Consider the following 144,179-nt stretch of genomic DNA (forward strand, 5'->3'; position numbering starts at 1 on the left):
ATCACAAGCAGACTGTGATACATTACAGGAGGACCTTGCAAGACTGGAAGATTGGGCATCCAAATGGCAGATGAAATTTAATGTGGACAAGTGCAAGGTGTTGCATATAGGGAAAAATAACCTTTGCTGAAGTTACACGATGTTAGGTTCCATATTAGGAGCTACCACCCAGGAAAAAGATCTAGGCATCATAGTGGATAATACTTTAAAATCGTTGGCTCAGTGTGCTACAGCAGTCAAAAAAGCAAACAGAATGGTAGGAATTATTAGGAAGGGAATGGTTAATAAAACGGAAAATGTCATAATGCCTCTATATCGCTCCATGGTGAGACCGCACCTTGAAAACTGTGTACAATTCTGGTCGCCACATCTCAAAAAAGATATAGTTGCGATGGAAAAGGTACAGAGAAGGGCAACCAAAATGATAAAGGGGATGGAACACCTCCCCTATGAGGAAAAGCTGAAGAGGTTAGGGCTGTTCAGCTTGTAGAAGAGACAGCTGAGGGGGGATATGATAGAGGTCTTTAAGATCATGAGAGGTCTTGAACAAGTAGATGTGACTTGGTTATTTACATTTTCGAATAATAGAAGGACTAGGGGGCATTCCATGAAGTTAGCAAGTAGCACATTTAAGACTAATTAGAGAAAATTCTTTTTCACTCAACACACAATAAAGCTCTGGAATTTGTTGCCAGAGGATGTGGTTAGTGCAGTTAGTGTAGCTGGGTTCAAAAAAGATTTGGATAAGTTCTTGGAGGAGAAGTCCATTAACGGCTATTAATCAAGTTTACATAGGGAATAGCCACTGCTATTAATTGCATCAGTAGCATGGGATCTTCTTAGTGTTTGGATAATTGCCAGGTTCTTGTGGCCTGGTTTGGCCTCTGTTGGAAACAGGATGCTGGGCTTGATGGACCCTTGGTCTGACCCAGCATGGCAATTTCTTATGTTCTTATGTTCTTATACTGTCTCCCAATGGCTTGTAGGAAGATATTGATCATCCTTTATCATTATCTGCTCTCTCCTTTGTAATTGGTTTCCACACAGACTACACATGTATGTTATGTGAACTAGTCCCATGTCCTTCACTTTCTTATGACTTAGCTCACATCCTGTAGCTGCATGTACTGTCACATATTGGCACACAAGCCTTGTTGGATACAATTCATTAAGCAGCTTTATACAGAACAGAATTAGGACATGCAAAAAATATATATATATAGTGACAACAAAATAAAATTTCTCCAATGCCAAACATTTTGTAAATTAAGACAAATCCCTGCAAAAAAAAAACCCCACCTAGAACCTTGCCATACTATGCCATAACATTGGCAACCTTATCTACAAAAAAGGCAGCAAAGGCAAACATTACGCTAAGCCCTAGAACAATAGTACACAACCTAGTGGGCAAACAGAACAAGCCGAACTGCTACAAATATCTACAAAGAAAATACATGCTAGCAAAAATTCTGTATCTCTGCACAATACAGACAGACCCCTACCCAAAACAAAATAAGGGACAACAAATTAGAAACAAGCATGAAGAAAAAACTGAAATGAAAAGCCTGAGAAACCAGACTCTGTGAACACTGGAATACTGAAGAAACAGCAAAATGTATGAGTGTGTGTGAATGAAAGCCTGGAGTGGGGTGGGATTTTGAATGGGTCAATGATGATGTTACTGTATTCTCTTTTATGGTCCCTTTCACAGTCCAGGTTGTTCAACTCTTGTTCCTATGTATGACATGAGGTCACATCAGCACAGCAGAAGCAGGGCTAGATAGGCTAATCCCTCTCCTGTTTACCTCATTGACAAGCACCTGACCTTTTACAGGACCAGGAAGAAGAACACCATTGAGACACTTCACGGCAGTAGGATGTAATCTGCTTAGAATGGACATTCTACTATAAGCGGAATTTAGGAAATGTTAAATAAATAAATAAATAAATAAATAAAGGAAGGAAGGAAGAGAGCCGGGCCTCTCCTCTATCCTGGGCTCCCGCTCTCCCTGCCTAATGCTCTACACCGCCAATGCTCCACAGCTCACCATGGCCCACTGAGAGCAAGGTCGGATAGGCTCCTCTTCAATCTGCTCAATTCATTGGCAAGTTCCCGACTTTAATGGACTGGGCTGGGGAGGGTCCCCCCACGAGAAACCCAACACCATAGGACCCACAAAAGGACATAACACTTCTTGCACTCCTTTCTAAGCACCTCTTGGGACCACCTCCCTTTTCCTCACTTCACCACAATTATGCAGATTCTACTGGCAACCAACCCAGATGAAGATGCTACCAGATAACCCTGGACTCCAGCAGCATCACCCCACTCCAGGTCTGTGTGAAAAATATCTCACTCAGGACTCTCAGAACTCATCTAACACCACTTTTCCTCTCTTTTCCCCACTTCAGAATCTATATAGTATCTTCCTCTAACCCTACCAACATCATCTAGTGCTACCAACATTCCTCTCAAAAACTGATACTCCCTACATCAGATATTCCAACCCTGAAATAATGAGACCCCACAGAGCTATCATCTAATTAACAAGACAAATTCTAAATGCAACACCCTCCAATACCGACCAACTTACCCTCACAAACTGCAGCTCCTCATTAAGAGGTCTTTTCACAAAAAAATTGGCTGTACTTCAGTGAAAAGTCAAAGTCAGGGAGACACTTATAGTTACATCTAATACTGTCAATCCCAATATCAAACAATATGCTTATTATCTTTGCAAAACACTTTCTTAATATCTTTCCAAAAATATTTTCTTGAAACCACATGACCGCATCCCTGTAGTTACGATTCGACACTTGATTAAGTAAACCTGTAAATATGTCTCAACTTCATTATAACCCTCGGTTATAACCATTATAACCCTCCTTTCCTTCTTTTTTTCACAAAACCTTAAAGGTGAATCTTAAAATCCTGATGTGTGCATCAATTTGGAGATGCGCGAATATGTCAGGCTTCCACATGTTGAGCAGATTTTAAAAGCCACCCAGCTTCATGCATAAATGCTGCTTTGTGCACATATCGAAACTTCTCAGAAAGGGGCATGGACATTTTGCAACTTTAAATTAAGTTTGCGCGTAAATGCTTATGCAATCTGGCGAGCACCAAGGCCCCGTTCTGCATAAATTTACTTCTGCTATGGCTGGCATATAAGTCAAAAAATAAAAATAATATGACATTTCAGAAGGGTTTAAAGGGTCTGGGGTAACTGGGAGGTATACAGGCTATCAGACCAGGGGTGTTGGAGGAGCTATCTGTTAACTGGGCCAACTAGGAACGAACTGGTAAAACTGGCTGATGCATCAGCGAATGTCCCTTTTAAAACACCCCACTTACACAGTAGAAGTAACTTTTGCTTGCACAGGTACTTATCCACTTAAAATTGAGAGCACTTGTGCATGTGGCCAGGCTATTTTATAACATGTGTGCATATACGCGCATAAGTTGTAAAATAGATGCATCCCTGGGTGCAGGCTGACAAATGCGCACACATGTGCACCCACGTACTGGTTTGAAAGTTACTTTCCCTGTAGACCAAACACAAAATATGATTCCTCACAATTACTTAGAAACCTTAATTTGAAATAAACTTATCTTAGTCTGTTGATCATATAAAATCCTCTGAGCATTCCAAAGATTGTCCCATGTAGATTAAATACCCAAATATCCCAAGAGTCCCAGCACTGGCTGTGTTTTGAAGCTCTGCTTCTATCTTAGGCGAATGCCTTCATATTTATCTTTATCTCCTTTTAATACAGCATGCCATCAATTTCACCTTATGTTGTGAGATGATTACTGAACATTACAGATATATATCAAATCTGCTATCCTCTTTTCATTATTCCCACCCACTCTACCATAGTATATGATAGCAACTCACTCACCAGACATGTTTTCTTGCTACTGGCTGTTTGCAAAAGATAGAATCCCAATGGCCCTTTACCTTTATTACACTCTCATATCTGGTTGGATGTTGATTTGTAGAAGAAAATTGACTTTATTTAGATAAAACTAAACCAGTCCACCTCACTGTTGAAGCCTCTAGGTTGTAAAGTTCCCAATTTATATATCCAGAACATTTCTCTCTAATTAAAGTTTTCCATTATATTTCCCTTCTACAATGACATATCAACTGTTCTAACACCATCCATCGCAGATCAACAAATGCATGGCCCATTGTCATACTGAGCTGTACTAAAGGCGCTATGATCATACTGGTATTGATAGAGCTGCAGTGTTTGGTAAGGCAAACCTGAACCTGACATTTAGTAGGCCCATGTAGATTTTTCTAGAAGGGCACTCTATAACATAAAAGACCCAGGAAGACTGACAAAATGTTCTACTGTGTAATATAACCCTCTGCCCAGTAGCAGGATGAAACCATTTTGCCTCTTTAAAGACTGTTGGCAAAATGAGCAACTTTAGAAGGCGTAATGTCCCTTCTAGAACTGATTACTATCTCCATCCACTGGTGGAAGGGCTAATTTAACTATCCTGTCCCTAAAATTACTTCCTCATGTGTTAGCAAATATAAAGGGATCCTTAACTACTGGATGTAACATGATGTTACTGCTCAAAAGTATTCCTCTACCCTTTCAAACATGTATTATGTAAGTATGACAGAACATTCCCTTGAACTATGCAAAATCCTTTTAATTGGCAAGAAGGATTCTCTTGGGCATGCATACAAGACTATGGCAAACCCTGAGTAATCCCTTAGTGAATCTTGAAATAAGTGATTCAAAGGTCACAATCCATGATTACAATTCTTTAGGGTTGCATACAATACTAAAAGAAATTTCACTAGGGAAGCCAAGACATTTGTGGAGACGATGAACAGATTGTAAATTTTGGAATGACAGTCTAACAATAATCATTCTATTTCCAGGTATCAAAAATGTGTAACTGCTCAGCCAATAGCCTATCAGCAATGCCCTCAGAATTTATCCTGCGGGGATTCTCCTGGATCGAGGACCTGAAGATATGGCTGTCTATCCCTTTTGCTGTCATGTACTTAGTAGCAATTCTTGCAAATGGTACCTTGGTGCTAGTAATTACTTTAGAAAAGAGCCTGCATGAACCCATGTACATCTACATCTCTGTGCTGGCACTAGTAGATCTAGGATTGTCTACCTCTGTGATGCCAAAGGTCCTCGCAATCCTTTGGTTTGATGCAAACACTATAAATGCTACAGCTTGCCTGACCCAAATGGTTCTCACATACTGCTTTGAGGCCTTTGAATCATCACTATTCTTGTTAATGTCTTTTGATCGTTATGTTGCCATATGTAATCCATTGAGATACTCTTCCATTATTAACAAATCATTCATCATCAAGTCATTAGTTATCATTATAATACGAAATCTGGGGTTATTGAGCCCCCTGCCTCACTTCACCACATGGTTTCTATATTGTGACTCTAATGTATTATACCACTCATTCTGTGAGCATGTAACTATATTGAAGCTTGCATGTGGAGATTTTACCTTTAACACAATTTACCTGCTTATCTTAGTGTGTGCATTTTCAGTGCTTGATAACAGTCTGATTACCCTCTCATATCTTCTCATACTGCGAGTCGTGCTAAAGCTTGGCTCTCCTGAAGCACGTAAGAAGGCTTTCAGCACCTGCAGCTCCCACATTATTGTCATCCTGTTTTTTGTAGTATCGGCAACTTTTCCATTCCTTTTGTTCTTACTTGGCCAGAATGTGCCAATGTATATGCGAATTTTGACTGCTATGCTAAAGTGTCTTGTCTCTCCCATGTTGAATCCCATTGTTTATGGAGTCAGAACAAAGGAGATTCTCCAGGGCTTTCATAAACTCTTCAAAAAATAAACATTTAAGGAAACAAACTTTGTCATCTTTCAGATTTGGTGAGGATAGTTGCAAGACCTTTCCCTTATCTTTTTATTGTCTGCTTTTTGCACTTTTTTCAGAACTTCACAGTGAATTACATTTAAGTACTGGAGGGCTTACACTCTAAGTAAGTACCTGAGGCAAAGGAGAGTAAAGTGACTTGCCCAAGGTCACAAGGAGCAACAGTGGGACTTGACCCCTAGTATCTTGGCTTCTAGTCCACTGCTCTAACCACTAGGCTAAGGCTACTCCTCTATTCCGATTATCATTTTTTTAACTCCTTAATTTCTTTTTTTCTGGCAGTGTTCTTCCTGCTTCCTTGGGCATCCAGTTAATCAGAACCGGACTCATTTGGGCAATGGCACCTTGAGGCTCCATTTACAATTACCTTGGTTTTCACTTATTTTTATCACCCCTCTCAACTGCATTTATTACACTAAAAACAGGGAGAATAAGATATCTACTCTGCCGTTTGTGCTTGATCAGTGACTTCAAAGCAGATCACAGTCTGGTTAACCCAGATTATTTTATTTATTTATTTATTTATTTATAGTTTTTATATACTGATCTTCTTACATCATATGCAAATCAAATCGGTTTACAGAGAACAGTTGAATAAGCTTGCTTGGGGGCAATTACATATAACGAGGAACTTTTTTGAATAACATTTTGAAGAACCTTTTGAGTAACAGTTAAACATAAGAGAAAAAATATATACATAAGAGAAGAAATATATACATGACAAGAAACAAAAGTCTTATATGTCTAAAAATCTTAACGTTTTAGATTGAGCTTTTTTAAATAGCATTTAAAAGAAGAAATAGATGACAAAAAAAAAACAATGTCTAGAATATATGGTATTATGCAATATTCCTAATTCCTAATTGTACAGAAGTCTTAACGAGAAGTTGTTAACAGGAGTCTTAGGTGGTTAACTTCTGCCTGATTATAAATATTAAGTGCAATTTACAGTGCAGAGAACAGAGTAGGTTTATATATCACATGATTGGATTATATCAATAATTACAACAGGAAAGAAAAATCTAGGACCTTCATGAAGAACTAAAGCACCTTCAGTTTAGGAAGAAGGCAAAGGTACCACAATTTATAGCAGGTTAGAAATAGGAGAGATGAGTGATTTTGGATTTTATGAACATAAGTGATGATAATTACTCTGACTGAAATAATTTATTTTGTTTTTGCTATCGTTATTAGGTTATTTGAGATTGTTATGTTAGTTTGTATTATGCCTTGATTCTGTATAAATTGTTTTTAACCCGCTCAAATATTTCCTTTTATAAAGGTGGATATAAAATTTAATAAATCAAATCAAATCAAACATTGTTCACTTTTCAGATTATTATATTTTATAGGCATTTCCATACAAAAAAACATTTTAATTCTATTAGGAATTTTGTTTCAGATAAGCAATTCTTTTCTTTCATTCACTTCCAATAAAATCAATAGGGGAATCAATGCCTCCTATTTTTGACTCTAATTTTGGGGGTCTTCATCCAAGTTATATGAAACTTGCTGGAAGGTATCAGAAGCAGAGATGAATGTTTCCCAAAACACCAAGAGTTGCATAAACACCCCATGGAATCAAAAGTGGAGCAAAGGTCACCAATAGTGTCCTGAAAAGCCAAGCTACCATGACAAATGCAAAGAACAAATAATGATACCTCAAATAGTGTACACCCCAAATAATAAAAAGAGGGACAAAACAGCACAAAATGTGGCATAAACACCCCAAGGTATCAAAAGAGGGTCAAAGAACACCAACAGTGTGTTGCGTCCGTCGGTGCTAGATGGCTTCACCCCGTTTGCCTCAACTTGTTCATGGCTCCTCCCGCTTCCTTGGGGAGGGTGGCTGCTGCCGCATCTGCAAGCCGACCTCTCCGGAGTCCCCGGAGTGGCTATGGTGCTGCCTCCCACCATGCTCCTCCCAAGGGCCTACTAGGGTACACACGCACACGCCACCCATATCTTTAATCCAGCATTGGAGCGAACCTCGGGAGCATTCCCCTCTACTGATGTCACGCCATCTGGGTATATAGCCTGTACTTGTTGTTAGCTCTTTGAGTTAGCAAAGGATTGGTTTCGGCCAGTCTAAGCTACTCTGCCGCTTCCATGCTACCACTGGAAGCTCCCTCTTTGCCATTCAGCATATTGCTAACCTGGTACCCGCTCCTTGGGGGCCTTCTGCTTTATTTCAGGTGCCTTACAGGGATCAGGTACTCGCGCCTCGAGGGCCTGCTCTCCCTGCCTCGGTGCCAAGTACCAACTTCTTCAACCTGATGGAATCGCATACCTACAGCAACCATCTAGTGAGTAATCTATCTCATCCACAGTACTGCCTTGCTGGGACACCTATACTGGACTTCCCCTATACCAATGGGGAAAGAAGGATTCCCTCTGCCGAGGGTCGTGAGACTGGTACATCCAGACTACCTCACTACTGCCACCTCTGGTGGTACACTTCAAGCTGTCTAATAAAAGAACTAACTCTGTGTTTGTGCGCCTGCGTATAGCCCAGTACTGTGGCGCCTCACGAGGCTCCTCCCTGTGGGCATGGTCATCTGCCACAAGAATCCACCCAAACACCACTTAACCATAACACAGTGTCAATAACACCACAAAGCATATTGTGAGGTGAATGAAAGCAAGCGCAGCAGCATGAAGATCCCAAGGCATAGAGTTAGGCACAAAGTAATTAAAAGTATGGAGAACACAGGAAAGCCCTGAACCAAGGAGAGACAAGGCAGAAAATCATACCAGGCAGGAGCAGCAAGAGTAGCAACAAGATATAAAGGCATCCAGACAGGGGCAAGGGAGAAAAGGAGATTTTTATTTGTTTTGGAGAAAAAAAAAAACAAAAACTAAGGAGCCAAGAGAGTAGAAGAGAAGCAGAAGCAGGTTGGGCATCAGCAGCAGCAAGAATGACAACAAGACAGCAGGGCCTGAACCTAAAGAAAGGAAAGGTAGCAGGAGGAGTTCAGGCAGCAGGATCAACATTGGCAAATGGAAACAACACAGGAAGGGGCTAAGGCCAAAAAGTGTAGGCATTTATTCAGTGTACTTGGGCCCTTTGTCCTCCTGCCACACATATGTAAACTGAGGGAAGCCCAGCAAAGGAAGATTAATTATAAGGAAGGCCAACCTTTCCAATAACTGTAGCACTAGCTGTGAATGATGAGGGCTCACGATATCCACTTCCATTGAGAATAACCATTCATGAGGCACAATGGTTAGTAGGTAGGAAAGGAAATGTTGGCAAACTTGGTGAGGTCTGTCTGCCAACAGGTCTGTGTCCATAGCCTTGATGTTCTCTCCATGATACCACATGGCTGTAATATGACTTTTTTACTGATGGTATACTGGTGTCTGTTACCAACCACCGTAGATATAGCTTGTTGTAAGAGCGCCTGTTGTGTTATGGTCATGGGTGATGATGGATAAAGGTAGAAGAGGAAGTGATAGCGTTCAGGGTGCTGCTGATACTTATGGAACTGCGTAGAAAGTCTTCTCCTTCCTCCACTGCTCCTCCTCCTCTGGCTCTCCCATTCTTGCACACTTGCCACCAGCTTCCCTTTCCAGTAAATTAGAGGGTGATACTCTCTTTTAACCTTGGGTCCCACAAGATGCCAGCATGTAAGGATTCATCCAGGTGAGGGATTTGAGCTGATTTTCCACTTGCTTCAAGAAGTGCCAATACCTCTGGTGTCAGTTTCTGTTCCTACCAGAAACCCTGTAACTTCTCTTCCAGAATATTAAATATAGGGGATGATCTAACCCATGGGAGGCTGATGTTGAACTCAAATCCTTCATGACACTCTTGATGGGCTTCAGGACTATCAGGTTTAACCAAACCTGACACCCCAGGAGGTGATCAACACTGATCTCATCCCCTACAGATAGCTCAAGCATGGCTGTTTGCTCTCCACTAACATTTACCTCATTAGAGAGGTTGCCGTCTGCATCCTTAATAAGATGGTGCACAAGTGCCCTGACTGCTGCATCATCCATGGAGGCACTGCCCACCATTCATTCTCCTGTTAAAATGACCCTCTATTTTCCTGCTCCGCTCTCTCTCTCAGATCCCAGAAGACACAAAGGCAGATTTTCTTGCCCTTAAACCTCCCTTACTGATAATTTCAGCTAGTGGGGATAGTATTGGATGCCCTGGGTAGCCCTAATTACCTTTAATCAAGTTGCTGCCACTGTCTGTAACAAAAAGATCAACACTGACCATGTGTTTCAGGGTTATCTTCCTGTCTCCATCCTCACCCTTATCATTGCTAAGATATGGGCCTAGGTATAGCTCTCATCCATCACCTGGGAGTGCAGCACAGCCCACCTGTACCCTGCTGTTCTACACCTGATAGAGGTCTGGCCTGCCCTTGCCTTACCCAGCCTCCACCAGTATGCAGTCAGGGAGAGACAGGCATGCATCGCATATTGACTTGTCCAGCTGATATTCATAAAATGGATGCTGCTATCCTCTGGTTTGGACAGCTGTACCTGCAACTGGGCACAACTCTACATGTAATGAGTAGTGGTCACTTACCTATTAAATGTTGCCCTGGAAGGAACTCTTTAATTAGGGGCTAATAAAGTATATGCAGCAGTTGTTTAAATCCATATCAACCTCATACAGGGGCTGGTAAACCAGGTCAATGATTTCTTCATTAATCCATGTTACCACCTGTTTATGCTGCTTGCCGCTAGCCTCAGGGCAGTGATAGGTAACACCATCCCATCTGCTTCAGGGTAGCTTGCCGCTGACATGGGGGCTGGAGGCTGCTGGATTGCTGATTTAATAAGGGAATAATCCAGTGGGGATAACTTCGGAGGCAGACTTCCCCTTGCTATGGCTTTCTTGCTCCTGCCGCTGCTTTGAGTGGAGGGTGGGATGTCCAGTCTGGTATCCCTAAAGGCTTGAGATTGTTAATGAAGAAAAGGGGCAACATGTGTTACCTTTAGGTGCAACATTTCTGCATGGTCGTAACCCTCATGAAGCGGCAATTGCTATCATTAACAATAAGTACAATTTTTTTTATCTATCTTGTTTATTACCATTAAATGCTGCATTTTATTTAAGAAATTGAGTCTTTGTGTATACTTTATAGTCTTGAGGTAAAGAAGAGCTTCTTTCTGTGGAATATCACCCAGGTGAAAGCGAGGTTTTAAAAAATGTACGCGGGCGTCCATGTGAGACGCGTTTATGTGTGAGGAATGCATGTTATTAAATCGGCTGCCCGTCTGCACGTGCACCTGCGATTTTATATCAGCACGTTTAGGGGGGGGGGGGGGATTTCACACAAGATGTGCGTGGAGATGGCCTAAGCCTTTTTCCAGTTCCCTTCCAATAAAGGAGCAGACTGGGAGGAAATTCCCAAACCCTATATCTACCCTGCCTGCCTTTTCCCCTATCCTCCCTGACCCCTAAAACCCCTCTATCTAACTTTCAGGACGATACAGTACAGTGCGCTCCGCTGGAGTTGACTGTTAACCCTCCATTGGACGCACGTTTGCGACGCGCTAGCGTTACCCCTTATTCAGTAAGGGGTCGAAAACGCGCGTCCAACCCCCCCCCCGAACCTAATAGCGCCCTCAATATGCAAATGCATGTTGATGGCCCTATTAGGTATTCCCGCGCGATTCAGTAAGTAAAATGTGCAGCCAAGCCGCACATTTTACTTTAAGAATTTAGCGCCTACCCAAAGGTAAAAACTGCTTTTCTGTGCACCCTCCGACTTAATATCATGGCGATATTAAGTCGGAGGTCCCGAAGATTAAAAAAAGTAAAAAAAAAGAAAAAAAAATTTGAAGTAGGCCCAGGGCTCGTGGGTTGAAAACCGGACGCTCAATTTTGCCGGCGTCCGTTTTCCAAACCCGTGGCTGTCAGCAGGCTCGAGAACCGATGCCAGCAAAATTGAGCGTCGACTGTCAAACCTGCTGACAGCCACCGCTCCTGTCCCTAAAGAGGTGCTAGTGACGCGCTAGTGACCCTAGTGCCTCTTATGAATTTCAACATTCTTAAACTCTTAAACTCTTATGAGTTTCAACATTCTTAAAAGTTGAGCAGATTCACATTGGGAGAGTTGTGTGATTTGAATATTCACCTAATAAGGGATTAGTAAGAATATCCAATGAGATTTTATTTGCATAAAAATTTAAAATTGAATAAAAAAGTTAATATCTCTACACAAATTAACATGGCACCTATTCAGTTTGAATTATAACCTAAGAGGTACAGGACATCAGATTTTAGAAAAAGAATTATTGATTCCCCATTTTGTTGTTTATATTTATTAAATAGGTGAGTAGTCTCTGGGTACCCTGTCAATCAAATTTGATGTCAGCCAATCAGCGTTCACTTCTGGCCTAAGCCCTGTCCACACCCCGCCCACTCCAATAGGAGTGAATGGGGCATAGCCTGGCCCTCCCATCCCTGGCCACAACCCTTATGCCCCTGGCCACACCCCATCCCCACCCCTGATCCCACCCATGCTCTTCCCTCACAAATAGAAGTGAATGGATTGGACCCTCCCATACCACATCTACAAACCAATCCCCCATGGCATCACTGGTTGCCCCTCCCATGCCCCACTCCAAGCCAAACCCCCTATGATATCACAGGAATGACATCACCAGAAGTCCAACCCCTCACCACCACCCCCAAAAACACACCCTCTACAACATCATCAGAAAGGGCCCTGTTGCTTTTTAATGATGACAGAATTAATGGACTTTGGCTGTTTTTGATGATCTCACCAGAAGTACAATACAAAACCTAACCCACCCCCCAAAAATGCATCCCTTAGGACATGGATGACAAACTCCAGTCCTCGAGGGCCGCAAACAGGCCAGGTTTTCAGGATATCCACAATGAATATGCATGAGAAAGATCTGCATGCACTACCTCCACTGGATGCAAATCTTTCTCATGCATGCTCATTGTGGATATCCTGAAAACCTGGCCTGCTTGCAGCCCTTGTGGACTGGAATTCACCATCCCTGGCTTAGAACATCAGCAGAAATGTCTCTGTCACTCTTTAATGCTGACAGAGCCGGAAGCATGCTATTTTTCCTAGCCCCTCTGATTTAAGGTGGCAGAAAGCTGTGTCTCATTCTGTACAAAGAGACAGGGAAAATCTCTCCCCTTCCCTGCTCCCCTCACTGTAGATACGCATGCCCCAAGGGTCCCTAACCTGGCAGAGTGAAATTTGAGCAGAGGATAATTAATAGCAAGGTGTTGGGTGTTGAAAGTTGTGGGACTTCAAAAGTGACTAAAACACGGATTTAGTTTTCTTTAAAAAAACAGGCCTCTGTGTTTACAGCCATACAAAAGAGCCATGCACCAGCAGATCTTAAATAAAATGTATTATGAACCAGTCGCTGTAAGTAGCTTTGCTGGTATAAATCTTCTTTTTCAGGCTGCTAAAACATGAAATCATAAAGTGACCGAAAAACAAGTGACTGATTGGCTTACAGATTAAGATGCTTATTCACTTCACAAACCTGATAGGATACATTTTAAAAGCAATATATCCATGGTGTTTGATATGGATGTGCAATGGCAAGTTGATCTGTATGATCTGACCCCTTGTCCGGTTATAACAGCGGCTTCAAATACATTTTGATGGTAATAGATATTCTGTCAAAATACGCATGGGTTGTGAGCCTAAAAACAAAAACAGGTCATGAAGTGGCCAAGGCATTTAAAAATATATTTAAAGCTGGCCATGTTCCCAATAAAATACAAATGGACAGGAGTAAAAAGTTTTTAAATAGATCTGTGAAGAGGGGTTAAAGGGGCACTTAGAGAAGAAACAGCCATCGCGAAAAGATTAAATGATTTTGTAGCTACGTGTTTACTGAAGAGCATGTTGGGGAGGTACCCGTTCCGGAGAAGGTTTTCATGGGTAATGATTCAGATGGACTTAACCAAATCACGGTAAACCTAGAAGATGTGGTAGGCCTGATTGACAAACTGAAGAGTAGTAAATCACCTGGACCGGATGGTATACACCCCAGGGTTCTGAAGGAACACAAAAATGAAATTTCAGATCTATTAGTAAAAATTTGTAACCTATCATTAAAATCCATTGTACCTGAAGACTGGAGGGTGGCTAATGTAACCCCAATTACATTGAATTCAGTGCCAGGAAAAATAGTGGAAAGTTTTCTAAAGATCAGAATCACAGAACATATAGAAAGACATGGTTTAATGGTGTTGTGTCCATCGCTGACCGATGTCTCTGTTCTGCCCACCTTACCTCAATGGGACTCCCTCCAGGGTTGATGGAAGGCTAGCTGCTGCGGCGTCTGCAGGCCATCCTCGTCTGGCATTCCCAGACCGGCTCGACGCTGCAAGCCGCCATGTTGACCAGATGCCTAAGGGCGCGTGCGCGTGGCCCGACTGATGTACCGGCATTGGCACGAACCTCAGGGGCATCCCCCTGAGATGACATCATCGGCTCCAGATATTTAAGGTCTCAGTTTTCGCTAACAAGACGAGTTAGCAAGGAGATTCGCTACCTCCGGGTATCATTGCAGATGGGATTCACTCTCCGCAAACCTAGCTACTCTGCCTCCTCAGACTTCACTAGAGGTACCCACTCCTCAGGGGCCTCGCTCTCTCTTTTTCTTTTCAGGTCGCAGTCTGGAACCAGTACTCGCTCCTAGACAGCCCAAGTCCCGGACCAGCTCCTGAATACCACTTCTGCTAAGAAGTCATCGCTGCTTACCACATTAGTGAGTTTCCATCTATCTCTCAGAGTCTTCCCTGGGACCAGGTACTTGCTCCTCGAGGGCCTACTGCATTCCAACTCCTGGGCTGCCTGGAGAGACTATGGTGTGAGTGTTATCATCAAGGTCTTGTTCCAGAACTCTGCATATCCTATCTACTCACTTTCTTAGTTTCTCTACAGCTCAGCCACCTTGGGATTGCTGTTCCAGTACTAGAGGGACTTCAGCCCAGCCGGGCGCTTCCAGCTCACTACTGCCACCTCTGGTGGTTTAATATATTGTCTAATAAAATAACTAGTGTGTGTCTGTCTCCTGCACTAAGCCTGACCAGTGGTCCCTCTCGGGATGTCCCCCGAGGGTGTGGTCACCTGCCACTGGTCCAAGGATCCACCCACAACTACTCCATTAATAACAGATTGCTAATTCCCAGCTTTAACAACAGAGCTTTAATAACAAATGGAACAAAGTCAGCATGGCTTTTCCCAAGGCACGTTTTGCCTCACAAATCAGCTCCACTTTTTTGAAGGGATAAATAAACATGCAAAGGTGAACCGGTAGATGCAGTGTATTTTGATTTTCAGAAGGCATTTGACAAAATTCCCCATGAGAGGCTCCTAGGAAAAGTAAAAAGTCATGGGATAGGTGTGATGTCCTTTTGTGGATTATAAACTGGTTAAAAGACAGGAAACAAAGAGTAGGATTAAATGGACAATTTTCTCAGTGGAGGGGGGTAGGCAGTGGAGTGCCTCAGGGATCTGTACTGGGGCCCATGTGTTATAGTTTTGAGGTGTTTGGTTGATTCTTAGGTGCTGCAGTGATGGCCACTCCCACGGGGAGGAGCCCTGTGGGGAACTGCAGTACCCGGCTAGACTCAGATGCACAAACACGGAGATAGTTTTTATTGTACAGCTTGTAGAGTTCACCAGAGGTGGCAGTAGTGAGTAGATTCCTGCAGCAGCAGTCTTGGGTCCTCGGCTGAGGAGACCCGTCCCACAATGGTGGTATAGGGAGCTCCGATGCAGATCTTCAATCAGAAGCTGTAATGGTGAAGTTCCCAGCAGGTAGAAGTATTGGTAGCAGGCACCAAGCAGGCACCAAGGGAGACAACTCAGGCCCTTGAGCAGCGACTACCTGGATACTGGATAGGCACCTGGAAAGAAGCATAGGGCCCCCGAGGAGCGGGTACCCAAGATAGTAGAGATTGTTGCTGCTGGAAGCTCTCTCTACCCTCCGGTAGAAGTGGCAGAGCAGCTTAGACCAGACGAATCCAATCCTTGCTAACTCAAAGTCAGTCAGCAAATGGGCAACCTAAATACCCGGATGTTGTGATGTCACTCGATGGGGACGCCCCCGAGGTTCGCACCAACGTTGGAATATAGATGTGGGTAGCGAGCATGCGCGCACCCTAGGAGGCCCTCAGGTGAATCATGGCTGAAAACCTTGCCATAGCTGTTCCGGGGACGCCAGAGAAAGCAGCAAGCAGACGCAGTGGTCGCCATTTTCCCGAGGCTGGTGGAGAAAGCAAATATTGAGGTGAGGCATATAGGACGAAGCCATCTGAGTCCGACGGACGCAACAGTACCCCCCCTTCAAAGGACCTCCTCCAGACCCCCTACCTGGTCTTGGTTTCTGAGGATGCGATTGATGATACTGTGTCAGCATCTCTTTGTCCATGATATTAGCCATAGGCTCCCATGAGTTATTTTCTGGTCCATAGCCCTCCCATGACAGGAGGTATTCCCAAACTATGCCTCTCTTCCTTACATCAAGTATTGCATCGACTTTGTATTTGATGTCCTCTTCTGCATCAACAGGAGGGAGATCTGGTGTCTTGGTGCTGAATTTGTTGAGAATGAGCGGTTTCAATAGAGAGACGTGAAACGTGTTATGGATCTTCATTGCTGGGGGAAGTCTGAGACTGTAAGAGAGGTTGCCCAGACATCGGAGGATGGGAAATGGTCCGACATAGCATGGAGCGAAGCAAGCTGATGGTAGCTTAAGCCTAAGGTGTTTTGTAGACAGCCAGACTTTATCACCATGCTTGAAGTCAGGAGCCTTGCAGTGATGAGCGTCATAACCCCTTTTAGCTCAGATTCCAGCTTTAATGAGCATCTCTTTGGTCTTCTTCCAAAGTTGTTGAATCTCATCGGCAGTTGCTTGAGCTTCTGGGGACGACACTGACAGCATAGATGGCAAAGGTGGTGAAGGTAGTCGTCCATATACCACTTCAAATGGTGTTGATCCAGTAGATGTTGCTGGATAGGAGTTGATGGAAATCTCAGCCCATGGTAATAGTCATTCTGACGTGAACTAACGTAGGCATGGAGGAACTGCTTGAGGGTTTGGATCATCCTCTCAGTTTGGCCATTAGATTGAGGATGGTAAGATGAAGTGAAGTCAAGAGTGATATCAAACTTCTTGCACAAAGCCTTCCAGAATTTGGCTGTGAATTGTATACCTCTATCTGAAATGATGTGTTTAGGAATGCCGTGCAGGCGGAAAATGTGGCTGATGAAAAGCTTTGCAAGTTCACTAGCAGTTGGTAAGCCAGGAAGCACCACAAAGTGAGCCATCTTGGAGAACCGATCCACTGTTACCCAGATGGTATTGTTGCCTCTAGAAAGTGGTAAGTCCACCACAAAGTCCATGGTGATGTGAGTCCAGGGCTCGTCTGGTACTGGCAAGGGTTGAAGCTGGCCCCATGGGCAACAGCCTGATAACTTATTCTTCCCTAACAGTATTATGAACTTTTTCAATAAACATTGTGAGGATATTTTATACAGCAGCAGACAATTGCAACACCCGTCATCTACAATCTGTGGTTACCATTGTGTGTTTTCCTACATCAGTGCTGAAAAGGAATGTCTTTTGAAAACATTTTAAAATTGTTTTCTGAAAAACCATTGCAAAATGACAAAATGGTTTTACAATTTGTAAAAATTCAACAAACAGAGAACATATTGTATGTCTAGATCTTTTCAATGTCTGTTTCATGCCCCCCAGATGTGTGTACCATACCAAGAATGTTGTACTAATCATAAATAAAAGCACCACTCTCTTGAGAGTTTTTTAAAAAATGAACGAAATGTCCATAGTCTATTTTTTAAAGTATTTTTTATTGAAAAGATATAATTACATATTCAACCATTTGTATGAGTCAAGCATTTTATGCCTTTTATGGGGAAGGGGGTCTGTGCATTTTACAGTCTTTATGGATATTTCAGCAGTTGTTGCAGAAGGATTTTCCTTGAGTCATACCAAGAGATCCCTGTTGGCTGGATTACCTATGACCGTGGAGGGCGTGTTTAGTTCTTTGCATGAACTCTCCCCAGACTTTGGGTATCCTCTGCTGTGAAAGAGCACTGGTCTGTGTAGCTCCACGAACCAGGTCTAATAGGTTAGAGCCACTTACAGGCTTTCTCCTTGTATACAAAAGTACCATTACTCTCCCAGGATGCAATGTCCTTATTCTTTGACAGTTTCTTGAGCAGCACTTCTGCATTTTTTCTATAGTGCATGCTGATGCTATTTAACACTTCTTGCAGGATGGGGTCTGGAGGGCTAGTGTGCTCTAGTAATGCAGAGGTTGCTGTATCATCCAGTAAGGGTAGATACAGATTTATTCTTTCTTTTTCCATTTCTCCATCTCTGTTATTTATTTATTTATTTATTTATTTAAAGTTTTTCTATACTGGCATTCATGATACAATCACATCATGCTGTAGCACTTCTGAATAACGTTTGGCTTTCTCATATTCAGACATAGCACAACTTTGAAGTATACCTTTCATTTCTTCATCGAGTCTTTGAGCTGCGATGGTTCTAATATTTTCCTCAAGAACTGAAGGACTTCTCACACAATCAAGTTGTTAACTAGGCACTAAATATATTTTTTCTGTGTATTGCTTTAGTGCTTAGCTCAAAATACCTGTGATGAGTGGCAATGCAAAACTTAACAGAGGCCCGATAACCACACCCCCCCCCCCCCCCCCCCCCCCGGACTGCTTCACCAGCTTCTTTTTCTTTTTAAGTGTCACCCTTTTATCATCCAGAGACCTTATGGCTTGACATTTCCTTTTCAAGATGTTTATCTGCTGTTGTAAAAAGGAATATTACCTTTCAGAGAATGTTTAGTGCCATCTCCACTATGGCCCCTACTAAATCAGTAGAAGCGGCATTTAGGATAACTTTTCTCCACTGCGGTTCCGCTTTAAGCGAGCAGACCTGGTCTCTGGGACACACAAATATGTAGGGTGGGAAGGGTGGGGCTGGGGAGGGAGGGGTGTGGTTTGGATATAAGGGGTGGGGCTATGCCCCATTCACTCCTATGGGAATGGGTGGGGCTTAGACCAGACGTGAACGCTGATTGGCTGACATCGATTCTGATTGACAGTGTACCCATAGACTACTTAGGTGGCCTCACTATAAAGTCTTGGTATTACTGTAGTTCATACGGGTATTCCTCTATGCCAATGTCTCTTTTATTTAAATTCATTTTGTTTTTTTAGTTACACTCTGAGGAGTTCACTCTTACCACGTAGGGTTGTGACCTGCTAAAAGAACGTTATCATTGTTACTTAGTATAGTTTATAAGTAACCTTTGAGGCTTAGCAGTCTCTCTTACAACTGCAGTATATTTTCCATCAGGGTTATTATGAAACTTCTTCACACTCTGATAGTCATAACTTGACACACTCTTGGTGCAGACTTTGATTTCATGCATGCACAGCTGCCTGTCTTAGCTGATGCTAAAATCCACGAGTCAGCAACTCATTAACTTTCATCTATTTGCATCTTACCTTGACTGGTACTTATCATTAAATACGCAATACACTCACACACTACCCGCCCCAATGCCCTTGCAGTGTTATTGTGACTTTTGCAATTTTATGGGCTTTGGGTGGACGAGCCACAGCAATATTATCTCAGCAGTCTTCTCTTTTTAAATTCTAATCTTTCTCTGTTAAAAATAAAATGTCAGTATCCCTCCCTGGTGATGTCACTGGGCTGATAACACCCAGACCTTCAAATACTTGAAAGGTTTTAATGATCCATGGTCATCAACAAACCTTTTCCATTGGAAACAATTTAGTAGAACTAGGAGTCACGATTTGAAACTCCAGGGAGGAAGACTTAGAACCAATCTCAGGAAATATTTCTTCACTGAGAGGGGGGTGGATGCCTGCAATGCCCTTCTGGAGCAAGTGGTGAAGACTAAAACTGTGAAGGATTTCAAAGGGACAAGGGATAAACACTGTGGATCCCTAAAGGCTAGAGGATGGGAATAAATAAAAAAGCTTAACAGGCATGGAGCGGCAGTTACTATCCTTAAGAGACTCATGGGGTAACCTGAACGGAGCAGCAGTTACTACCCTTAAGAGACTCATGGGGTAACCTGCACAGAGCAGCAGTTACTACCCTTAAGAGACTCATGGGGTAACCTGCACGGAGCAGCAGTTACTACCCTTAAGAGACTCATGGGGTAACCTGCACAGAGCGGCAGTTACTATCTTGGGAAGTTTGCTGGGCAGACTAAATGGACAATTTTGGTCAATTTTCTGCTGCCATTACTATGTTACTAAGTTACTATGTAAGTAACAGCTTTATTTCTATAAGAATTCTGAGCTGCTTGGAATGTTGGGCAGTGCTACTAATCCCTGACTGCTCCCCTTACATCACTCTCCAGTTCTCCCATGGATCCCAGACACCATTACTATGTTACTATGTTACTATGTAAGTAACAGCTTTATTTCTATAAGAATTCTGAGCTGCTTGGAATGTTGGGCAGTGCTACTAATCCCTGACTGCTCCCCTTACATCACTCTCCAGTTCTCCCATGGATCCCAGACACCATTACTATGTTACTATGTAAGTAACAGCTTTATTTCTATAAGAATTCTGAGCTGCTTGGAATGTTGTGCAGTGCTACTAATCCCTGACTGCTCCCCTTACATCACTCTCCAGTTCTCCCATGGATCCCAGGCATCATTACTATGTTACTATGTTACTATGTAAGTAACAGCTTTATTTCTATAAGAATTCTGAGCTGCTTGGAATGTTGGGCAGTGCTACTAATCCCTGACTGCTCCCCTTACATCACTCTCCAGTTCTCCCATGAATCCCAGGCATCATTACTATGTTACTATGTTACTATGTAAGTAACAGCTTTATTTCTATAAGAATTCTGAGCTGCTTGGAATGCTGGGCAGTGCTACTAATCCCTGACTGCTCCCCTTACATCACTCTCCAGTTCTCCCATGGATCCCAGACACCATTACTATGTTACTATGTTACTATGTAAGTAACAGCTTTATTTCTATAAGAATTCTGAGCTGCTTGGAATGTTGGGCAGTGCTACTAATCCCTGACTGCTCCCCTTACATCACTCTCCAGTTCTCCCATGGATCCCAGACACCATTACTATGTTACTATGTTACTATGTAAGTAACAGCTTTATTTCTATAAGAATTCTGAGCTGCTTGGAATGTTGGGCAGTGCTACTAATCCCTGACTGCTCCCCTTACATCAGTCTCCAGTCCTCCCATGAATCCCAGGCATCATTACTATGTTACTATGTAAGTAACAGCTTTATTTCTATAAGAATTCTGAGCTGCTTGGAATGCTGGGCAGCGCTACTAATCCCTGACTGCTCCCCTTACATCACTCTCCAGTCCTCCCATGAATCCCAGACATCATTACTATGTTACTATGTTACTATGTAAGTAACAGCTTTATTTCTATAAGAATTCTGAGCTGCTTGGAATGCTGGGCAGTGCTACTAATCCCTGACTGCTCCCCTTACATCACTCTCCAGTTCTCCCATGGATCCCAGACACCATTACTATGTTACTATGTTACTATGTAAGTAACAGCTTTATTTCTATAAGAATTCTGAGCTGCTTGGAATGTTGTGCAGTGCTACTAATCCCTGACTGTCACGAGCGCGACCTCCGGCAGCGGTTACACTCCGAGGCATGGATGCTATCAGTATGTGACCTCCACTGATAGCATCTCAAACAGGGATGTGAGCCCTTGGGCCATGGCATGACCCAGGGAGAAGCCCCAAGCCACACTGCAGGAGGTGAGCGGGTGCGAGCATGGGTAACGAAGCAAGACAAGGCTGAAGCAAGGACTAGGATGCAAGGCCTGACCCTCAACTGGACCTGCATGCTTCCAGAGCCAACAAAGGAATGTTGGTATATGAACAGTCCTTCAACCGTTCCCAGCCCTTTCAGACCTGCCACATGGATCGGCATGAAGATGCAGGCCGGACTGAGGATGAGGGCAGACAGAGGCCTTGTGACAGAAAGGACTCGAGACATGAAGACACTGGAAGTGGATGAGAGTCTTGGGAGACTCTTGACGAGACAAGGAGCTTGGAAGAGTCTTAGACAAGATGAGGAGCTTGGAGACTCTTAAACGAGACGAGGAGCTTGGAGACTCTTAGACAAGATGGGAAGCTTGGAAGACTCTAGGTGAGACAAGGAGCTTGGAAGGAAGACATTGGCACTGTCTCTCAGGGCGCCCTACACAGCCCACCTACACGGTCGGACCCAATGGGCTGGTCGTGGACCACCCTGTCCCACTGTGCGCCCTACACAGCCTGAGAAGACTGGTCATGGACCACGAGGAGAGCGGGACAAGCGCAGGAAAGAATCCAGCCAAAGTTAGACTCCAATGATGTAGCCGGTGTCATCCGGAGAACCGCAAGTGCTGGCAGGTCATGAAGGCTCAGGAGCGCAGGAACTGAATCCACTGCAGGCAACTCCAATGATGGAGACGTGTCACCCGGAGAACCAAGGAGCCAGCAGAACCAGAAGGCTCAAGAGCATAGGAAACGCATCCAGCTGCTGGCAACTCCAATGACAGAGAAGTGTCACCCGGAGAACCACGGAGCTGGCGAGTCAGGAGAAGTTGAAGACACAGGAACAAAACATCAGGAAGAGCTGGAACATCAGGAAGCAAGACATAGGGAAGTGAGACATCAGGAAGCGGCACATCTGGAAGCCTGGCCGAGAGACCTGGACGAGGAGCATCTGGAACATGGAGACAGCTGGAGACAAGGACATCCGGATCAGGAACAAGACAGACATGAAGCCATCAATACAAGGAGACCATGAAGGACCTGGATCGACGAAGGAGCACAGATGACTGTGAGACTCGATCCAAAGGTGGACATCAGGACTGGGAACAAGGAACATGAAGACACTGAACATGAAGCCATCAAAGCAAGAGAAGACCATGGAGGACCTGGACTGGTCTGAAGACACAGGCAACTGTGGAACCCGATCTGAAGGCCATGAGAGACTGAAGAGGAATCCCTTTTATAGAGCTGAAGCAGGAAGTCATCATCCAAAGGAACCAGCAGTACTTCCTGTGGCTGGCCCTTTAAATAGCATGAAGAGGCACGTGCCGGCACCTAAAGAAGGCTGAAGCAGGAAGAGAAGGGCTGCAGCACCGCGGACAGTGGCACCTGGCCGCGCAGGAGCAAGGAGGAGCAGGCAGGCCACAGGACAGCCTCCTGCCGTCTGAGGAAGACCCAGAGGATCGCGTCAGCGGCCCAAGCCGCGAGGGCACGCCAGTGGCGGCTCCCTGCCTCGAGGGTGCTGATTTGGCGGTGGTGCAGGTGGACGCGACCTCCAGGCCGCATACTGATAGCATTCCGGCGGTGGCCTAGACAGGGCCACGAAGATGGAGGCTCCCGACGGCATCTGTGGAGGCGGCTGCTCGGCGAGGCCAGCCCTGCCAAGCAGGGCAGGAGCTTCTGCGGCCTCCGGGCCACAGGGGATGGCAGCAGTGGCGGACTGCCACGAAACTGAGCTGCCGCGAAACTGAGCGAGTAAGTGAGGAGTCTGCTCGCGGCATGCGGGTAGATTCACAACACTGACTGCTCCCATGAATCACAGACAGCTCCCAGGTACTTTTCACTTTTGTTTATAATTTTTGGGCACACCTTTACATATCACAATGTAATGGTTAAAATGTTAATGATTTGTTTGTTTTCTAGAAATGCAGTTCTCTATCCCCACATCTATTAGGTGCATATTCTAATGAGGTGCCAGCACTATCCTACCTTCCCCAGGGAGGGCAGGAACAGATGTGCTACATCTGCAAATGACCATAAATACATGTGAAACAAGGGCTGTCTGTGAATACAGAACCGCTGCGAGGACATCCAGAGAAGGACCCTGCTTACCTGGAAGATTCTTATACTAAGGTACGTGACTGGTTCATGGTCTTAGAGCACTGAAATATCACTGCATGAGCTCTAGTATGAAACTTGCAAGCAGTAACACCACCAACAAAGCTTCTTCCCGTCACTCACCTTGCACCAGCATCCAGTTGTGGCATTCAGCTCACAAATACAAGCATTAAAATAATGGAAGGTCTGCCAGTAAGATAAAGATAGTTTCAAAAGGAAGGCTGTTGAAATTAAAGTAGAAAATTTGAGCATCCATAGGGAGCTATTGTTTTCTAGGATGGGGAGGGTGGAAACTGAATGAGGACATAAGAACATAAGAACATGTCATACTGGGTCAGACCAAGGGTCCATCAAGCCCAGCATCCTGTTTCCAACAGTGGCCAATCCAGGCCATAAGAACCTGGCAAGTACCCAAAAACTAAGTCTATTCCATGTAACCATTGCTAATGGCAGTGACTATTCTCTAAGTGAACTTAATAGCAAGTAATGGACTTTTCCTCCAAGAACTTATCCAATCCTTTTTTAAACACAGCTATACTAACTGCACTAACCACATCCTCTGGCAACAAATTCCAGAGTTTAATTGTGCATTGAGTAAAAAAGAACTTTCTCCGATTAGTTTTAAATGTGCCACATGCTAACTTCATGGAATGCCCCCTAGTCTTTCTATTATCCGAAAGAGTAAATAACCGATTCACATCTACCCGTTCTAGACCTCTCATGATTTTAAACATCTCTATCATATCCCCCCTCAGCCGTCTCTTCTCCAAGCTGAAAAGTCCTAACCTCTTTAGTCTTTCCTCATAGGGGAGCTGTTTCATTCCCCTTATCATTTTGATAGCCCTTCTCTGTACCTTCTCCATCGCAATTATATCTTTTTTGAGATGCGGCGACCAGAATTGTACACAGTATTCAAGGTGCGGTCTCACCATGGAGCGATACAGAGGCATTATGATATTTTCTGTTTTCTTCACCATTCCCTTTCTAATAATTCCCAACATTCTGTTTGCTTTTTTGACTGCCGCAGCACACTGAACCGATGATTTCAATGTGTTATCCACTATGACGCCTAGATCGCTTTCTTGGGTTGTAGCACCTAATATGGAACCCAACATTGTGTAATTATAGCATGGGTTATTTTTCCCATGCTATAATTACTGCATCTTAGGTGTGGTGGAAAGAAGGGGGAGTAGAAAATATATATTCTTACAATCTGTGCTACTGCAGAATAACTAATCCTCCATTACTGTACAGATGTTTCTGGTCCTTACATTGATGACTTGTCAACTTTGCTCTTGGAAGAATTATCATTGGGTATACACACGTATCATCCAGCACTACTCAATACTATAGGTGGTAAATAAAGTATTATAAATAGAAATACCTGCAAAAAATACCCAAAATGGTTATAAATCTCTAATTGATTAGTTGGTGCATTGATAATTCTTTCAAATGCAAAGTTGAGAGAAATTCTGTTATGCAGTCACCAATGTGAAGATGAGAAACATCATTACAATTAAGTAGTAAGTAATTTAAATAATTTGGTCGCAGCAGAGACTTTAAGAATCCACATTTTCTCCTCCCTTGGATCAGTATTTTTAGAAATACTTAATGATTTACAAATTTAAGTTATTCATGGTAACCTAGTAACAGAATAAGTATCAGCAGATAAAGACCAGATAGATCCATCCAGTCTGTCTAGCAGAGTGTTTAGGGTTCTAACTGCCACTCCATGCAAGTTACCCCAAGACTTCTCTTAAGGGATGTGACTGTCTCTAAATGCAGGTTACTCCCATGCAGAAATGTTACACCCCAGGACGCCTCAGTTCCTCAGTTTATTTATTGTATTTGGATTCTGCTTTTCAGCACTTCAAGCAGATTACATTCAAGTACTATAGCTATTCCCCTTTCACCACATGGATTACAAAACTAAGAGAGTAAATTATTGGCTTTAACAAGCATTCAATTAAAGCCAATAATTTACTCTCTTACCTCACCTTACCATTCTTCAGACTCTCCATCAGATTATATAGTAGATTATCATTACAACTCTACATGCCTTCCCCCCAAATATATGCTACATATTCCATGTATTAAATGAATCTAATACACATCCAGATATATAGCCAGGCTAACAAAAGAATCGTATCATTATTATTATTATTTATACGTTTTGTTTTATTACCCTGTTCAATCCAAGTCTTTTCCCCTGTTTAATGTAATCGCATTCTTACATGCTTATTACTGTTATAATGTTATAATGTAAACCGAAGTGATATGTAAATTTGCTACATGAATTCCGGTATATAAAAATGTTAAATAAATAAATAATAAATAAAACTAATTACTATGAAGCCTCTGGGTTTATCCCATACCTTTTTGAATCCTGCTACCATTCTTGCCTCCACCACTCATTTCAAATACTAGGGAAGGTTGCGAACAAAATTATAAAAGGTATTTTGAATTGTCTGTACATGAATGCCAGAAGTCTAGAAAACTAAGACTGGAGAGTTGGAATGTAATGGACTGAACAATCATATCGACATCATAGGTATCTCAGAGCAGTGGCGTAGCCAGAAATGTATGTTTTTAGGGGGGGGGCATGGTTAACATGGGTGGGCAGTTGACATACAGATCTAGGCCCTATTACTATTTTTATTTATGCATTTTAAAAACCATCGTTTCGCAGATCAAAAGATCACAACAGTCATTCTCGTATCGATAAATCATGCCTTAGAGTGCACCTGACAATAGATTTCTAAGTAGTTTTATCATGAGTGATGCTTTAAAATGTTTTAATTCTATTTGAAGCTTCTTATCAGCATTAAAAATATCATATTAATCTGTATTAATTTCTTTTATATTTATTTCAGTTTCTATATACACATCATGCAGAAACATCATATCCAATCAAGTAATAAAACAAATATCATAGAAATATAGAAACAAAGAAATGATGGCAGAAGAGGACCAAACGGTCCATGCAGCCTGCCCATCAATCTTATGGCAGTATCTGTTGCATCATACAAGTCACCTTCACAGTCAGGACCCTTGTTGGTTGCTGTTTGAGTCCAAGTCCCCTTCACCTCTTGCTGTTCAAGCAGAGAGCAACATAGGAGTTGTATCAATAGTTTCAGGCTTGTTTGTCAAGGGTAGTAACAGCCACATCAGCAAGTTACCCCCTTGCTTATTTGTTTTCCCTGACCATAAAATTCAATGTCCTTGTTGGTTGCTGTCTGAATCTTTTTCCTCTTTTCTCTCTGCCGTTGAAGCAGAGAGCAATGATGGAGTTGCATCACAATATGAAGGCTTATTGGTTAAGAGCAGTAACTTCCATACCAGCAAGTTACCCCAATACACTCTTTTCTTCATTTCTATCCTCTAGCCTGTTTTGGCTTTCCCACCTCCTTCAAAAAATCATTCCAAGCATCCACCACCCTCTCTATGAAGAAATATTTCCTTACATTGGTTCTGAGTCATCCTCCCTGGAGTTTCATTTCATGATCCCTATTTCTACTGATTTCTTTCAAATGAAAAAGTTTTGTTTTTGATCGTGCATCATAAAAACCTTTCAGATATCTGAAGGTCGTTATCATATTTCCTCTGCACCTCCTCTCCTCCAAGGTATATATATTTAAGTCCTTTAACTTCTCCTCTTCAGTCATTTGATGGAGACCACCCACCATTTTGGTCGCACTTCTTTGGACCACCTCCATCCTATCACGTCCCTTTTGAACTGAACATAGTACTCCAGGTGAGGCCTCACCAAGGTCCTGTAGAAGGGAATTATCACATCCCTTTTTCTACTGGTTATTCCTCTTTCTATGAGGTCCAGTATTCTTATGGCTATAGCTATTGCTTTGTCACATTTCTTTGCAGTCTTCAGATCACTAGACACTATCACCTCAAGGTCCCTCTCTTGCTCTGTGCACAACAGCCCTTTACCCCCCATCACATACAGCTCTTTGGGTTTCTGCACCCTAGAAGCATGGCTCTCCTCTTCTTGGGCATTGAATCCCATCTGCCATATAAGAACATAAGAACATAATAAATTGACATATTGGGTCAGACCAAGGGTCCATCAAGTCCAGCATCCTGTTTCCAACAGTGGCCAAACCAGGCCACAAGAAACTGGCAAGTACCCAAACACCAAGAAGATCTCATGCTACTAATTCAAGTAATAGCATGTCCAAGTTTCCTTAAATCATTTCTTATTCTCTCTCCTCTTTCTGGCATATCCATTCTGCTGCATATTTTAGTATCATCCGCAAATAGACAAACTTTATCTTCTATCCCTTCCGTAATGTTGCTCACAAAGATATTGAACAGAACTGGTCCCAACACCAATCCATGTGGCACCCCACCTAACACATAAGAACATAAGAATTTGCCATGCTGGGTCAGACCAAGGGTCCATCAAGCCCAGCATCCTGTTTCCAACAGAGGCCAAACCAGGCCACAAGAACCTGGCAATTATCCAAACACCATGGTCTCTTCAGATTAACTTCCATTTACCATTACACACTATTTTCTGTCCATTAACCAGTTTGTAATGCATGCCACCACCTTGGTGCTCATTCCCAAGCTTCTTATTTTATTCACAAGCCTACTATGCAGAACTGTAGCAAACGTTTTGCTGAAATCCCAAGTAAATCACATTCAGTTCTCTTCCTTGATCCAATTATTTAGTCACCCAATCAAAATCTATCAATCAGATTTGTCTGACAGAACGCACCCCTAGTGAATCCAGATTTCCTTGGGTCCAGCAATCCTCCTGACTTTAGATTGTTCACTATCATTTCCTTCAGCAGAGCCTCCATTAATTTTACCACCACTGAAGTGAGGCTAACTGGCCTGCAGTTTCCACTCTTGTGGAGCAGGACTACCACCACTCTTCTCCAATCACTCAGCACCACTCCCATTTCCAAGGATCTATTGAACAGGTCATGCAGCGGACCCACCAGCACATCTCTGAGCTCCTTCAGTATCCCGGGAGGAACTTTATCCAGCCCCATGGCCTTGTGCATTTTCAGTTTTCCTAGCTATTCCCATACATTCTCTTCTGTAAATGGATTTTCATCTATCCATTTCCACCTATGGTTTCTCAACCAGCAAAGGTCCTTCTCCAGGGTCTTTTTTAGTGAATAGCGAATGGAATGCATTTGTTTAATATTTCTGCCATTTCTTCATCTGTCTCCACACATTGATCATTGTCACCTTTCAATTTCATTATATTACTTAGGAGCTTTCTCCTTTCTCTGATATATCTGAAAAATGATTTGTCACCTCGCGTTACCTCTTTGGCAATCCTTTCTCCTGCCTAATATTTATCTTTCTTGATTTCTTTCTTTGTCTCCCTCAGTTTCACCAGATATTCTTCCCTGTGTTCCTCATTTTTTGATTCTTATATTTCTTGAACGCTGTTCTTTAAGCTTTTCTTTTATCCACCACCTCCTTTGAGAACCAGATCGGTTTCTTATTTCTCTTACTTTTGTTTACTCTTCTAACATATAGATTAGTTGCCTTTGTAATTTCTCCTTTTAGGTTGGACCCCTGTTGTTCCACCTCTCCCACTTTCTCCCAGTCTTCTAGTACTCTTTTATGAATCCTCTTTCCAAAAATGCAGAGAATATCATAACTACAATGAAACAGCAATAATCATAATACTCATCTTAAGAAGATTTTCAGGAGATGCAGAACTGTATGGTCCTTGCCCCAATAGACTCAGAGAAATTTTAGAAATGTAGTAAAAGTGTTATTATAGTAAATAAATGATTACCAATTACAAAAGGAAGTGTCTAGGAAGGATAAGCGTAGACTCAGCAAATTGCCAGAAGCCCTTAAGCTCATCCTTGCAAATGTCACAATCTTCCAAGGCTTATAAAATCTTTTTCTGATTTCCTTTGCCAAGTATAGATAATATCTAAATATGTCATTCTTGCCTGGCTTCCTGTCCATAGACCACCTGCACCTAAACATTTATTTTCTTTCTTTCTTGTCCAAATGATTGTTCTCCTTCTGTACGATCTCCCCTTGGCTTGTAGAAAGACATAGATCATCTCTTATCACTATCTGAACTTTCCTTTGTAGTTGGTTTCCACACAGACCATGCCCCTGAAATGCCCCGGGCCGGAACCACGCTCATGGCCCCCACCCCCAAATGATGCACCGCCACGACACGCCCCCGGCTCGCCCCGGCACACCCCCTAGCAAAGCCCCGGGACTTACTGTCATCCCGGGGCTTAAGCGCGCCGCCGAGCCTATTCAACAAAGGCTCGGAGCGTGCAGGGGGAGGTTGGGGCAGGTTTTTGGGGGGTACGCGCGTATCTTACGTGCGTAACCCTTTGAAAATCTTCCCCACAGTGTTTATCCCATGCCCCTTTGAAATCCTTCACAGTTTTAGCCTTCACCACTTCCTCCAGAAGAGCATTCCAGGCATCCACCTCTCTCTCAGTGAAGAAATATTTCCTGACATTGGTTCTTCCTCCCTGGAGTTTCAAATCGTGACCCCTAGTTCTACTACATTGTTTCCAGTGGAAACATGTATCCTGTGTTATGCTCCTGCCCACAAGAAGCGTGTGCAGGTTCTTACCTCTCACAGCCACAGCCAGCCGGGCTGCTGTCGCTGCTTCTTTCTCCCTGAATCAGCTGTTGCCATGCGGTCTGCTTCTCGGCTACTGTTCCTGCCTTCCCCCAACGTGCTGCTGTGACCCCGGGTCCTTGCCTGGCAGAGAGCCGTCCCGGCCGGTGCCTGCACCTCTCTGTTCTCTCTCACAGTTCCCTGCAGCCAGCACTTCTCTCTTCAGCCTTGCAGCATGGAGCTGTGCCTGTAGCTTACTACAGCTTCCACTCTGCCTGCAGTCTTACCTCTCCTCCTGGGGCTGTCTTCACGGCATGGAGCCGTTCCTGCAGTCAGCCCTTCCCCCGCTCCCTCTGCAACCTGCTACAGCTCCCTGCTCGTCATGCAGCCAGCACTTCTCTCTCTCTGCTTCAGTCCTGGTGGCTGGGAGCCGCTCCAGCGACCTGCATTCACCCAGCTCCAGTCCAGGGCTGCTCCGCGGCTTCCTTGGGCCCTCCACGTGGCTGAGGACGCCACCAGCTTCCAGCTCTTCTCTCCAGCCTCCTAGGGCGCGAGCGCGTGCTTCTCTGGTCCTCTTAAAGGGCCAGCCAGGTGTGGCCCCCTGCTGACCCCTCCCTGGGCGTTGTCCACCTCAGCCCTACTAAAGGGCTCAGCTTTCAGTGTATCTTTGCCTTCGCAAGGAGTTGGTTACTCCTGAGTTCCTCGTTCCAGGAGATGCCTTGTATTCCAGCCTTCTGCAAGGTCCAGTGTTCCATGTTTCCTGTTGAAGCTTCTTGTCAACTTGTTCCAGTCCTGATGTCTTCAGTGTTCCAGTCCTGATGTCTGCCTGCCGTTCCAGTCCCAAGGTCTGTCTCTTGATCCAGTCCTGATGTTCCTGATGTCCATGTTCCAGCCCAGAGGTGTGTCTCCTATTCCGGTATATGTGTTCCAGTCCTGATGTTACTGATATCCTTGTTCCTGATCCTGATGCTTCTACCTGCCTTGAGCTGCCAGGAGTGCAGCGAATCCTGCTTTGGCTGCCGGTGTGCAGCAACCAGCTTCTTTCCTGTTACCTAGATGTCGGTGCCAGATCCTGTTCCTACCCAGTCCATATGTTCTGCCCTTCGTCTTGTCTGGCTCCTGAGCCTTCTGGCCTGTTGGGCCCTGGAGTGGCCAACAGGTGGGATTCGTCCCTGTGCTCTGGAGCTTCCGTTCCTGCCAGCCGATGGCACTTCGGATGTCAGTATCCCAGCATCGGAGTTTGCTTCGCCTGGATCTCTCCTGCATTCTCCCGCTCTCAGCGTGGTCCGTGACCAGCCTTCCAGGGCTGTGTAGGGCGTGCATGGGACAGGGTGGTCCGCGACTCAGTCCCACGGGTGGCCTGAGTAGGGCGCCCTGGGGGTCAGTGCCCTTGTCTACCTTCAGCCCTCGTTCCTGATTCTACCTCTGTGCATCCAGTCCTGAGTCCATGCCTGTGCCTGTCCACGCCTATGCATTCTACACCTCATTCCTGAGTCCACGTCTTTGCCTGAGTCCACGTCTATGCATCCTGCACCTCGTCCTGAGTCCACGTCTTTGCCTGAGTCCACGTCTATGGACCCTGCACCTCGTCCTGAGTCCACGTCTATGCCTGAGTCTACGTTGTTCCTGAGTCTCGTCCGAATCCATGTTCCAGTCTTTGCTGCCCTGGCCTCCATCCGGCCTGCCGCTTCGTGCCGTACCCTGCAGCAGGTCCGAAAGGGCTAGGAACGGTCGGAGGACTGTTCACAAGACCAACATTGCTTTGTTGGGTCTTCCGAAGCGTGCAGGTCCGGAGGAGGGCCTGTCTTCCGTGTTACTCCAGCCCTGCTCCCGTCCAGCCCATGCTCGGGCATGCCACGCCTCCCACGGCACTTCTTCAGAGTCCTCTGGGGTCGAGCCGTGGCCCAAGGACACACATCACCCAGGAGTGGGATCGCTCTCCTAGCGCTCCACAACATCCTGTGTGGTCCGTTCCCATGTACTTCACTTTCTGCTGACTTAGCGCACATCCTGCAGCTACATGTACTATCACAAATTGGCACACTAGCTGAGTTGGACACAATTCATTAAACAGCTTTATACATTTCCCTCTGGAACCTTGGTGAACATGTGACCAACAAGGTTCACAAGCAGTCTGGAGAGAGAACAGGGCAGCCCCCAGAGACTGTGCAGCAGGTACTGGAGGGCATCACCAGAAATCTGGCAGCAGAAATAGAGCTTAGGCCACCACAGTGGAAATAAATGGAATCAATGCTATCTTCTATCTCCCTCCGAACAGTGACTCCTACCTAATATAATGTGAGATATAACACAGGGTAAGAAATCCAAACCTTAGTCCATTGCTGTCTCAGTGTAATTGGTCATCACACGACCCTCATCAATGTTACCTTAGGCAATCTAAGCTCAAGCATACCTGGAAATTTACCTGGCCCAGAAATCTGGCCAATTTAAATCTATGGCAAGGACACCTCTATGCTGCTAGAATGTTCATGGGGATTGATCTCAGTATCTTCTGTTATCCATTGCGATCTCCATTCTGGTAGTTGTGATCATGGTTGAACTCTCTGACTTTTGGGGCACACCCAACTCATCAGGGGATTATATATATATTTATTTATTTAATTTATTTATTTGTTTGTTTAGTGATTTTTTTATATACCGCGGCACGTTAAAAACATCACCTCGGTTTACAATAAACAATAAATCAGCAACAAGCTTTACAGTCAATATGAACTACGGTGGACATAATATAAATCAATTAAGAACAAGATTAAGAACAAATACAATAAACCAATGATAGCCCACCTTTCAATGTATGCTCAATGTCAAACTTACTACACTCAGTAAAGCCTAATGACAAAAGTTCCACATGCGCAGTCATTTGAGTGTTTCTCCACTCTGCAATGAAGCATTGGCTTAGGTCCTTGTTTCTTAGCAGCTCCCACAGTGCACAGCTTGCTACTTATTATATTTTAGGTATCCGGAATAGTTAAACTGAGGTGTGGAATATACTCCCTCCACCCAAGTGGTGCAATGCAAAAATGAAAACAATATCCTTGTGTCAAAAATCTCTCTAAAAAGAAAAATTATTATCTGAATATTGGATAGACATACTGTTATGCTCCTGCCCACAAGAAGCGTGTGCAGGTTCTTACCTCTCACAGCCACAGCCAGCCGGGCTGCTGACGCTGCTTCTTTCTCCCTGAATCAGCTGTTGCCATGTGGTCTGCTTCTCTGCTCCTGTTCCTGCCTTCCCCCGACGTGCTGCTGTGATCCCGGGACCTCCAGCCAGCAGCGAGACCGTCTTTCTCAGTGCCTGCTTCAGCCCGGGTCCTTGCCTGGCTGGGAAGCCGTCCCGGCCAGTGCCTGCAATCTTACCTCTGCTCCTGGGGCTGTCTTCACGGCATGGTGCCGTTCCTGCAGTCAGCCCTTCCCCCGCTCCCTCTGCAACCTGCTACAGCTCCCTGCTCGTCATGCAGCCAGCACTTCTCTCTCTCTGCTTCAGTCCTGGTGGCTGGGAGCCGCTCCAGCGACCTGCATTCACCCAGCTCCAGTCCAGGGCTGCTCCGCGGCTTCCTTGGGCCCTCCACGTGGCTGAGGATGCCACCAGCTTCCAGCTCTTCTCTCCAGCCTCCTAGGGCGCGAGCGCGCTCCTCTCTGCTTCTCTTCAAGGGCCAGCCAGGTGTGGCCCCCTGCTGACTCCTCCCTGGGCGTTGTCCACCTCAGCCCTACTAAAGGGCTCAGCTTTCAGTGTATCTTTGCCTTCGCAAGGAGTTGGTTACTCCTGAGTTCCTCGTTCCAGGAGATGCCTTGTATTCCAGCCTTCTGCAAGGTCCAGTGTTCCATGTTTCCTGTTGAAGCTTCTTGTCAACTTGTTCCAGTCCTGATGTCTTCAGTGTTCCAGTCCTGATGTCTGCCTGCCTGCCGTTCCAGTCCCAAGGTCTGTCTCTTGATCCAGTCCTGATGTCCATGTTCCAGCCCAGAGGTGTGTCTCCTATTCCGGTATATGTGTTCCAGTCCTGATGTTCCTGATATCCTTGTTCCTGATCCTGATGCTTCTACCTGCCTTGAGCTGCCAGGAGTGCAGCGAATCCTGCTTTGGCTGCCGGTGTGCAGCAACCAGCTTCTTTCCTGTTACCTAGATGTCCGTGCCAGATCCTGTTCCTACCCAGTCCATATGTTCTGCCCTTCGTCTCGTCTGGCTCCTGAGCCTTCTGGCCTGTTGGGCCCTGGAGTGGCCAACAGGTGGGATTCGTCCCTGTGCTCTGGAGCTTCCGTTCCTGTCAGCCGATGGCACTTCGGATGTCAGTATCCCAGCATCGGAGTTTGCTTCGCCTGGATCTCTCCTGCATTCTCCCGCTCTCAGCGTGGTCCGTGACCAGCCTTCCAGGGCTGTGTAGGGCGCGCATGGGACAGGGTGGTCCGCGACTCAGTCCCGCGGGTGGCCTGAGTAGGGCGCCCTGGGGGTCAGTGCCCTTGTCTACCTTCAGCCCTCGTTCCTGATTCTACCTCTGTGCATCCAGTCCTGAGTCCATGCCTGTGCCTGTCCACGCCTATGCATTCTACACCTCATTCCTGAGTCCACGTCTTTGCCTGAGTCCACGTCTATGCATCCTGCACCTCGTCCTGAGTCCACGTCTTTGCCTGAGTCCACGTCTATGCATCCTGCACCTCGTCCTGAGTCCACGTCTTTGCCTGAGTCCACGTCTATGGACCCTGCACCTCGTCCTGAGTCCACATCTATGCCTGAGTCTACGTTGTTCCTGAGTCTCGTCCGAATCCATGTTCCAGTCTTCGCTGCCCTGGCCTCCATCCGGCCTGCCGCTTCGTGCCGTACCCTGCGGCAGGTCCGAAAGGGCTAGGAACGGTCGGAGGACTGTTCACAAGACCAACATTGCGTTGTTGGGTCTTCCGAAGCGTGCAGGTCCGGAGGAGGGCCTGTCTTCCGTGTTACTCCAGCCCTGCTCCCGTCCGGCCCATGCTCGGGCATGCCACGCCTCCCGCGGCCCCTCTTCAGACCCCTCTGGAGTCGAGTCGCGGCCCAAGGGCACACACATCTCCCAGGAGTGGGATCGCTCTCCTAGCGCTCCACAACACATACAGATAGAATATGTTGTTGACCATGAACACAGAGATGTAGCATCACCAAGGACTAAAAAAACTGCATTAATTCAGATTGTATTATTAACCTGAAAATCTAAATAATGGGCAATTGCAAGTACATACATAACTAGATATTGACTAGGTATATCATAAAAATATTTCCTTATGATAATCAGATATTACATATCAAATATATGTATATTGCTTCATAAAACAAAGGAAAACATTATCTAAGTATAGCCACCTCCACTAGAACAAGAAAACTATGAAGACAGAAAATCGGGTATAATGTGTGATCATTTCAGTTCATAAAATGAAGGGGTCTTCTGCGGCAAACGATGGGATGATTTCTGAGATCAATGACAAATGGTGTATGCAGTTCTCATAGTACAGTGCTTTTCTGACATCGAAGCATAGCCTATTAACTCTCATTAAATTAGATGTGTGTGTTATGGATTAAGTCCTAATGTAAGAGCAACAAAATTCAAATTAGTTAATAAGAAATTTCCATAATATTGTCAATTAATTCCTGCATCTAATAATTCCTATATACACTATTATTAATCTGCATAATGTTTTCACTTTACTTTGAAATAACATACAATATTCAAAGCCACAAACAACCCAGGTGCTGACATCACATAAAGACAGATCCATCAAAAGAAAACAGGATAAAGCAAATTAAATAGGACATTAATAAAACAGGCTAAGAGAGAATTTGAAAAGAAGTGGCCATAGAGGCAAAAACTCAAAATAAAAACTTTTTAAAATATATATGAATCAGAAAGCCTTTGAAGGAGTCAATTGGACCATTAGATGATCGAAGGGTTATGTTAGCGGGCTAAGTAGATTTTTTATTTTGTTGTCGAAGAAGACTGCCAGCTCGGTGGATTTGTTTTGTGCTTCTTCTTCCGGGATGATAGGAGGAATAGGGGTGGTGAGTGTGGCCACATATGAGAAGAGTGTTTTTGGGTCGTATATGAAGCCGTGTATTTTTTTGGCGTAGAAGTCTCTTTTGGTATGAAGAATAGTGGCCCTATAGTAGCTCATAGTGGTTTTGTAGGAGGCCCGTGCAGTATTAGTGGGGTTCTTCCACCATTGTTGTTCTTTATGTTGAAGGTTTTGTTTAAGTGTTCTTAATTCTGATGAGAACCAGGGTTTTTTGTTAGAACGGGCAGGATTAATATTTTTGGATGTCAAGGGGCATATTTTATCAGCTGCTGCTTGGGTGATGGTTAGCCAGGAGTTCATGGCGGTGTCCGCATTTGTGAGGTCCAGGTTAGTTAGTTCCTTGGTGAGCGTGTTGCTGAGAGTTTCCATGGAGCATGTTTTTCTAAATTGGATCGTGGATTTGGAGATGTTGTTGGTGGGTTTATTCTTTATGGCTATTTCCGTTTCTATAATTGAGTGATCTGACCAAGGGATGGGGGTGCAGGTAGGAAGAGCAGTGGTCGAGATCGGATCATTCGTAAATATTAAATCTAGTGTGTGCCCTGCTTTGTGTGTGGGTTTGTTAATAATTTGTTTAAAGCCCATTGCCATGAAGGATGAGAGGAGGGCTTCGCAGTTAGCTGAGGGAGATGGGGAGTCCACATGAATGTTGAAGTCTCCTAGCAGGATCGCTGGTGAGTTGGTATTGATGTGTTTGGCTATAAGTTCTATGAGGGGTGATGGGTCGGAGTCTAGGAGCCCAGGCGGGGCGTAGATGAGGCAGATTTGGAGTTGATTGGATTTGAATAGCCCGATTTCAAGTTTAGTTGAAGTTTTAATTGCATGCTGGGTTAGTCTAAGTTCTTTTTTGGCAGCTAGCAGTAATCCTCCCTGTGGGAATTATAAGCTTTGCCAGCAAGCCATTTCAGGGTTTTACACTAACTTCCCTTTTCCCTGGCCTTTGCGCTGAATAAAGCATCACTTGTGCTTAAGCCTCTCTGCCTAGGAGAGGATACCTGACTGTCATGTATTTCTCTGGCTTATAATTAACCCTGATTGCCTGAAAGAAAAGCTAGTTGCCCCTAGTCAGGGGCAGGACAAAGACAGGAGGTATAGAATTCAGCAGCCAATGAAATGATCCATACACACCCCCTGAGCCAAGCCAATAGTGTAGTGGCACGTCTGTTGCTATGTGGAAAGGAACCAATCATGTGATGACACATCATCTGCCTTTGTATGAATGTACAATAAAAAGAGGACCCTTGGGACTGCTCAGTCCTTTTTGCCCTTTTCTCCTGCCTGCCATGAAAGCTGCCTGATGCGTCTTCTTTGCCTCCATATTCAACATCTGGTGATCCCGCGACGTGATAATAAACTCCATGCTTATTTCGGCTGGTCATAGCTTAGGTGCGCACTGTACAGCAGATTTTCAATCGTAAGTATTTTTAAAGTACTTTTTAGTATTTTTTAAGTATTTGTCAGCAAGTTTGTTCCCCACATTCGTGAGCATGGGAAGTGATTTGTCTGTACAGCAAAGGCTACATGCCAGAGAGCTGCAGAAAATCATCAAGAATCATTATTTCATCACCAGAAGACAAAAAGCACAAATCAGCCTGGGGGACTTAGAAAAATTAATAAGTGAAATAGCTTGCCGTTGCCCCTGGTACTCAGAGGCGGGAACTCTGAATATCCAGGACTGGATTTTAATAGGCAATAGTCTTCATATGGCCCCAAGAGCTCCCATAAAGCAATTATTAATATGGCAAAAATGTACAGAGGCCATAGAACACATAGGAAAAAAAAGTTTCAAGGCAGCATTTTCAAACCATGTGCTCTTAGAAGCAGACAGCATCAGTACACTCAATCAATATACCCTTCCCCCATCTTATCTTCAAACTCCCTCAGACAGCAAATTCTTTGTGTCTCCCCATACCCACACCCAAGCCCATTCACACCTCCCCTTCTTTAGAAAAGCAGCCCTTTAGCACAATTAAGCCACAACCTGGCCCTGTGCACAGAATTTCCTCAGAAACAGCAAAAAGAAAACCTTACAGAAAAAGAATTATTAGAAAGACTTCAAGCCTTTCCCATCACAGAAAAGACCCATGAACTAGGGGGGACAGAATATGAAATAGAGCATCTGGGGACACACACTCACAAGGCACCGTCCCCTACCATGGCTCCTGTGGCTTCCTCTGCGTCTACCTCAGAGAGAAGGCCCCTGGAGACTGGGGACTCTGAAATCAGAACAGCTAGCCTCCCTCCACCTTGCCCACAAGCCCTTCCCCATAGTGTTCTTAGAGAACTCTGCACAAGTATCAAGGAGACAGAATTTCACTCCTCTTACATTCGAGGATTACTAGAGAGATCCCCCAGGTCTTCAAAGAAATCAGCGTATAAAACCTTGGGCCAGGCAGCTGCACTCCTGCGTTACAAGCAAAAAAAATATCAATATGAAAGAAATGATTTAATGAGACAGTACAATGACCTGTTACAAACCAGACTACACCTAGTGCTGGAGCAGACACAGCAGACTTGGAAAAAATGGTTTCTTTTGGTCTTTGATATTCAGTTACAAAAAATCTGCATACTTTGAGAGTATTTCCCCCACAGAAAGTGTATGCAGAGCCTTATGTTATAACTGTACTGAAATTTGAACAATTACTGTGTAAATTTCCCTTTTGCAAAGTTAATTTGGCTCACATTTAAAATGACTCCATTTCTCTGAGATTTAAGTTTATAGCTTGTATTGCCAGCGCACAGAACTTGTATTCTTATTGTAATTTTCCCTATAGGAGAAAAATAGTATCAGTCTGCAAGAAATCAGCAAGTCCACAAGAAATTAGCAAGTCCTTGCCAGTCATTGTTTCTGATTGATTGTTATCTATTGTTAAACAAAGCTGTCTTTCAGTTCCTATTGACTGAAGGATTAATTCATTGAATGAATTGCTCTGTTTCTTTTCTTTTGAGAAACACTATTCCTCCCCCTCTTACTAACTCTTGATTGCCACTCAGGGGGGGGGGGGAGAGGGAGAACTTTTGAAAAGAAAAAACTGGACTTAGTACTGCAGTTTCTCTCCCTAGTTTATAACTTTGATACATTTCTTTAAAACTGTGCTTGCAGCTTTCAAAGGGGGGCACGAGACAGATCAGATCTCCTGCTGATCCGAATCTTTTCCCTCAACCTTCAATGCATTACTACACTAGCCCTTCCTCTCACTCTGTCTTTAATCTTTTTAATACTTTCAAACTTCTTTAATACTGAACTGAGATTACTGAATGGTGTGTTTAATTTCCTATTCTAATAATTATAAGAAGAAATTGTATTCTGATATTCCACATTGAAAGTAAGCTCAGAGTATTATTGATTGCAACCTGGAACAATAGTTGCAATCTATAAAGTAATGATGGTGTCTCCACTAGGAGGCGCTATGCTATTCTACCAGTTATATTATATTATTGTTTTAATAATTCTGTTGTATACTAGTTTTTATTTTTCAGGCCTACAGTCCTCCTGTATTAAGGAAACTTCAGTTTTATTTTCTTTTTCACAAATTTTTACAGAATTCTGAACCTTAAAATTTTTACTGACAGAGGTTGCTACATCTAAAGCAATCCCTCCCAAGCCTTTTCTTGCAAATCCAAATTGATTTTATTAAATTGAATAATAGAATTGATTTATCCAAGGTAAGAATTGATTTATCCAAGGTAAGAATCCAAGTAAGAATTTCACTTTAATCCTTACCTTAGTAAATTTTTTGCTGTATGCCAGTTTTTAATATTTTCCAGACTGACAGCCTTCCTGCCATGAGAGATGTGAAGATGAACACTTTGCAGCTTATTTTAACATTTTTCAAACATTTTTCTAACACCTTTTGACTTTTGATCCTTGATCTAATTTTGTTTTTGATACCTTTTTGATAAGATTTTTAGCTCATATTATGTGTTATCTATTGTTTGTCTTGATGTCAAGAAGACTATGAATGAATATTTGCAGGATGGATGAATATGTGTCAGTTTTGTGTAAATTAATATTTGCAGGATGAATGAATATGTCAGTCTTGTGTAACATATGTTTAATATAATGTCTGATATACTTGTCATTTGTGATCCAGCCTACTGCAAATGACTTTTCCTTTAAATGATTAATTTACATGTATGCTATTTTACTGAATGAAAATTGATCACTGCATAAAAACTTTCTTGATAATGGGACTACCCTCTGTTCTGAAAACTGATAATGGCTCTATTTATTGCAGCCATTCCTTTGCATGAATTTTGTCAATAATTGAACATTAAATACTTATTTGGCATCCCCTACAACACCACAGGGCAAGCCATTGTGGAGAGAGCCAACCATACCCTTAAGAGCTCTTGACAAAACAAAAAGGAGGGAATGCCCCTGGACTTCCCCCTAAACAGGACTGGCTGAACAAAGTATTGTTTACTTTAAATCATCTAAAACATATCAAATTCAAATAAGACCACAGCCATGGATAATCATTATGGGACTAGGGTTAGTCACCCACAGCCATCAGTTTTGTATAGAATATTTAACCCTGTCTGGTACGGTCCCGTTCCCTTAAACATAGGGATGAGGATATGTTTCTCTGCTTGCTCCCACAGGTCCACTTTTTGGGTTCCAAGCCATTATATCAAGCCGTGGAAAGATGGAAAGGTGTCCAGGTCTACAGGACCCGATCACCAACTTCTCCATGAGCCTCCACAGCCCTCAGAAGGACAGAGACCGGACTCCTTGCAAAAAGCAGCACCACATGACCTGGGGACAGATCAAGGCCCTATCCAACCAATCTGCACAACTCGTGGAACAGCAAGGCCTTGAGAAAACTCCAGAGAACTTATTAGCCGCCTTTTCTTGCCTGAATGCCAACTCATTAACAATTGTGTTCTGCACCCTCCTCCTTTGCCTTATTTCTCCAGCTATGGCGATTTCAGAACAAGGACTCTGACAGAACAACATGTACATCCTCGATGCACAGAACTTTTCACACCTGTTGAATCGAACAGACTGTTGGATCTGCACACACATGCCAACCCATGCCTGCGGAGAACTACTGATACATGCTGTACCATTTAACCTTACAGTATGGACTAATTATCCTTTACAGAGAGGTGTTTTCATTAACTCTCCAGTTAATAATACCATACTACACATTGGCAGCCGTATTCAAGAGACTGCTGCTCTTTGTTGGGACTATTGATACAGAGGATGGGAAGGGGCTTCAGGTGGGAAATATCCATATTGTAACCAAACCTTTGTATTAATCACTGAACACCTACATAATTATACCACATATATGTGCAATTGGCAGATTTCAGGATGTGCAGTGGGAGACCCAAGCAGGTGCAGAGAGTATAGAGGGGACGAGGGATTTACCCTTTGTAGTTATAAGACTCCGTAATAAAAGAGAGGCGATCAAGAATCCCATAGATATGTATACAGAAACCCAGATAGCTAGAAGCCTGTTTCCCCCAATGGGGACAACTATGAATTACAGAGACTTACACATCCTAGCTAACTGGATGACTGCCCTATTCAATCAGACAGTCCATGCATTAAAACTAATCACAACAGAAGTCTCTCAGATTAGAGAAGTAGCATTACAGAACCGCTATGCCTTAGACACCATTTTAGCCTTAAAGGGTGGTGTTTGTACATTAATTGGATCTCATTGCTGTGTGTACATATCAGTTTATAAAGCAAACCTCACACATACCATAGAGCAGATAGAAACCATGGTTGCTGATGCACCACTTTCAGGCAGAATACCAACTTCTCCATGGGACTGGCTATGGTCCTGGCTCCCTGATATTTCTGGTCTCAAAAGGGTGATTTCTATTATAATTACCATAATTGTCTTAATTATCTGCCTGTGCTGCTGTATTCAGTGCATACCCAACCTCATATCCATACTGAAACCTTGCTCTCAGCCAGGATACAAAGATGTCTTGTATGCTGCTTAATAGGGAATCCTGAGCCCTGCAGCCGTTGGCACACCACCTGCACCAGCTCTGGGTGATATGGAGATTCAGGAGCTCATCGGTGGCTGGCACACCACGCCGACTCAGCTTTTTCTCTTCATATCCCCCTTCCCCTATCTCCAGCCCATACCAAGACATAACAGATTTCAGTAAGGGTCTAAAGCTTTATTGAGCTGCCTAAATAAAAACAGAAAGGGTGAGATGTGGGAATTATAAGCTTTGCCAGCAAGCCATTTCAGGGTTTTACACTAACTTCCCTTTTCCCTGGCCTTTGCGCTGAATAAAGCATCACTTGTGCTTAAGCCTCTCTGCCTAGGAGAGGATACCTGACTGTCATGTATTTCTCTGGCTTATAATTAACCCTGATTGCCTGAAAGAAAAGCTAGTTGCCCCTAGTCAGGGGCAGGACAAAGACAGGAGGTATAGAATTCAGCAGCCAATGAAATGATCCGTACACACCCCCTGAGCCAAGCCAATAGTGTAGTGGCACGTCTGTTGCTATGTGGAAAGGAACCAATCATGTGATGACACATCATCTGCCTTTGTATGAATGTACAATAAAAAGAGGACCCTTGGGACTGCTCAGTCCTTTTTGCCCTTTTCTCCTGCCTGCCATGAAAGCTGCCCGATGCGTCTTCTTTGCCTCCATATTCAACACCTCCCCCTCTTTTTTTTGTTCTAGGGATGGAGAAAAAGTCGTAAAGATGTGTAGGTAATTGTTTGATTAGTGATGTGTCCGTGTTTTTTAACCATGTTTCAGTTAAAGCACACAGGTCCGGTTGGGTGTCCAGTAGGTAGTCATTAAGCAAGTGAGATTTTTTTGATAGAGATTGGGAGTTGAGGAGGCACACCAAAACAACCCTAAAACCCACTCCAACCCTTTAAAACAAATCCCCCACCCTCCCGAATACCCCCATGTTTTAAATTACCTGGTGGTCCAGTGGGGGGGTCCCGGCACGATCTCCCGCTCTTGGGCCATCGGCGCCATTTTGGCTGCCACTAATATAAATGGCGCCGATGGCCCGATAAAAAAAAAACCCCACCCGACCCTTTAAAATTACCTCCTTAGCCTCCCCCACTCTCCCGACACCCCCCCAAAACGTTTTACACATACCTGGTGATCCAGGGGGGCCGCAGGCAGCGATCTCCCATTCCCACGCTATCAGCTGCGCTAAAACAAATGGCGCCGATGGCCCTTTGCCCTTACCATGTGACAGGGCAAAGGTAGCGCCGGCGCCATTTTGAATATTGGCAATACGGCCCGCGTGCAGGAGATCACTCCCAGACCCCCGCTGGACCCCCAGGGACTTTTGGCCAGCTTGGGGGGGGGGGGTAAAGGGCCATCGCGCCATTTTGTTTAGTGCAGCTGATAGCTTGGGAACGGGAGATCGCTGCCCGTGGCCCCCCTGGACCACCAGGTATGTGTAAAATGTTTTTTGGGGGGGTCAGGAGAGTGGGGGAGGCTACGGGGGTAATTTTAAAGGGTCGGGGTGGGGGTTTTTTTATCGGCGCGGGCCTCACTAAAAAAAATTAGTGATGTGAATTGGAATCGGAACCGATTCCAATTCACATCTCGTAACGATCAGATTCCACCCCCCCCCCCCCCCCAAGCCGAACCCGATCGTTAAAACGATCAGGAACACGATTCACATCCCTAATACGTATCCCCCATATTGGGGTAGATTTTCAGAGCCCTGCTCGCCTAAATCCGCCCAAAACCGGGCGGATTTAGGCGAGCAGGGCCCTGCGCGCCGGGAAGCCTATTTTACATAGGCCTCCCGGCGCGCGCAGAGCCCCGGGACTCGCGTACGTCCCGGGGTTTTCGGAGGGGGGCGTGTCGGGGGCGTGTCGGGGGGCGGGCCCGGTCGACGCGGCGTTTCGGGGGCGTGTCGGCCGCGTTTTGGGGGCGGGTACGGGGCGTGGCTACGGCCCGGGGGCGTGGCCGCGCCCTCCGTACCCGCCCCCAGGTCGCGGCCCGGCGCGCAGCAGGCCCGCTGGCGCGCGGGGATTTACGTCTCCCTCCGGGAGGCGTAAATCCCCCGACAACGGTAAGGGGGGGGTGTAGACAGGGCCGGGTGGGTGGGTTAGGTAGGGGAAGGGAGGGTAAGGTGAGGGGAGGGCAAAGGAAAGTTCCCTGCGAGGCCGCTCCGATTTCGGAGCGGCCTTGGAGGGAACGGGGGGAGGCAGCGCGGCTCGGCGCGCGCAGGCTATACAAAATCGATAGCCTTGCGCGCGCCGATCCCGGATTTTAGTGGATACGCGCGGCTCCGCGCGTATCTACTAAAATCCAGCGTACTTTTGCTTGAGTCTGATGCGCAAGCAAAAGTAGGCTGTTCGCGCGCCTCTTAAAATCTACCCCATTATGTAAAGCACTAATAAGCTTTGACTGGAAAGCAGTAGACAACGGAACATCTATTTCTCACTTATGCTCCCTATACAACCACATTGTTGATGCATTTTTGTATAACTCCTCTGTATCCCAGACGTCTTTCACACTATTGACTGCAAACCATACATGTGTATTTTTGTATTTTGTACTGTATTGAATATTACACATGGTTAATAAACTATAATTGATAAAAAAAAAATATTGGGCCGGATTTTAAGAGATACGCAAAGGCGTAGATTCGTGCGCCCAACTAGGTGTGCACAAATCTACGCCAGATTTTATAACAAGCGCGTGCAGCCGCGCGCAAGTTATAAAATCCGGAGTTGGCGCGTGCAAGGGGATGCATACTTGTGCACCTTGCGCGCGCCGAGCCCTAGGGGAGCCCCGATGGCTTTCCCCGTTCCCTCCACTCCCCCCCCCCACCTTTTCCTCCTTTCCCCTATCTAACCCGCCCCCCAGCCCTACCTAAATCCCCTCCTTACCTTTATTTTCTTATTTATGCCTGTCGGCCAGCTGCCGGCGCACGATCCTCCGGCACGGCCACAGTGCCGGAAGCCTCGGTCCCACCCCGGACCGCCCTCTGGACTGGCACCCCACCCATGCCCCCTTCCCGCCCCTTTTTCAAAGCCCCGGGACATACGCGCATCCCGGGCCTTGCGCGCGTTGCCGGGCCTATGCAAAATAGGCTCAGCGCGCATAAATCCAGCCAAATTTACATGTGCAGGGCTTTTAAAATCTGGCCCATTACTTTTGTCCATCAAAAATGCAAAGGAGACTAATAAAGGTCTCCTTTGTGCTACAACCATTTCTTGAGAAGATTCCAGTAACAATGATAAGTCAGGCAATGATTGTTCTTCTTGATTTCCAGAACTTTGTTGATTTGAATAGAGGTAATAAACCTTAGTTATTCTAGGCTTTATTTCTTCTGGTACTTTCAAAACCTGTGCGATATAAAGCTTCAACAAATCCAACGGCACGATGTTTTTCAAAACTGGGAAATTTAAGAAGCATAAGTTATGTGCTCTCATGTTGTTTTCAATTTTTTCCAACCTTCTATTAACTTCATTTTCACTTTGGATAATGGTAGTCTGAACCTTCTCCATTTCAGTTAGCCGAACCTCCATTTTTTCCAAATTTTGCTTCTGCTGAACTATTTCACAAACATTTTGTTTCACTTGATGTTTTACATCCATAACTTCCTTGGTAAGTCCCAATATTGCTTTTTCAAGCGATTGGAGCGTGCCCCATATTGTCACCAGGGATATTTCCTCCATGGGTTGTAATATCAGTTCCAGTTTAGGAGCTTCCTGAGCCCCATTAGCACCTCCTCCACCCAATGCTCCACCAGCACTTTCCTCCGGGCCAGTATCACCTAGCCTTGCAGTAAAGTCCAATCCCTCTCCACCTATACCTCCCCAGGACTATACCTTCATCTGGGGTAAGATCTGCAGTTATTTCACGCTGCCACGCCGCTCCTTCTCCATTTCGAGTTCCCTCGGGCGGATCGGTGGCCTCCCTCTGTCTCAATAGTTCCGCATGGCCTGGAGGCACTGCTCTCGCCGGTGATCTGGGGCTCAAAGATATTTCGGTCTGGGAAGATGGCTCACGTTCCATAGCCAGCCCTCCAGCGACCTGGTCTCCTAGGGTTAGTGGGGGTATTACCGGAAAAAGGCTGCCTATATGGGGCTGAGATGTTTGAAGAGGTATTCTCTGCACCTCTAACCTGTGCTTTTCTTTTGGTATGAGGCATGGTGAAAATCAAAAACACTGAAATTCAGGAGTCTCTCTCTGGCACGTCTGTTCAGAGTGCCATCTTAAAGCTCTCTCCAGGATCCTCTTTAGTGAACACCGAACTTAAGTATTCATTTAATATTTCTGCCATTTCTTCGTCTCTCTCCACACATTGATCCTTTTCCCCCTTTCAATTTCACTATACCACTTTGGACTTTTCCCCTTTCTCTGATATATCTGAAAAATGTTTTGTCACCTCGCTTTACCTCTTTGGCAATCCTTTCTTCCGCTTGACTTTTTGCTTTCTTGATTACTTTCTTCGCCTCCCTTTGGGATCCTTTATATTTCTTAAACGCTGTTCTTTTAGCTTTAATATTATCAGCCACCTCCTTCAAGAACCAGACAGGTTTCATTTTTCTCTTGCTTTTCTTTACCTTTCTAACATATAGATTGGTTGCCTTGGTAATTGCTCCTTTTAATTTGGCCCACTGTTGTTCCACATCTCTCATTTTCTCCCAGCCTTCTAGTTCTTCCTCCAGGTACTTCCCCATTTCAACAAAATCCGAGTTTTTGAACTGCAAAACTCGGATCTTCGTGCGACTTCACCGTATCCTATTTGTGATATAAAAACATAGGGGCAGATTTTAAATGTTACGCGCGCGGAGTACATTTGTGCGCGCTACCTGGTGTGCACAAATGTACACCCGATTTTATAACATGCGCATGCTGCTCCGATGCCCCGCTGCCCCGATGGCTTTCCCTGTACCTTCCAAGGCCGCTCCAAAATCGGAGCGGCCTTGGAGGGAACATTTTTTTCGATCCCCCCCCACCTTTCCCTCCCTTCCCCTATCTAACCCACCCCCCAGCCCGAACTAAATCCCCCCTCCTTTTTTTCAGGAGTTACACCTGCCCGAAGCAGGCGTAACATGCGTGGGCTGGCAGCACTCGGCCCTGCCCCCGGACCGCCACCATGCCCCTGGCCCCCCCCGGATCACCCATTTTGGAAAGCCCCTGGACATGCGCGTGCCGCCAAGCCTATGCAAAATAGGCTCAGCACGCGCAGGGGTAGGTTTCAAAGCGTTACGCGCGTAACTCTTTGAAAATCTAGCCTCATACTGTTTGATGATCACTGGTGCTGAGGTGGGCTCCCACCCAGACATTAGAGACATTATCTCCGTTACTGAATACTAAATCGAGTGTAGCTCCCTCCCTCATGGGTTCCATTACCATTTGTTTGAACAGAGCCCCTTGCACGGCATCCACTATCTCTCTACTACTGTTAGATTCTGCAGAAGGGATTCTCCAGTCTACATCCAGCAGATTCAAATCTCCAACAATCACCACTTCTCTCTTCTTTCCCATCTTTTAGATGTCTTCAATCAGATCTCTGTCAAGTTCTTCCATTTGATTTGGAGGCCTGTATACCACTCCAATAAAAATGGATGCCCCATCATCTTTTTTTTAGGAAGGTCCATAATGCTTCTTCTTTGCCCCATCTTCGTTGCAGCTCAGATGCTTGGATATTGTTTTTGTATCACAAAAAACTGCTTCACCTTCGTGTAACACCTAATCACACCACTCACAAAACACTAGGTTTGTATTGGAAGAATCTACCATATTCAGGTAGGACAGACCATTCAACCAGACCTCATACACAATATCCAGTGCTTCAGTGCACGGAACTGATACCACATATTTTAAATAAACTTATGTGTGGAGTGGTTCTAATCATTGGTCATTGGTTGTTAGGTTCAATTTCTTATTTTTCATTTTTTACTTTTTTTCCCTCTTTTGATTTTTGCATTTGTGAAAGTACTTATCTTAAAAGACGTTTTTGTTTATACGAAGTACTTATCTTAAACAATGTTTGCAGCTGATGTCTTTAAACTTAGGACCGGAACACCGGAGAAAAAGAAACAACTACGCGTAGTTGTTTCTTTTTCTCCGGTGTTCCGGTCCTAAGTTTAAAGACAACTGGGCGTAGTTGTTTCTTTTTCTCCGGTGTTCCGGTCCTAAGTTTAAAGACATCAGCTGCAAACATTGTTTAAGATAAGTACTTCGTATAAACAAAAACGTCTTTTAAGATAAGTACTTTCCACAAATGCAAAAATCAAAAGAGGGAAAAAAAAGTAAAAAATGAAAAATAAGAAATTGAACCTAACAACCAATGACCAATGATTAGAACCACTCCACACATAAGTTTATTTAAAATATGTGGTATCAGTTCCGTGCACTGAAGCACTGGATATTGTGTATGAGGTCTGGTTGAATGGTCTGTCCTACCTGAATATGGTAGATTCTTCCAATACAAACCTAGTGTTTTGTGAGTGGTGGATATTGTTTTTGACATAAAGAGCCACTCCTCCCCCTTTTCTGTCTTCTCTGTCCTTCCTTAACAAGTTATAGCCCGATATGGCTGAATCCCAATCATGAGATTCCGTGAACCACGTCTCCGTGACAGCAACAATGTCCAAGTCTCAAGGTCCTCCATGGTCTGCTCGTGTCTACATGGCTCCTCGTTTGATGTTCCAGATGTTCCTGGTCCTGTTCTTCTTTGGAGCTCCTTCATCGTCTCTTCGATGTCCTGATGTTCCATGTTCCTGACGTTCCGTGTTCCAGTCCTGATCCTGATGTTCCCATCTCTGGCTCTTTGTCCTGCTTCCAGGTTTCCTCCTTGTCCACCCTTCCTGGCGTGTCACCGTCATGGTCTGTGACCAGCCCATGGGGTACTGTGTAGGGCGCTTCGTAGCATAAGGCCTATCTTCACGTCTACAGCGCAAATCCCCGGAAGGCCCTTGTTTTTAATACCGAGGTCCAGGTCCAGGTGGGGGAATGTCAGAAGCAACTGGATATGTTTAAAGCAGAAACTAAGAAAATGAAATTAAGTTTTATAGAGATGAAAGAGACCATAACATAGGATACGTGCACCCATGGATGCAAAAAATAGAAGAGTGAGGAATAAAATGAAGGGGGACTTCTCATCATCTTCAGATGATTCATCTGATGATGATGATAAGCATAACCCTGGTTGAAAGGATACTACTAGAAAGGTTGAATTCAATGTTCCTGAATAGTGCTGTTAATGGAATTCAAGGTGGAGAGAGGGATGATAGCAATATAGCCCCTTCTTTTTTAAACCGTGGAAGGAGCAGCAGAGGCACTTACAACCATCAGATCAAATGAATGTCATCCATTCACGAACTATACAATTTCCACAAATAAGATATATCGATAATGTTCAAGGGGGTGTTTTGGGGGAGGGGAAAAGCAGAATATAGTGGTGAACTTATCTGTTAAGTCTTTCCCTTTTGAGGTTTTGTCCATTTTAAATAAAGGACTATCTTTTGTACGCACTAATAAATATGACTCATTCTTGACTAATTCTTTTAATCTAGACAGGAGTACAGATATTTAGGGTCGGGGTGTCCGATCCCACCATACATTTATTTTGTACCTAAACTACACAAATCCATGGATAATCTGCCAGCCAGACTGATTGTATCGGGGATTGGATCAATATTTGAACCGTTATGTGAGAGAAATTAGATCATATGTACGAGATTCGACCCATTTTATTAATGAATTGGATAAAATCAAGGTGGAACAATCTAGTCACATATTGGTTACGGCAGACATAACGGCACTGTACAATGTGGGGCTTTGGAAGTTATACATCAGGTATTGGAAAGGTTGGGGGTGCCTACTAATAGACGTATTGTCATCGAACATATGGTGGATATCAAGGAATTTTATTTTGTGTTCCAAGGAGTTTATTACAAACAAGTTAAGGGGATCCCGATGGGTTTGGGTTTGGATGGGTTTGGATGGGTAGTGAGGAACAACTGGGAGAATTTAGTAAGTGGTTAAATTCCCTGAATACAAATTTGACGTTTACTTTATAATTTAGCAGTCTTAGCATTGCATTTTTGGACATGGTTGTACAATGGTCAGGTAATAGGCTGGTTACTACAATTTACACTAAACCAACTGATAGAAATTCTATTTTGCATTTTAAGAGTTTTCATCCGCTGAAATTAAGAGAGTCCATACCCATTATCAGTTCTTGAGATATCAGAGAATTTGTACGTCAGTCCAGGATTATAGAATAAGAGCACAGGGACTTATCCAGAAATTTTTGGATAGGAGATACCCAAGGAAGTGTGTTAGAAGAGCTTATATGCCAATAGGGAAAATGTATTAATTACAGCTACCCGGTCTCAGGTGGACAGAATGATAAGTTGCATATCCCACTCGTCTCGGGACTCCCACATCAGGGACATCATAATGAAATGTTGGCCTGTGTTACAATCATATTCTGGATTTCAGAATAATCCTATTTTTGCTATAAAAAAGGATAGAAGTTTGAGAACATTGATAAAAGGGAGCGACAGAAGGAATGTGAGTTATGTAAGTTTGGGCCAACAGAGGTGCTCCAGATGTTCTGTGTGTGATAATGTGATGGTTATTAAATAATTTTCCCAATCGGCTTTAAAATATCCATATACCATTAATGGATTATTTTCCTGTAGATCAGAGAGAGAATATATGGAATTGTGTATCCGTGTGATCTTATATATATTGGTCATAACAAGGAGGGTGCGCTTTTAGTGGCCCATTGGGATTCATGTGGACACTGGGTTGATGATCTTAGATTTTTTTGTTATTTATTTATTTATTTAAAAATATTTTTATACCGTCTTTACAAACGAAGTTTGACCAAAACGGTTTACAAAATTAGATTATAAAGAAAAAACATCAGAAATAAGTAACTAAAAATTGTATTAAAATAAAATAAAACCAAAATAACAAATAAAATAAATTTATTTATTTATTTATTTATTTATTTATTTATTTTTAATTTTTATATACCGAAGTTCTTGTAGGGACTACAAATCACTCCGGTTTACATAAAACAATGAACTGCCCAACAGAGAGCGGAGCTTTACATAGAACAGTAGAACATATGGAACAATATAACTAGATGACAATTTAACATAGTGATAAATAAATATTATAGTTTAACTGGTAATACTAGATGACAATTTAACTAGATGACAATTTAACATAGTGATAAAATAAATTATAGTTTAACTGGTAATACATAAAAATTATATTATTTAATATAAGCAGTATAACTATTTAATGTAGAATAAAGGCGTATTAACAGTGCCAAATATATATATAGAAATGAATTTTTTGAACTCAAAGATAATTGTTCCGTTGCAGAGTCTTAAAAAAGGACTTGGTGTGGTGTCCATGATTAGGAGATACCTAATATATAGGATGTCTGTCCGTCAGAGTAGAATTAAGCGTCTGGGAAGGCTTGTTTGAAAAGAAAGGTCTTAAGTCTTTTTTTGAATTCTTGGTGACTAGTTTCTAATCTTAGATCTGGGGGAAGCGTGTTCCACTGGTGGGGGCCTGCTGAAGAAATCGCTCGTTTGCTCAATGAAGATTTTATTTGCGGAGCATGCAGTGTTCCTCTGTATGCGCTTCTGATTGGTCTGGAAGACGTGTGCGGTTGGAGTTGAGAGGTTAATGTGATGGGAGCTAGTTTGTTTGTCGCTTTGTGGATGATAGTGAGTACCTTATAGAGTATCCTTTGTTTAATGGGAAGCCAATGTAGATTACGAAGGATTGGGGGTGATATGATCTTTTTGTTAGTGCTTGTTAGTATTCTAGCCGCTGAATTCTGAACCATCTGTAATGATTTGATAGTGTTGGTGGGTATTCCTAGAAGCAGGGAGTTGCAATAGTCGAGCTTAGAAAGAATGATGGATTGTAGTACTAGCCTGAAGTCGGAGAAGTAAAGGAGGGGTTTAAGTTTTTTGAGGACTTGCAGTTTGTAAAAGCAGTCCTTTGTGGTATTATTTACAAACTTTTTTAGGTTTAGATGGTTGTCTAGCCATGCTCCAAGGTCTCTGACGTCAGGTGAGAACGTGATATTTGCGTTTGGTAGAGAGAGGCTGGAAGAGATTGTGAGTGGATCCTGGGAGACAATGAGCATTTCGGTTTTATTAGCATTCAATACTAAGTTGAGGCTTGAGAGTAAATTTTTAATAGGCTGAAGGCATTCGTTCCAGTAAGTGATCGTTTTTTGAAGGGATTCTGTAATCGGAAGAAGGATTTGTATGTCGTCTGCATAAAGGTAATGAGTAAGCTTGAGGTTTGAGAGTAGATGGCAGAGAGGGAGGAGGTAGATATTGAAGAGGGTGGGTGAAAGTGAGGATCCTTGCGGGACTCCTTGCTCAGTAAGGATTGGATGCGATTCTTTGTTGTTTATCCTTACTTTGTAGAATCTGTTGCTTAAGAAGGAATGAAACCATCTGAGCGCTGTGCCTTTGATCCCTATGTTGGCTAGTTGGTCTATTAGAGTAGAGTGTTTTACCGTATCAAACGCAGCAGAAAGATCTAGAAGAACCAGCAGGTAGGATTGTTTTTTCTCCAGATTAACTAGTATTGTGTCCGTGAGAGATAGTAGGAGCGATTCGGTGTTTAGGCGTTTTCGGAAGCCATATTGAGCCGGGGATAGAATATTATGTTCTTCCAAAAAATCTGACAGTTGCTTGTTGACAATTTTTTCCATCAGTTTGGCGATGAGTGGTAAGTTTGCGATGGGTCTGAAATTAGCTGGGTCTGATGGGGAAGCGTTTGGTTTCTTTAGTAGTGGTTTCAGGATTGCTAATTTTAACTGGTTAGGAACTAAACCTTGAGAAAGGGATGTGTTGATAATTTCTGCAATTGGTTTTGAGATGGTGTTTGGTATGGCGATGAGGAGATTTGTTGGTAATGGGTCTGATGGGTGGGAGGAAGGTTTGAGTTTTTTGAGTGTGTTTTCAATCTCCAGTGAAGAAGTGAGCTCGAATGAATCCAGGCTTGTGTTTAGTTGTGGCAAGGCTGTGAGATGGTGTGTAAGGGTAAGGCTGTTGGATGTGATTGATTGTGTAAGGTTGGTGATTTTTGTCTTGAAGTAGTTGGCTAGTTCGTTTGCTTTGTTGAGAGCTTGGTGGTCTGGGATAGTAGGAGGAGATGGTTTAGTTAAAGAGGAGACGTACGAGAAGAGAGCCTTTGAGTCGAAAATGAAGTGGTGTATTTTTTTTGCATAGAATTCTTTCTTTGTTCTAAGGATGGTAGTCCTGTAGGTGTTGAGGAGGGATTTGTAGATGGCATGTGTTGAAGCGGTTGGGTTTTTTTCTCCAGCATTGTTCTTTTTTTCTAAGAGATTGTTTTAGGGATTTAAGTTCGGGTGTAAACCAAGGTTTTCTGTTGTCTAATGTAGGTTGTATAGTTTTGGTTGTGGTTGGGCAGATTTGATCTGCAATATTGTTGTTAATATTGATCCATGAGGTAGTTGCAGTTGTTGCGTCTGTGAGATCTAGTTGGTTTAATGCTTCGGACATCTTTTCGCTGAGTATGTCTGGGGAGCATGGTTTCCTGAAGTGGATAGTGGATTTGGTAGTGGTTTGAGGAGGTGGGATGTTGATCCTGAGGGTTGTTTGGATGACTCTGTGGTCTGACCATGGAACTGGTGAGCAAGTGGGGTTGGTATGAATGTTAAAGGGTTCGTTAATAAAGATGAGGTCCAGAGTGTGGCCAGCCTTGTGGGTAGGACTGTTGATAATTTGAGTAAAGCCCAAATGGTTGAGTGAGGAAAGGAGTGTTTGGCAGTTGATGGATTGTGGAGCAGCATCTACGTGTAAATTAAAGTCTCCGAGGATTATAGCAGGTTTGTCGGCGTTTATGTGTTTGGCTATAAGTTCAATCAGTAGAGAGGGATCTAATTCTAAGGTTCCTGGTGGTGCGTAGACTAAAGCTATTTGGATTTGTTCGGATTTAAAATTAATAGGAGGAAAGCTATTTGGATTTGTTCGGATTTAAAATTAATAGGAGGAAAAAAAATACAATATATCTTTATAAACCCTAATCCTTTAAACATAACTAAACTATTTTTACAAAAACAAGTAAAAAGCCAGAAAAAATAAAAGTAGAATATCCCAGAGACTATGTTTCATAGAAACCAGAACCCTAAGAAATGAGTAGTTAAGCTGTCAATATGAATAGGTGGTATATACCTTATTGGGGTTAGGTATTCAAACTATCAAGGTCTCCGAAAGCTATCTTGAATAGATAAGTTTTTACTTTTTGTTATTCAACAGATCTGGGAGGATTTTCGAGGTGAGATTACTCGTGCCCTGTGGCGAATTATTGGTAAAAGACCACTTCTCCACTGGGTTTCAATAGTAATGTGGAGTGCGAGGCGTTTACCAATTCTGTAGAGGGGATTGACTTAGGGTACCTGTATTGTGATTGGATAGTTGGGGTCCATGGCTCAATCTGATTGGTGGACTCCGATATGTAAACATTGGGTTGTTGGGTGTTGGCTCATTTGGATGATGGCGTCCACATCCTGTGTGGCTCCGGTTTGTGATAGCTTGTATTGAAAGCATTAAATTTCAACAATGTAGAAGGTGGGTACTGAATTTGAATATAAGGTTTGTAAGTTTATTGATTAAACTGATATATTGATATATTTTTTTGTTGTAGGTCTTATCGGGGAGAGTTAGTGTTGTATAGTTCTGCAATGCAAATTGAAGGTGTGTGATATTATAAGGTACTCAGGTGAGATGAGGTAGGGGTTATTCCACATATTATTGGATAGTTAAAATTTGAGTAAAGGGACATTGGTATATTAAGTGTTTGGTGTATTTACAGATAAAGGATGTGACGGATGGAACTTGGCTTGAAAAAATCAACGGCTCAGTGTGCTGTAGCAGTCAAAAAGCAAACAGAATGTTAGCAATAATTAGGAAGAGAATGGCAAATAAAACTGAGGATGTCATAAAGCCTCTATATCGCTCCATGGTGAGACTGCACCTTGAATAATGTGTGCAAATCTGGTCGCCACATCTCAAAAAAGATATAGTTGCACTGGAGAAAGTACAGAAAAAGGAAAGCAAAATGATAAAGGGCATGGAACGGCTCCCCTATGAGGAAAGGCTAAAGAGGTTAGGGCTGTTCAGCTTGGAGAAGAGAGGGCTGAGGGGGGATATGATAAAGGTCTAAAATATCATGAAAGGACTTGAACAGGTAAATGTGAATTGTTGATTCTTTCAGATAATACAAGGACTAGGGAGCACTCCATGAAGTTAGTGAGTAGCACATTTAAAACAAATAGGAAAAAATTCTATTTTATCCAATACACAATTAAAATCCGGAATTTATTGCCAGAGGATAAGGTTAAGGCAGTTAGTATAGCTGGGTTTAAAAAAGAATAGGGAATAGTCACTGCTTGTTGCCAGAATTTGTAGCATGTTTATTTATTTATTTAACTGTTTTTATATACCGACATTCGATCGAGATATCATATCGGTTCACATGGAACAATAAACTAATAAGGCAGGAGGACTGCTTATTTTACATTGAAACTAGGTAACTTACATTATAACATGGCAACTTACATGGTATATTATAACATGGCAACATTATAACATGGCAACTTACATGGTAACTAGGTAACTTACTAGGTATCTAGGTAATTTACATTGTGTTCTATTTAATGTTTAGGTACTTGTGACTTGGATTGTCTACTGTTGGAAACAGTTTGATGGACCCTTGGTCTGATTCAGTATGGCATATCTTTATGTGTTGCCTCGTTGCAATCTGCATTTTCTGGGCCTGTCACTATTATGGAATGCCTGGATGCCACTTAGGGTGCTTTCTCTTTAAGATTATTGCTCTGATCAAGCCCCAAAAGAAATAAATTTGGTTCCAATGCTCGGAGAGCATGCAGATAGCTCCTAACTGCTATGGAGACGGAAAATACTGAGGATCTGCACTTCCTGCAGGGGTATATGTACTAGGGGCTGACGTCCGATTGAAATCTGATCCGTCTCCAACTGCTAGCACGAGTACACTATACCCATTGGTTCTGAGTCCATCTGCTACACACTAGGAAATATCCTTTTTTTGCTTTAGTCACCATCACAAGCAACCATAAAATGCCTGATGTTACAGTCTGAATCACTGCATTCTTTCAACTGGGTCAGCCATCAACCACGGGCACAACTAACATTTTTAACAGCTTATTGCCTTTACCTCTCTAACATCACTTGTACTTATATTCAACTCAATAGTGTCAGAACTGGCTTAAGCTGGAGTTGCTACTGTCACAATAGCAACAATCCAGTTCAGGTAAGACATTAATTTACATTAAAGGTAAAGAATCGTCAGCCAATCACACTGCAGCTTCCATCTACTTCCTCCCACCGTGAAACATCATGATGAGATTAATAAGATATGAAGAGGGGCTGAGTCTGGCCCCGTAATAAGAGAAGATCTTGCCCAGGAGGCGATCCTGGCGCGCGAATTCACACGGAGCTGGAGCCGGAAGTGAACGAAACAAGGACGGTTCTCTGCGCATCAAGTGGGAGGAGCCCGAATGCGGCTGTGTTGTACGTCACTTCCGGGGAGGTGGCTTGGCCAGTTACAAACCCCGAGTTCCTGGCACCCTAAGATACGTTTTGCTTCTCCCGGCAGGATCTACGTCTTCGTCTCTTTCCGCAGAGCGATGGCGGCGGAACTGTGGCGGCCCCTGAGCCCCCTCTTCCACTGATGCGGCGGCGGCGTTGGGGAAACCGAAAGTCCTCGTGGCAGAGCTCGAACCGGCCGCTAGGTGTCTCCCTCTCTCTCCCCTCCCCCTCACATCGCAGCCTCGCGGAAGCGCGAGTTCCGCTGACGTCAGCGCCGGCCACCCGGAAGAAGAAAGGAGGAAGGGCGTCCAGCCTTTTTTCCTGTTTCCTGCGGAGAGATCTGGCCGATTTTTTCGCCTTCTTTCCCTCGCGTGGGGCGGAAGGGAGGAGGAGGGGGGGTGTTTACACCTCCCGGCGCCCGGACTCTCTAAAATGCAGCGGCTGATCCTGCCGGGCTCCGAGCCGGCGACGGGCGCCGGTCATAGGTGAGTCCCCGGTCCTCGCCCGGGTGGCGCTGCCGCCCAGCTCTGGCGCCGCCTCAGGTCAAGCCCCGCATCGCGCTGTCCGCTTCCTTCCTTGCAAAATGGCACCGAAAATTTTTTTATTTTATTTTTTTAACTATAGCATTTCATATTTTCTTTATTTCATGATGGAGTCATTCTCGGGGGAAAACATTGAGAGAGCTGTAGTCTTTTGACCGTTACCTAACGTTAAAGGAGAAATTCCCCTAAAAGAACCGTGGGCAGGGGGGTTTCCATACTACCTTATGTCCCTTCGGCTTGTCTGATGCTCTAGGTGACAAACTATATAGAATAAAACAGTTAAATAGGTGATTGGTTGATGGTTTCCAAGGACCCCCCCCCCCCCCCACCATAAACTCCCACAGTGCATTGGGGTTATAACGTCACACTATGTACCATTTTCACTCCATGAACTGCTCATTTATGTCCCAGAACCTTAGCCAAACAGATTGGAGCATTAATTAGATGAACAATTCCTATGTAACCAATCGTTACTTCTTGATCCGTACCTGTGAATGTTACTTTTGCAAACCGTTGTGATCTTGACTTGGAACGACGGTATATAAAATGTGTAACTAAATAAATAAATACAGCTGGGGGAAGCATGATCTGAATGTCAGGCGGAAGGGAGAGAGAGACTACACGGATGGCATAAAAGTTTATCGGAGGCCTCGGGGAAGCGAACGTCCCTGCGGCAGCACTCGGTCCGACCGCTAGGTGTCTCCCGATCTCCGAGTGAAAAGCTTTCTAAACGTTTTTAAATCTGTTCACCACGAGGTCAATTATTCAGAGGCATTGAGCCAAATAACTCAGAAGTTATGACCAAATGCCGACTTTTGAGTATTTATCCAACTAATTATCCATCTATAATTTAACCAGATATTGTTGGAGTGTTCAAGGGTGGAGTTAAGTTAGCTGGATAAGTTATTTTATTTTTATTTATTTAAAATAATTTATATCTTGCCCAAGCCAATATTCTGGGTGAGTAACAAACATACATATTGTAATTTTAATATTTTTATTATATTTTATCAACATACTACAAGTCATCTCCATTATTTCACTTCAAAGAGCACCCAAAGCCCCTTGGTTTACTAATGAGCTAAAACAATAGAAGGCACTTCTTTTTAAAGCTGAATGGCACTGGCGCAAACATTGATCTGATTCAAATAAGCACATCTACCAAAAGTTATTAGCAGCTTAACGAGATGCTATTAATGCAAAAAAATGTTACATTGACAAATCTATTCATTCCACGCTTAACAACTCTAAATAGTTAGTCTATTAACAGTAAAGAATAATTAACACTAACGTTAGCAGCCTTCCTCATTTAACAGATAGCCCTCCCAATCAATTTGCTACCTTCTTCCATAAGATCGCTGTCAAAGGCTCATCATTAGTGAATCTTCCTAAGCCGAGCAACTTGCATATTGAACAGGATATCCCTTCATGATCCTCATAAGAAAATAAGAAGTTGCCATACTTGGTCAGACCAAGGATCCGTCAAGCCCAGCATCTAGTTTCCAGTAGTGGCCAATCCAGGTTACAAGTACCTGGCAATTACTCAAACGTTAAATAGATCTTATGCTACTAAAACTGGTAAAAAGCAGTGGCTTTTCCGTAAGTCAACTTGATTAATAGCAGTTTATGGCCTTCTCCAGGAACTTATCCAAACCTTTTTTAAATCCAGCTACACTAGCTATCTTAACCACATCCTCTGGCAGTGAATTCCAGAGTTTTATTGTGCACTAAGTGAAAAATAATTTTCTTTCATTTACTTTAATTGTGCTATTTGATGTCTTCATGGAGTGCCCTCTAGTCCTTGTATTATCTGAAAAAGTTAATAACCGATTCGCATTTACCTGTTCTAGACCTGGCATGATTTTGTAGTCCTCCATCTTATCCCCCCCGTCAGCCATCTTTTCTCCAAGCTGAACAACTCTAATCTCTTTAGCCTTTCCTCTTAGGGGAGCCATTTCATTCCCTTTATCATTTTGATTGCCCTTCTCTATACCTTCTTAGTTCAAATGTATCTTTTTTGAGATGCAATGACCAGAATTACTCAAGGTGCAGTCTCACCATGGAGCGATACAGAGGCATTATGAAAATCTTTTATTCACTATTCCCTGCCTAATAATGGCTAACATTCTGTTTGCAATTTTGACCATCACGGTATACTGATCCAGCAATTTTAATGTATTATCCACTATTGTATGAAGAGACTTTACCATCTCCTCACTTATTACCCGTGTGCCATGCCTCAGCATTCAAGATATTTTGTTTCCCTTTGTCTGGTCTCTTATAATTGTAAATGTTTATGCTGTAAAATGTAGTGATCTAGTGATTCTCACTTGGAACGACGGTATATAAAACCTCTAAATAAATAAACAGGGCGCCTAGATCTTTTTCCTTTGTGGTACCACCTAATATAGAACCTGACATCGTAATTACAGCATGAGCTGTTTTTCCCCATATGTATAACTTTGTTCTTTACCATATTAAATTTCATCAGCCATTTAGATGCCCAGTCTTTACAATCTCACCAGGTCTTTCTGCAATTTATCACAATCCGCTTTTGATTTAACTACTCTGAATAATTTTGTGTCGTTTGCAAATTTGATCACTTCATTCATTGTACTCCTTATCCAGATCATTTATAAATATTAAAGCACCAGACCTCAAAAAAGATATAGTTGCGATGGAAAAGGTACAGAGAGAGGCAACCAAAATGATAAAGGGGATGGAACAGCTCCCCTATGAGGAAAGGCTGAAGAGGTTAGGCCTGTTCAGCTTGGAGAAGAGATGGCTGAGGGGGGATACGATAGAGGTCTTTAAGGATCATGAGAGGGCTTGTCCATCACTGACAACCATAATTACTGGTTGTCAGTGATGAACATTATGGTCCACACCATGACCAGCAAAATGTAACGACTGTGGCCGCATGTCTCTTAGGGCAAGGAGACAAAAAGCGAAAATCGCTAGCCTCTGGGAGTTTGAAGGGGCTTCCTCATCGGCAGGTTATGTGCCCTCTCCGAGGCACTTTGTGCATTCCTCCCCGGGACCGAAATTGAAGGCTCGTGAGGTAACCAGAAGAGCTTCCTCGGAAGAACCAAGGAGTAAGAAACACCCAACTCCTCTGGGGGTAGAGGTCACCTCAGCTCCTAAAAACCGAGACCTGAAAAAGAGCCGTCAAATGCGTTGTAGGAGTATAGGCGCTACGCTAAAGATCATGATGCATCAGAATCACCGAGAAAGCAGATGAAAGGAAGCGCGCTGATATGCATGGCGCACCGAAGTGTTAATTGGTCCATCAACGTGTCTTTGAAACGCGGACATGAATCTCCTCTGCCAAAACCATCCAAGTTCTGTACATCGACGCAGACTAGTCATTCTAAATCCGTTGCAGTCTCCACAAAATATCATGCAACATAAAAAAAAAAAGCAAATTCCTAACTCTGAGAGTCGAATCCTACAAATCCTCTCATCTGATCCCTTTCAGAAGATCCTTTCTCAGCTTCCCGGGGTATCACCTCCTATGCAGATTAGCTCTAGATCAGCGTCATTACCGAAGACCCAGTCTGAAATGTCATCCCGTTCACACCAACAACACTCTATGCTTCAGGAGGATCTCTTATCAAAAGCTATACCTCCCGACCGAGGACGGGGTTCTTGGAACCCGCAACCATCTACCAAAATTCTAGCTGCAAAACTTCACTCTCAGGGAAGGCGCTACCATTCTTCTCAGGAAGAATGACACCATAGGAAATCTGATGCACAAGCCATAGACAAGATCTCCTCGGTCATTAAGGATCTATTCTCAATGTTACATCAACAAATTTCGCCTCCACACATTCCTGGACCAAATGGAGGCGCAGATCACCCATCAAGTTTTTCTTCTCCTGGGGAGTTACCATCTCCAGTCCCAGGGGATCATCCTCATACGGTCCCACACAGGATTAATCTCCATGAAACCATTCCCCGGACAGCTCAATGGGAATTCCCTCTGATCCCCTAGATGAGCCTCTGGACCATTCATCTCCTCCAAAGGATCTCACCTACTCAAAATTTATGGAAAAACTGGGCAATCTTCTGGGAGTTGAGATCCATAAGATCCCTGACCGACAAGAGGAAGTGTTTGGTTTATTAAAAGTACGAGATGTACTGGCTGAACCATCAGCTCTTCCATCAGTTATGCTGCTGGACTCAGTCCTCTCCAAAATGTGGGAAACCCCTCAGTCAATTCTTCCAGTATCCAGGAAGTTAGATTTAAAGTTCAGACTTCAAAAGTCGTCACATACGGTATTGTTCACCTACCTCACCAACCAGATGTGGTGGAGTCCACCATGAAACAGACGAAAAAGTCTAGATTACATGCTTCTGGTCCTCTGATGAAAAAACATAATATCCTAGATGACCATGCCAAGAAACATTTTTAAAGTGCTATATTAACTTCAAAAATTAGTGGAAACGTGTGAGTGCAAACACAACCACCTCCTAGAGGTGTCAATCGTGAAAACAGAGAACAAATATGCAATGCCATACAATACAATAGATTGATATATAAACCGTCGTGTGGTTGTTGCAATCACAACCACGTCTCCATTTTTACAGAATCTAGTGTGCATAGCTCCCCATTCACTTTGAGACACACAGCCAATCATACCCATACAACTCACAAACGTACCCAACCATTCACTCCCCTTAAAATTCTCCCCCCCCCCCCCCCCCCCAGGGGACATACGTTAAGAGTTACCAGAGGTGGTACATGTTGCGACAATGTCTCAAGACAAATACAGTCCAGACCAGGTGGGCAGTATGGCGTTAGGCTAATCCAGGCAATGCTATCGTTTCCAGGTAGTGCAGTAACCAGAAGTCAATAGTTGATTTTGTACGTCCAGAGGCAGTAGAGCAAAACAGGTGGCCCAATATGCACAATACTGTGCATCTAGCGGTCGAGTATTCGTAAGAGCGTCCAATCTTTCCATTTGCATAGAAGACACAAGCCTAGAATACCAGGCTTTCAAGACTGGCTGTGCCATGGGCTCAATCCAGGAGGTCAGTATCGTTTGGCAGGCCAACAAAATCGCAGTATGGCCAAATCGATCAGCAGCAGCGTTGTAGTTTGACATATTGCCACACATTCCAGACAGAAGCAATCTGCCCGACCGGGATATAGTAGAAGTTAAGCATTGAGCAATGTGTGTTAGAACACCATCCCAGAACCCCTGAAGGGTAGGGCACTGAAACAGCCTATGGGCCAACGTACCAAGATCTCCTCCACATTTAATGCACAAGGCTGAGGGTAGGCGTCCCATGTGGTAACGTCGGACATCGTTGCAAATGACATGATGTAGAATCCGGAATTGAAGTTCAAGTGGTGTTAGGTCCGGCACCGAGCGAGACATAGTTTTAAAGCAAGTATGTCAGAAGCAGAGATATTTCGCCCCCAAGCCTCTATCCAATAGCTTGCCATGGAATGAAGATGACGAGGATCTCTATATTCCTTCCCCAGAACACTCCAGCCTTTTATCGAGTTTTTAAGAAGAGCGGTATCAAAGAAGCGTTAAGCGAAGTTAGACTCCTGACGGTAGCTGTTTGCCATCCACTGGAACGACTAAAGATAGTGGCGGGTTTGTAAATATGCGAAGAAATGTTTGGACGGGAGTTTGTAGTCCCGAGCTAAAGATGTATAGTCCGTCACCGTCGGGGCATCCTTGAGATAAAAGTAGAAAATAAAAGGTAGTCCTTTTTGAAGCCATTCGTTAAAAATGGCCCAGCAGTCCTATCCGGGCAGAAATTTCTTATTGCCCAGGAGTGGCATAAACAGTGAAGTAATACCATCCAGGCCCCCCTGTTGGCAGAGCCTTTGCCATGCCTGCCTACATGGCTGAAGGAGTTCTTTAGGGATATCCAAGGTGCGATAGGTAACTGTGTCAGCTTGTACAAGGAACACAGGAGACCAGGGAGCGGTCATACTAAGGAGTAAGCCATCCTCACAGTAAGAGTATTTTTCTAATATCCACTCTCCAATAAAGCGAAGTTGTCAAGCCGCATTATACAGACGAAAATCAGGCATACCCAGCCCTCCAGTCTCCCTGGAATATAATAACACAGAGTATTGTAGCTGAGCTTTTTGCCCCGCCCACAGGAATCTCTGAAAAGAGCGCTGTAACCACAGGACATCCGTGCAGGAGAGCCAGCAAGGTAACATGAAGTTTGTATAATAATTTTAGAACCAATATCATCTTAATTAAGGCACAGCTCCCAGATAATGATAGCGGCAAAATCTGCCAGGCTGTCAGTTGAGCTCCCAGGGCAGACAGTGTGGTCTTAATGTTAAGTGCGTAGAGATCTGTCAAATTTCTAGGGATCCACACCCCTAAATATTTTATCTTGCCCGGAGCCCAAGCAACAGGAAACCCAGTATGCCATGCCTGAATGGTACGAGGAGTAAGCGTTAAGGCTTCTGATTTAGTGTAATTAATAGTCCCGTGATTTCCTTAAAGAGGGAAAAGTGCTGGACTATAACCGGGATGCTATGTTTAGGTCTACCAACAAAAAGCAGGATATCATCCGCAAACAGTGCCAATTTCAGCTGATGCCAGCCTATACGGAGTCCTGTAACTGGGTCCAGACGGAGCTTGATGGCAAGGGGTTCCAATGCTAACACAAACAAAAGGGGGGGCAAGGGGCAGCCCTGCCGCACCCCACAATGCAGTGAAAAAGACTCCGACAAAGCTCCATTGATGAGGAGGCGGGCACTGGGATTACTATATAATACCTCAAGCCATGTTGTGAAATTGCCTGCAATACCATAGCGTTGTAAACTCCAAAACAAATAGCCCCAAGAAAAAGAATCAAAAGCCTTTTCGGCATCTAAGCTCAATATAAGCGCATCTGTCTGGCAATGGAAACTGAGTGCTGAGATCAACCTGCGGACATTTTTCACCCCCTGCCTGCTTTTGATAAAGCCTGTTTGGTCTTGATGAATCACCGTGGGGAGTATGACAGCCAACCGAGCCACCAGGACAGTTGCAAAAATGTTTAAATCACTGTTTATCAGTGAGATAGGGTGATAAGAACCCACTTCGTGGGGATCCTTCCCAGGCTTAGGGAGAAGTACAATAGTAGATTGGTTTTCAGGGTCACTGAGAGATTGTTCCTGGAGCAAGTTGTTATAATAAGAGGTCAGGACTGATAATAACGGAAATTTTAGGATTTTATAAAATTCAGGCCCTAGACCGTCAGGCCCAGCAGCTTTTCCCGTTTTCAGATTATGTATAATATCATGGACTTCACAGTCTTTAATAAGGGAATTCAACATCTCCAGCTGCAGCTGAGTTAGCCTCTGCCAGGGAAGACCTTGAAAAAACGAGGCTGCAGCCTCCGACTGGCTAGGCTTCTCTCCATAAAGACCTTTATAATACTCCAGAAATCGGGCTGCAATCTCAGCAGTTGTAGAAAGGTGATTCCCTTGTTTATCTTTAATGCTAGTAATCAGGGATTTAGGCCTCCGTGCCCGAACTAAATTGGCAAGCAGTTTGCTCGGCCTATTGCCATGTTTGTATAGCTGGAACTGGTAGTATCGGAGAGATTTAGAAGCCCGCTGGGGCAAAAGTGCATTTAAAGTCTCTCGGATATGGTCCACCTCCCTCTTACTAGATTCTGACAACGTTTGCATATGATGCAATTGCGCACGCTTCAGCTCTGCAGTGAAGCGCAAAATGTCCGCATTTCGCTTCTTATTTTGTTGCCACATAGGCTATCACAGTGCCCCGCATGACCGCTTTACCCGCCTCCCATAGGAGGCGGGTAAAGCCTCCTATGGGAGATACCCCTGGTTGCGTGTTTATGTGCACATACTCCTCCCAGCGCTCCTGTAAGTAGTGATGAAATTGTTTATCTAGCATGATTCCAGGGGGCATGTGCCACAAGCAGGGTGGTTTAGGAAACGGCCCCAGCATGATTCCAACTGACACTGGTGCATGATCCGATAAAGCGATTGCCCCAATAGTGGCTACATTCACTCGGGGAAACAAAAAATCAGAAATCAAAAAATAGTCCAGCCGGGAGTAAGAGCCGTGAGGATGAGAGAAGAAAGTGTAATCTTATTCTCCCGGGTGTAAAGCCCTCCAGATATCCGTTAGGCCCAACTCTTGGCAGACAAAATCAGGTCCCAGATGATCATTATGATCTATTGGTTTAGGGGGTTTACAATCTTCCTGCTTATTTGGTGCGATATTGAAATCCCCCTTCCAATGCCACAGTGCAGGCTGAAAGCTTGACCAGAATCCCTGTCAAATGAGTGAAAAAATCATGAGAGTATACATTCGGTGCATACACATTGCAGAGAGCCAATTGTTGTTGGTAACAATGACCCTGAACAATTACATACTGCCCCTCAGCATCATGCCACACTTTGTCCGCCTGAAAGGGCACTTGCTTATGAATTAGAATAGCTATGCCCCTTTTCCGAGAGGAGTAGGAGGAAGAAAAACATTGCTCCACCCATTCCCTCTGTAGCTTGGCGTGCTCCCCTGTGGTTAAGTGCGTTTCCTGAAGACACACTATTTGGGATCCTAACCGCTTGAAAGATTGCAACAGCTTTTTCCGTTTAATGGGAGAGTGAATCCCATCTACATTGAGCGATGTAAATTTAAGAGTAGTCATATTTAAAGTTTAGGGGGGACCCAGCCTCCCTTGAGTATTATACAAGAGTATGTGGAGTGGAACACCCGCGGCTCCCCAGCCTGAGCCGCCGGGATCGAATGAAATAGGCACCATGTCTTGAGACAACAAAGTCACCACCAACTCAAGATCATCTGCAATATGCATGTCCCCTCGACCCACAATTTAATCCCCCCTCCCCCACATCCATACACAAACATACCCTACACACATCCATACACACCAGCTTTTCATATTGGACATCTCTAGAAGACACTGGCCTCTGACACTCCCTGCTTGCAGGGCGTGTCCTAGGCCGATCCCCCCCCCCCCTTCCCCTTCTGTAACCAGTTTCCCCACAAGGTCAGTTCCTATATGGAATAACCACTGAAACATATATGTGAATATGAGACAATATTAACATATGAGAATGGAGGTACCCAGCGTGCTGAGAATTATAGAATTGAGTCCCAAGTCATCTTGGCTTAGACATTTCCAAATAAAGCAAGGCTACATATTCTCAAGAGCCCTATATCCATTGTCCAGTAGATGACTTGCAGGTGGCCCGCTCCAGGTCCGAAGAGTGCCAAGATTAGTATCGGGGTACGCTCCATCCAGACAAGAGAGAAGGAAAAGACAAAGATATGAACTGTTTAAACGTAGTAACCTCAAACCAATAGGATCAAAAGCGATGCAGGAGTGCCCCCTTTCAGGGAATCCTTTAGAATAGTAACAGACAGCCACGTGCTGTGCTCCCCAGTTCCATGAGAGGAACAGCAGGTGTATCAGTGTTCTCCCCCTGTGGAAGATTGGCCAAGAATTGTGAAAAACACTGTCTTATTCGCATGATGGACGAGCAGTTTAGCTGGATACAACAGGGCAAAGGCTATGCCACGTTTATGCAGCTCTGTACAGGTCGGGCCATAGCCTTGCGCTGTGCTGCTACTGTGGCTGAGAAATCATTAAAGATCAATATTCGATTGCCCATATATTTAAAAGCAGGTTGTTTTTGAAATTCCCGCATTATCTGGACTTTATGTAGCCAGTTGAGAATTCTTGCCATAACAGGACGTGGCCTACCACCCAGCTCACGCTGATGTCCAATCCTGTGGGCCCGTTCACACCGCAGCTGCCCGATAAGATGAGAGAGTCCCAGGTTTTGTGGTAGCCACTCCTCCAGGAATTTATATAGTTCACTATTCAGTACGGTCTCAGGCAAACCCACTATTTTCAGAATATTATGTCGCTTTCTGTTCTCCTGGTCCTCCATGCGCTCTAGGAGCACCGCATGCTGGTCTGATAGCGTCTGTACCTTTCTTTCAGCCACCGCGAGGCGGTGGTCCTGCTCTCCCACATGTTGCTCTACTCCATCAATTCTTGCTTGGCCTTCTACTGCTTCCTTGACTTCATCCATCACTGATTGTAGTTTGAGCAGGTGATCATAGAGGGCTGCCGACACTCTTGAGGAGATTTGGAGCAGCGCGTCTTCAGACACAAATGCCAGCTGTGTGTCGAGCAATCAGCCCCAGATGCCATCCTAGGCTTGTGGCTGTGACGCTCTGTGATGGTCGTCGGACGGCAAGGTCGCACACCATGCCACCCGGTTCCGAAATTCACGGGAAATGCGGCGATTTAAAGCGCCGAATGACAGCGATGTCACCAAAGGGGAGATGAGAATAAAAAAGCCAGGTATCGAGGCGATGGTAGGAGATATGGGGGGCGGGGATCGCGGAGCTCACTGTTAGGCTTCCGCTTCGGGTGATGTCATCCCCGGACGTCACCATTTTACATTCTGAATCAGGCCAACCAGTTACTCCTCAGACATTCTATGACTTACAGGAAGGCCTAAGCCACCTCCTCAGAGCAGTATATGAATCTTTTCAAAAGTCTTCCCGAACATCAGCTACTGCTATAGTGGCTTGGCGAACGGATTGGCTCTGCTCTAGCTCGATCAGAGAAGATGTGCATGAAAAGCTAGCCAATCTTCCATGCTTTCCAGACAACATGTTCGGAGAGAAACTTAAAGATATCGTGGCCCAATTAAAGTAACAGAACGTAACTGTTCAGTCTCTTTCAGCAGTTTCTGACTCTCACTCTTCTAGATGCTACTATCAGCAGAACAGGAAATCATACTATAACCAGCAGAAACCGTACAGATATTTTCCGCCTTACAGACCACAGCAGTTTCAATCATTCCAGCAGCCTCAAACCCAGACTCAACCAGCTCCATCTAGAAACCGTCCAAGGGATAGGAAACAGCAAAAGCCTTTCCAGCCCTCAGTTCAGAAAACTCCATTGTCTTTTTGAGGAACGCCAAGCTGCAGCCTCATCTTCCCAAGGGGGGCAGAATAGCATCCTTTGCCACACAATGGAGTCACTTTACCATGGACCAATGGGTCCTTCGCATTGTCCGCTAGGATTATCATCTGAATTTCTTATCCCATCCCTCTCTTCCATGACTTATAACCCGTTTCAAAGATTCTTCTCAGTCACCTCTTCTCGAACAGGAGATACAAACTCTTCTTCATCAGAAGGCCATTCAAATGGTGCCCAAGCACCAGATAAATATGGGTTACTACTCCCAATACTTCCTCATTCCCAAATGCTCAGGGGGTCTCCATCCAGTCTTGGATCAATGCTCCCTAAACAAATATCTTCGGAAAGAGAAATTCAAGATGACTTCCCTCAAACTAGTATTCCCTTTTATTCAAGAGAATGACTGAATATGCTCTTTAGATCTCAAGAATGCTTACACACACATTCCAATACACCCCTCCTATTGGCGATTCCTGTGCTTCCAAGTCAACTCCAGACACTACCAATACAAAGTTCTACCGTTTGGTCTAACCTCAGCTCCCAGAGTCTTCATCAAGTGTCTAGCAGTGGCTGTGGCTCACCTAAGACATCAGGGGGTCTGTCTCTTTCCCTGTCTGGGCGATTGGTTGATAGTTTCCCCCAATCAAACGTCTTGAATGAGTAGATCTACATTCTCCTGCCTGGAATCTCTGGGGTTCCTCATCAACTGAGAAATAAGTACTCAAACCAACTCAAATCATGCAGTTCATAGGAGCCAGAATAGACTCGATCCAATCTTGAGCCACGCTTCCCGAAGAAAGAATCAATCGTCTTCATCACTTCTGTATGGACTTGCTCCTCAATTCAAGGATTACAGCCCGTCAAGTGTTAGTATTGCTGGGACACATGACAGCAGCTATCCATTTAGTACCTCACACTCGTCTTCACATTCGCCATCTTCAGTGAGGACTAAAAGCAGAATGGACCCAATATCTTCAACTAATGACCTCTCAGATAACTATATCAAACTCCATCAAGAAGGCCATTCATTACTGGCTAAATCCAGAAGTCCAAACCATCGGATCACTTCTTCAAGATCCCACCCACACTCTCATATTAACCACAGACGCTTACACTCAGGGTTGGGGAGTGCACTTACTCCATTACAAGACTCAGGGACAATGGTCGAAAAAAGAACTTATTTTCCAAATACATCTTTTGGAATTCAAAGCCATGAGATATGCCTTTACACAGCTCCTTCGAGAACATACTGTCATGATTCACACAGACAATTAAGCAAGGATGGTCAGGTTCCTGGATTCTTTTTTTTTTTAATTTTTTATTTATTGCATTTTTAACATATTACAAGTATCTACTTGTAGGAAATCACTTCAAGTACAGAATGGAAATAATACCAAATTGTAACCACATAATCCAAATTATAAATCTGAACTTGAATAAAATAAAGGAATGAAGGTGGGAGACTTAAGAAAATAAGAGCACAAATACAGAGGTATAAAGAAAATACGTTGATGGATAACTAAAGCAGATTCCACCTACAATTCTAATTTACATCAGACGGTGAGTTTAACTAGGAGTGGAGTGAGAATCCAAAAAAGCCCTTAACTGCTGTGGTTCAAAGAATACATACTTTTGATCTTGGTATAGCAGACAACATTTACATGGATATTGTAATTTGAAAGCTGCGCCCTTGGAGAGCGTTTCAGCCCTCATATTCAGCAAATGTTTTCTCCTTTCTTGTGTCTGCTTTACCAAGTCAGGGTAACACCAAATTTTTTGCCCAAAGAAAAGGGCCTGACTATTTCTGAAAAAATATTTAAAGATATTGTTCTTGTCCATTAGAAAAGCAAATGATATTAATAAAGGTCTCCGCTGTGATACCATCAATTCTTGAGATGAATCTAGAAGTGTTGTTAGATCAGGTGAATTTTTCTTCTTGCGGTTGGAGATCATCCAAATTTCTATTACTTGGATTTAAGTAATATGCCTTTGTTATTACAGGCCTTACTTCCTCAGGTATTTTTAATACCTGAGAAACATATAACTTAAAAAGATCCAATGGTGCAATATTTCTTATCACAGGAAAATTTATAAACCTTAGGTTATGTGACCTGATACTGTTCTCCAACCTTTCCACTCTTTTATCCAGTTCTCCATCTTTCTGAATTAATACATTATGTATTTTGTCCATTTCCAACATTTGAGTTTCCATCTTTTCTATTTTTTTATTCTGAGCAACTATTTCCTTGGCATTTAAATTCACTTGTTTTTTAACTTCAGTTACTTCTCTAGTCAATCCATTTATAGCTTTTTCTATTGATTGCAAGGCAAACCATATTGTAGTCAAGTTTATTTCAGAGGGCGTTTGCAATTTCAGCAGCGTTGGGGATTCTCGGATCCCTTCTCCCCCTCCTCCACCCGCTGCTAGACCGACGCCATTGCCAGCACCCATGCACTCAAACTCTCCAGCGGAGTCCAATCCCTCTCCTCCTACCTCCCCGCGGGATTTTACCTTTGCTGGGTTTTCTAAGATGGTAAGTCCTGTTGTTATTTCCTTCTGTCCGGCCGGTTTTGCCACTCCTCGGAGCCCTTCCGATGTGGCCACGGTCTCCTGCTGCCAATATCCTCCTCCATGGGTTGGCGGCTCCGGTCTTTCTGGTGACCCGGGGGATAGAGATATCGCGGTCAGAGAGGACGGCTCGTGCTCCAGGGTCATCCCTTCAGCGACCTGCTCACCCGGTTGTATAGGTTGAATCGGGGCGAAAAAGCTGCCAATCCGGGGTTACGTATCTTCCAACGGTGTGGAGGAACTTTCTCCACATCGTACCCTGGATTTTCTTTTTGTGTGAGGCATATTTTAAGCAGGAAATAAGAAAAAGCAGGGAGCCTCTCACACACCCGTCTGCTTAAGTCGCCATCTTGAAAAGCCCGCTTAGGTTCCTGGATTCTATGCAGTGAAGCAGTATGGATCTGGGAATGGGCCCTCAACAATTCAATAACCTTAGAGCCACATACTTAATGTGCATTTATTTATTTATACATTTTGTATACTGTCATTCCATGTCAAGATCACAACGGTTTACAAAATTAACATTCATAGTTATGGATCAAGAAGTAATGATTGGTTACATAGGAATTGTTCATGAACAGGCACTAACATCTATCTAATTGTGAATGGATGGAAAGTCTCCGGTCTGAGCTACTCTGCCGCTTCCTTGCTGCCGCTGGAAGCTCTCTCTGCTCTTCAGGGTATTTCTCTAACCCGGGTACCTGCTTCTCGGAGACCCTTTGCTTTTTCAGGTGCCTATCTGGGATCAGGTACTTGCTCCTCAAGAGCCTGCTCTCCTGGGCTCGGTGCCTGTGTTCAACTACTTCTGCCTGCTGGGATCTACACCTATACAGCTACCAACTTAGTGAGTAATCTAACATTCTCAGTCTGTCTCATCTACAGCTCTGCTGCACTGGGAACCTGCATCTGGATCTCCCTATACTATCTCTGTGAGACAGGTCCCCTCTGCCGAAGGTCCCTGGACTGCTACCTCTGGATCACCTCACTACTGCCACCTCTGGTGCTATACATCAGCTGTATAATAAAAGATGAATCTCTGTGTTTGTGCTTCCCAAGTCTAGCCTAGTACTGTGGTTCTTCAAGGGGCTCCTCCCCATGGGCGTGGTCATCTCCATAGTACCCAAGAATCCACTCAAACACCTCAAAATCATAAGAGATTGCTAACTCCATGGATTCGGCTCAGCTCGCCACATTGCAGGCCATTCCAGGCCTGGCCCAGCGAATCTCCGAATAACAGAACTTGCTAAAGAACTTGACTGCTGCATTTAACCAGTTGCACGTACAGATGAATACACCGACCACCACAGGTAAAGAAGTTACACTGCCAGAAGTGACGGGCAAGACAATTGTACCTCTATCTGCTCCAACACGTTTCTCAGGGGAAGTTTGGAAATGTAGAGGATTTATAAATCAGTGTTGCGTGCATTTTTCTCTGCAACCTAATCTTTTTCCTTCAGCCTATGCCAAGACCACCTACATCTTGTCGTATCTGAACGGAAGAGCTTTGGCTTGGGCCTCTCCGCTGTGGGAGCGCAATGACCCTATCCTGCATGATCTTGCTGGGTTCCTTGAACTGTTCAGATCAGTATTCAATGACTCTGCCCGATATACGACTGCAGGATCTACCTTGGTTCACCTGAAGCAAGGTAATATACCTTTACCAGACTTCGCCATAGAATTCAAGACGTTGACGTCAGAATTATATTGGGACCCTAAATGCTTGAAGACCCTCTTCTTTGAAGGACTGAACTCCCAGTTGAAAGACGAGCTTGTGGCTTGTGAGATGCCTGAGACCTTGGCTGAACTAATGAAGCTGGCAACTAGGATTGATCACCGACTTCGTGACAAGGTTCAAGAGACCAAGACTCCCAGAAGACTCCTTCAAAGAGAAACTCGAATTAAGTTACACCCAGGCCTGTTCCCTCAGGTCCAGTTGCTGGCGAAGAAGAACCAATGCAATTAGGCCGCAGTCACTTGACTTCAAAAGAGAGAAGAACGCGAAAGAGGTTGGGACTATGCATGTATTGTGGTCAAGCTGGTCATGCTGTAAAAACATGCCCTATATGTCTGGGAAACTGGCAGACCTTGTCCTGTGGGAGGACTCTTCTTAGGTCTAACTGCATCCTCTCCTCTACTCTCTTTCTTCCTGTATCCTTAATCTGCGGACCTTTAGAATACCAGACTCTTGCCTTAGTGGACTCAGGGGCAGGAGGCAATTTCATTTTGAAGTGTCTAGTGGAACACTTGCGGATCCCCACCACTACCATGATGTCTCCACTACTCCTATCATTGATTCATGAGGAGCCCTTACCGGGCGAAGTAACCCTGCTCACCGAACCAGTGAACTTACGTATCGGTGCTCTTCATACAGTGACTATTTCCTCCTTTGTGCTAGAGAAGGCCATGCACCCTTTAGTACTGGGGCTACCGTGGCTGCAGAAGCATATGCCTCCATTCAATTGGGCCACTCGAGCTTTCACATTGGGGGCCCAGATTGCCATGGTAAATGTCTGATGGAGGTCTCTCCAATACCCTGCATGCCAACTACCTCGTTGATGCCTGGGTTGCCGCCTCAGTATGCATCTTTTCAAGATGTATTTTCCAAAGAAGCCGCAGATGTACTACCTCCACACAGATCCTACGACTGCGCCATCAATTTGAAGCCTAACACAGAACCACCCAAAGGAAGGGTTTACCCTCTCTCCATAGTAGAAAATAAAGCTATGTCTGAGTACATACAGGAGAATCTTCAGAGAGGTTTCATAAGACCCTCCAAGTCTTCTGCCAGCGCAGGCTGCTTCTTCGTGGGAAAGAAGGACAGAATATTGCGTCCCTGCATTGACTACAGACGTCTAAACGAGTTCATTGTGAAAGACCGCTATCCCTTACCACTCATCTCTGAGCTATTCGATATACTACAGGGAGCCAAGATATTCTCCAAGCTCGATCTCCAAAGGAGCCTATAACCTAGTTCGCATCCACTCTGGCGATGAATGGAAGATGGCTTTCAATACCCGGGATGGGCACTTTGAATACCTGGTGATGCCCTTCGGCCTGTGCAACGCCCCGGCTGTCTTCCAAAGCATGATGAACGACATTCTGCGTGATCTACTCTACAAATGTGTCGTGTACTTAGACGACATCTTGATATTTTCCCAGGACCTGAATACCCATCTGGAAGATGTCAAAAGAGTGCTGCAAAGACTCCGCGACAATCGCCTATACGCCAAGTTATCTAAATGCGAATTCCACAAGGAATCAGTGCCTTTCTTAGGGTACATTGTTTCAAACAAAAGTTTCCAGATGGACCCACAGAAGCTGGAGAGCATTCAAAAATGGACCCAACCCACTGGTCTAAAGGCTCTTCGATTTCTGGGATTTACCAATTACTACAGAACATTCATCAAGAACTACACTAACTATTCCACTAACAGCAATGACTAAGAAAGATGCCAACATTGCCAATTGGTCTAAGGAAGCCGTGACAACATTTCAGAAACTGAAAGATACCTTCTCGAGTAAGCCATGCCTCCGACATCCGGATCTGACCTGGCCCTTCATCGTAGAGGTCGATGCCTCGGATGTAGGCGTAGGGGCCACGTTAAGTGACTCTAAGACCTTGCATCCATGTTCTTTTTCTCTCCCGACGCTTCTCACCAGTGGAGAAGAACTATAGCATTGGAGATAAAAACTACTGGCAATAAAGATGGCGTTCAAAGAGTGGCGCCCCTGGATTGAAGGTGCACCTCATCAGATCATTGTTTTCACGGATCACAAAAATCTGGAGTACCTCCATCACGCTCAGAGCCTAAACCATAGGCAGGCGAGATGGTCTCTGTTCTTCAACAGATTTGATTTTGTGCTGAAATACCGCCCTGGAGATAAGAACTTCAGAGCAGATGCCCTATCTCACTCATTTCTCTCTGAGGACGTACCTGATGAACCCCAACATATCATCTACCTGAAGAGAGTTATCCTGTCAGCTACACATCCGGTACCTGCGGGCAAGACCATTGTACCCGGTAACATAAGGAAAAAACTGTTAGCATGGGCTCATGATTCGAAACTGGCTGGACACCCTGGTCAACAAAGAACTCTGGCTAAATTACAGGCATACTACTGGTGGCCCCCCATGAAGGAAGACATGTTCTCCTATGTTGCTTCTTGTTCCAATTGTGCCAGACAGAAACCTCCTTCCGGAAGTCCTTGCTTCACCCCTTGCCAATACCAGATGAGCCCTGGACTCACATTGCTACAGACTTTGTGGTAGGCTTACCACTCTCTGGAGGTAACAATACCATCTGGGTTACAGTGGATCGTTTCTCAAAGATGGCTCACTTCATGTCTCTCCCTGGCTTGCCCTCAGCCATGGAGCTTGCAAGACTTTTCATCACCCACATCTTTCGCCTACATGGCATGCCAAAGCACATCGTCTCTGGTAGAGGAGCTCAATTACAGCAAAGTTCTGGAAAGCTTTGTGCAAGAAGTTTGATATCTCTCTCGACTTCACCTCTGCATACCATCCTCAGTCGAATGGGCAAACTGAGAAAATGAATAGGACACTCAAGCAGTTCATTCGAGCCTATGTTGGTTCACGTCAAAATGACTGGGCTCAACTGTTGCCCTGGGCTGAATTCGCCATCTACTCTTATCCAGCAACATCAACTGGATCCACACCATTTGAAGTGGTCTGCGGAAGACTACCATTACCACCCTTACCACTTCCACTTTCAGTGTCATCCCTGGCAGCTCAATCTACTGCTAAAGATATCCAACTACTATGGAGTAAGACTAAACAGATGCTCCAAAAAGCAGGACAAAGAGCAAAGTAAGGCTATGATGCTCACCATAGCAAGGCTCCTGAATTCCAGCCTGGTGACAGTCTGGCTGTCAACAAAACATCTAAGACTCAAGCTAACATCAGCTCGTTTTGCTCCTCGCTTTGTCGGACCCTTTCCCATCCTCCGATGACTGGGTACTCTCACGTAGGGTCTGAAACTTCCACCAGCGATTAAGATTCATAATGGATTCCATGTCTCGCTACTGAAACCGCTAGTCCTTAGCAAGTTTTCCACCAAGACATCTGAACCTACACCCATTGATGCAGAAGAAGACATTGAGTACAAGGTAGATGCCATCGTTGATGTGAGAGAGAGAGGCAGAGTATGGGAATACTTCCTGTCATGGGAGGGTTACGGACCTGAAGAAAACTCTTGGGAACCTTTGGCTAATATCATGGATAAAGAGATGCTTCAGCAATACCACAGAACGCATAGGCAGCTTCGACCTTTGTGCCTCACCTTTCTCTCTGCTCTCCCCTCTAGCCTTGGGAAGATGGCTACCGCCGCGTCTGCATGCTGCTCTCTCCAGCATCCCCAGAACGGCAATGGCAAAGCCTCACGCCATGTTTCTTCTAAGGGCCTCTTAGGGTGCGCGCGCGCGCATGCCACCCACGTCTTTATCTACGGCATGGCGGGAACCTCGGGGGCGTCCCCCTCGAGTGACGTCACGCCATTCGGGTATTTAGCCTGCCCTTGTTTGCTAGCTAATTGTTAGCAAAAATTGTGAATGGATAGAAAGCCTCTGGTCTGAGCTACTCTGCCGCTTCTTTGCTGCTGCTGGACGCTCTCTCTGCCCTTCGGGGTATTTCTCTAACCCGGGTACCCGCTCCTCAGGGATCCTTTGCTTTCTTTCAGGTGCCTATCTGGGATCAGGTACTCGCTCCTCGAGGCCTAATACTGTGGTTCCTCACGGGGCTCCTCTCCGTGTGCGTGGTCATCTCCACAGTACCCAAGAATCCACTCAAACACCTCAAAACCATAACATTTGGTCAAAATCCAGATCTTCTGACTCAGGAGGAAGGATCTCTTTTCCACCCTCTTCATTTCTCCCCTCCACCTGATGGCTTGGATGTTGAATGCGAAGCTTTACAAACCCTCAGCAGATATTAAGGAAATTATAATAGCAGCAAGAAAACCATCAATCAGATGCAATAATTCCTTTAAATGGAAAAGATATGCCGACTGGTGTCAAAATCGAAACAGCCCTTTCTCCTCTGCAACTACAGAAATCCTTTCCTATCTATTTATTCATTTACTTACTAGCGGTACCCGGCCACGCGTTGCAGTGGCAGAGTCAGGTTCTTTACCCTCCCTTCCCCTTGCTCATTTACCTCAGTCACTCATCCTCCTTCCCCTTGGTCACTCACCCCCCCCCCCCCTTCCCTCCCCTGTCCCCACTCCAACTCTCTCCCCTCACACACACCTCCCCCCTCTTTCTCCCTCCCCTCACTGTCACCTCCCCCGCCTACTGCCTACCCTTCAGATCAGAAAACCTTTGTCTTTCTATTTCTGTGGGAACCCCCCCACCCCAAAAAAAACAAACCAATCCCAACCCTTTAAATCAAATAATAACCCCCCACCCTCCTGCCCCCTCCCAAGACCTGGGAAATTAAAATTGTTGGTGCTACATGTGGTCTGTCCCTGGGCGTTTGTGCACGTTATGTAGCCAAATAGGGGCGTGCCTAACCAAATTTGCACTTCCAAATTTGTTTTGTGGTCTGGGGAGGGCTATTTTGGTGCGTTCCCGAGATCGTGCAAGTTTAGTGTATGTATTTGTGTGTGAACCTCCCCCTTCCCCCAAAAAACAACCCTATGAGAAGTTCTCTTAAACTAATCACCCCACACTCTCCTGCCCCCCCCCCCCCCCCCAGAGTTGCTGAATGAATGAAACCTGCCCACCCCCTCGTGACCCCTCCCCAAGATGTTCACAATAAATTCATCACCACCCTCCAGACCCCCCGAGACCTAGTCGGTGGAGCAGGCGTTCAGGAGCGGTCCGGGAGCGATGTATTGGCATTGGTCCGTCGGCTGTGAGCACTGAAACGGGTTTCGACGGCCCTTTGCCCTTACTATATCAGTGGGGTGGAGCAATGGCAGCGGTAGGTCCTCTGACATAGTAAGGGCAAAGGTCCGCCGGCTGCCAGTCCTGAAAATAGCGCCGAGGGGCCCTCGCCCTTACTATGTCACATGGGCCACTGCTGCCATTGGTGTCCCCGAGTGGCCGACGGCCGTAGTGCAGGAGATGTGTCCCGGACCGGTCCTGGCCCCCCGCTGGAGCCTCCCAGACTTCTGTCAGGTTTTGTGTGTGTTGTGAGGGCCTGGGAAGTAAATAAATTTGGCATGTGAGGAGGGTGGTTTTGTGTGTGTTGGGAGGCTGTGGGAAGTAATCAATTTGGCATGTGTGTGGGAGGTGTGAGGAGGGTGGTGGGTGTATTTTATCTGTAAAGGAAATAGTTATCTTCCGGCGAAAATAGTGCGCGAATGTGTTAAAATGGAAGTGAAATGTGGACCTGGACTGGCGAAATGATTAGTGTAGCGTGTGTTAGTGTAAGGTGTAACAGATGGCGCTTACGTCCAGCAGATGTCGCTGTTTTCTCGAAATAAATTTTAAACCTATTTTACCTGTCGCAGGTGTGACATATCTGTACTGTAAGTACAGAAGGACCTTCCTGTATGTGAAATGAAGGTTGTGTCCAAATTTGAAAGCAATCGGTTCAGTGGTTTCTGAGATTAGCGATTTTGTCCAAACTATTTAACATTTTTATTTATATAGATTTATTTAGAGACTTGTATATACCATTATTCTAACAGTCAATCATAATGGTTAACAGAATTAATATTCAGCTAAAGCAAGTAAAATAAACTTAATACATTCCAATTTGTAAACATAAATAAAACTTTAAAAGTAATCACACAAAAATTTAACTCTAAAATTAAATATAAAAATAAATAATAGAAACAAAACACTAAAGCCATAAAATGGTTACAAAGAAAATTTAAGATCAAGTCACTTCAAATCATCCTACCATTTCAGCCGTTGAAGTAAATTTTCAACTTAGAGTAACATTTTTAAATGCCTTCTCAAATAACCATGTTCTAGTTGTTTTCTAAATACTAGAAAGTTTGCTTGCATTCTTAATTCTGTAGGGATAGTGTTCCACAATTTTGGTCCTGCAATAGATATGGCTCTCCCTCTCACTGAGGTGAGCTGTACATATTGATGGTACTACCAACAAATTCTGATTGGTCTATCTTAAATTTCTTTGTAGTGTATAAAGATGAATTATAGCGTTGAACCATTCTGTTTTTTTATTATTCAAAGACTTATGTAACAAGCATAGGACCTTAAATTCTATCCTTTCTTTAATGGGTAGTGTAGGGAGCTCATTGGTGTTGTATAATCAAGTTTGTTTGTTCCTGTTAATAATCTGTATTTTGTAATAGTTGTAGAGGTCTAAGGGTCTGAAGGTCTGTATCATATCTCCCCTGCACCTCCTCTCTTCCAGGGTATACATATTCAGATCCTTCAGCCTCTCCTTATAAATCTTCCAATGCTGACCCCCTCACCATTTTTGTCACTCTACTTTGGACCACCTCTAACCTAGTGGATAATACATTGAAATCATCGGCTCAGAGTGCTAGGGCGATCAAAAAAGCAAACAGAATGTTAGGAACTATTAAGAAGGGAATGGCAAATAAAATGATGGATGTTATAATGCCTCTGTATCGCTCCATGTTGAGACCACATTTTGAATACTGTGTGCAATTCTGGTCGCCGTATCTCAATAAGGATATAGTTGCACTGGAGAAAACTCAGAGAAGAGCAACCAAAATAAGTGGCATGGAATAGCTGCCCTATGAGGAAAGGCTAAGGAAGTTAGGGCTGTTTGGAGAAGAGAGGGGATATGATAGAGGTCTACAAAATTATGAAAACTTGAACAAGTTTATTTATTTAAATGTTTTATATACTGTCATTCCATGTGAAAATTACTAGTTCATAACAGTGTACAGGTTTTACACTCATAAATAAATGAGGTACATACAGTTAGTAAACTAGTTAAACATTCAGAAATAGTGGGTGCACCTCAAAGATTGTTAATGTAATGTAAAGTATTGTAAATCGATTATTTACTCTCTTAGATAATAGAAGGACTAGGGGGCACACCATGAAGTTAACAAGTAGCTCGTTTAAAAGAAATTGAAGAAAATTCTTTTTCACTTGATGCATAGTTAAGCTGTAGAATTCATTGCCAGAGGATATGGTTACAGCAGTTAGTGTAACTGGGTTTAACAAAGGTTTGGATAAGTTCCTAGAGGATAAATCCATAAACTGCTATTAATTAATAAGCAATAGTAGCTTGAGATTTATTTAATGATTGGGTACTTGCCATGTACTTCTGACTTGGATTAGCCATTGTTGGAAACAGAATACTGGGCTTGATGGACCTTTGGTCTGACCCGGCATGGCATATCTTATGATCTAAAAATCTCGATTTACCAAAAAAATACATAAAATAGAACATGTTTAAAATAAATATAACATAAAGCAAATATAAAACAGAAATGCAAACATAAACATAAGTTTAAAACAAAGCAAATAAAGTGGGGAAAAAGCTGAGGAGGCCTAATATATACTGCTGGTATTGGGAGCAATTATGCACAATTATTTAAATACAGCAGCTCTATGTCAACCCTAGATTTAAAAAAAAAAAAAAAAAAAAAACCAGCCATATTGATTAGTGCAATTCGAGTAAAGACAAAAAAGATTTGAACTGCTTCCTGAAGCATACAAGCAGTGATTCATTCTTAAGATCCTCTGAAAGAGTTCCAGAGGAGGGAACTAACGACCTCGAACAATTGACCATGACCAAGCCAAACCAGCTGGACTGAGGATATTCCTAATAGATTGTTATGATAGGATGAACACAGCAAACAGGGTGATAAATTTTCAATTTGGTGTTAAAATACCAGGGGTTAAACTATTAAGTTTTGAATATCAAAGTTAAAACTTTGAACTTGGTTTGCCACTCGACAGGTTTTCATGGTAACATAGTAATCCTTACTGGAACCATTAGCGAAATTTTTGGATCATTTCCTTCAACCGGCTGTTAGTCAGTCTAGATCATACATACAAGACACATCCCATATGCTCAGATTACTTCAGAACATATCACAAGTAACAGAGGAAGCTTTACTAGTCAGTTTAGATGTAGAATCACTCTACACTAACGTGCCCCAAGAGGAAGCATTGAGGATAGGTACAGATATTTTAAGTAAACGCACACGTCCACAACGCATACCCACAGAATTTTTGGTGTCTATATTGGAATTGGTCCTATATAATAATTACTTCGCATATCAGCAAGAATTTTTCCTGCAAATTCATGGGGTAGCAATGGGGTCGCCGGTAGCCCCTGACATTGCTAATCTATATGTCTCCCAATTTGAAGAAACAGTGCTATATCCATCGCCTTTTTTCAAATTTATCACCCAATGGTCAAGATACATAGATGACATCTTTTTTATCTGGAACGATTCTGAACAGCAATTATCTGAATTTCTTAAGTGGCTGAATTCAACAAATCTTCACCTCAAATTTACCATGACATTCCATAGAGAACAACTATCTTTTTTAGATATTCTCATCACTAAAAGTGTAGGTAAAATTCAAACAACTCTTTTTAGGAAACCTACCGACCGTAATAATTTCTTAAAATTCGAAAGTCATCATCCACGAAGATTCAAGGAAGGTCTACCTGTGGGACAATTCTTTCGTATTCGCAGGATTTGTTCAGACCAACAAGATTTTTTACACCAAAGTATCATCATGAGTGACAGGTTTAAGGAAAGGGGTTATCCTACTGCAACGATAAAAAGAGCCTACAAAAGAGCCAAATTTTCTCCCCGGGAATCTCTCTTACAATATAAGAGCAAGAAACAGATGTCACAGATAGTATGTGTGCTGGAACACACGAATTTCACTCAACAGATTAGGCAGTCCATACAGCGAAATTGGCATGTCCTTAGCCCGCATCAGATTTTTCGTTCTTTACCCATGTTCTCATATAGCCGAGGTACCAACATTAAGCAACAAGTAGTACGAGCTACTCAATACTTGGATCATGCTCCCGGCCCTCCGGGTCAGACACAATGTGGTAATTGCAGCTTCTGTACCCAGGCCATCACTGGCATTGAATGGCAAGACCCTAATACCAAGGTCCGAATCACACGACGACATTCTGTACACTGCAACTCAGAGTATGTGGTGTACGGTCTCATCTGCCCATGTCAAAAAATATACGTGGGCAGAACTAAACGTAAAATTAAGGTCCGCCTCATTGAGCACAGAAGCCGGATCAAGAATCTCGATGTCAAGGCACCTATAGTACAACATTGTGTTGCTCATCAACACAAATTTGAAGACTTCCAGTGGTTAATTATAGAACAAGTTATACAATCCTGGAGAGGGGGGGACAGACTTTCTATATTAAATTTAAAAGAACATCAATGGATTTACCGCCTACAATCTGTGGAACCACGGGGACTCAATGAAAAAATTGAATGGTATACTCTCATCTAGATTCTCCTCTATAGGATTACTCCCCCGATCTCATTCCTCTCTAAGATGGCAGACAGTGACGTCATTACCCTTTTATGGATAGATTGGAATACATTTTTGTTTCAACATTCTTAAAATGGCTCCTCACTACGTCATTTCCCTTTTATGGTTTTAAAATGGCGTACCTGGCAGGACAATCAAGGGATATCCCAGGCCGATGTTTTTCAAAATGGCCGTCGACAACGTCATTTCCCTTTTATGGACAGCCTTCGTTCAAACATGGCTGTGGATATGACGTATATGCCCTTATTTGGATACACTCACAAGTTTGGCGCCTTTTTTGCTCTCTTAAAGGTCAGCGTCTCCAGAGTCTCTTGCTGCCGATAGTTTACTCACGGCCAGCGATAGACTATGCTTCAAGACGGTAATAATATATATGGGCATAAGACCCCCCCTTCCTTAAAAATACTTTTCAACTTTGGTGTCTTTTATTATGCACTGTTTCACTTACAGGATCACACAGAGACGCTTTTCAGCGCAGCTATTCAAGTCAGTATGTTGCATACAGTAAGTGTTCTTTCAATTCACACTGTCATCTCGCTTCTGTGGTGGGACTTAGTGCGCACCGGTCTCTTGTACTTTCTTTATTCGCAGTAATGTCAAGCATCTTCAGGCAGCAATAGAAGAAGGTAACAGCGGCACCCGACCCCCTGAGGAAGGAGGTTTCCTCCGAAACACGACGTGTCGGAACAAAGTCGGACTTCACCACTTTTACCACTCATACCATCAGCACTGCGATTCTGATGCCGGACATTGAATTGAAAGTTGCAAGTTAAGTACAACTTTACAGTACAACTTGAGATTTCAGGTGCATCGGGACAGCTATATTGATAGTGTCCTTTATAAAATTAGCTCATCGGGACCAATGATTATAAATAAAGTAAAGCTTACGCTACAATAAGCTTTCATTAGCCTAGCTACTGGGCATTTAATATATGAGGCCCCGATGAACTACCCACCTCTCATCTATTTCGGGAATGATTTATTAACATAGTAATAACAGCAGAAAAGGATCAAAATGGCCCATCCAGTCAGCCCAGCAAGCCCCTTATGTTAGTATCTGCCACGCGGTGTAGGTTACCCCCATGTTTCTCTTTTACTGGGTGATGAGTCGTTTTGAAAATTCAGACAGTGCTGCTTGACATGCTTTGCTTATGGACTTGGCCTGAGAAGCAGTCCTGTGCATTGTCCGTTATGACTGTGTATCAGTACACCACACCGTAAAAGTCAGGACCCGTGTTGGTTGTCATCTGAAGCCAATTCCTCTTTCCACCCTCACCCTCAACTGAGAGATACTCCAGGGATAGGTCAAGCAGTTGCTGTTATCCACATCCCTTTCTGAGTTTAGTGTTTGTGAATGATGTAACTAACGCCCTGGAAATGGAAGTTATCCACATATGAGAAAAATAACTGTTGCGGGAGCGCTAGGGAGTGGTCCCGATTCCGGGGAGATAGGTGTGCCCTTGGACCACGGCGTGAATGCAGAGGAACTCCGAGGCAGGCAAGATGTGTCCAAGCATGGGCGGACAGGCTGACCACCGGAGCCCTGACCTCTGCTGAACCTGAACACACCCGGAGAGACTCAGCAACGCAATGCTGGTCTCTGGGGTAGCCCTCCGGCCACTCGATAGCCCTTTCAGACCTGCCGTCCGGGAACGGCAGATGAAACAGGACAGACAGGTTGAGGACAGGCGATGGTACTGGAACTTGGAACAAGACAGGAACTCGGGGACTTGGACAAGGCTTGAAGACTTGGACGAGATGAGGACTCTTGAAACTTGGAAGGTACTGGCCCTCAGGGCGCCATAGACAGTCCACGGTGGGCTGGTCACGGACCACACTGTCCCACTGCGTGCCCTACACAACCTGAAGAGGCTGGTTGCGGACCATGTGGAGAGCGGGACATGCGCAGGACTGATGCTCAGAACGAAGGAGGGATCCGGGCAGTGCTTGAAAAAGGATCCAGCTGGAAGAGGACTCCAGTCACCGGAAATGGACACCGGATCAATATAGATTTACTCCCTGGAAGGTCGGCTGAAGGCAAGATCCGGCGGGCAAGGCAAGGCTTGCACCTGGAGCTAGGAACTAGCGGATACATCAGGATCAGGACTGGAACGTAGGACATCGGGTACAACAGGACAACAGTATCTCTGGACACTAGAACATCAGGGACGTCTGAAACACGGAGCATAGAACATCAGGTACTTCTGGACCTGGAACATCAGGATTAGGAACATCCGGAAACGGGGACATGTGAAGGCAGGACGGACAAGGACGCAGGATCTGAGGAGCAACCAGGAAGTGCAAATGAAGATGAAGGATCAGGAACCACAGATGAAGACAAGGGAATTCCCACGAAGAACAGAGTGCCTTGAAGAAGCGAGGAAGGGTCATGGAGGTCTCCTGGAATGAAGAGCTGGAACAGAGAATCCAGGAGCTGACTAGCTTCTTGTGAAGGCAACGACAGACTGAGGGAAGGCCCTCTTTATAGGGCTGAAGAGGAGACGCCTTGGGGACGTCATCGGGAAGAGCCCAGGAGGACTGCCCACTGCAGGCCCTATAAATAATGAAGAGAGGCGTGGCCGCATGCCTAGGAAGGAGGCAGGACCTTGGAGAGCGGTGGTGGAGGCGTCCATGCCGCAAGGGAAGGCTCTGACATCGGCGGCTCCCTGCCGCGAAGGCTGAAGATGATGGCAGCATCCTGCCGCGAGAAGAGGAGCTCCGGAGCGGCATCCGGGCCGCAGAAGAGGACACGGATGGCAGAGGCCTCCAGGTCGGGTGGAAGAGGAACTTCAGCGGCAGCCTAGCCACGAAGAGCAGAAGGGGCGGCGCCCAGGCTGCAAGGAGACGGCAGTATCGTAACAATAACTTAAACACAGTTGCAGCTAATAGAAGATTCACCATGCTGCTAAGATGCCTCAGTCTTGTTTTGTAGAGCAGCCAAGATGAGATTTGTACAGTGTTCTCTCAACTTAGCTTGATGGACTCTACCTGGATAACATCAAGCTAGGTTAAGAGAACATTGTACAAATCTCATCTTTGTGTTAGTTTCCTCACTCCAAAGGTCATCAAATCTTCACAAGTGCATTGTTCTGTTCGTATGCCTCACTCTGAATGGTAAAGTGGCCCTATAACCCCTACACTACTACTTAAACCCCACCTCGAGTTACCAGGTGGGCCTTATATAGAGGTTTAACTACCTAACTACTATAAGGGCCTAACTGAAAACGCTATTTACAAAACGATTGCAAAGTGCGATAAAGCCATATTGCACAGCTCAACACAAATGAAAAAGGTGTAGTTATTTCCCCTGTTAAAACTGGGCAATATGGCTTCGCAATTTGCGAAGCCAGCCCACTTGGACAGAAATCTCACCTCAAACTCCTCCCGCTTTTCCACATTAGCATCACACCATGCGAAAAGCCTTATCTGGTTATTAGTTAGCCAGGTATATTCAGGGGCATGGCCACGCCACCGAAAATCCCGGATTAGTTAGCCAAATATATTCAGCTAATGTTTTCAGCTGGATAGTGGCTGAATATGGACCTTCTAGTTTAAACGTGATATGTAATGATAGCTTCCACAAACTGTTCAGCATTAATTTCTTAAGGACCAGGTGGACAATGAATAGATGAAAGGTCCCGCCTAAAATAACTATCACAAGTCACTTTGGTGTCAGTTTGATTCTAAAAATTAAAAAGTACCCCACCTCCTCCCTAATTTGACCCCCCTAAGAATAGTTTGCAGAGCACGATTGATTTAGCCACAGATTGTGTGCTTTGGAATGCCAGGAATCTGTTACACAAAGTAAATATAACCCTGAATCTTCCTTTAGATCATAAATTTATTTGTTTCTTGCTGAGTGGGTATTTACAGATCCAGTTTTTTTGGAAATTTCTCTTCTGGGTGGGGGACCTACTACTTTTCGTGGCAGATAACAATGGACAAATTAAGCATCTTTCACCATGGAGGAAGTTGTAACAGTTCTTTCCTTAAGTCCGTTATACTTTCCCCTAGCTATTAAAACAAGAATAAAGCTTTTCTCAGTTCTCATACCCAGCATAGTAAAAATTGAAAACTGAAGGCTAAAGTACCTACATAAAACTTCTAACGGAAACTCCACCACCTGTCATATTCACATAAATAGTAGGGATGTGCATTTGTCTAGGACGAATATGACAATTTCAATGAAACTGTTTCGACCACCCCGAAAAACGATGGAAATTTTCCCGAAATTTTTCTGGGTTAGTGCATGCTAACCCAAAATTCGGGTCAGCCGGAAAAAAAAAACGCACCGTGGGAAATACGAAATTTTCCTTGGTTCCCCGGTAACGAAGCCCGAAACGATCAGGTCATCCGATACACATCTCTAATAAATAGTGCACTGCACTGTTCACCAGGATGGAAAGACATATGTCCTGGCAACCCCACAATGTAAGCTGAAAAATAGTCAAACAATAAGAAAAATAAAGCCCCTTCAGTTTCCTAGAGCATCAAGTCCAGATACAAGACCAAGTCACAAATGGCAAAGATTGTTACAACAGATCCCACAAAGGGACAAAACTCCTTGGGTGCTGACCCCTGCTGGCATTTCAGCAGGACAAACCTGGAAATGAATTTGTAACTTGCCTTGAACTCTGATTTGGAAACAGGGCTGGCTTTAGGGCAACTGTGTAAGTATGTGTGAGAGAGAGCCTCTGTGTGTCTGAGAGCCTCTGTGTTACACACAGACTCTGATATGCACACACTTGCACATGCTCATTCTCTCACACACACGGGCTGTCTTGTACACAGGCTCTTGCACATACACATTCTCGCATGTACTCCCTCTCTCATACACATATTCATGCTTTACTATCTCTCTCTCACACACACACACACACAGGCTCTCACACAGGCTCATACTCAGATTCTCAGTCATTCTCACTCCCACACATTCTCAGGGCCTCCTCCTCTCTTCAGGCTGCTGTGAGGTGAGGGTTTGCCAAGGCCCTACCGGGCCTGTCTTTGGGCTGTAGCGGGATGTGGTCTGCCATGGCCCTGCCACCATCGGGCCTCTCTTTGGGCCATGGCAGGATGGAATCTGTCACAGCTCTGCCACTGAGCCTCTCTTTGTTTCTACAGGCTGGGTGATGCTGGTGGTGCTCAGGATGCCCCTCAATTCATGGCACCCCGAGCAGCCACCCAGCTTACTCACCCTACAGACCAGCTTTGTTTGGAAAAGTGAGTAATCCAAATCAAAACAATATAGTGGGAACTGTAGTCACATGGAAGTGATTGAGGACTATACCATTGGTTTCCCAGTTCAGTGAAACTGAATATTAAATTAGGTGTCATATAAGATTCCAATAGTTTCTGGGCAATATCAGAAAACAGCTTATCTGTTACCCATTTAAGTTGAGAGCAGAAAGATGTGGTGTGGTAGAGATCAAGTTTTCAGTGGAGACCATAATAGGAGGTGGAAAACTACTTATACAACTTGGGTGCCAGCCAAAATCTTTTCTGGAACCAGGGCAAACAGTTTTCCTTGTAACCATTTTGCTTTTTTTGGACTTTGTTGGTTTTCTGCCCTTTTTAGATATATTTTCAATTTCTTTTTTCATTATTGCTTATATTTTTGTTTCTATTTTTGCTTTCTTGCTTTATTTTGTCATGTTTACATGTTTTTGTTTTTTTGCTAGGGTTTTTGTTGTCTTGTCTCTTTGTGTTTTTTGCTTTGTTTTAATTTACTTTTCTCTTTCCTCTCTCCAATCTCTCTTCTGTGCTGGCAGGGAATAGCCCAAGACCACAGCATCTGCACCAGTTACCAATTTTTAGGCACCCTAGTGTCGGGAAGCGTTCCACTCTGGCCACTGAGCGTCCACCCATAGCAGCAGGCTCTAAGTCTTAGAGCGATTTCTGCCATTATGATACAAATGGTTGGATGCTGCTTTAATTTATTTTTACATATTGACCTAGTTTTGAGGATGGACTTAAATCTATATGTTTTGTTCGTTTTTGTTTTTTTTTTGTTCTTAGAAGTGTGAAAATCATCCAAGAAGCCATGAATTCTAAACTTGCTTTTTCTATATTCAGTCTTGCAGGATGTGTGTACCAACTAGTTCAGAATATTGGACCAGACGGAGCCAATCTTTTAAAACTGATTCCTGTTCCTAAATCTTCCGGAAACCAACTTCCATTAGTTCAGAACGCCGTCTTTTCTGAGGGATCGAAAGGGAACACGGCAAACCCAGTTCGTATTTTTCAGGCACAGCTTCCAAGCTGCACCACTGCTTCATCACTTCAGGTGCCTGTTTACCAGCAAACTAACGCTACAAGCTATGTCCTCACAAGACAGGTTGGTAATGCAGACACCTCTGCAATATCCTCTGTGAAAAAAGGATGTTCTTCCTCCTCCTCAGTTCAGAGCAATTCTGTTGTTCTTGATAAACCTTCTCTGCAAAAAATCTGTATACCACCTTCTAACCAGGGTGACAAAGCATACATGTTGGTTAACACTAAAAATCTGCCATTGACTGTGAAGTCTCCAGTGTTGCCCACTGGGCACCATCTTCAGATTCCAGCTCATGCAGAAGTCAAGTCCGTTTCGGCCTCCTGTTTGCCACCTGCCATCCAGCAGAAAATATTCACAGCAGCCGTGTCTAATGCTTCTGAGATGCAGGAAGTTAAAAACGTTCCTACTGTCATCTATGTATCGCCAGTGAACACAGTGAGAACAGTGGTTTCCCAACAGTTGCAAAACATTTGCCCCAAAACAGAAATAATCATGACAAAAACACAAACTGCAAATGCGACTGCCTCAGTAGGTCAGCAGTCCCAAGGAGCGCCAATGAAATGGGTTGTACAAGAAAATCCTCAATCATCATCATCCCCTTGCCTTGTTCCTGTCAAGTCATCCAACAACATGGCTTCCAAGATCCTCAAAAGTTTGGCAGAGATGAGGAATATAGAGTACAACTCTGCAAATATTTTGCCACTATGCTCCAGTTCCGGAGCACCCATAAACAAAATATCGCCAATAAAGGATAATGCTTTAGTTATGTGCAACGGGAAAGTGTATCTGCTAGCCAAGAAAGGCTCAGACATTCTTACAGGGGAAACCGACAAGCAGTCCCAAACTGACAAGCAGTCCCTTCAGTGTGTCCCAACAGCCAATGAAGCTTTGCCCAGGAAAGCCACAGAGTTACCAAATTCTGACTCAGTTGCTAAATTAACCAGTGAAGTGGTTAATATAGTATTATCCAAAACGAAAAGTGTAAACGTTCCCAGTAATCCAAAAGGAGACCCAAATGCAGAGACTGCCTTGCATCCCAGGGTCAGAAGCAGTGTGAAACTGGAAACAGATGGAGCAAAAAAGGTCTATCAGCACACCAGTGGCACAGCGAGTCATTTAGCGTCCTTGTCCACAATGCAGGCTGCGCCCTCTGTTAAATCGGCAGCCAACAGGAAGGACCTACTAGAAGAAGAAAACTCTGGCTTAGATTCCGCTAGTAAGGGAACAGCCGATGCCAGCTCTCACCCTAAACAACATTGGGACGCACTTGTGAAAGAGGAACAGGTAAGCGTTTCCCATTATTAACTCTTCCGAATGGCAAAGTGAGATCATTTGAACTCGCTGGCTGGAAAGGCAGGCCATTTAAATGTAAAGAGATCAAACACATGACTCGTTTCATATTCACATGGCCTGTGCGGTACATCAGCAGTAATAGCAAGCATGGGGAAACGGGTACCTGATAAATACAGAAAGCATGGCAGAGGAAGGCACTGTATAAGCCCAAGAATAGAACTGAGGAGCTGCCTAGTGTGATAAATACGGGACTGACAGCTGAGGGTGGCAGAGACATTATTTTCAAATGTGATGGGAAGGGACCAACAAAACAGCATGCAGGGCTGTGTCTTGTGAAACCAGGAATCGTTAATAAATGAGACTGCTTTACTATGACAAGTGCTGGCGGGGGTTAATTCATTTTTGTAAGGACTGTAAATGGTTTTTGATTTGGTCATTCTGCTGCTTTACCTGAGTTAATGTGTGATGAACTTCCAAGAGTTCAGGGGCTCGCTCAGACTCCAGATTTATATAGTTTGTGGTACAAGCCTCATAGGAGTTGAGAACTTTTTCTTAATCCTTGAAACCCTGATGTTCCTCCCACAAGCAAGAACCCTTTTTTCTTCCTGCAGTTTTCTCCCGTTTAAAATCATAAACACAAATTCTTGGGGAAAATTGGTTTCATCATGTAACTCAAATATATACATATTCATATCTATCTTTTTTTTTGGGGTTACCTGACTCCACTCTAAAACCCCTACAGCAGATTCAAAACTCAGTGGCTCGATTATTGATAGGCTCACCTATGAGACATCATATCTCTCCCATTTTATGTAATTTACATTGACTTCCTATTAAATTCTGTGTGAAATATAAAGTATTATCTTTAATTCACTCTTGAATACATGATCCAGAATCAACTTGGCTCTGCACTACATTACGACTATACAAGCCAACTAGACATCTCAGATCAGAGAAAAATACTTGCTTGATGTTCCCTCAGTTAGACTGGCGAGATTAAATATAACAAGAGAGATTTCGGTGGCAGGCCCTTTGTTATGGAATTCAATTCCCAATACTTTAAGGCAAATTACCAACCACAAAGAATTTAAGAAGGCAGTAAAAACGTATCTTTTTAAGATAGCCTTCGGAGAACAGCCCAGAAGGATTGGTTAACTCCTAAGAGTCTACACCATCTGCCTGTTAGTCAACAGTCTAAGGTGCATACTTGCAAAATAATGACGAAATTTTTATTTTATTTTTACTTTAAAATTTCTGACTGTATCTTTTTGTGGTAAAAATAGTAGTTTCTTTTAGAATTAGGGTTTATAAATATACTTTGTATTTTTTTTTTTATCTGTTTTTTTTATTTTTTTATTCTATTTTACTAATTTTCTACACTATATTTGTTTTAGTTGATTGATATTTTTTTTAATTTTGTTTTTGTTGGAATTGTTGTGAACCGTTTTGGTCAAACTGTGTTTGTGAAAGACGGTATAGAAATATTTTTAAATAAATATATTATATACTGGGAGTGCACCCTTGCTTGCTTCGCTGTCTGCTCTGTCGTGCCTTGGGTGGAAAATTCAAGCTGAAAGGTAGAATTTTCTGCCCCTCCCCTGAGCGTGTGTGGATGTTAAGGGAACCCAAGTGATAAGAACATAAGAAAATGCCATACTGGGTCAGACCAAGGGTCCATCAAGCCCAGCATCCTGTTTCCAACAGTGGCCAATCCAGGCCATAAGAACCTGGCAAGTACCCAAAAACTAAGTCTATTCCATGTTACCATTGCTAATGTCAGTGGCTATTCTCTAAGTGAACTTAATAGCAGGTAATGGACTTCTCCTCCAAGAACTTATCCAATCCTTTTTTAAACACAGCTATACTAACTGCAGTAACCACATCCTCTGGCAACAAATTCCAGAGTTTAATTGTGCGTTGAGTAAAAAAGAACTTTCTCCGATTTAGTTTTAAATGTGCCCCATGCTAACTTCATGGAGTGCCCCCTAGTCTTTCTACTATCCGAAAGAGTAAATAACCGATTCACATCTACCCGTTCTAGACCTCTAATGATTTTAAACACCTCTATCATATCCCCCCTCAGTCGTCTCTTCTCCAAGCTGAAAAGTCCTAACCTCTTTAGTCTTTCCTCGTAGGGAAGTTGTTCCATTCCCCTTATCATTTTGGTAGCCCTTCTCTGTACCTTCACTATCTCAATTATATCTTTTTTGAGATGCGGCGACCAGAATTGTACACAGTATTCAAGGTGCGGTCTCACCATGGAGCGATACAGAGGCATTATGACATTTTCCGTTTTATTCACCATTCCCTTTCTAATAATTCCCAACATTCTGTTTGCTTTTTTGACTGCGGCAGCACACTGAACCAACTATTTCAATGTGTTATCCACTATGACACCTAGATCTCTTTCTTGGGTTGTAGCACCTAATATGGAACCCAACATTGTGTAATTATAGCATGGGTTATTTTTCCCTATATGCATCACCTTGCACTTATCCACATTAAATTTCATCTGCCATTTGGATGCCCAATTTTCCAGTCTCACAAGGTCTTCCTGCAATTTATCACAATCTGCTTATGATTTAACTACTCTGAACAATTTTTTGTGTCATCTGCAAATTTGATTATCTCACTCGTCCTATTTCATTCCAGATCATTTATAAATATATTGAAAAGTAAGGGTCCCAATACAGATCCCTGAGGCACTCAACTTTCCACTCCCTTCCACTGAGAAAATTGTCCATTTAATCCTATTCTCTGTTTCCTGTCTTTTAGCCAGTTTGCAATCCACGAAAGGACCTCGCCACCTATCCCATGACTTTTTACTTTTCCTAGAAGCCTCTCATGAGGAACTTTGTCAAACGCCTTCTGAAAATCCAAGTATACTATATCTACTGGTTCACCTTTATCCACATGTTTATTAACTCCTTCAAAAAAGTGAAGCAGATTTGTGAGGCAAGACTTGCCCTGGGTAAAGCCATGCTGACTTTGTTCCATTAAACCATGTCTTTCTATATGTTCTGTGATTTTGATGTTTAGAACACTTTCCACTATTTTTCCTGGCACTGAAGTCAGGCTAACCAGTCTGTAGTTTCCCGGATCGCCCCTGGAGCCCTTTTTAAATATTGGGGTTACATTTGCTATCCTCCAGTCTTCAGGTACAATGGATGATTTTAATGATAAGTTACAAATTTTTACTAATAGGTCTGAAATTTCATTTTTTAGTTCCTTCAGAACTCTGGGGTGTATACCATCCAGTCCAGGTGATTTACTACTCTTCAGTTTGTCAATCAGGCCTACCACATCTTCTAGGTTCACCGTGATTTGATTCAGTCCATCTGAATCATTACCCATGAAAACCTTCTCCATTACGGGCACCTCCCCAACATCCTCTTCAGTAAACACCGAAGCAAAGAAATCATTTAATCTTTCCTCGATGGCCTTATCTTCTCTAAGTGCCCCTTTAACCCCTCGATCATCTAACGGTCCAACTGACTCCCTCACAGGCTTTCTGCTTCGGATATATTTTAAAAAGTTTTTACTGTGAGTTTTTGCCTCTACAGCCAACTTCTTTTCAAATTCTCTCTTAGCCTGTCTTATCAATGTTTTACATTTAACTTGCCAATGTTTATGCTTTATCCTATTTTTCTTCTGTTGGATCCTTCTTCCAATTTTTGAATGAAGATCTTTTGGCTAAAATAGCTTCTTTCACTTCCCCTTTTAACCATGCCGGTATTCGTTTTGTCTTCTTTCCACCTTTCTTAATGTGTGGAATACATCTGGACTGTGCTTCTTGAATGGTATTTTTTAACAATGACCACGCCTCTTGGACATTTTTTACTTTTGTAGCTGCTCCTTTCAGTTTTTTTCTAACAATTTTTCTCATTTTATCAAAGTTTCCCTTTTGAAAGTTTAGCACAAGAGCTGTGGATTTGCACACTGTTCCTCTTCCATTCATTAAATCAAATTTGATCATATTATGATCACTATTGCCAAGCGGCCCCACCACCGTTACCTCTCTCACCAAGTCCTGTGCTCCTCTGAGAATTAGATCTAAAGTTGCTCCCTCTCTCGTCGGTTCCTGAACCAATTGCTCCATAAAGCTATCATTTATTCCATCCAGGAACGTTATCTCTCTAGCGTGACCCGATGATACATTTACCCAGTCAATATTGAGGTAATTGAAGTCTCCCATTATTACCGCACTACCAATTTGGTTAGCTTCCCTAATTTCTCTTAGCATTTCACTGTCCGTCTCACCATCTTGACCAGGTGGACGGTAGTATACTCCTATCACGATAGTCTTCCCCGACACACAAGGGGTTTCTACCCATAAAGATTCAATTTTGCATTTAGTCTCATGCAGGATGTTTATCCTGTTGGACTCTATGCCATCCCGGACATAAAGCGCCACACCTCCTCCCTGTCATTGCGATATAATTTGTACCCTGGTATAGCACTGTCCCATTGGTTATCCTCTTTCCACTATGTCTCTGAGATGCCAATTAAGTCTATGTCATCATTCACTGCTATACATTCTAATTCTCCCATCTTACTTCTTAGACTTCTGGCATTAGCATACAAACATTTCAAAGTTTGGTTTTTGTTTGTATTTTCATTCTGCTTTTTAATTGATAGGGATAGGTTAGAATTTTTTAGCTCAGGTGAGTTTTTAGTTACAGGCACTTGGACTACTTTTCTTATCATTGGAACCTCACTGTCGGGATGCCCTAATTCTAATGCATCATTAGTATCCTTTAAGGATACTAATGATGCAATAGATAATTGCCTGGCAGTGTGAAAAAGCAAGTTTTACCCTGTTGGGAGTGGAGACATGTGGGTAAGGTATAGGTCGGAGGGTTTGCAGGTGGGGATGGGTGGACTGTAGGTTGGGGTGGGGTATGGTACTGGGGCACTTTCCCTCGTTTTCTCTTCTTCCCATTGTCTGGGAATGGGGTATAAGTGTTGTGGTTGTGAGTGGTGAATGTGTAAGTGGTAACAGGAGAGTGTGTGTTGGGAGGGGGACCCATCCCCAGTTTCCACCCACCCTCCCCTGTGTGTGTGCACTTTTTCTCTCTCCCCTCTGTACTTCCCATTCCCTTCTCCTCCTCCATGTGTGTGTTGTGGGAAGATAAGAGAGGGGGGGGGGGTGTTGGTGGATGGACTCATTTCACTTCGCAGTCTCCACAGACATCCCCCTCACCAGTGTGTGGAGGGTGAGTAGTTATGTATGTGTGTTTGTTATGGGGCTGCTATAAGTGGAATTAGGGATGAACTGGGTGGGTGGGTGTGCGCGCATTCTCCCCTTCACAACTTTACCCCTCTATCCCTCTCCTCCTTCTCCCAGGTATGTAGTAACTGGGTTGTGTGTATGTGTTATGGGGAACAATTGAAGGTGTGTATGCTTGTTGGTGGCTGGACATGTGGGGTGTGCGTGTCAGGGAGTGGTTGGGCATGAGGGGGACTTTGGGGTGATTGGGAGGAGATGGGGGGTTTCTGGGGGGTTGGGGTGCTTATGTGGAGGGGATTTAGGCAGTGGCGGGGAGTTGGGAGTGCAAGTGTGTGCAGGGGTGTTTGGTATATGAGGAGTGGGAGTATATATATATGTGTGGAGGTATATGTGTGGTTTTGGGGAGTGGGGTATACTTATGTGAGCTGGGGGGTGAGAATGCATATGTATGGGGTGTGGGTTAGGCATGCGCCTATATGGAATGAGAGTGCGTGTTTGGTGAATGTGGGTGGGGGGGTTGTGTTGGATGTGAATGGGGGAGAGTAGGAGGTAGAGGCGTCATGGGAGATGTCAATGGGGGAGAATAGGAGGTAGAGGCGTCATGGGAGATGTCAATGGGGGAGAATAGGAGGTAGAGGCATCATGGGAGAAGTCAGTGGGGGAGAGTAGGAGGTAGAGGCGTCATGGGAGATGTCAATGGGGGAGAATAGGAGGTAGAGGCGTCATGGGAGAAGTCAGTGGGAGAGTAGGAGGTAGAGGCGTCATGGGAGATGTCAATGGGGGAGAGTAGGAGGTAGAGGCGTCATGGGAGATGTCAGTGGGGGAGAGTAGGAGGTAGAGGTGTCATGGGAGATGTCAATGGGGGAGAGTAGGAGGTAGAGGCGTCATGGGAGATGTGCACTCTTCTCCTCTCTCTTTTCTTATTTTCCCCTTTCACTCTGCCACTGCTCCCATCCCTTCCCCTTTCACTTTAATTTTTCTCCCTCCTTACTTCTCCTCCACCTGTGCTGGCTCTCCCCTTTCTTGGTCCCCTCCCACCTCAGGCTCTGACCTCCTTCTCAGTTGGTGAGGCCTGGGATTGCTGGCCAGCTCTTCTGCTGCCTGCAACGGTTTCTCTGCTGTGCTGGAGGGGCCGGGAAACTCTACCCAGCTCTTGTTCTGTAGATGAGTCTTTTTTTTTTTTTGGGCTGTCATTTCATTTTGGTAGTGGGGCTGGGAAAATCCCATCTGCTGCCTGCGTGGCTACTCCCTTTTCAGGGTGAACCTCAGTAGCCTCTCCCTTGCCTGCGCATCTGCTGCTTTCAGTGGCCCTGCGCTTTGGAGGTTGATGGCCATCCCTCGCTGTGTGCAGCCTCTGCCTTTGCTCCAGATTAGGTCATTGCATCGCGCATGCACAGACCTGACACGATCATTAGCCGGAGCCCTAATAATCTTATAATATAGAGGGATATGGATAAATAGATATGTGCTGTATATGGTGCTGCTCAGAGTGTGGTCTTTATTTATTTATTTAATAGCTTTTTAATATACCGACGTTCGTAAGACACATCACGCTGGTTTACAAATAACTCTGAGAAGGAGGAATTACAATGAACAGGGAGACGGGGCTGGAGCAGGCGAGAACGGGAGAGACAGGGAGGGGGAGGGAGAAAGAAAGGCGGAAAAGAGAGAATAGAGTGAAAAACAACTATAACAGTAGAAAAAAACAGCAGATTGAAAAACTTATTTACAGTATTTCATTATATTACATAATATTACATCAACAAAGGGTAGAATCAGGGAAGGAGGGGAACAGCTGTATGTGCTAGGCATGTTTCTGGGTGGCTAGGAAGACAGCGGGGAGGGGAAGGAGCTAGGTATGGTTTGCATCGGGGGTTTTACATGTAATAAATTGTAGCAAAGCTAAGCATGGGAAGAAGTAATCTTTCACTGCTTTACATATATATGATTGCAGATCCAAGTCAAGATTATGGATCCTTTGGAAGAGGACACTTTGACAATCAGTAGGAGGAAAGATACTTTATTAAAGAGGAGATTTGGTATTTTCAAAGATGCCAGAGTGAAACTGAAGAGACTTCCTGTACCAAGTCTGTTGGCCACATCAGGCTCCAGGAGTACAGATTCCGAGATAAGCAGAGACTTTGGAAAGGATATAACAGGACCAGGAGAAGAGCCTTGGAAAGAAGATGAGGTAAGGAGAATGCTATAGTGCAGATTATATTAGAGCAGCAGTGCTAGCAAAAGCAATTGAGGTGCACTGCTTTGGTCCAAGTTTTATTTCATGTCTATGGAAGAATGAGGGTTTAAAGTTTTTTTATTTTCCAACCTTTCCTCCTTATTCACCCTTGCCATTATGAAATTAAGCCGATCTTTCTCCGAAAGCCATGCAGGTGTCACACTGCTACACAGACGGCTTCAGAGCACGAAGCAGACATGTCACTGATGCATACAAAACAGGAATACAGCAGAGATCACCGAAGAGCAGATTGCCGGTGCTCCAAGCAGGCATGAAAACAGCACAGACAGCTGACAAGGGAACTCAAAAGGAAGTTTAGTAATGGGGGCTATCTTTCATAATAGCTGTTCACTGTTTCATTCCAAAATGTATAAAATATAATAAATGGGGAGGGCAAGAATAAGTCATTTCTATGGATTAAATGCTGCTTTACGTGTTGAACCCCCTATGTTAATAACACTGATAGAAAATACACAGGTAAAAAATAAGTATTTCTGGAGGTGTGGTTAGGTCAGGGGGCACAACTGCATGTGTTGTGTTGTCTAAAATAAATAAATAAATACCCATACCCAAAGCAGGAGCAGAAATTGCACCAAAATGCCCAATTTCGATTATTTACGCCGAAATGTATTAGAACATGAACTAGGAGTATGTACAAGAGCTGCTGTTTGAAACAGTGTGACTAATACCATCACCCAAAGAAATCACCAGTGTCACTGACAATATATAGTCAAATGAAAATATCTGTTAACAAAATTCAGATCTCTTCTCCAGTTCCACCACTGAAATGAAGCCAATTTTTTATGCACTATCAAAGCAAAACTGTTTTTACCAGTATCCTATAATTTCTTAGCGTCCAGACAGATGAATCCAGAACCAGTGGGTTATGCACCTTTACCAGCAGATGGAGATGGCGCAAACTGACCACAGTATATATACTCTTGCAATGACATCAGTCTGCCAGTATTCTCCAGCAGATGGTGGATGTGCATTACCCTACTAGGAATTGCTTCAAATTTAGAGGAGAATTAATTGGAGAATTTGGATTGCCAGCTTTCCTGCGGTGATACCTAATGTTTTCACGTAGATAAGCAGCTGAATTAGCCATGCTGTTTGGGTACGTCCTCCGTGCCACTAGGTGGCAGAGCTCTCCAAGTATGGTTAAGTCTTTCAGCTAGGCACTCCCTCCTGTATATCGCTCGCTCTGCCTGAGGTACCTCAGTCAAAAGTTTTCTGCGCAACAGAGTGCGCGGTGCTCTCTACTTCTCCTCACTTCAACTGATAAATAACCTAAAAAAAAAAAAAAGAGAGAAGCTGCATCGATAGATCTCATCTTAAAAAAAAAAAAAAAAAAAAAAAAAAAGGAAGCTCTTCATGAGGCTTGCCCTTACGAGATTTTATTTACATCTCTGGGCATTCCCCTTCTCACAGCTGACTGCTATATTAGTCTGTCTCCTCGGTCACCCTCCCGTTTCTTCCGGGGCGCACCAAGTAGAGACTGGGGGAGGGACGCTCTCGCAGCCACTGATACACTCACTGGTCTGCTGAGAGACAGCGCGCCAAAATCATAGCCTGGGTCGGAGGCTATTGCCACGGCGCTGAAACATCAAACCGCGCCAGTGCCAACGGATTTAGTCAGCTTCAGCTGAAGCATTGACACGCGCACTAGAGGCGCTGGGACCATCGACGCAGCTGAAGCACTGCCGGGAGCGTCGATGAATCAGCCGAAGCACCGTGACCTTTATTCAGTGCACCAGAGTGCCGAAGATGTCGCTGTACCAACGCGTACGGCCGGCACATCGAAGCACGCATGGGGCACTTCAACAGATGAAAACTCGCCGGCTCGCCAATGTATGACACCACGCGTACAGATGCGCTGGATCAACGCTGCAGACACGCCATGACCTGTCTACAACTGCGGCCACCCTGCTCTGTGCTCACACAGGAACATGGACATGAGCAATGGAAGACGGGCGCGCCATATATCGGCCATTGCTTGGACGCTGGACGTGCCGCAGCATCGGCGCGGTACCGGAGTGCGCCATGACATCGGACATGGGCACCGGTTGAGCCAATGCATGAGCGTAGGTGCAAAATGGAAAAAAAAAAAAAAGGGAAACATCTGAGACAGCGCTGGGGCATGCTATTCTGCACACCAACTGCCTCCACAAGAAAAAAAAAAAAATGCAGTGTCAGCCGAGTATGGACCAGGGCTCCCATGTGTCGGATTGCCTCGCAGCTACACGCGAGGTCATCCAAAAGAGGGACGCGCGTCTACTCATCGCTAGTACCTACAAATGTGCATTAGCGACAAAAAATAAATAAATAAAATGAAATAAAAAAGAGAAGAACGGAGTCTCGCATACTGCAACCTGTTCCGACTTGACAGCATCCTGCCACCAAACAGCGCCGTGTATTTCATTTGCATGCTAATCACGGTCACCACGCTGAGTCCAGTTCCGCGTCAGTGTAATACTAGGCGTTTTACAGCTTTCTTGAGATGCCTACGGAACCGGTCACTTACTACAAAAATCCATTTGACTGCCTTAGTGAGTCACTGGGACTTTCCAAAAAAAAAAAAAAAGGGAAGCATAGACCATTGCATCTAAAATGCTCCAGGCCTCCCTTCCAACCATCGCGCATATCTTGCGTAGGCTACAAGACAATCCATTTCCATAGATTTGGTGTCTCTTTTCAGACTTCAACGAATGCCTAGACAACCGGACGTCTTCCATGGTTGCATTTGATCGTCATAACAGACATGGTTCCTGACATGGCGAAAGCTTACCATACAGTCTAGCATCTCTTTACCAACATCAATTTTACTGAACAGTTCACAAGGCTTACGAGACAAAGAACATCAACCTTTTTTCATTAACATCTCACCAACGTCCATATATAGCACAACATTACTTTTCAGTCTCTGCCCACTACCGAGCATTACAAAAAAAAAAAAAAGGAAGAGGACCTTAAGCCTCATCCCCATTATAAGCCTCCGTCTCGCTAACTATTGTGACTACATATTAATCAACAACAGGCGTAAAGACAGCGGACTACGCTGCCTCACCAAACCCTGCAACTGCCGAATCCTCAACGGAGCAGGGGCAGGTACGTCTTGAGCACCATGCGAACCGCTCGGGCCTCCAGATGATGGTTGTGCCATTGAGATTAGACTGGAGACCATTGCCCTTGCGTAGACTGATTCTAGCACACTTCTGATTCCTGTGCACATACTTCTGATGAGTGAAGCAGGAGACCCAACTTCCTTCCTTCCAACCTGGAAGCTCATCACTTTGGATTGTTGGGTTTTTTCCATTATTAAACACCATTACTCTCTTCATTTCTCAACCTTACAAAGTAGTTGCACAGAAACAACGTGTCTCCCCTCAGATTCCAACTACTATCAAATCTCGGTGCCATTGGCTGGCCTCTGTCACATGGTAGGAGTAAAGGATGGCCGACACCATCTTAAAAAATGGGGGGTCGGGCAAGTCTTGGGGGGTTGGGAGGGTGGTGGTTTGCAATTAAATTTGAAGGGTTGGGGTGGATTTGGGTTTGTTTTGTTTTTTTTTTTAAATGTGCCCTTTCTCCCCCCCCCCCCCCCCCCCCCCAAAAAAAAAAACAATAAGAAAACCACACGAAATTTAATGGATTTTCCTATCGTTTCGACAGCCCCCCGAAATGCAACAAAATAGGAAATATCTTCTTTATTTCCTATTTCGTTACAAACAAAATCACATCCCTAGTGTTAATACATTTTTTTTGTCTGAGCTCAGTGTTTCTTAAGTACAGAATTAGTTGTCTGTTTTTAATCAGGTTTTTTGCTGGTCTGTCCACAGTTGCTTTTAAAGAGAATACTGGCAGGTTGATGTCACTTCAAGAGTATATATACTGTGACATCAGTTTGCTCGGTCTCCACGTGCTGGTAGAGGTGCATAACCCACTGGTTCTGGATTCATCTGTCTGTCTTAAAGAAAAGGAAATTATCAGGTAAGTAGTAATTTCTCAGTGAAATGCTCCTCCATTAATTCTTATTGTTCCAGTTCGTACAACTATCCAGCAGCCCTTCAATCCATCTAGGCAGATCTATCTTAATTAACTCAGGAAGAGAGACGTCTGTTTCATCTGAACCTTCTCTCCCGCGGTCTGACAGCCTAGATATGGACAATTTCTCCTTACCCAAGGAAGTTGAGGATATAATAGTGTCCGTCAGGAAGCTGTCCACTAGGAAAGCTTATAGATTTAAATAGAAACTGTTCTCCTCATGGTGGACTCATTCACATACATATTAAAAGAGCTACTTAAATACTTGTTCTCCCTTCTTTCCACCAGTCTTAGCACCTTATCAGGGAGAACTCATCTCAGTGCCGTAGCAGCCTACCACCCTCAAATCGAGGATAGGCCAGTCTCCTCTCATCCCTTTGTATCCAGTTCATGAAAGGGTTATACCATACTAAACCTGCAGTTGTGAAACAATGGGACCTAACGTGCTTCTTGCACATCTTTGAAAGATTGGAAGTGGCTTCTCTGAAATTTCTCACAACAAGACGTTAGTGCCCTTGACCCATCAAGCCCCTGAGGTATGAAGTACATTGAGCCTCAACACCATTGATGCCTCGAGCACCAGAACACATCACCATCAAAACATCGGACTGCAGTGTCCCTGATACAGCTGTTCGCCAATGCATCGATTACTACCATATCTATAGGGGCTTTCTCAAGGACAGAAGAGGATATGATGCACCTTCCCCCTCCAGTCGTGACAGCACTTTCACCATCAAAGTTACTGGAACAAGGACTCCACCTGGATATGCCAGTTTCCATTTGTTCCCTGGTGTCTCTCACATATAAGCCCCCAGTTCAAATTTTATAAAGTCTAAAAGATGAACAAGGAGATTCCATACTGGTATCTGAATATGTTCCACCTCCCATGCCTGGCCAGAGGGCACATCTGCCCTTTGACCAAGTGGTGGAACTACTGAAGATTCCAGTAACTAAGAATAGGGAGGGTACTTTTCAGCCCCTCTTTTCCAAGATATCAGATATACTCCCACAAGGAGTCCCATTATTCCCAGATCGAATGGATACTCCATCAGAACCCCGTGAGGCGGTTTTAGTTCCCAGCACTTCCTTGCAGCAGTGTCCCGGCAGTCAGAGGATGTGCACCATAAGTTCATCCCTCTAGGGCAACCAAGGACCCCTTATCAATCACCACCTTCATCACTGGAGTTCTGGATTAGTGTCCTCTCCCCTCTTGGTTCAAAGGAAGGTTCAATGGGGATACCTTCCGACCACCTACCTGAACCACCAGAACATTTGTCTCCATCTGATGACCTCTCTTGCTCCAGATTTCTAAACAAATTGGGCACAGTGTTGGTTAAGGATCATAAAGGCAAGGATCCTCTCACAAAAGGCTTCTACCACTTCCAAGTTCTGGAGACCCCAGCAGAGCCAGAAGAAATTTCAATCCATGACATTCTGCAAGAGTTGCAAATAAGAATTTGAGAGAATCCAGTTTCCTATGCCCCAGTAGCAAGGAAATTAGACCTCAAGTATAGAGTACAAAAATGCCCAGGTTTCAGAATAGTAGAACTGCCTCACCAATCAGTTGTAGTGGAATTAGCAATGAAAACACTAGGTAAGGATCCCAGGCTACTGGAAAATTTTGGCAAAAAAGTATTTCAGAGATCCATGCTTAATGCATGTATTTTTTATTCACCACTTCTACAATGCTTACATGACGGCATGCAAAAACTGAAGCCCTTCCTTCAGCCAGGTGATAGCAGTTGTGCATACTCTCAGCCATTCTCAGAGGCAGCAGAATGTACAGTTGTGCTCATAAGTTTAAATACCCCGTCAGAATTAGTAAGATGTATAGCATTTTAAGAAAACATGAGTGATCAGACAAAACTTAGTTATTTTTAATGTTTCAAATTAAACTATTATGCATCACTGAATAGCACAATCATTAAACAATATCAATAATGGAAATAATAAAATGGCCCTATTCAAAAGTTTGTGTACCCTTAAATCTTAATTTCGTGTATTGCCCTCTTTTTTGCATTTATCGACGGCTTACAGTCTTTTGTGATTGTTGTGAATGAGAACAATTATTTTCTCATGTGGAATTGCTGCTCATTCCTCTTGGCAAAAAGCCAACTAACTTCTTTAGCTATCTGGTATCAACTTCATGTTTTAGTTCTCCCCAAAGTGGCTCAATGATGTTGAGATCAAGAGACTGATGGTCACTCCAGAACCTTCACTTTCTTCTGCAGCCACTGAAGGGTCAACTTGGCTTTATGTTTCAGATCATTGTCAAGTTGGAAAATCCAAGGGCACCCCATGAGTAGCTTCCTAGCTGATGAATGCAAATTCTCCTCCACTATTTTCTGATAAGATGCTGCATTCATCCTGCCATCAATTTTGACTAAATTCCCTGTGCCGCTGTAGCTCACACACCCCAAAACAGCAGAGATCCACCTCCATGCTTCATGGTAGGCATGGTGTGCTTCTCTTCATAGGCCTTGTTGACTCCTCTCCAAACATAGTGTTTATGGTTGTGACATAAAGTTCAATTTTGGTCTCAACACTCCAAATTATTTTGTTCCAGAAGGTTTGAGGCTTTTCTAGATGCTTTTTGGTGTATTGTAAGTGAACTGTTTTGTGGCATTGGTGCAGCAATGGCTTTTTTTTCTGGCAACTCTTCCATTCAGTCCATTTTTGTTCAAGTATCTGCATGTTAAAACACCAAACCACTTTATTTCAGAGAAGCCTGTATTTCAGTAGAAGTTGCTTGTGGGTTTATCTTTGCATCCAAACAAATTTTCCTGGCAGTTGTGCCTGAAATCTTTTTTGGTCACCCTGTCTGTGGCTTGGTATTATCAAAACTAGGGATGTGAATCTGGATCGGAATCGTACACGAATCGCGAGAAATTTTCATTCCTGTGATTCGTAGCGTTTTAATCGGCTGCGCCTGAGCCGAAAAACTCACCCCGACCCTTAAAATCAAATTCTTTAGAATCTCCCACCCTCCTGATCCCCCCCCCCCCCCCCCCCAAAACTTTCTTAAAATACCTGGTGGTCCAGCGGGGTTCCCGACCCACGACCCCCCCCAAAAAACTTTCTTAAAATACCTGGTGGTCCAGCAGGGTTCCCGGGAGCAATCTCCCACTCTCGGGCCGTCGGCTGCCAGTAAACAAAATGGCGCCGATGGCCCTTTCACATGGTAAGGGCAAAGGGCCATCGGCGCTATTTTGTTTACTGGCAGCCGACGGCCCGAGAGTGGGAGATTGCTCCCGGGACCCCCGCTAGACCACCAGGTACTTTAATAAAGTTTTGGGGGGGGTCGGCAGGGTGGGGGATTCTAAAGAATTATATTTAAAGAGTCTGGGTGAGTTTGGGGGGGGGTTGGATGTGTTCCCTTTCTCCCCTACCCCCAAAACGATAAGAAAACCACACGAACCATTCATGGGGTTTTCCTATCGGTCTCGGGGGCTCCAAAATCTGAGGATTTTTGAAATATCATACGATATTTCAAATCCCTAATCAAAACCCATGATTTTCCACTTCTTGATAAGAGTTTGAACAGTAGTGATTGCCATTTTCAAAGCTTTAAATATCTTTTTATATCTTTTTCCTGATTTTATAAAGTTGAACTACCAGTACTTTCGCTCGTAGATCCTTTGACAGTTCTTTTGCTTTTCCCATGCTTCAGTATCCACCAAAGTCATTGCAGCCCTGGATAAAATGCACAAGGGTTTCTCAAGAGCTAAGAAACTAATTGACTATTTATACACAGACACTATACAATCAAACAAGGCATCGGTGTGGATACCTATCCTTCATTGCCATCTCAACCTGTGTGGGTTTAATGATTGTGCTATTCTGTGATGCATAATAATTTAATTTGAAACATTAAAAATAAGATGTGTTTTGTCTGATCACTCATGTTTTCATAAAATGCTACACATCTTACAAATTCTGCCAGGGGTATGTAAACTTACGATCATAACTGTATATGCCATTTTATTTGTTCCATTTATGATATGTTCGACATGACACCCCACGCCTCTTCAGCCTTGGAGGATGATTTTCAGCACACAGGATGATTTGGTTGAAAACCGGTAGTTTGCGTGATGATGTACCCAACAAGTTGATGGATATCCCCTGCCTAGGACTAACATAGAAAAACAGTTGCTCAACTAAAGGAACATGTGGTGGTCCAGTCTTTCTCCACTTCCACAGTCCACTTCAAGGCAACCCTAGTATGCTTCTGAAAGGTTCTACTTACAAAGACATCCTTTCCAGCAGTTTCAACAATACCAGATGCTACTTCTGCAATTATATCAACTTCCATTTCAAAGTTGGCAAAGTGTGTGCCGCCAACCAAAAGTGGCACAACAGGTCCAGCCCATACCAGGACCAAGAATTTGACCATTTTCCATACTCAGCAAACATCCTTCCATTAGGGGGTAGAATCCAGTGCTATCAAGTGGAATGGCGCAAGATCACAAAAGACAACTGGGTTCCAAGTTTGTGGAGTCGAAATACCACCTGCGTTTCTCTCGGCTTTCCATACTCCCTCATTGCTCAGCTTTCCATCCAGATCCGTCCACTTAGAGGTGGAGTTGCTTCTCAGTTAGCGGGTGGCAGAACCTGTTCTGCACCATCAGTATGTCCATGAGCTCTACTTCTTTATCCCCAAGTGGAAATGATTTTTTTCTTGTGGCAATTACATCAGCCAAAATAGTCGGTGATCTCCAGGTTTTTGTTCATTGCTCTCATTATATGCAGTTCTTCCACAATAAGTTGGTGCTCCATACTCACCAAGGTTTCTACTTAAGGTAATGTCAGCTTTCCCTTTTAATCAAGCCATTATGTTACCTACATTTTTTTCCTAGGCCACATGAATATGAAGGTTAAAAGATCTTCATTCATTAGACTGCAAAAGAGCCTTGGCTTACCATAGAAAATAAACTCATCCACATCGTCAGGCCTCGCAACTTTTCATCTCTTTTATGATCCCAACCAACAGACATAGCAGTTGCTAAATTTACATCCATCGTCTAACTGGCTAGCAGACCTACAGATTATAGACTCAATCAAGGCTCATTAGGTTAGTCATGCTTGCATCATTGGCTCCGTCCGCAAGCTGTACCAACTCTGAGACATCTGCAAAGCTACACCGTTGTTACAGTGCACACTTTTGTACCCCATTACTGTCTAGACATTCTTTCAGAGTGACAGTAAATTTGTACAAACAATAGCAATGCTGTGCAAATATTTTCTGTATGTCAATACTTTACACTAATGGACGTCATAAAAGCACTATCTCTTATGTCACCACAGTGTCGGGTGACATAAGAGATAGCGCTTCAGTTTGGCCGGTTCCTGTGGACATTAAGAGTGACTCTACAAGCTTGTGTTAAAGTTTCTTGTCTCTGGAGATTTAGATAAGTTTTCTTTGGATTCATCATTCTTACTTTACTTCTAGAATTTTTTATTTGCAACAAACGGATATTTTAAAAAATTTACAGACCTGGTATTTTTGGACATTGGGTTTATCCTGGGCCAATGATTAAAAGGCCAATGATAAAATACACAAGCACCTGTTTCATTTATAAGATGTAGGGCACCGCATTCATTGGTGCAGTCTAAGTGCCTTTTATATGAAGTCCGTTAGTGTAAAGCATTGACATACAAAAAATATTTGTGCAACGTTGCTATTGTTGGTGAGATCTTGAGTTTGCTTCAGTGTTTTTTCACCGTTTGGGTTTTCACTTTTAATAAATTTGGACAAGCAGTTTTGCCTAGTCTGTTCACCCAGTAGTCTCTCTATGATGGGATCTGGGTTGCGCCAATGCATTCCTCATCTTGGGACTTCCCACATGTCCTGGCTAATTCTGTTCTGCTCGTCAGTGTTGCCATAAACGGTGTTCTCTGTAGACGGTAGGATGAAGTTGCCATTCTAAATAACCACCCGCTTCCCTGAAGAGTCAAATGCCTGGCTAGATTTAGCTCAGAAATCAACTGAAGATGATCATGAGGCAGAACCCACATGGGAGCTCCAGCATTTACTTAATAAAGCAAAAGCTTTAAGAGTTTAGACAGAAGGGTCCGTTTGGGGTCATCAGATGATGTCACCCACATATCATGGCTAATTCATCCTACTGTCTGCGGAAAACATCGTTCATGATATGCAAACTTGCTTTACTATTAGAAATCAAACTAAGCTCCAATTCTGGCCCATCTCAAAAAGGTCTGATGGAAGGACCATGTCTTGAAGGTTTTTTCTAAAGGAAAGAAGTTTACTGCCCACATTTCTCTAGGAAGTTTTTCAGTCATATTTCCATCCTTCAGAGTCCTAATATTGTACTGCAATCCTCCAATATAGGTTATATTTTCATGTTATGGTTAAAAAGTTATATCTCCTTGAAACAAAAATGTAAATCTTTTTATGTACAGGTGGTTTCCACACCAGAGCAGGCTGCTTCCCAAAAGAGAAAACTCCAAATTCTGGATAATGTTGAAAGTGTAAAGAAGAAAAAAACAGAAAAGGAATCCACCACCAGCACCAGCACCATACTCTCAGGGTTAAAAAGTGCCTGCAGCAGCCTCCAGATATTCAGACGGCCTGCCACCTCTCACCCCCCACCTCCTCTAAGCTCCGTTATGCTGCAGGACAGCATGGACTGGTCGCCATCTTCCCTGCCTAATCCCAAGCAGCAGAGAATAAGCAAGAACGAGACTGTGGCTCCGGAAGAAAGCACAATGGGGACCAGTGGAGCATCCTCACCTGCTGAGGAGGACTCCCCTCAGCCTCCACCAGTTCCCAGTGAAGCTGTTGCACTGGATCCTGCTGAGAATTTTTTACCACCCCCACCACTAGATCCAGGCGATTCGTTTCGGGATGAAAAAATAAGACGCCTGAAAGAACTTCTCAGGGAACGAGAGGAGGCGCTGGAAGCAATCAGGAGAAAGATGAGGAAGTGAAAATGAGAAATCTGAAGGAAGATCATTTCTGATCAATCAGTTGTTGACTGTCTGACATAATATTTTACCTACCTTTTGACTTAAAATGTATTTTTCACCTTGTAACATGACAGCAGTGCTGTGAAAATACAATCTATTTGAACTTTGCTTTCGTTTCCTACTGGTATTCCTTTTCTAGCCTTTTCAGATTTTATTTTTCTGATTTCAGCCAGTATGTGATTTCTAAATGTGCAGAATAATTTTTGAAAAGGACTGGCTTCCTCTGGGGTTGCTGACCTGCCCTTAAATACTGTGCTGTCGTTTGTGACTTCCCCTAAAACAAGAGTAGAGCAAAATGGCCGTCATGGCTGAAGTCAGAGCAATTGCAGAGTTATGTAAAAACTGAAGGCAGATGATGACATTAAATCTTTCGTACCACAGTTACAAGGAATTATATTGCTTATTTATGTTCTAGAGTTTGCAGGTTTTCAATCAGGCTTGAAGTCATTTATTGTAATTTATTTATTTTGTAAAATTCCAGGGAATCAGGAGAGTCATTTCCCTACTGAGTTCTGACAGATACCTGGCAAAATACCAGCAACCTACTCCAGAACGTAAAAATTGGGCATATGTGTGTGTATTAATATTCTGAGCTTCTCTTAGGATTGAAGCAAGACTTGGGGGTGCTTTGTTAAATTTATAAGCTTTTCTAAAAACATTATCCACAGCGGTAATCTGTGCTGCCCCATCATTTATTTTTCTTAATTATGAGTTACTTCATTACAATAGACTCCTTCGGGAGAAGAGGATATTTAACTCACTGAAACACATTGAAAGAGTCCAGAAAATAAAAAAAGGAACAGCACAACCTCAGTCAGCAAGGAACTGGCCAAAGAATTAGGAAAGCGGAAAAAATATAATAAGCTGGTCAGTTGAAACCATAAGAAGGTACTTGAAGAGCAATCCATAATACAAACAAGTTTTTACAAAGCAGATCTGTCTGCGTGCAGTAATTGTATTTGGACTGTTCCTTGCGTGCTCGCCTCTCTCTGGGTAAGCCGCCCTGCAGATGGTTGCACCTCTCCTTTAGCTAAGTCTTCTGGCGAGGAGGTCATGAAGGGTTGCAAGCAGTTCTCATTTTTTTATGGGTAACAGAACCACTCAGATGAATCTGCTGCTTAACCCAAACGCATGCAAATCTGTCTCGTGAATATTCAGTAGGAACCGCTGAGGGTAAGAGTCCAGACCTCTGCTCTAGAACGTCACAGGCTACTTTCTTTCATGCTCCTGATAACCCCAGGCTGGCTAACAGCAGCAGCATTTTTAGGGAGTACTTCTTGGAACCAATAAATTGTAATGCTGCTGAAACGGAATGGTTTGGGTTTGTTTACACATTTTATATGCCGTCGTTCCATGTCACGTTTTGGTTTTTTTTTTTGTTGGGGGGGGTTTGTTTTGTTGTGCGATTGTGATTTATTTGAAAAAGCCATGATTTGATTATTGTTATGATAGTTTGCTGCTACAGTTGAATATTTAGTACAGTGTTCTTTATTTTTGCTGGGACTTTGGGCTGTTTCTTATAAGTACTGTATTTGTACTAAAATTAATGAAATGTGAAAAAAATACAAAAAAAAATATTAATAGAAATATGTATTGTGTGTCATTTGATTTTTGGGATTAAATGCCAGGCTCTGTGGAGGGCTTACAATTAATTGAAAGAAGCTGTGGAGATTTTAAAATTTTCCAGTTTACTAAAGGCCATGGTGCTTCTTTCCACAATTTTAGAATAGACAAAAACGAATCTGTTGCAGTATAAATCTTCCAAGTCTAATTGACATGTAATATTTACAAAGGAAAAATATCACATGGGAGAACACCATACTTCGAACAGGCTCTCAGTGGGCAGTTTCAAAATCCAATAATTACAATCACTTATGTAATGTTTTTCAACTGTCCCAGGGGCAACCACCTCCTCTCGCCTACCTATAATTAACCCCACCCCTAAATTTCTTGTCATTTGTAAGAAACAATTTATTATTCGAAATGAAGATATTTATGGATGGGTATGGCCATTGCATACAACTCAATTACGAAACAATTACTAGTATTCGTTCAATTACAAAAACATCAATTACTAATATATTCTCAATCCCCAGGGTTGACCATGCCCTTGCCTGCTGAATTTTCACTAAATGCTTCATATAATTCTGCTACTGCAGTGTTAGCACCATTGTGGACGTAGGGCTGTCTAAGCCATGCTCCAATTCACAAATGCTCTACAGTATCAGGCTACAGCACTGTAGCGCCATTGGGGGACGCATGGCCGACTAAGCTTTGCCCCTCAGGTTATCCAACAATTTGATCCTGATTACAGATGAAGTTCTCTGTGATGCAATGAAGTCCTGCTCTGTAAAAGAGCAGGGGTCGCTCATTAAGCATGCCAACACAATTTTGAGGGGATTTGCAGGCCCGTCCTGGCCGTCAAAGCCAAAGACTTGACAGGCAGCTCATCTCACTGTCACCGATGCAGCGTAGGAGCAGGAATACAATGCTACTTGATATTCTCTACCCGGCCAGCTTGCAAGAATGGCACATACTGTGTACCCCAGGTCGTGGTCAACCCCTGCCACAAGCCCACTGTAGTGACACCTCACTTGCTGTGGGCACTTCACCATCCTAGCTGTAGCCATATCTTGCAACTACTAATGTTGCCTAGAACTTTAACAACCCTTACTGCTCTTCTTCAGTGACTTGGTAAGCCATAACAATGCTGAAAACAAAACTGCATACTGCTCTGGGGATAGCCCAACCCTTCCAAAACCACAGGAGAATACTGTGGATTGTCACCAATATATGTGATTCCATTCTGAAATGTACTGAATATTGCCACGTGCCTGTTGAATCCTCCATCTCAAAACCTGTGGGGTGTATCACGAGGGATGTGCCATCTGCATTAATAATCAAAGGGGAATATAGTAATCCTGAATCACCCCAGCTACCAAGGATCCACTAAGCTCATACGTCAGGAAAGATGAATAGCATTAAATTGCCTAGTGTTTGGCCTGGAGACCTTGCAGTAAGAAATGTAATAACTATTATATAGTATGATGTTACAAGAACTGCACGATCTCACAAAAGAAGTTAATAGAAATGAACAATATTGGTGAGCACAGGGAGATTACTAGTCCATAATATATTTGAATTACTTTCCAGGATCCTTCTAATTTATTTATTTATTTATTTATTTATTTATTTAATATACCGATGTTCGATCGAGATATCACATCGGTTTCCAGATAACTAAAAGAATAGGGTAGTAACAGCCCTATTTTACATTATAACATTGTAATAAATATAATAAATTATAACATTGTAATAAATATAACGAATTATAACAGAAATAACAGGATTACATGGAACATTTGATATAAATATAACGAATTATTTGATATAAATATATTTGATATAAATACATTTGATATATTTGATATAAATACATTTGATATAAATATAACGAATTATAACAGAAATAACAGGATTACATGGACCATTTGATATAGTATATAACATATGTACATAAATGACTTGTTGATGAGGATAATTTAAGGTTAATGCTGTCGGACATTCACTAGTGACGACTAGAGTGTTGTAATGCTTATGAGCCTGCTACGATTCTGCTCACGGGCCTAGCCGCGAGCAGCCTCTCATGTCTCAGCCGCCAGTCTCCCGACGCCGTCTCTCAGCCAGGAGGTCGCCCATGCTATCTCCTGTGTTCCACGGCGCTCAGAGCAGTCACTGTTCAGCCTCCACGGCAGAGGCTGCCGCCATGCTTGCGGCCTGGAGGCCACAGCCGTCATCTTGCTCCGCAGCGGGTCCGCTGCAATTGCTGTTCCTGCTTTTGCGGCCCAGAGGCCGCCAATGCCATCGTTCCTCCTGTGGTCTGGGAGCTTCCGACGCCAGGACTTGCATAAAGAACATAAGAACATAGGAAATTGCCATGCTGGGTCAGACCAAGGGTCCATCAAGCCCAGCATCCTGTTTCCAACAGAGGCCAAACCAGGCCACAAAAACCTGACAATTACCCAAACACTAAGAAGATCCCATGCTACTGATGCAATTAATAGCAGTGGCTATTCCCTAAGTAAACTTGATTAATAGCCATTAATGGACTTCTCCTCCAAGAACTTATCCAAACCTTTTTTGAACCCAGCTACACTAACTGCACTAACCACATCCCCTGGCAACAAATTCCAGAGCTTTATTGTGCGTTGAGTGAAAAAGAATTTTCTCAGATTAGTCTTAAATGTGCTAAGTGCTAACTTCATGGAATGCCCCCTAGTCCTTCTATTATTCGTTCAAGACCTCTCATGATCTTAAAGACCTCTATCATATCCCCCCTCAGCCGTCTCTTCTCCAAGCTGAACAGCCCTAACTTCTTCAGCCTTTCCTCATAGGGGAGCTGTTCCATCCCCTTTATCATTTTGGTTGCCCTTCTCTGTACCTTCCTATCGCAACTATATCTTTTTTGAGATGCAGCGACCAGAATTGTACACAGTATTCAAGGTGCGGTCTCACCATGGAGCGATATAGAGGCATTATGACATTTCTGTTCTATTAACCATTCGTTTCCTAATAATTCCTAACATTCTGTTTGCTTTTTTGACTGCTGCAGCACACTGAGCCGACGATTTTAAAGTATTATCCACTATGATGCCTAGATCTTTTTCCTGGGTGGTAGCTCCTAATATGGAACCTAACATTGTGTAACTACAGCAAGGGTTATTTTTCCCTATATGCAACACCTTGCACTTGTCCACATTAAATTTCATCTGCCATTTGGATGCCCAATCTTCCAGTCTTGCAAGATCCTCCTGTAATGTATCACAGTCTGCAATGCGGTCTAGTGCCGCTCCTGCTCCTTTGCTGCGGCATGGCCACCACTGTCCCTGGTCCTGCCTTCCTAGGCGTGCAGCCTCGCCTCTTCTGCCTTCTTAAAGGGCCCCCAGTGGGAGTTGCCCCATGGTCCCTCTTGATGATGTCATTCAGGGTGTCTCCTCTAGAGGGCCCTTTGCCAGTTCTTCAATGCCTTCGCAAGGAGCCAGTCCGCTCCTAGACTTCTCATCGTCTCCAGCTTCTTCAAGGCACTCCGTTCTTCATAGGAATTCCCTTGTTATTTTCGTCCATGGTTCCTGCTCCTTTGTCCTGTCTTCGTCCATGGTTCCTGGTCTCTCATCGGATCTGGTGTCCTCATCTTCAGATGTCCCTGATGTCTTCGTTTTCAGATGCCCCTGATGTCCTTGTCTTCAGATGTTCCAGGTGTCCTTGTCTTCAGATTATCCTGATGTCTTCATCTTCAGATGTTCCGCCTCCAGGTGTCCATTCCTTCCAGCTCCTCTCTTTAGAAGCCTTGTCCTCTGATGTCCTTGGTTCTGGGTCTGCCCTAGCCTCCCACCAGCGGATCATGCTGTCAGTGGACCTGCCAGGGCACCGGTTGTGCCGGGTAACTGAAGCCTCTACTCTAGCTGGAACCTGCTATAACTGTCGCCTGGATTCCACTTCATCCTGAGTTTTAACCTTGCTGTCTATCCACTAACCTAGAGTCTTCGTCCACCTAATTTCCTTAGCCTGTGCTTGTGCAGATGTTCCAAGTTCCAGGGGCCAACCTTAGCCCATCCAGCAGACCCTGCTGTCAGTGGACCTGCCAGGGCGCCGGCCGGGTCATCTCTCTTCATCCTGAAGCCTCAGCCTTGCCTTTTTGCCTAGTGTTCTTGCCCGTCCATGTCTCCAAGTACCTTGCCCAACCTTGTCTCCAAGTACCTTCGCCTGACCATGTCTCCAAGTACTTTCATTTCGACCATGTCTTCAAGTGTCTTCGTACCATCACCTGTCCTCAACCTCTGTTCGTCCTGTCGCATCTGCTGTTTCCAGGCGGCAGGTCTGAAAGGGCTATCGAGTAGCCGGAGGGTTACCCCAGAGACCCGCACTGGGCTAGCCCTCCAGAGGGCTACCCTTATAGGGACATGCTATATGCACCGGTTTTGGGCTGATAGAATGTTGTTCTGAGAAACATCTGACCAACTAGCATTTCCCTGTCCTCATCCAGAGGAATACTCACCTAACAGAGGCACGAGAATATGCAGTAATCTTCTTCTGGACAGAATAGGTAATGTAGCTGGCCAACTCACATGCCAACAGGAATAGTGTGGGTGCCTGAAGACTCAAATGTCTCAAATCCAATAAAATAAGAGAACAAAAGCTTACTGCTCATTTCATACCCTTGGCAGAGCCCCACCCAAGATATGAATGAAGGCCAAGAGGGGGTTCCTGTGTAAATGCCAGGGGTGAACTGAAGCAGATGCCATACCTAGCTGCCCTAAGTGGCCTATTTAAGAAAAGGAAAGGCCACATTGAAAGAATGTTGATGTGCAAGTCCTGGAGCGTACAAGGCATCAGGAATAGTGAGTATGCCCTATACCCAGCGACTCAGATCATCAAATATATATGAAGCCGAGGTGCTGAGCCAAGATATCCAACTGCAAGTGCATAGAATAAATCAGGAAAGAACATTATTAGCTAAATTGAACTATATTGCACTACATTAAACAGAGAGTTACAGTAAAGCTTTTTGATTTCCTCTGGGCCTGTTTTCACCAGGATTTTTTACCATATTTAGGGGTAGATTTTCAAACCGCGCGATTTGGCGTACTTTTGCTGGCGCAAAACAAAAGTACGCGGGATTTTAGTAGATACACGCGTATCCGCTAAAATCCTGGATCGGCGCGCGCAAGGCTATCAATTCCGTAGAGCCGGCGCGCGCCGAGCCGCGCAGCCTACCCCCGTTCCCTCCGAGGCCGCTCCGAAATCGGAGCGGCCTCGGAGGGAACTTTCTTTTGCCCTCCCCTCACCTTCCCCTACCTAACCCACCCGCCCGGCCCTGTCTGAACCCCCCCTTACCTTTGTCGGGGGATTTACGCCTCCCGGAGGGAGACGTAAATCCCCGCGCGCCAGCGGGCCGCTAGCGCGCCGGGACGCAACCTGGGGTGGGTCCGGAGGGCGCGGCCACGCCCCCAGGCCCGCCCCCGGAACACTCCCGACACGCCCCGAAAACGCCGCACGGTTCGGGCCCGCCCCCCCGACACGCCCCCCTCAGAAAACCCCGGGACTTACGCGAGTCCCGGGGCTCTGCGCGCGCCGGTAGGCCTATGTAAAATAGGCTCACCGGCGAGCAGGGCTCTTAAAATCCGCCCCTATGTCTGTGGGAAAAATGCTTAGTAAATAGGCCCTAAGTTTACACCTGAGGTAACAGAGTGTCATGACTCGCCCAGGGTTCCAAGGAGCATCAGTGGGATCTGAAGCCTGGCTTCCCTGGTTCTCAGCCTGCTAGGCTACTCGTCCACTCTTCAAATGAAGCCTGGATTTTGGATTAAGCCAGGCTGTATGACTACCTTGATTACATCCTGGTCTCGGGGATGAACTAGCCAGGGATCCTCATTCCATACAGATTTTTCCCTACGGAACTGGGAACCAAGCCATGGAAGAAAAGAGCAAGCCTTTTCAAAACAAATAGTTCTATGCTACATGTGGGACAAGGCTTCAAGAATCAGAACTTGCTTTCTACCTACTGTGCGAGACCAGAAGGATCCACTAGAGCAGCGGTTCTCAACCTTTATAGTTCTGCGACCCTTTTAATACAATTCCCCACTATGTGGTGACCCCAACCGTAAAATTATTTTCGTTCATAGGCCTAAGTAACTGTACTGTATATATTTCTGCTTATAATTAAATTACAAATAAATGAAATTTTATCTTTATGACTTGCATTTATTTTCTTTTCTATTGCGTATTCACCATATTCATGTTGCATACTTATGTGAAAATTTGAAAAGCATGGCAAAGCTTGGATGCTTGCTATCAAAATGATGTTTCAGTTTGTTCGGCTTCATAGATTCGGCTGATAGAACTTCATTACAAATAACGCATTGGGGTTTCTCAATTCCTGCTTTAACTATTGAAGTAAAACCATACTGTAAAAAATCGTCATATTTTCTTTTCTTAACGTTTTTCTGTTAGAGATCCATTTTCATGGGTTGTTCCATAATGAAAATATTACCTTCAGTAACATGGACTATAAAACGATGGCGTATTACTAATTAGAAACGGCAGTGCTTTTCAATTACGTCACAACGTGCTTAAATCTTCACCATAGAAATAATATCTTTGATCCCGCAATGGCATAACGTTGCGTTACGCCATGCCATTTGGACAGTAATTTACTGTTAAAAATATTTATGCTGCGACAGTTAAAATGCTTGAAATCATTCTGATTCAGTTGTCTGCAACATCTATCCTCGAATGACAATTATAGTAAAAAATAGTAACTACCAATGGAAAAAATTTGTACAATGACAAGTTTTACACATTAGAATAGACAAAAAACCCATATTTCCAATGGTCTTAGGCGACCCCTGGCAAATAGTCATTCGACCCCCAATGGGGTCGCGACCCACAGGTTGAGAACCGCTGCACTAGAGCTTCTAACCTTGGAAGGGGAAACTGAGCCTCAAATTCCAGTAACCTCAAGAAAGGCATGCCGCTACCTTTTTGTACTAGAAGGTGGCGCAGTGCCTCCTTTTTCAAGAAGTTCCCATCTGGAAAGGGGCAAGTTTTCCAAGAAAATAAGAATCCCTGCTAGCTCCGAGAAACTGGTGGGTCCCTTGACCCTTCTATAGTTCTTGGGATTTCCATGAGGCTGGAGAGTTGTTTACCTACATAAATTCCTTGATAAAATGGCGGTGGATCCTTATTTGGGTACTGTAAAACTGGAGACTGATAGTACTAAGGAGACTTTGATAAGCACAGAGGCAATAAGATAAAAACCGATTCACCCAATTCTATTGAATCATTATTAAAATGAACTGGGCCACATTTAGTAAAAGGATTGGTAATATCCAGCATCAAGGCGAAGATAAACCAATGGGTAAAAGCTCCTATTGGTTCTGAAAATATTACTTTCAAAGCCACTAATCTTTTAGTGAGTGCCATTGTCCGGAAAGATGCCACAGAAAAAGATGGAGAATGGTTTGAAAGGTATTGGCTTTATGCTTTAGACTGCTGTATCTTTATTTCTAGGATGCCAATGAAGTGGTCTCGTGCTTTCCAGGAGCTGTGGACAAGCCAGAGGTGGAACCAGCTAACCTAGCCATGACACTTCCTGGTAGAGGTATTGCCAGGGCTGGAAAATCCCCAGCACCAAGCCACCTGACAGTCGAAAATTCAGCATTAGGCACCTGCCCAGAAAGAACTAAGGAGTGATGCCTCCACCTGCTCAGAGCTGGGCCTAGGGAGTGATGCCTCCACCTGCTCAGAGCTGGGCCTAGGGAGTGATGCCTCCGCTTTGGCTGGGCCTGGGGGATACTGCAGCAGCAAGGCCTAGGATGGAGGAAAGCTTTGACAGCTAGTAGCAAGAGTAGGGGGAAGGAAGAAGCTCGAGGAAAAGAAAAACAAACAGAAGTAAAATTATCAAGGGGAAGCAAAATAAGCAACAGTCCTCCCCCACATATTAACAAAAATAAAAAGCAAAATTATTTAATACAAAATAAAAAAAAAACCATTTCTCTGGTTCTAAAAGTTTTAGGCTGTCCCCCAAGTTTTCTAAGTATTTTCCCCCTCTGGATATAGAAGCCAAGTTCCTGATAGTTGTGGCCATAACTTCATGTCTGTCCTCCAAGGCCATGGCCTTTGGAGTAGCCACCAAGAGACAGTGGTTTGCAAAAGCATCTTCTAATCATAGGAATATAGACCATGACATCATATAAAGACCATAATAGCCCATCCATCCAACTCTTAATAGACCCTTTTGCTTCCTCTATGATCTTCTAGGCTTGACCCATGCTCTCTTGAATTCTGATACTGTCCTTGTCTCTACCATCTCCACAAGAAAACTGTTCCATGTTTCCATTATCATTTGAGTAAATACATATGTCCTTTGATTACTCCTATTTACCTGCCTTCATTCTCATCCCATGACCCCTTGCTCCAGAGCCTCCTTTCTTTTGAATGAGTTCCTCCTATGCATTTATTCCATGTAGGTATTTACACTAAATGTATCATTTCTTCCCTTTCCTCCCGGATATACGTTTACCTCTTTTAAGTCCATTCCCATATGCTTTATAATGAAATCTGTTGACCATTTTGGTGGTTAACCTCTGGACCAACTATTTGGTTTATATCTTTTTGAAGGTGCTATCTCCAGAATTGTATACAGTACTCAAAATGAGGTCTCACCAAAGATATACAGATGCAATATCACCTCCCCTTTCTTGCTGACATTCCTCCCCCATGCCCCCATGCCCCCAAGCATCTGCCTGGCTTTTGCCATCATCTAATCTACCCATTTGGCCATTTTAAGATCATCAGATGTGATCACCCCAGATTCTGCTCTTTTTTTTGTGCACCCTACAATTTCACCCCCTGCAAAAACCCAAGGTTGCTTCCTTGGGTTTTTGCAACCAAAATGCATGACCCTGCATTTTTTAGCATTAAAACCTTAGCTGCTGGACTCTAGACCATCATGTTTCATTAGATTCCACCTCATGTTTTCCACACCTTAGAACATAAGACTTGCCATACTGGGTCAGACCAAGGGTCCATCAAGCCCAGTATTCTGTTTCCAACAGTGGCCAATCCAGGTCACTCGTACTTAGCAAGATCCGAAAAGGTCGATAGATTCTATGCTGCTTGTCCCAGGAATAAGCAGTGGATTTCCCCAAGATCAACTTAATAATGGGTTAGGTTTATGTTCTTTATTTATATGCCATCTATGCAATAGCCCTAGGCGACTTACAAGAGAACAAACAATACAATAGTCAAACAACATAAAAGCATATGCTGCTTGTTAACATTTAAAACACCTCTAAGAATAAGATAAAAACATGTTTAAAACAAAAGCAGAGCAAACACAGCATGGAAAAGGAATGCTACAAAGAGCTTTCCCCAAATGCTCTTAGAGGCTCCGCAACATCTTGCAGATATGTTTCTATAAAAAGAAAAGTGTTTAACTGACTCTTAAATGTTTTTGTTCAAGATGTGGATCTCAGGTCATGTGGAAGACTGTTTAGGCACTTTTCTTCCAAGAACTTGTCTAAACATTTTCTAAACCAAGCTACAGCAATAAATTCCAGTTTAATTATGTGTTGAAATAAAAAAATATTTTCTCCTATTTGTCTTAAATGTATCACATAGTAACTTCATTGAGGGCCGGATTTTAAAAGCCCTGCCCGCGTAAATCCGGCTGGATTTACGCGCGCAGGGCACTCGCGCGCCGGCGCACCTATTTTGCATAGGCCGCCGGTGCGCACAGAGCCCCGGGACGCACGTAAGCCCCGGGGCTTCGTAAAAGGGGCAGGGGAGGGGGTGTGTTCGGGGCGGGACCGGGGCGTGGTGCCGGCCCGAGGGCGTGGTCGAGGCCTCCGGACCAGCCCCCAGGTCGGGTGATGGCATGCCAGCAGCCTGCTGGCGCGCGCAAATTTACACCTGCTTTCGGCAGGCATAAATCTGGCAGCAAAGGTGGGGGGGGTTTAGATAGGGCTGGGGGGGGGTGGAAAAAAAGTTCCCTCCGAGGCCGCTCTGATTTCGGAGCGGCCTTGGAATAGGAAGCACGCGCACAAGTTGCACAAATGTGCACCCCCTTGCGCGTGCCGACCCCGGATTTTATAAGATACTCGTGGCTACGCGCGTATCTTATAAAATCCAGCGTACATTTGATCGCGCTTGGTGCGCGAACAAAAGTACGTGCTCACGCAAATTTATAAAATCTATCCCTGAATGTTCGCTAGTCTTCGTACTTTTTGAAAGAGTCATATCTCCTGTCAGGCGTTTCTTCTCCAAACTGAAGAGCCCTTACCTCTTTAGCCCTTCGTCATAGGAGACTCGTTCCATCCCCTTTATCATTCTGATCACACTTTCTAATTCCACTATATCTTTTTAGAGATGTGGTGACCAAAACTGCACACAGTACTCGAGGTGCAGTTGCACATTGAGTAGTACACAGGTATTATGATATTCTCCGAGGACAAAAAGGATGGCAGTCCTCACACATGGGTGACATCATCTGATGGAGCTCGGCACGGAACTTTGATCTCAAAGATTCTAGAGCTTAAAGCGTGCTCTACTGAGCATGTGCAGTTATAGCCATCTCCTTAACTCTCAGGCAGAGTCTACCAGTCTTTCTTTTTCCATGGAGCCATGTGGTCACAGGATCAGCTTTACTGGCCCCATAGCTAATGCTGTAACAGTTCTGGAACTGCAAGCAGATGTTTTTTTCAGGCAAAGCCTTGGTGTTTTTTTATTTTCCCTTAATTCCCTTGCAGTAGTTTAGGTTTAATTTGTTTTTTCTCTCTCTTTCTAGGACCTCACTGTCAGCCATATGACAGGCCTTATGTACTGTGCAGCTGACAGAGGTTTTTCCCCTTAATAAATAATGCTGCATCTGTAGCTTATTCCTGTGTCCTCTGCTTAATTTGTCTGATTTTTGCCTTTGTCAGGTGCCTTTTCAGTCTTGCAGTGTGCAGTCCATTGTTGTCCAAGTAGGCCTCTGGCCTATGGACTTGCCTGAGTTCCTACCCAGGCAGGAGTTATTTATTTATTACTTAAAATACCTAAGCGATTTACAAATAACATACATAATTAAAACAAACACTTTCTGATTACAAAATAGAATACCTATCCATGGTCTTAAACTGATAAGTCTTGTGGTGCATTCCCACTGAAGAACTTATTCAAACGTTTTGTTTTTAAGATTGATTTCCAGGAAATTCTGCCTGCCCCCTGGGCATTGAGGGAGGCTCAGACTGTGAAGAAATTCAGGACCAGATGTTCCCGTGGGGAGGAGAGCCCATCCTCCCCACACTTCTGGGAACTAGTCTCCTTGGCTGATGCCCTGGATGATGTAACCTCCCCTCTTGCTTGTCAGATCTATCTGGCATTGCATCTCCTTCGTAAAGAAGGTGATTATGAGCCTGGGTGATCAGCCCGGCATCAGTTGCCCATGCACATCCGTGCCAGTGCACTGATGGCCCCAGGAGCGCATTGAGTGCTAGGGATGCTATAGTTGCTTTTGAGTGCCAGGAGCACCATCAAGCTATGACCACCATCAAGAGCCATGGACGTCCTTGAGCACTGTGGATGCCATTGAGCACCATGGAAGCCCTCTATACTGTCAAACATGCTGGACACCATCAAGCACCATGGCGATACTAGGTGCCGTCGTGCACTATGGAATGGCAGTCATCGAGCGCCATGGAGGCCGCAGAGTGCCAGCAGTGCCATCATGTGCCATGGCCACTATCAATGCCAGTGAGTGCCATAGGCACCATTAAGCATCATGGATACCACAAACACCATCACTGCCGTTGAGCGGCATAGATGCCATCGGGTACCATAGCATGGCAGCCATTAACAATGCTACAATGCCATCGAGCACTGTGGGCACCATTAATAGACGTCATTGGATGCCATAGGTGCCATAAGTTCCATCATATCAAGTATGGAGTTGCTGACGAGCACCATGGGTACCATCCAGCACTATCAGTACTATCGACACTGTCAGGCATCAGAGGCACAAACAAGCATCATGAGTGCCATCGAAGGGCCTGACACCTCCGTTGCCATTGAGTTCTGGTGGTGCCATCCCATCTGGTGGGGCACCATGGATGCAATTTAGCACCATACGCAATCGAGCCCCATGAACACCATGGAAGCCCTCGACACTTCCGAGGGCCTTGCCTGCCGTCAGGCAGCAAGGTTGCTCTTGATGCCAGGGGCACCATCACAAGCCTTGACATTGAACACCGTGGTCACAGTCAGTTGCCATGGATGTCATCAAAATCATGAGTATCTTGCATGCCATTGGACTCTATGGATGCCATTGGCATTGTTGTGATTCAGCACCTAGGTTGCTGTCAGGCGCCATGGTCGCCATCGGGTGCCCGGATTGATATTATGCGCCATGGTCGCCATCACACACCATGGATGCTGTCGAGCACCATGAATGCCATCATGTATCAGGTGGGATAGCGAGTTCCAGGGCACCGTCCACATTTTTGAGCACCATGAGTGTCTGCAGCATCAAGAATGGAAGCGTTGCAGGATGCTGTCAGCACCAGCGAATGCCAGGAGCGCTGTGGAGGCACCGCCAAAGGGTGCCTCCAAGTGACTAAGGCAATGCAGTCTGTGCTGATGCCCTCACTTGAGCACAATGAGCACTGCTCTTGCCATAGAACATCATCGGGATAGTAGATCACTGAAGTCAGGGCTGCAACTGGCAGTCTCCTATGCCTCCAATCGCCATGCACATTGATGAAGCACTACCATTACTGTTGGCACTGTGGAGTACCTGAGTACTGTGGGTAGTGGCATGACCATCTTCGCCACAGGCACCATCAATGCCATTCCTATTGTGGAGGGTGCTTGGGTTCTGTAGATTCCCTTGGCCCCATACATTCCATCACTTTGTGGTAGGTGACATACAGGCATCTTCGATATCGTACAGCGTCACCATGTGTACCAAGATATACCTTCCATGCCAGACTGCCTCTTCCAGGTACATCATTGCAGCGGCTCTTGATCGCTATTAGGACACCTTCCAGTGCCTTCATGTGTCTGGCACCCAGGGGTGCTAATGACACCAATGGTGACCTCATATACTGACCACCGCCACAGATTTTGTGCCTGTCCAGGCCATGACATGGACTGCTAGGCTCGCAGGCACTGTGTTTTTCCATGCATGTTAGTCACTGTCAACTTGATGGAATACCGTGATGCAAGTGCACAGTGCTATTGTTGCAGGATGCAGATTCGGTGAAGGGGCACCATCATTACTAGGTGCCCACTGGTGTCTGCATCTGTGTATTCTTGTGCCAGAAAACATTGCATATCTGTGTACTGCAGTCACCACTGCACTAGGATGTCTTGGTCAATAATGCATTCCTATTCACTCCATTTTTGGGGTGGATACCAGCAATTCCTCCCCCTATCACGAGGGGACGAGCTCTTATGGGCCTCCTTCCTTATTGGCTTATGCTCTGGATCCCCTTTAGGGGGAGTCTCCAGGGTACATTCCCTCTCCGGTGCATGGCTCAGACCAGGGCGATGATATATCTTTTGATTCACATGAATCAGTGCAGCAACATAGCTGGTTGGATCACTTTTGCAGACCTTTCTTGTTCCTGGTTGCCATGTTGGCCCTAGTGTCTGACTAGGAGGCCATCAGGGACTGTCTTTGTTGCCAATAGAACCTCATAGGTTGGTGATTGTGCCTCACTCTTGTCCGGGGAGTTTCCAGAATTGAAACAATCCGGTTGAGCAGTGTGCAACCACACACACCCCCTACCCCCACCTCAGAGAAGAGAGGTCTGACTACTGGCTTTCAAGGGGTGCCCTCATTAGGTTCACTCTTAGTGCCTTGTTTTCTACTCAGGGAAAGGATTGTTTTTCACACCCCATTCTCCAAGTTGGCTTCGCCTCTGAGTGGCTGCTGCCCTTTGTTTTCACAAGGCTGTCCATTGGGAGCTCTCGCTCCACCGTTGCACTTCTGCACAATGGAGATGCCTTGTGGCAGGCGATAAGCTACCTGAATGGGATCTCCTCATAGAGCAATCTGCTCCCCAGTAACATATATGGATTCCTCTCACATAGGTGGAGTGCCTCTTCGGAAACCTGCTAAGTGCAACAAGCATATTTTCACTTGATGCCGCTCCTACTCAACGCTTTTGAGTTTGGGTGGCATTCTACCTCTGGGAGGAGGTTTCTCCTCCCTCTATTTCTCGACTGATGTGTCAGCCTTCTGACAGCTTGCCTCATCTATGGCAGCTTGGGTTGGAGATGGAGAATCTCAGAAAAGCAGCTCCCAACCCATGTTGCAGTTACTTAAGGGTTCTTATTTCCTCTTTTAGAAGTGACCCTGTCAGTACATAAGAACATAAGTTGCCATACTGGGTCAGACCGAGGGTCCATCAAGCCCAGTATCCTATTTCCAATAGTGGCCATTCCAGGTTACAAGTGCCTGGCTAGCACCTAAACATTAAGTAGATCCCATGCTTCTAATACCAGTAATAGTAGTGGCTATTCCCTAAGTCAACTTGATTAATAGCAGTTAATGATCTTCTCCTCCAGGAACTTAACCAGACCGGCTATGGTGCTCCTCCCGCCAATCTCCTTCAAGGTACCTCTAGGTACCTCATCTTTATTTCCACATTGGCATGAACCTCAGGGGCGTCCCCCTTTCTGACGTCACGACTCCAGGGTATATCTGCCTACTACATTTGCTAACTCGTTGAGTTAGCAACGGAATTCGTACGGATGGGATTTGCTTTCCATTCCTAAGCTACTCTGCCACTCCAGCTCTCAACTGGAACTCTTACTACCCTTCGGGGTCACTAACGGGGTACCCGCTCCTCGGGGGCCTCTCTGCTTCTTTCAGGTGCTATCAGGAAACCAGTACTCACTTCTCGAGGGCCCCATGTTCCCTGCGTCGCTGCCTGCAACCTCTACTTTCTACTTGGAAGAACTAACTACAGTCACCATCTGTGAGTACAGAAAACATCTCTACAGTACTGCTTCGCCGGAATCAGGTACTCGCTCCTCGAGGGCCTGCCCTCTGCTCCGGTGCCAGACCTCTCGTCTAGTGGAATCTCTGCTACTGCTAGTGAGTACAACGCTACGGAGTCTCTCAGCTCTAAGGGATCAGGTACTCGCTCCTCGAGGGCCTGCTCTCCCTGTCTCGGAGCTCTCCTATTCTACTTGGGACTTTGAATGCTAATTCTATTGTGTGCTCATAACTCTCAGTCTCTGTTCCACTACAGCACTGCCTACAGAGGATCTGCTGTTCCAGCGTTCTGTGAGAGACGCACCCAGCCGGGCTCTACAACCACTACTCACTACTGCCACCTCTAGTGGTTCCATATACTGTTTAATAAAAGGTTCATTCTGTATTTGTCTGTCCGGAGTTTAGCCTGACACTGTGGTCCCTCACAGGACTGCCCCCCACCCCCCGTGGGCGTGGTCAGCTGCCACAGTGTCCAAAGATCCACCCAAACACCAATAACCATAACAGTGAGATACCAGTTATATCTACCTCTTCAGTGCTATGCATTCTAACACTCCCATCTTAATTTTTAGACTTCTAGGGTTTGTATATAGACATTCCAAAGTATGTATTTTGATTGTATTAACAACCTGCTTATCAGTTAAGAGGGGTAATTTTGAATCTTTCTGCTCTGTCTGCTCATTAAAGGCACCTAAGCTACTTTAGCATTTATTGCAACCTCTCTATCAGGATGCCATAACTTCCCTGTTGTGTTAGTATCCTTCAAAGATTCATCATTCGCACTTCTGAGCGACTATCGGCTTTCCCCCATCACGTAGTTTAAAAGCTACTCTATCTCCTTTTTAATGTTAGTGCCAGCAGCCTGGTTCCACTCTGGTTAAGATAGAGCGCATCCTGCGGATTAGGTTCCCCCTTTTCCAGAATGTTTCCCAATTCCTAACAAATCTAAAAACCTTCTTCCCTGCACCATCGTCTCATCCACACATTGAGACTCTGGAGCTCAGCCTGCCTGTGGGGACCTGCAAATGGTACAAGGAGAATTTCTGAGAATTTAACCCACTTAAAGCGACCGAGGCGGGAAAATCCCCGCAGCTTCTATTGATGACGTTTTGAGTGCTGCCCTTTGTAAAGGCAGCTTCCCAAACACAACCTGTCTCAGCAACTAAGGTCCAGCTACTTCAAGTAGTGCATGTTGCTTCTCTGCCTGATCCCTGCCTTCATTTCCAGCCTCATTCCAGTCTTTGTCCAGCTTGTCTTCAGTCTTCACTCAGCTTGCAGTAAGACATCATCCAGCTTGTCTTCAGTCCTTGTCCAGCTCTCTTCAGTTTGTCTTCTGTCTTCGGTCCAGCACATTCCATCCATATTGCCTGCTTGTTCTTGTCCTTGCCTGTCTGCCCTGCCTATCCATCTCTCTTGGACGGATATCTGCCTCTGACCATTGCCTAGACCCCGGATACAACTGACTACTGCCTGCCACTGACCATTGCTTGAATCTCGGATATGCCTGACTGCCATCTGCCTATGACCCTAACTATCTATGGACCTTCTCTTCCTCCATCAGCAGATACCCCATCTAAATCCTGCTGGCCCTGACACCCAAAAGCTCAACCCGAAGGGAACATGGGCTGGTATAGGTGAACGTCCCGATGGGTCTCTGCTTTTCCTGGGTCTGCCTGCCGATGGTGGGAAACCTGCAGGTCTCCTCCCTGCAAGGAAAGCCAATCCCGCCTCGGCCTAAAAGTCCATAGGTACAACACTAGGCAAAGAAGGTCATAGAGGCAGATGCTGATGTCCAGAACTCTCAGCTTCAGTGGATAGGGGAAGTATGAAAAGCTACTTGCCAACTTGGGAAAGAAACATTTCACATGTATGAGTGATGGACATCATGCAACAAGGGTATCTCAGAGAACTTCTTAAGAGTTCAATAGGGAAGGAGCAAATGCCAGTACCATTGCATACTCTGGATTTGTTGCAAAGTATGTGTCTCTTCCTCAGAAAAAAAGATTGTCTGGAGTCTATGCCAGCTATTTTCTGAGCCCAAAGAAATCCAGGGTATATAGACCCAGTTCTGGATCTGAGGAGTCTAACCACATATCTGTCAAGGGTCCTATACTTCAGGATGGTATTCCTTTGTTCACTGATCCAACTTTCCCATTGCAAAATATTCCACAATACCTCATTAACCTCTCAAAGAGAAAGTCAGATTTTCACAAACAGAGAAATCCTCTATGTTTTCACACCTCACATCTTCTAGTGGCACACGGGCCACACCAAGAAGCAATGACACTCTGGATCTATGCAAATTACCAAGGGTGCTGGTGCGAGGTCAAAGAGAAAACAAGTTCACGTCCATATTTCTCCTGCCTAGAGGAAGTCCAAGTACTATCAATGTGCTGGGTGGGATAGGACTGCCAAGTCAGTATCTTCAGCATTACAAGGTAACTAACTGAGCTGGCTGCCCACACCACACGGACCTCTCCCTTCTCTTGCACTGGCTCCTTGTGATGAGTTCATGAGTCTCTGCCCCCTCTCTTCCTCTGTTTAAAATCAGTGCTTCCATAGCGGTCCTTCTGAGTCTTTTCATTGTCCGCATTGTCTGTCCCATGGAGGTTGGTGTGTCACACATTTTTGTACATGTATGTGTGTCTTGGGCTTGAAAAAGTTGGGAAACACTGTCCTAAAAAACAGCAAATCCATTCAGTGAAGACGTTTAACTCTGCACCTTCAAAAGGATATAAGCAGGAAGGAGTCAGTGGCTACTAAAATGGACAGTGGTCTTTGTTCTAAAGCATATGGGACTGGACTTCAAGATCTAAACAAGGATACCCTGGAGGAAAGGCAGGATAGAGACTACCTCCAAGATTTCCATGCACAGCAGGCGAGCCTCTTTCAATGGAAAGGAGGCTTTGGAATAAGGGGTCATGGGATGAGGATAAAAGGAGTAGACTCAGGAGTAATCTAAAAAATATTTCTTTACAGAAAGGGTGCTGGACGCATGGAAAGGTGCTGAAGACTGGGACAGTATCTGAATTCAAGAAAGCATGGAAAAGGCACAGGGGATTTCTGAGGGCATGGCAGAGAGTTGGTGTGGATTTGCAGACTAGATAGGCCCTATGTTTTTTATTCTGCTGTCACATTTCTAGGTTTCTCTGTTGAAAATCTGCTGTATTACAATGAGTAAGTGAATGGCGCCATCTGGTGCGCTAAGCAGGAACAGTTGCATCCTTGGTAATTAGGAGCATGCAAGTCATTCAGGTCAGCGGCTTGTGTCCCTCCTGGTAAACTGTGCTGAGCCTCTGTGCTAAGGGACATTGCTTCGGTCTACTCATTAATAGCTGCTGTACGTGATTTCTCCTTGGGGAAAGAGATGACAATCTGAGCTAGACAGAGGATCTCCAAGTACAGCTAATCAGCCGTTCACAGTATACAGATCAATTACAGACAATTGTAAATTATGAATCTCACATTCAAATGCACTTTGTACTCTTAAAAAATGGAAACAAAATTATTACGTCATTTTTCCATTTATTCCTGGCACATGCAGTGTAGTTGTCTGTTGCCAGCCTCCAGCACAATAGTAATGTGGAATATAAATCAAATAAATAATAATTGTACACTGTACACAGAAGGTCAGTGATTTGTTGGACTGAAAGCCCTTCAGTGATGTGAGAGATTGCTTTTTTCTCCATTTTTTTTAAATTGTAGTCATTTTAGATATTATTTTAGCAACACGTGTTACATTGTCATGCCAGTAAATTATTCTAAAGCTGAATCTGTGCTTAATGCATGCAACTGTGTCATAGGACACTTAGTGGAGGGCTGGATCGTTTGCTGGATATCTGACATGAATGACACCTGTATCTGTTAATCTGGCTTCAATCCCTGCTCTGTTCACTTTGGGAATTGCTCCAGGATTAAATATGGATGAGTTTCCTGTTGTGTTCATTCTTATTACCAGACTTAATTCACATACAGTACTCCTGGAGTACCTGAATCGGGAATAAACCTGCCTCCTGGTTCGGTTACCCCAGGATTAAGGCTCACTTTGCAGTCTCCTTCTACAATGAATATGTGCCTCAGTGGGTCTGGAATGAATGCACATTCACTGCTGTGGGTGGGGAAACAGACCTTTATCATAAAGAATGAGAATTGTATCTGTAACGTCAGTCATTACTGTTACGAGAAAGCACTCTACATAGTCTTTATTGGGTCAGATGAGACTGAGGAAAGTGAAGCTCAGGTGCGTAGGAAGGGCAGCTAGCTGGTAGCTGCTTAAATCAATTCTTATGCTCTGTATTTACCTAAGAAAGGTAAGGGTGCAATGATTACAAACCAAATTGTAGGGGCGGCACTTGAAGTGCTTCACATCCACAAGGGTGGCTAAGGCCTTGAGACCCAATGGTGCACAGCCCAGAATAGTAAAAGATCACAAGAAGATGGGGTCGTTCCAAGGGACTGGAAGAGAGCAGACACTACACAAAAGTGAGAACCAGGAAAAGGCAGACATTAGGGTAAAGTATCTTGAACCCAGCCAATACAGAAAGGGAAGATCCTATCAGACAAACTTAATTGAGCTCTTAAATGAGGCATCAGAAATGGTTGATTGGGGGAAGGAGTATAGGAGATGTAGCTGATTTTTCTGAACTGCAATAAGGCTTCAACAGCCTTGCACATCAAAGTCTGGCAAACAAGTTGGTTGATATGGGAGTAAGACAGAAAATTGTAAATCGGGTGAGGAACTGATTGAGCAACAGGACACAGAGAGTGGTGGTAAATGGAGTCCGTTCCTGATGCAGGTAAATGTGACCACTAGGGCACCCCGGAGTAATACCCCTAGAGGTACCTAGTGAAATCTTTTTCTCAGTACTGGGAAAGCAGTATTCGTTGGATTTACGTTGTTTGTCTTGTATGATTTTTAATGTATTATATATGTTTTGCTTAATATTGTAAATCACTTTGAATCTGTCTTAGTATGATGAAGCGGACAATACGTTTTAATAAACTCAACTGTTGGAGGAAAAGGGGATATAATAAAGATATGCCAGGGTTTGACAGGCTTCAATAAATCACAAGGAGAGATTCTCCATAGAAAAGCAAGTTCAAGCAATCAAGACATATTTATTTATTTACAATTATTTATAGCCCACCCCTCCGAATAGCTTGGGGCAAGTTACAAGAAAACATACATAATAAAATCCTGTTAAGACAAAAATAAAACCAAATAACAAAATAGAAACATACAACAATACAAGATGAAAAATGTGTCACTCAGTATCAGGCTGGCCAATAACTTTTTATGCTAGAGCTGGAGAGAAGGAATACAAATGCTTGTTTAAACAAGTGTGTCTTATGTGCATGCTTAAATAGTTTACGATCCGTGATAGTGTGAATAGTGAGAGGTAAGGAGTTCCAGTACAGGGGCCCAGCAACGGAGAAACACGCTCATGTGTATAAGACAGACGGGCATGTTTTGGGGAAGGTACATCAGGTATATGAAGTTGCAGGAAGGAAGGTTCAGAGGAAACATGAGAAAATGCTTCTTTAGTGAGAGGGTGGAAACCAGTAATGTGGCAGAATACGGTTTCTAATTGCCTCTAGATTCACCCAACAGGGTTGATCAAGACCTGGACTGACCCCATGATATACAGGGACTTGTAATTCTGATTCTCCTAATGCAGTCCTCCAGAAAAGTTAGACAAGTCCCTGCATGCAATGGGGTAAGCCCAAGACTGGATGAATCCTGTTGGGCAAAGCCAGTTGGCAACCCTGCTTGAGATAAACAGAGAAGACAGAAAGGAGCAGGGTTGGGAAACTGCAATATTGAAAACAAGAATCCTTCACTTCCTCAAGAGCTGAGTCAAGAGGAGAGGTGAAGAGTGGAAATCACTACAGTTCTGCTTGAGCTCAGATTTGGAAAAGGCAAATAATGAAATCTAAAAATCCAAATTCAGGTGATAAGGAGGAGAAAACAAGGAATGGATAAACAAAATAGGACCTGGGGTAGCCAGGTTGGCACCAGCAGACTACAACTCCCTAGAAACCAGGTGGATGCTGGCAGGTTGGTGGTGGCTTGGTACAGGACCTAGGAAGCCAACATTTGTGCAACAGCCTCACTAGTTGTGATAGCTGTTTAGATTATTGCAAAGCCTGGTGGGAGGTAGAGGGGGCTGGGTGTTAGATTAAGACTGGGAACTTGTACACTCACCTGTCCAGGATGGTCGACAATCAAAAAGGAAAATGGATTGTCGACCATTTTCCTTTTCCATCATGATCTGCCAGTCATAGAAATCTATGACTGGCAGATCATGATGGATATATCATTAGGAATGTTGACTGGAATAACTAGGCAGACTGAATAGGCCACATGCTCCGCTATCTGCTATGCTACCTAATGAATAATGGCTTTCGGGCTCCCCTATTCCACACACTGGCCAGTTAGGGGTAGTGCCAAGGCAAGACACACAGGCCTCTGGGTGGAAGGCTAGAGAAAGATGGCATCTGATGACTGGCAAAGGACAGAACAGTTGGAGGAGGCCAGAGCAGAGTGACAACTGATGACAAAGGGTAAAGATAAGGCAATGCCCCAATTCTTCAATCTAAAAATTCAGTGCCAGGCCAGACCTGAAGTTGAGGAAAAGAAAAGGGACATTGGTAGTAAAGCAAGGGAAATGAGGCATTTGAAAGGCTCCTCTACACCCACACCCATCCTGTGAGGACTCCCACTCGACAGCAGTGCTGGTTGGGAGTAGGGAGACAGGCTGGCAGAGGCTAAGATAAAAAGGCGGGAAATCCTTCAGCACTTCAGAGGAAAAGACCCCACTATGACATTAAGGTCAGCGCGGAGCAGGCAAATAATGTGAGTAGGGAATGTCTTTCTTACAATAAGGGTGTCGCACCTCATATGAGAGGGGAAGGACTGAGCGGAAGACCAAGTAGGAAAGTTAGATGGAAAGATGGCAGGGGGAGATTTCCAGTAATCTGGTCATAAATTATATTCTTTATTTTGTTTTCTTTTGTTTGAGGGCTGAGGGGAGGTTTCACCGGGGAATTCCCTCCTGCTCCTTTCTGCTTCCAGCTCAATCAGAACCAGGGTCGGAATCCAGGCGCCCGGGAGTCTTCATTTGCAATTTGTTTTTAATGATTATTGTGACCAAAAGCAAAAATATCCCGGCCAGCAGTGTCTTGCTCTAGGGAATGTTAGGCTGTGTGGCTGTTTTTCCAGTTCCTAAAGCCTCAGGTGTCTGTGAGCTGAAAGGGATACAGAGAAAAGGCAACTGTCTCCGTGCTGCTTCACGTTAATTAGGCCCCGAGGGCTTCCAGTGAAAAACAGAGAACGAGTCGGGGCCTGCAGGGATGCACAGCGTTAGAGCCCACAGCAGGGTCCTCTCAGGACACGGCAGAGTTTGGTCACTGACCAGCTGCTGGGATTTTGCATCATGCCTGTGAGTTTACCCTGTGCCAGCTGAAGCAACAAGTGCAAGGGGACACCCAAAAAAGAAATTATTCCCCCTGTGCACTCTCTGAGATCTGTCTTTAGAACCAAGTAAACCTTTTAAGATAAAACTTCACTTAAAAGAACTATTAGGTTTTTCTTCCACAAAATGACTTGTACATAGTGTTATGGGAGTCACATATCGCTATAACCACCCCTGCCATAAAGGAGAATTGTATATCAGAAGTCCATTTGGTAGCTCTGGAGGGAGTCTCTGCCATTACACCACAGCAACACCTAGTTAAAAATTAAAAAAAAAAAAAAATTAAATGGGCCCGCGGCTCGCGGGTTCAAAACCGGATGCTCAATTTTGCCGGCGTCCGGTTTCTGAACCCGTGGCTGTCAGCGGGTTTGAGAACCGATGCCGGCAAAATTGAGCATCAGCTGTCAAATTCTCTGACAGCCGCCGCTTCCGTCAAAAAAGAGGCGCTAGGGATGCGCTAGTGTCCCTAGCGCCTCTTTTTACCGCGGGCCCTAATTTAAATAAATTAAGTTACTGAATCGCGCGCACAGGAGAGTGGCCTGTGCACGCGCCAGGAGAGCGGGTGCTCGCCCACTCTCCCACGTGGTTTACTGTATCGGCCCGCTAGTGAGTACTCCAACTCTCAGTCTATCTCATCCACAGTATCTCCTCGCTGGGAGACCTGCTGCGGAACCTCCTGACATAATCTAGGAGAGAAGGGCTCCCTCTGCCGAGGTCCCTAAGACTACAACCACATACTGCCTCACTACTGCCACCTCTGGTGGAGATCTTCAAGCTGTATAATAAAGACTTATCCTGTGTTTTGTGTGCACGAGTCTAGCCCAGTGCTGTGGCTCCTCACGGGGCTTCTCCTCATGGGCATGGTCATCTCCACAGCACCCGAGGATCCACAAAACACACATTATCATAACAGATTGCTAACTCCATGGATCCAGCTCAGCTCACTGTGTTGCAGGCCATTCCTGGCCTGGTTCAACGGATCTCCGAACAGCAGACTGTGCAGGAAGGACTGACTGCTGTATTTAATCTACTGCACACACAGATGAACTCGCCTTCCACCTCAGGTAAAGAAGCTAAACCTTCTGAGGTGACGGTCAAGAATACTGTGCCTCTAGCAGCTCCCACCCGCTTCTCGGGAGAAGTATGGAGATGCAGAGACTTCATTAACCAGTGCTGCATGCACTTTGCATTACAACCTGGCCACTTCCCCACAGCCTATGCCAAGACTACCTACATCCTGTCGTATCTAGACGGACGAGCATTGTCTTGGGCTTCTTCTCTGTGGGAGCACCAGGATCCAATCCTTCATAACCTTGAAGGATTTCTCGAACTGTTTAAGTCAGTTTTCGATGATCCTGCCCCGTATACCATTGCAGGATCTTCTTTCGTTCACCTGAAGAAAGGGAACAAACCACTAGCTGACTTTGCTATCAAATTCAAGACACTGGCGTCTGAATTATCCTGGGACCCGAGATGCCTTTCAGGACATCCTGGTCAACAGTGAACTCTGTCAAAACCTCAAACCTATTACTGGTGGCCCACCATGAAGGAAGCCACATTCTCCTACGTCGCTTCCTACGCAAATTGGAACCCAGGTAAGGATGAGCAGGTCGAACCCTTGCAGTTATGGGACAGTTCTCTTCCGTGACAGCATGAAAACTGTATGTTTAAATGGTTCTTTAATGTAGAAGGGCCTCTTATAGACAGAGTGGAAACAAATTATGTGAGAATGTCTTTCCAGGTCCCCATGGATGTTTTCTCTGAATTATTTCAATTCACTTTTAGGTCATTTTCTGACCTGCATTTTCCATCCATTCTGGAGCATTGAATACTATTTTGTGGCCAGCAAGGAAGGGTGTTTGTACAGGTTGGCCAGCAAGGGGTGTACTCTCTTATTGCCTGTTCTATAGCGCCCAGGCCGCTCTCGATCGGTCACTGGTCCTGGTCTCATTTCTTTTTTCGTATTGTGCTCAAGGCGAGAAGGGGGGTACTGCTGCATCCATCGGTCTTCGACGGCTTCGCCCCGCTTGCCTCACCTTATTCTTGGCTCCTCCCGCTTACCTGGGCAAGATGGTTACCACCGCATCTTCCAGCCAACCTCTCTGGTGTCCCCAGAACGGCTATGGTGCAGCCTCCTGCCATTGCTCCTCCCAGGTACCTACTAGGGTGCACGTGCGTGTGCAACCCATGTCTTTGTACCACCCTTGGTTTCTTCAGGGCCATACCCTACCCATGACAGGAGGTATTCCCATACTCTGCCTTGTCTTCTCACATCGAAAACTGTGTCTACTTTGTATTCGATGTCTTCTTCTGCATCAATAGGTGAAGCTTCTGGTACCTTGTTGGAGAACTCACTAAGGATCAATGGCTTCAATAGTGAGACGTGGAATGCATTGTGAATCTTTAAAGTTGATGGTAGCTTCAGACTGTGAGATTGCCCAGTCGTCGGAGAATGGGAAATGGTCCAATGAAGCGAGGAGCGAACCAAGCTGAAGGAAGTTTAAGTCTTGTGCTTCGTGAAAAGCCAGACTTTATCACCAGGCTTGAAGTCAAGAGCCTTGCAGTGATGAGCATCATATCCTTTCTTTGCTCAAAGTCCTGCTTTAGTAAGCATCTCTTTTGTCTCTTTGGCAGTAGATTGAGCTACTGGGGATGACACTGATAACGGAAGTGGCAGTGGTGGCTGTGGTAGCTGTCCGTAGACCACTTCGAATGGTGTTGATCCAGTGGATGTTGCTGGATGAGAATTTATGGCAAATTCTGCCCAGGGCAACAGTTCACTCCAATCATTCTGGCGAGTGTTTACATAGGCACGAATGAACTGCTTGAGAGTCCTGTTCATCCTCTCTGTTAGTCCGTTGGATTGTGGATGGTATGTGGAGGTGAAGTCAAGAGAAATATCAAACTTCTTACATAGTGCCTTCCAGAAGTTAGCTGTGAATTGGGCTCCTCGATCGGAGACTATTGCATATGAGGCAGCCGTGCTCAGTGCCCATCACACAGCCCCTGAGACACTTTTCATGGGCACTGGTAATGGGATTTCTTAGATGAAGGATTACTGCAGTAAAAGCCTTTTCTTCCACAGCCTGTGGCCCTTCCTGATCTTGACCCTCTCATGATAAACACGTTTTACTGTAATACGTATGTGATTACTAGAAATTATTTGACTTGCCTGTGGGTCCCACCTTGATTGTAAGCTCCATAAAGCAGGGAATGGGTCTGGCTCATTGCACTGTAAAAATGTTAAACCGTAGTAGTAGTAGTGGCTCGATCCTTGTCTTCTTTTATTTTTTTTTAATTATCATTTATGTAAACAGATCAAAACCTTCAAGTGCCAGGATAGGGACACCCAGCAGATGCTTTAGGAAAGTCACAGCCTGAAACGTCAAAAGCAGTATCCAAACTGGTTCATACCAAGGACAAACTCTGGACCAGATTTTGGGGTGAACGAGCTGGGCGGTTGCACAGGGCACTATGAGCTGAGGGGGGGGGCGTGCCCTGAACACTGCCAGCATCACACAGTCCCTGGCGGCATGGCTGCAGTAGATCCTAGCCTCAGTATATGGGGTGAGAGTCACCACCGGATGAATATCCGATGCCCCAGATGGATGAATTGCTATACCACTTAACAGGGGCCCAGTATCTAACCCCGATGGACCTTTCCCATGGGTACTGGCAGATTCCCCCGCTGCTCAGGCGCGATCTGCTTTTACTACTCCATTTGGCCTTCATGAATTCACTGTAATGCCGTTTGGAATTAAAAAATGCCTCTGGTACATTCCAGCGCTTGGTAAGTCGGCTGCTAGATGGAGTCCAAGAGCATTCCAGGGCATTTCTTGATGACGTTGCTGTGTGTAACTATCTGACCCATTTAACTGGCGTATTAGACCGGATCTTGGAAGACGGCCTGACCATTAAACCCAGCAAATGTCAGGTGGGAATGGCAGACGTTCGGTGCATAGGAGTGACCAGGTGTGTGCAAATCTTTTTTTAACTAACAATTTTTGAGCACATGCATTAGCGTTGCATTTCTGTATATGGCACAAAGGAAAATGTATGTGAGCAACCCTGTACAATCTGTGAAATACATGAGCAGCCGCTCCCGTGCTCAGCTTCAAGGGAACTATGCTTAGGACACAGAGTGGGAGGTGGACAGTTAACGTCTGAGCCAGCTGGACCACCCACCAAACCAAAAAAGCAAGTACTGGCCTTCCCAGGGACAGCAGGGTACTGCAGAAAGTTTGTGCCCCAGTATAGCACAATAGCCAAGCCCCTGACTGCCCTGACTAAAAAGAGACAACCACAAACCATTTCCTGCTTTCCAGAGTGTGAAGCAGCCTTCCAGGCATTAAAGACTGCATTAGCACTGGTCTGTAACCAAAGATTTGTGGTAGAGACTGACACCTCAGCTTCTGCCCTGGAGCTGTGAACAGTAAAGGAGAGGAGCAGCCTGTTGTGCATCTGAGCGGCAAGCTCCTGGTGAGAGAGGTGGTGAGCGGCAAGCTCCTGGTCAGAGAGATGGTGAGCGGCAAGCTCCTGGTGAGAGAGGTGGTGAGCGGCAAGCTCCTGGTGAGAGAGGTGGTGAGCGGCAAGCTCCTGGACAGAGAGATGGTGAGCGGCAAGCTCCTGGTGAGAGAGGTGGTGAGCGGCAAGCTCCTGGTGAGAGAGGTGGTGAGCGGCAAGCTCCTGGACAGAGAGGTGGCATACGCCACCATTGAGAAAGAATGCCCGGCCCTAGTGGGGGCCCTTAAATAGCTGTAAGCATATCTGTAAGGACGGGACTTCACGGTCATCACCGATCACAACCCATTGGTCTGGCTTAAAAGTCTCAGAATGGAAAGCTACTTTGTTGGAGTTTGTCCTATGGATGTGCAACGTCACCGTACAGCACTGGAAGGGCAGTGAACATGACAATGCAGATGGACCGTCCAGGAGGATTAGCCAGGACTGCTGAGACTCAACCAGCAGTCTGACCGGGCTGCAGTCTGGGGTCTCTCTTAAAAGGGGGGAGGTGTGAGGAAACAGGGATTTTACATTTTTTGTGGTTTATTGTTCTGCCCTTTGACCCTTTTCCCCAGAGAGCTCATTTCCTGTGCGCTGGCTTGCATGCAGGTGGTGTTTGACCTCTGCACTGTAGTTCAAGCAGAGGCTTTGGATGCTTCCTTGACTGAAGGTGGCTTGATCAGCACACACATCCCAGCAGGCCTGAGTACATGTAACACTGGAACACCCTGCGGTGCCATTGGCCAGAAAGCTCACTATCAGCACTGTGTGCACTGATTGGCCCTGCAGACAGAGAACTCACCCTGAAGGTTCTGGAACTCTCCAGACTGGGCTGGGAGTACCGAGGGAGAGGATCTCTGTGCTGAGGCCCTGTTCAGCTTCTGGGGCCAGCCTTTTTCCTGACCTCCCCAGGCACTAGATAAGTAGTGTAAAGTATTGCGTTTAATTCTTGTTCTTTTACCTGTTACGGATTGCAAATTTAAGACCGGATTTTAAAAGCCCGGCACACGTGAAAATCGCTACTTACGTGCGTGGCTGGGCCCTGCACGCACCGCGCACATTTTCAAAAGGGCCCAGCCGCACACGTAGGTGGCGATATGCGCACAAGTGCCGGGCCCTAAAAACAGGGCATACCAGGGGGCCGTCGTCTGGGCAGGGCAGGACAGAGGCCAGCTGGGACAGTGGCCATTAGTCGCTGTCCCGGGGAAGTGTGCGCCAGCAGCCGGCCAATGCCCCTAACTTACCTGCTGCATGTGCGGTAGTGCATATGGTGTGCTCCTCGGATATAAGTTCGGACTACTATTCTATACTGTGGAGTCTTTAGTTTCCGTTTCTAGTGGCAGCACATCAAGATTGTTCTCGTTTTGACTTTGTTGCAGGGGTAAGGCCTCTGTGATGTTCTCAAACTGAGAGCTGGGACCGAGATGGAGTCAGAATCTACCTTTGCTTTGAAGAATCAATTTTGAGAAAACTTGTTTGGCTGAGCCAGGAGTTTATTTCCATTCCCCTGTGCTCATGCATTTTTCCTCTTTTCAGTACAAGGATTTTATTATATTTTTAGGGGGGTTCCATCTTTTGTTTTGCTACTAACAAAACAAGGGTGAGGTTGCTGAGAAGGGACCTAAGGATCATCTGTGTCCAGAGGAGGAATGACTTGTAGCCATCCAGAGGAGAATAAGGAGAAAGGAGTTGTTGGGATGGATCCCCAACAGGGCCCATGAATGAAGATCTTAGGAGAAGAGGAGTACAAATAGTATCGAGCTGATACTTGACAGGTATGAGCTCTGTGGCTTAACATTTGGACACAATTTCTATTGGACTCTATATTCCACATGCCAACCACATGGGATGGAATCTTTAAAACTTGCCTTAAACCATGGGGAAGAGGTGAAGAAATGTTTGGCGCTACCATCTAAAAGTTTAGTAAGATTCTAATAAATCATAAATTTATTAAGAAGCTCACTTGTAACAGCAATAAGTGAACCAAACAGATGCAAAGACTATTTCATCACTTCAAATATTGCAGTAAAAGTGATGTTGGAAACCAAGTCAGCTCCCAGTGTGCTTCTTACTACCTAGTGACCTAACACTTCCCCCTGCTGTTATCATCACTGTGATATATAAGGGCTGTGAACTGGGGTTTAAGTGTTGGCAATGTTAAGAGCTATGAAAGACATCTTCCCTCCCACTCAGGGAATTCTGACCACTCATATCTTACAAATGCTAGGGGGAGATGTGGAGTAAATACTATGTTTGAAATATGGCCTTTGGGACCTTCTATCTGGGATTACCAGCTCAAGGTTTACTCTTGTTAGATGCTGGACAAGTAAGTCCTAGATCATCTTGTTGAGATCCTCCTTCTGGACCAGCAGATGCTCACCTGATAGTGCCATAGGGTGAGGGGCAGGCAATCCTCCTGGGTAACCAATGAAGATCCAGGCTTGGAGATTGCTGGAGAAGGTAAAATGAGGTTGTATATCATATCTGAATCCAAGGACAGCAGTAGCATTGGCATCAATGTCAAGATTGATGGCATTGACCTCAGTGGCAAGGAGGCAGGTACATGTACCAGGAGAGTCTCCACAGGTACAGACATCAATGACTCAGGCACCAAAGAAGCTTGTGACAATGCACTAGACTACAAGAGGGGTTCCTTCAGCCTCAGGCGCTTGGACGGTCCTCCCTCCACAACCCTGAAAGGCCAGCTAGGACTACTAGACTGCAAAGGCTTCAAGATCTGAACCCAATTACTTAACAATGTAAATTCTCACCCATTCGCTAGATTGTGCCTCATGCAGGATAGCCTGCTGAGAATGAAACATAGAAACATATGAAAGGACCAAATGGCTCATCCAGTCTGGCCTGTAAGCTTATGGTAATATCTGCTGCACCTTGTAGGTTACCCCCATGCTTATCAGTTTCCCACACCGTAAAAAGCAGGGCTCTCGTTGGTTCCTGTTTAAATCCAATTCCCCGTATTGCCTTGCTGTTGAAGCAGAAAGCAGTATTTGAGTTGCATCAACAGTATCAAGGCTTGCTGGTTAAAAGGTAGTTACCCCCATACTTGTTTCCCCAAATCATAAAATTGGGACCCTTGTTGGTTGCTGAATGAATCAAATTCCCCTTTTCCCCCTGCCGTTGAAGTAGAGAACAATGATGGAGTTGCATCAACAGGGTAGTAACTGCCAAACCAGCAAGTTATCCTGCACTCTTTTCTTCCCTTCTATTCTTTAGCCTTTAGGGATCCACAATATTTAAGAAACAGAGAGTAGGATTAAATGGACAATTTTCTCAGTGGAAGGGAGTGGACAGTGGAGTGCCTCAGGGATCTGTATTGGGACCCTTACTTTTCAATATATTTATAAATGATCTGGAAAGGAATACGACGAGTGAGGTTATCAAATTTGCATATGATAAAAAATTATTCAGAGTAGTTCAATCACAAGCGGATTGTGATAAATTGCAAGAAGACCTAGCAAGACTGGAAGATTGGGCATCCAAATGGCAGATGAAATTTAATGTGGACAAGTGCAAGGTGTTGCATATAAGGAAAAATAACTCATGCTGTAGTTAGGCAATGTTAAGTTCTATCTTAGAAGTTACCACCCAGGAAAAGGATCTAGGCATCATAGTGGATAACACATTGAAATCATCAGCTCAGTGTGCTGCGGCAGTCAAAAAAGCAAACAGAATTTTAGGAGTTATTAAGAAAGGAATGGCAAATAAAATGATGGATGTCATAATACTCCATGGTTAGATCGCACCTTGAACACTGTGTGCAGTTCTGGTCACTGCATCTCAAAAAGGATATAGCTGCACTGGAGAAGGTACAGAGAAAGGCAACCAAAATGATAAAGGGAATGGAACAGATCCCCTGTGAGGAAAGGCTGAAGAGGTTAGGACTGTTCAGCTTGGAGAAGAGACGGCTGAGGGTGGATATGATAGAGGTCTTTAAAATCATGAGAGATCTAAAATGGTAAATGTGAATCGGTTATTTACTCTTTCGGATAATAGGACTAGGGGGCATTCCATGAAGTTAGCAAGTAGCACATTTAAAACTAATCGGAGAAAATTCTTTTTCACTCAATGCACAATTAAGCTCTGGAATTTATTGCCAGAGGATGTGGTTAGTGCAGTTAGTGTAGCTGGGTTTAAAAAAGGTTTGAATAAGTTCTTGCAGGAGAAGTCCATTAACTGCTATTAATCAAGTTGTCTTAGAGAATAGCCACTGCTATTACTGGCATCAGTAGTGTGGGATCTACTTAGTGTTTTGGTACTTGCCAGGTACTTGTAGCCTACATTGGCCTCTGTTGGAAACAGGATGCTGGGTTTGATGGACCCTCGGTCTGACCCAGTATGGCATCTTCTTATGTTCACTGCTGAGGCACAGCCCATGTTTAACCTTCTGCTAACAAATTTGAAATGCTTTCCATATTTTCAAATGTGTTTGACTAAAGGTGTCTGACATGTCTACAGAATTTCAAGCTCAATTGTGGTAAAGTTAGGTGTGCACTTTACTGGTTATCATAAAATCGGCATGCAGGGTCTCTAGCACTGGGATCTGGAGAAGGAATTGTACTACCACTTGGTACATAACAGGACTAGCAGGTAATTGACCCACAGCAGCTCTACTGGCCATTAAAGAGATCACAAGGGACAGTGTAAGCTTGGCCCCGATGACCTGTAGCCACCTGGTAATGCTATCACAAAGCCAAGAATTTCAACTACAAGGTCCCCATCTGTATACCTGGGAACTGGAGACTCAGATTTCAATAAAATCTCAGGGGCTCTAGGGACATCTGAAAAATATCTATGCTGCCCTCCCCAGTCCATTTCATATCTCAGGATGGCCATAACACAAATGTTCCCAGATTTGTCCATTTGTGTATCTATTTCAGGAAGTGACCCAGACTAATAACTGGGCTCCCCTCCCAAGGATCAATCACAGGACTACGCTGTAGAAGTTTTAGGAACTTTGGAGATCTACTGCTACTGTAGAAGGCCATCGGGTCTTGAAAATGCTGTCATGGCCATGAAACTTCAGAACGCACGGTGGACATCGGCAGGAGATTCAGAAGGTATGGTTTCCCTTCACGCTCATCCATATTCACTGTGTACAGTGCTTGAGCATGGTGTCCAAAAAGAGAGGTATGGCCTAAAGTGATATAAAGGCACAGTATATTGCAAAAGAAGACTACCCTGAGCTTCCGGGATATATTAAGATTCCCTTTTGGTGGAGTGCATCAACACTCTTTGCTTCCAGCATCACCCATCACTCCTGGCTGGCAGGGAGCTCGTTGGAATGTGTCTCAAAAGTGGAATTTATCATCTTTAGGTGATTATAGTGAGCAGGGCAGGGGGTGGGCAATTCGAGTCCTTGAAAGCCTCAAAACAGGTCTGGATATCCTGAAAATCTGGCCTGTATGTGACTGTCAAGGACTGCAGTTGGCCACCCTTGCATACAGCCTCTCTGGAGTAATGCTGCTCAACCCACTCCTTAGGACTCACCTAGCCAGTAAGGTTGTCAGAATATCCACAATGAATATGCATGAGGTAGATTTGCATGCACTGATTCCATTGTGTGCACATCTCTCTCATGCATTTTCATTGTGGACAGCTTGAAAACCTGACTCTCTAGATGGGTCCCAAGGACTGGGTTGAGAACCCCTGTTCTGAAGCTACTCAATGAAAACAGCACCCCCTGGTGCCAGAGGTTTGTAATTACTCAAGTCACAGCTAAGGTATACAGTTGGTTCTGTAGTCCAGAAGGGACATTAAGACCTTAGGTGAAGGATTCCCAAATCTGTTCTGATGACCGACCCCCCTGCCACCACCATCACCACCACATTATTTATTTTAATTTATTTAAAAATATATAGCCCGCCTAGCTACAATACTAGGCGGTTTACAATCCTACACATAATCAATCTCTGTTAGACATACATAAGAACAATAAAACAAACATAAAATAGGTTAAATAAACATACATGAAACCAAATAAAAACCAACATAAAATAATCAAAACAAGCACATAGGCAGGTTATCAGGATATCCACCATGAATATGCATGAGATAAATTTGCCTATAGTGGTGACCCATTACATACAAATCTATCTCATGCATATTCATGGTGGGTATCCTCAGATGCAGACTGGTTATAGAGTCACTAGGACAAGCCCTGCGTTAGGTCCTCATTTCAATTTAGCACTCAAGTCTCATCTCTTGCTCAAGCATTTTCATGCCCAAGTCATGCACTGGCATTGTTTTAAGTTTCCAAACGTGGTGTCTCATCTTCTGTGTTGAAGGCCAGCTCTTCTGGATATGGTGGGCACTCATCCTCGGTGGAATTGGCCTCCGCATCCTGGTTGCTGTCCTGGTGCACGGTCACCTCAGCAGAGCCTTTGCCCGAGCTGATGGATTCCTGGTCATAATGCTGGAAGCTGCTTCTGACTTTCATGATATACCTACTCAACACCCCAGCATCATCTTTGGGGTTCACGGGCACTGCATTCTCCATCACTGAGCGTCGTAGCAACTTCACATCCACATGCAGCCGGCCCATGCTTTTATTCAGCTCAGTGATGCGGTTTCCAAGATCTGTTAAGTAAAGCAAAAGGAAGAGACAGACATGACAACTCCTCAGCTCATTCTACAGCTTAGAGACCTGAATTTAATGTAGTCATCCTTTTCCCATCTAGTCTGGATCATTTCCAAAGCTATTTTGGGGGACATCTAGGAATGTGTGGTGAGAATGAGGGCCATGCCTCAAAGCTCTCAATGCATATTAAATAAAAATGAATTTTCTCGCAGGACAAAGCAGAAATATGGATACTTTTTAATAAGAATGCATGCTGGCAATCTTATGGTCCACGTCAGTGAAATAAAACTTTTATTACAGTATTCATGCAAAATAACGTTGTCAGATGGCTTCCTTTGTCAATTCTTAGACAGGTCACTGTAATTCCTTCCCTATGAGATGGGAATTTCTCTGCACTTCTGATCACATGCTTGCAGAAGTGGATCT

At 44.3% G+C, this 144,179-nt stretch overlaps 2 protein-coding genes across 2 annotated transcripts in view; one reads left to right on the forward strand and one right to left on the reverse strand.

The window, feature by feature from the left end:
- Positions 1 to 57,072: 57,072 nt before the first annotated feature.
- LRIF1 (ligand dependent nuclear receptor interacting factor 1) lies at positions 57,073 to 108,742 on the forward strand. Its single transcript, XM_029602016.1, has 4 exons — positions 57,073 to 57,522; positions 88,646 to 90,128; positions 97,322 to 97,558; positions 108,068 to 108,742. Exons 1-4 carry the CDS (start codon positions 57,470 to 57,472, stop codon positions 108,593 to 108,595), a joined length of 2,301 nt encoding a protein of 766 aa, XP_029457876.1. The 5' UTR covers positions 57,073 to 57,469; the 3' UTR covers positions 108,596 to 108,742.
- Positions 108,743 to 143,061: 34,319 nt separating this feature from the next.
- Positions 143,062 to 144,179, reverse strand: part of LOC115091702 (short transient receptor potential channel 2-like) — a 263,493-nt gene continuing 262,375 nt past the window's right edge. Inside the window, exon 26 of the mRNA XM_029601860.1 lies at positions 143,062 to 143,752. Within this exon, the coding sequence (XP_029457720.1) occupies positions 143,421 to 143,752 (332 nt within the window). The 3' untranslated portion in view covers positions 143,062 to 143,420. The remainder of the gene's footprint in view (positions 143,753 to 144,179) is intronic.

Source organism: Rhinatrema bivittatum, chromosome 5, assembly GCF_901001135.1.
Source record: "Rhinatrema bivittatum chromosome 5, aRhiBiv1.1, whole genome shotgun sequence".
NCBI lineage: Eukaryota > Metazoa > Chordata > Amphibia > Gymnophiona > Rhinatrematidae > Rhinatrema > Rhinatrema bivittatum.

Excerpts from the sequence above, each read along its gene's own strand:
- LRIF1 (XM_029602016.1), top strand. The coding sequence starts at position 57,470 with ATGCAGCGGCTGATCCTGCCGGGCTCCGAGCCGGCGACGGGCGCCGGT. Across the intron at positions 57,523-88,645 it reads GCGACGGGCGCCGGTCATAG|TCTTGCAGGATGTGTGTACC; the intron begins GTGAGTCCCCGG and ends TTCTATATTCAG. Across the intron at positions 90,129-97,321 it reads CACTTGTGAAAGAGGAACAG|ATCCAAGTCAAGATTATGGA; the intron begins GTAAGCGTTTCC and ends ATATGATTGCAG.